Source organism: Girardinichthys multiradiatus, chromosome 23, assembly GCF_021462225.1.
Source record: "Girardinichthys multiradiatus isolate DD_20200921_A chromosome 23, DD_fGirMul_XY1, whole genome shotgun sequence".
Lineage (NCBI taxonomy): Eukaryota > Metazoa > Chordata > Actinopteri > Cyprinodontiformes > Goodeidae > Girardinichthys > Girardinichthys multiradiatus.
Window position 1 is genome coordinate 41359974 of NC_061815.1, and position 144179 is coordinate 41504152.

Here is a 144179-nt window from a genome sequence, read left to right on the forward strand (position 1 = left end):
GCTCTGGATGTTTCTACTCCAGACTCAGTCCACTGCTTCCGCAGGTCCCCCAAGGTCTGGAATCGGCCCTTCTCCACAATCTTCCTCAGGGTCCGGTCACCTCTTCTCGTTGTGCACCGTTTTCTGTCACACTTTTTCCTTCCCACAGACTTCCCACTGAGGTGCCTTGATACAGCACTCTGGGAACAGCCTATTCGTTCAGAAATGTCTTTCTGTGTCTTACCCTCTTGCTTGAGGGTGTCAATAATGGCCTTCTGGACAGCAGTCAGGTCGGCAGTCTTACCCATGATTGGGGTTTTGAGGGAACCAAGCTGGGAGTTTTAAAGGCCTCAGGAATCTTTTGCAGGTGTTTAGAGTTAACTTGTTGATTCAGATGATTAGGTTCATAGCTCGTTTAGAGACTCTTTTAATGATATGCTAATTTTGTGAGATAGGAATTTTGGGTTTTCATGAGCTGTATGCCAAAATCATCTGTATTAAGACAATAAAAGACCTGAAATATTTCAGTTAGTGTGCAATGAATCTAAAATATATGAATGTTAAATTTTTATCATGACATTATGGAAAATAATGAACTTTATCACAATATGCTAATATTTTGAGAAGGACCTGTATGTGCTTGCTGGAAGAGTGCTAAGAACAAAGAGGAGGAAAATTAAAATCCCACCATCCCCACAGTGAAATATGGTGGCGGCAGCATCATGTTCACAGATGCTCCTCCATTTAATCTGACTGAACTTGAGGTATTTAGTAAAGAATAGACAAAAATTTCAGTCCTAAGATGTTTAAAAATGGTCAGATGGTAAAGACATAATCCAAAAGACATGCAGCAAATGGTGGACCTGCCGTGTGTTCACTCTGGGAGGCTAAACATAAATACACACCACATTTTTCTCATTTATATTTGCACAAGTCTTTTAAATCACAAATCCTTTTCTTTTCACTACACACTTATTACATCTCTTTGTGTTGGTCTATGGCATAAAATCCCAATAAAGTACAGTGAGGTTTGTTGTTGTAACCAAGCAACATGTAAATATGGGATATTAAAACTTTTGTAAGGTGCTTTATAAGGGACATAAATTACATAAGTGCATAAACAAACTGATTGTATTAAGTCTCAACCCTTGTTTGTTTCACTGTGCTGGTCTGCTGCTGTCGCCCCCTTGTGGTCAGGTAATGATCTGTGGTTTCTTGTTGAGCTGTAAAAAAACAGGACACTGTTTCATGTAAAGGCGAACAACAGGTAACTAAAAACATTAATTACTGCGTGATAAATATGTGTAAACCTAAGATCTCAGTCCAGCTGGTTGCTCTCGTGACCTGCAGGTGAGCAGAGGCTGGGAGATTTATAAATATATTCTGTATCCATAACTTGCTGTTGGGTGTAGTATAAATAATGTTGCCCCATGCTGTATTTTCTCCAACACATACAGGGTTTGTATTTAGTGAAAATTCGCTGGTCATCTAACATTCCTACAAATGTAACCATTGGTTTACACGGTCAAGGATGAATAAGCTGCACATAACCTGCTTTTGGAAACACTGGAGAACATCCCTAATTCGTGCCAAATCCAGGCAAATGTTCATGTTTTTATTTTGTTTTTTTACTGCAGCTCGCTGACCTCAGCTTCACACCAGGCAAATGTCAGGCCAGACACCTGTGGTGATTCTCGCTGCATGGACCGAGGTTAAAAGGGAGGTTGGTTAGGGAGGAGTTTGGAGAAGCAGTAACACATATCTTAACATCAGTGTGTAAACTATTCACCTTTCATCCATAACTGAACCAACAGACGCTGACAAAATAGTAGCAGCCATTGTCCTTGGTGGTTCTCCCACTCATGGCTGCTGGAAATTTTGATCTGAACAGGCTTCTGTTGTTTTGAACATGTTCAGTCTGCATGTTTTCACCCCACACTTCCTTCCATGCATAAAGAGATGTTGTACTTCCGATTATTTTATCTTCTAAATGCCAGAATCGGGAGGGAACTTTATTTAAATCCTTCCTCAGTATTTGGTAGAACAGCCTTTTTTCAAGCTGTCTGACTTACATCAAACATTTTGTGTCTCTTTCCACAAGCTTTTCACAATAGTTTGTTGGAACTTTGACCCACTCCTCCTGAGAGTTGTTACTGGGCCAGATCTGTCATTTGCACACACACATTTTCTATAAGCCAGAGATCAGGGCTTTGTGATGTCTACTCTAAAACATTGAATGTGATGTCCTTAAGCTACATTGTGACTAATCTGATGCCATGCTTGGGGTCATTCTCTATTTTAAGACCCATTTGTGCCCGAGCTTCAACTTTCTGACCGATGTCTTCAGATGTTGCCTCAGTATTTCCACATTATGTTCTTTCCTCTTCATTTTAATTTTGGAAAGTACACTGGTCCCTCCTGCAACAAAACAGCCCACACCATGATGATGCCACCTCTGTATTTCACAGCTGGGATGGTGTTTCTGGGCTTCTCATCTTACCCCTTTTTTGCCATTATAGCCACACACAATTTTAGTTTCATTAGACCACGTGACATGTCTCCAGAAATGAAGGGCTTTGTCCCAGAGTGCCTTTGCAAACAGTAATCTGGCTTTTTATGTACTTGGTAATGGCTTTTTCCTCTCTAACTGGTCTTTCAGCCCATGTTGGTGCAGTACTTGTTTCACTGTGGAGAAAGACATTTTCTTACTAGCTGAAGCCAGCATCCTCACAAGGTCTTTAGTTTTTGTTCAGGGGTTGTCCCACATTTTGCATCAGAACTCAATTCATCTCTGGGACACAGAACCCATCTCTTTCCTGAACGGTACATCTAGACGTTCCCATGCAGCTTCTAGTTGTGTATAATTGTTTGAACAGATGAACGTGGCATCGTTCAGGCATCATTCATTGTGCCCAAGAATGATCCAGAATTGTGGAGATCCACATTTTCTTCCTGATGATTTCTTTAACTTCTCCATCATGTCACACCAGGAAGCAGTCTGTTTGAGGTGGAGCTTGAAAATACATCCCCAGGTGTGCATCAATTTAAATCAAATGTTCCAAACTGGCATATCTTCATCTGGGCTTTTGTCAAACAGTTTTAAGTTAGATCATTGTTGGAAAACTTCTGAATTTGAAGAATTAGGAATGATTTGGTAACCCTAACTCAAACTGGAAGCGTTTAGTCTGATTTAATGTCAGGGAGAATACAGTGTATGTAAATATCTGGTTTCAACTGTATGTATTAAAAGAAACACCTCAACATCCAATAAAATGTTTTAATAGTTTTAATGTCAGTGTATCAAAAAGTATGTTCATGTACTGTATGTAAACCTGACCTCCTCTTCAGGGAATTACTGCATCAGTACAGCATAGCATGAAGGTGATCAGCTGTGATTCTGCTGGGGTGTTCAGAAAGCCCAGGTTGCTTTAATAGCAACCTTCTGCTAGTCTGTGTTGTTGGCTATGGTGTCTCATCTTCCTCTTGACGACCCAAACCCTACTAGATTCTCAGTGGGGTTTAGGTCAGGTGACTCTGTTGACCATTCAAACATAGCGGTCACTTAAAGGTCCTGCTGGAAACCACACCTCTTCCTTCCACTAATTTTTCCATTAATCTTCACAGATGCAGCACACAGTACAGTCAGCTCTTTTAGCAATGATCTTTTGCCAAGGTTCCTCCACATTTTTCAGGCCAATATTTCAGACTCAAATCTCCATTCTGTGTCCTTTTTAGACCACCTTTGAAAAGCTCAAAATTCATTTGATTTTAACGGTGACCGGCCTTTCTAAATGAAACCTGGAAAACGAGACTGAAGGATGTACAGAAAGGGAATACAAGTATGAAAATACTCATGTTTCCATATTCAATTTTCTTTTTCCGTACTAATCTAGACATGGAAAATACCAAAACCGAACAATATACATACATTTCCAGATTGTAGGAACCCTGCTTTGTGACTAACCCTCCTTGTGGAGGGGTGTCTGTTGGACAAGTAATGAGCAGCAGTCTTTGCCATGGTTGTTTAGACCATAACATTACATTTCTGTATTACAAATTATTTTTGCTGGTCTTACGCAATATTCAAACTTTCTACAAAAGCTAATTTTGGGGGGTTTCGTAGCTGTAATCATCAAAATGTCACTTTAAAATACTGTATATCACTCCACGTGATATACAAGAAATGGGTTCCGGTACTAAAACTAATTTACTTTATAATATTTTAATAAACTGAGTCTCGCCTGCAGGTGGTGGAGAGGGTTATCCTCTCACAAATGTTTCCACTACAGATCAACTAAGAAATAATCAGATGGTGCTCGTGTCTCATTTAAAGATAATACTTTATCTGTGTGTCATCACAAAAACAGAAGTTCCAGCATGTTTATTCTCAAATAATTACAGTTGTTTATCTTCAAGAAAAGACAAATAACAGGGGGCAGGGGGAAAAATTTAAGGCTCTGTTAAAAGATCCCGAAAACTGACAAAAAAGCAGAAGCTAGTATAAAAGTAAGCTTAAAATTGACTACCCATGTCATGTTTTAATAAATATGTTACTGTAATAAAAAGAAACGCAAGATACAAAAGTTAAAGTGGGATGAACTGTGCCAGAACGTTCACCGGACCACACGGCAGCAGGAGTTACTTGCAACAAGAAATCAGCGTGAATTTATAGCGACACGCGTTCCTCGTCTCGGTCTGACTTCGGTCGTTCTGAAAACCTGAAGGAAAGTGACAACGGAAGACCTGCGTCCGAACGAGCCTCTTCTTTTAGAGACAGAGTTCAGGCTACAGGTGGAAAAATAATGGCTCATTTAAACATCTTCACTTTGGAGCAGGCCGGTTTTCAGCTGCTTCAGGTCACAGAGATGATGAAACTCGACTGTCCGTAACGTAAATAACACCAGTTTGTCCGTTTTTATAAGGGTTGAAACGACTAAAAGGAAATACGCCGCAGAGGTTTTAGAAAAAGAACTCAAGGCTGAAAGTTTTGAAATAAGATGATCCGCACACCTGAGCAGCACACCGGTTTAAGTATGCATGCTTAAAAATCTAAATGTTGCATTATAATGAAATACTTTTATCAAATTCCAAATTTCAGACATGACACAAGTAATATTAAAGAATATAATAGTGATTAACGCAGCTGTAAAAAAATGCTGCAACCCCACAAAACACTTCTGCTTAGTATGTCAGGAAAACCATCTATAAGGACAAAAGAAAATATTAAAAATAATAATAAGACAGAAATTCACAGAGGGCTGCTCTGCTGAGTCGGTTCGTATGACTGCTTTCACGCTCGTCACAAAGGCCGTTGAGGTTGCAGCAGAAGCATCTTCCAACACTTATCAAAAATAGGTCTCTTCTGTCTCTGTGACAGAACGAATACCCGATGCTCTAAGTTTTTGTCAACATCAGGTTATCCTCAGGTGCTTCAAAACGGCTGCAGGGATCCAAAGAAACGGTTTCTAATTAAAAAAGCAGAGAAAAAGAAAACATATTAGTAATGCAACAAGTTTAAAAGGGGCCTGTAGGCAGCTGGGAATAGAAACTACAAGGAAGTTCCTGTTTTGGACTCAGGATGTGATGCTTTCCTCTTACTGCTGTCTCCTTCATTGCTCTCTGCTCCTCTCCTCCCTGATCTGAGCTGCTCAAATAGCCATGTCCTCATTTCAACATACTTTCAGTGATCTTATCATAACAAGCTAAACCAACGGTGTGCAGCACCACCCACTCCTCTGTCCTGCTTCCAGCCAAGCTTCTCTCACACTCCACTCGTTCATCTGTGTGTCACTTTTTCCCCTCAGCTCGTCAAGTGTTTTTGCACAAGCACTGCAGGAACATTTCATCACGTTTTGTAAAAATAAGCAAGGGGCCGACTGTGCCGTGCTGGATGCCTCCCCCTACCTCTTCCTCACTGCACCACGCAGGCCGTGCAGCACTGCTCCTGCTTCTCCGGCAGCGTGGAGTAGTTCATCTGTCGGACAATCTCCGCGAACAGCTCGTCCACCATCGTCTTGCTCTTGGCGGATGTCTCAATGAAAGGGCAGCCCCACTCCTGAGCCAGGGCTCGCCCGTCTGAGCCGGCGACCTCGCGCTCCGACTCCAGGTCCACTTTGTTGCCGACCAGGATCAACGGCACCTTCTCAAAGCGCTTAACTCGCACTATTTGGTCTCGCATGGGCCTGATGTCCTGGAAGACACAGGAACATTAGGATGAAGCTGCTCTTTCAAACTGAGGTTTTCTATGAAGTTTAAAGGAGTGGTCTGATTTCTAATAGGTTATGTTCTAAAACAATAAACATGACTCGTGTGTTTTTCATTAAATATTACCTTATATCAATATTCCATCTGTGCTTTCATCTTAAATGTGTTCATTCTAAACTATTTAAATATCTTATTTAATTGTGTCCTTGAAGCCACCCTATAGATCCACATCTCCCATATATCCATTTACTGGGGCACATAAATATGAGAGGACAGGGACTGAGGCGATTGGGATGAAATGGGTAGGGATAAGAGGGGTAGGAATGAGAGATTAGGGTGGTATGGATGAGGACTAGGAGTGGAGCTTAATAAGAAGTCATTAAATGGGTAAGGATATATGCATTAAAGCATAAACATGGGTAATTTTGTATTATTTTATTTTTTGCTGGATTCAAAACTACTATCTCAATCAAAGTACCTGCAGCCCATGTGATCTCTTATTTGTTATAGACCCAAGGGGTAAAATAAATGGAATCAGCAGGTCAGACATTAATCCTCTGGGCATGGGTGATGCACCACTGTGTGAAAATCAAGTAAAGGGCATTTAAATGGCATCTAAAAACCCAGTCATAGGTCGTCGTCCTTCCTGCTACTTCCTATTTAACTCAGGATGCGACTTGCAGGCCAATGACACGCCAGTCTTGTTTGCAGTTGGGGAACAAGCATCAAAATATCAGACCAGAAACTGAGTAGGGTGTAGTCTTTACTCTGAAATGGGTTTAATTTAGTTTAGTTCGACACACTGGAGACAGCTCTTATAAAAGGTCAAGAACAAAAGGAAAGAAGGAGGACAGTTGGGCGTGAACAGATGCAACAGCTCCTGGTGAGAAGTTATTGTGCTGGATCAGATGTTGACAGCTTTGACTCTTAAAAATGAAAGTGAACTTTTCAAAAACCCGTATTTCTGTAATACTGTCAGCGATAAGCAACGCTTTGTTATCTATAAACCTGGTGCGAAAATCAGCTGGGCTACCTGCTGCTTCTAAATGCAGACAGGCAACACATTTAGGTACCAGTAGCTATAAATTCTACTCTGCTTTAAGTTTCATTTGTTCACATGTCACTACACCTAATAAAACTGATCATCTGCAATTTTATTGTTGAATTAATAAAATATTTACCATCTATAAACATAATAGTTTGTCTATGATTTTATAGACTAAATTATGCTGATAAGATTTATGTTGGATAAAGATGTTAAAGAGTCAAATGGAGAGCTGTAAAATAAGAGAGCACTATTACTGGGTGAAGGCAAAGGGAAACAACACTGCTTCTTAGTATAATAAGCAAACTTCATTTTGGGCCTTTATTTTACATTTATCTACCCAATCTACCATACATCCCATGGCTATTGCAAACCTAAGGCTGAGGTAAAAACATTTCAAGCTCTAAAACACTTTGATCACTTGATAAAAAGTGTTGAAATACAAGAAATGTGCAAAAATGTGGTAGTATGCATTTACATTTTTGCTGTTATGTTTTATCTCCTTGTTGCAACCTAAAAACTGACCTGTGGATAAGGCAATTATTGTATTATTTATCATTATCTGGAGAAAAAAAGCTTTCACAATAAACATGTATACAGGTCCTTCTCAAAATATTAGCATATTGTGATAAAGTTCATTATTTTCCATAATGTCATGATGAAAATTTAACATTCATATATTTTAGATTCATTGCACATTAACTGAAATATTTCAGGTCTTTTATTGTCTTAATACGGATGATTTTGGCATACAGCTCATGAAAACCCAAAATTCCTATCTCACAAAATTAGCATATTTCATCCAACCAATAAAAGAAAAGTGTTTTTAATACAAAAAACGTCAACCTTCAAATAATCATGTACAGTTATGCACTCAATACTTGGTCGGGAATCCGTTGGCAGAAATGACTGCTTCAATGCGGCGTGGCATGGAGGCAATCAGCCTGTGGCACTGCTGAGGTCTTATGGAGGCCCAGGATGCTTCGATAGCGGCCTTTAGCTCATCCAGAGTGTTGGGTCTTGAGTCTCTCAACGTTCTCTTCACAATATCCCACAGATTCTCTATGGGGTTCAGGTCAGGAGAGTTGGCAGGCCAATTGAGCACAGTGATACCATGGTCAGTAAACCATTTACCAGTGGTTTTGGCACTGTGAGCAGGTGCCAGGTCGTGCTGAAAAATGAAATCTTCATCTCCATAAAGTTTTTCAGCAGATGGAAGCATGAAGTGCTCCAAAATCTCCTGATAGCTAGCTGCATTGACCCTGCCCTTGATAAAACACAGTGGACCAACACCAGCAGCTGACACGGCACCCCAGACCATCACTGACTGTGGGTACTTGACACTGGACTTCTGGCATTTTGGCATTTCCTTCTCCCCAGTCTTCCTCCAGACTCTGGCACCTTAATTTCCGAATGACATGCAGAATTTGCTTTCATCCGAAAAAAGTACTTTGGACCACTGAGCAACAGTCCAGTGCTGCTTCTCTGTAGCTCAGGTCAGGCGCTTCTGCCGCTGTTTCTGGTTCAAAAGTGGCTTGACCTGGGGAATGCGGCACCTGTAGCCCATTTCCTGCACACGCCTGTGCACGGTGGCTCTGGATGTTTCTACTCCAGACTCAGTCCACTGCTTCCGCAGGTCCCCCAAGGTCTGGAATCGGCCCTTCTCCACAATCTTCCTCAGGGTCCGGTCACCTCTTCTCGTTGTGCAGCGTTTTCTGCCACACTTTTTCCTTCCCACAGACTTCCCACTGAGGTGCCTTGATACAGCACTCTGGGAACAGCCTATTCGTTCAGAAATGTCTTTCTGTGTCTTACCCTCTTGCTTGAGGGTGTCAATAGTGGCCTTCTGGACAGCAGTCAGGTCGGCAGTCTTACCCATGATTGGGGTTTTGAGTGATGAACCAGGCTGGGAGTTTTAAAGGCCTCAGGAATCTTTTGCAGGTGCTTAGAGTTAACTCGTTGATTCAGATGATTAGGTTCATAGCTCGTTTAGAGACCCTTTTAATGATATGCTAATTTTGTGAGATAGGAATTTTGGGTTTTCATGAGCTGTATGCCAAAATCATCCGTATTAAGACAATAAAAGACCTGAAATATTTCAGTTAGTGTGCAATGAATCTAAAATATATGAATGTTAAATTTTTATCATGACATTATGGAAAATAATGAACTTCATCACAATATGCTAATATTTTGAGAAGGACCTGTATATCCGTAAAAAGATAAACTAAAATTGATTATGTTAGTACGGTTTGGCTGGGATTGTTTTTCCGTTTAAACTTTCTTTCGGTGATGGTTTCAAGAGAACACTTTAAGAAAAGAGGTATAATTGCACTAATTAATATTTTCCTGATCTGATTTTCTGATTTGTTTTGGAAGAAGATATAATAACTACAAAATACCGAGAAACATTTTTAAACCCATATCGCCCATCTCTACTCTGCACACATAACTGTTTCATAGGCAAGAGTTTGGAATCGTGATTTTGCCAAAATACTGAGAATATGCAGAGTGAGCCTTAAAGAATAATCGGAAATTGGTATTGGCCGGAAAAGGCCTGACTGGTGCATCTCTAACTGCAGTGAAAAGGATATTGTTTTGTAGTGGATCAAACTTATGTTGTGATTTATTCTTTTTCTGCAGCAGCACCATTTTGATTTTAAGAACTACGGGGTTAAATTTGTACACATTTAACCAAATAACTCACAGCAGTTGTGTCTATACGGTTTAATTTCACTGTGTGGAGTAAGAACCAGCATAGAGAGGGTATTTCCTCATGAGTGTTGCTACCTGGAAGGACTGCTGGTTGACCAGGCTGTAGACCAGGATGAAACCTTGGCCGTTTTTAATGTACAGGTCCCTCATGGAGGCGAACTGCTCCGTCCCCGCCGTGTCCAGGATCTCCAGCACTGAGGGGGACGAGTCCACCTCGATCTCCTTCCGATAGAAGTCCTCGATGGTCGGGTCGTACTTCTCGATGAAGGTGCCGGTGACAAACTGCACGGTGAGCGCGGACTTCCCGACGCCGCCGCTGCCCAGCACGACAACTTTGTATTCTTTCATTGGGGCGGTGGAGGCTGGCTAACGACGCAGCTATACTCCCTCCATAAACACTGATCAGGCCTGGAGAAACTGCGAACAAATAAAGCGAAATAAAACAAGCCCCGCTCACTCAAAAAAACCCCGCTCTGATGCTCATACTTGTTTTTCTGTCTTTCTGTCTGGCCTGTTAGCGACTAAAAGTTGTTGTCGGTTAACTCCGATGTTAGCTCACGGTGAAGCTAGCTCCTGTCTGGCTGACTTCCAGCTGAGCCATCCCGGAGCTTCGAGCCTTCACAGCCGATCCGATGCACCACAAGTCGCCCTGGACTCGCTGAGAACTCGCCGCCAGCCTAAGTCACGGTGATCCGCATTTAACCTCCTCTAACGACAGCATGCCACTTCCCTCACCCACACATCAGCCCTCCGGTGTCGCGGCGCTGCTTGTGTCCGGGGTCCAGTCTGGGGCCTGGTTCTGGTTCCGGACCGACCGACGACTCGGCAGCCGCACGTCCTTTCAACTAAGGATTTGTGAAGATTTCCAACGGTCCATTAGCTACAGGTTTTTAGCTTCTTCGGTCTTTGTTGGACTCAGTGTCAAACAGTTTTTCCAGCAGAAGGAAAATCTTTTTCCTCCAACTGGGTTCCTGAAGCTAACAGTCTACTTCCGCACCGAGACAGATTTCACAATAAAAGCCTCTGCAGACCTTCGAGCTGCGTTGCACTTACCCCGGAAGTTGGAATTAGGATTTGGGAATGACGACACTCCCAATTTACCAGTGTTCCTGTTGAACTTCAGAAAACAATGGGATTTGCTGTTCATGCGAACTTCAGTTAGAAATACCAACCAATACCAAACAATTTCCTGAAACTTGTGTATTTAAACACTGTAACAGCACTGAGAATTTCTGTTTAGGCGAACAACGTAAAACTGTCCCATTGCAACTTTTTCTGGCTCTATGCTAAAGAAATTCCAACTTCTGAGTACAAATGAAACACAATACATCAGAAGCAACTCAGGATCCATCTAAACCGTGTTCTACGTGCCAGTGAGAAAACTAGTGGGACATGTGGCTAATCAGGCTTACTTTAATTACAAATACTAATCAATCAAAGATCCAAGCAGCGTTGGGTGGCCCTCGCATCTCAGCGCTGCTCAGCCTGCAACTGAGGAGCCCATCGCTCAATTACGCACATCACCACTAGGCGGCGCTGTGAGGAAGCTTTCATACGACCTTCGTTCATGCTGAGTTCTGCTCTGGTGAGAAGTGTTCAAAATTGGTCCGAAATCTGAACTTCCTGATTGAAGCTGCGCTCACTTCCTGTTTGGTGGTGAAACATTAATGGAGACTTCCTGGAAAATGGCATAACATTTATTATGCCTCATTTGACAAAGTTTAAAACATCTGGAGACTGTCAAAAAAGGTCAATCAGCTAAAGAAACCTGTCATTTGGTCGGTAGTGGCCGGGGCTAAAGTGATGTCGTCAGTTGACTGTGCCAATGTGTTCACCATTTGTCCACGATGATGCATACCAAATCTGAAGTGGATCGGTTGATGTATAAGGGAGATAACGCGGTTGAAGTTTCTTAGGGGCAGATGTGGATCAATACCAGAAGGTTCCGTGTTTCTGCGACTTTCCTTGTAGGACCTATAACAATCTCTTCTTTTTCTGGCAAGACGTCAAACTGAGGTCAGGCTCTGCCCCTTTATCATGCTCAAAAACTCACGATTTTGATAATTTAGATCCCCCATCCCCTCTGAGCAAACTGACCAAATTTTAAGCCGATCAATCAAAATTGCTAGGAGTTTGATCAAACACAGAGACTATAAACGGCAAAATTGGCAGTCAAAATGGCAAATTCAATTCAATTCAAGATGGTCGACTTCCTGTTTGTTATAAAACGTGGCTGCAAGAGAGTTTGAGGTGGATTTCCAGGGGTGCTGTTGAGCCATTTTTATTGCGACTTTAGGGAAATCCCCAAAATACTATTTTAGCAAACGACTGATGCCTCCACCAAACTTGGTGACTTTTTGAAAATGTTAAAGCCACCACAAAGGCAATTAGTTTATTGCTTGAATAATAATAATTAGAAACGAAGTGATTACAATAGGTCTTTGCAGCGCTTAGCTGCTGGGGCCTAACAACAGTATATTTCTCTGCATTTTATACATTTGAACACTTTAGTAACAATTTTGAGTCAGATTGATTGAGCTATGTTGCATATTAAAGTTGCGGGTTGGTGAGGAACCTGCAACGTTTCCATTTGGAATTTTGATTTCCGGGACCATTCCAGTTTATTTTTGTGACTCAGAACTAAAATTGTTCAACTTCCGAGCACACAAACATATCACACTACCACAGATGAAATCTAAAATCACACCTAGGTACGACATCAGTACAACTTAACATTGTTTCGGTGTCAAGTCAGAGAGTGAGTTATATGTGATTGACGGATTTGGTTTGTGATGAACGTCTGACTTTTCCATTTTCTGTGACATTCCGGTTGATTTCCTGACTCAGAACTAAACAATAGGCCAGGCTAACTACAGGTAGAAATACAAGTTCACAACATTGCCTGTCTCTGCATGTTATGTTTTTAAACACTGTGGCAACACTTTTTAGTGTGACTGATGAAACCATAATTTATGGATTGTTGAGGAACCTGACTTCCTATATGAATTTCCAAATTCAGAGGCTGTTTCAGTAGATTTTGCTTATTAAGAACTAAAGAATTCCAAAATATGAGTACAAGTTTAACACACAATATCAGAAGTCTAAACTCTGATATGTCAATGGCGTCACACCCAATTTATGTATATTCCTGTCAGAGTCGCTAATTGTTAGGCTATGTTTGATTTGCATCGAAAGTTGGAACTTGGATCTGGGAATGACGTCAAACCCAAATTAAAAATGTTCTGGTTGCTTGTTGAAAATTGAAAACACAATCGGACTGGACTGAGCACTAATCCCTGAGGTGCTCCTGTGCTAAGTTTGATGATGGAGCTGGATATCATATTATGTGCAAATTACATCTTGACTTCTTATTTTAAATGTACATTTCATCCATACATCTTGTGCAAAAGTTTTAAATGCCGACCAACTTCTTTGCATTTTCCTTTTCAGAAGCCCCACTTTAATTTATTTCTGAAGTGGTGTTGATCAACAAGTTATCTAGGCTTATTACTACCAATGACAATCATCAAAAAAAGTCTGGCTCCTTGGACGCCAAATACAAAGAAATGAGTGACAACTCAAATGTTTGGACAGTGCTATAGATATCAGATCATAAGCATGTAAAACAGCCAGTTTACCAGTGAAAACCAAAAGACTGCAAGAGGATTACCATGATGTGTTTTATTTAAGGTCAAACAGAAACAGCAGAACTGATTATAGGCACATTGACTCTCAATACCTATACAGTGCGAAATAAATTTGCATGGAGCACAGCAGCACGTACAAGCACCACAAGCAGAAAGCTGAATGAAACAGTAGATGAGTTAGAAACAGCAGTCAGTCTGTCCTAAAGCGTCCGAGAAAGGTTTTCTTATGGCTTAGTCCTCAACAGCTTTAGGCCTTCTTCATCTCCAACAGGCCGACATTTAGTCTGTGATTGTTGTACTCAACTTATATTAAAATGCAACGATGCACAAACAAAAGACTTAAAAAACACCCATACACACATTCAGTTTACCTTTGTGAACTGAACATAAACGTACACTTTTTACTATGAAGGCACAATAACAGCGAAAAATAATGCTGACAGACAATACATGAACTTGAAAATGATTCACCAGTAAGTGATAAAGAAAGCCCCAGTATGGAGACAATGAGGGCATGAAAGGAACCATTGTCACAATAATGAAGCTTTAAGGGATCTTGAGCAGACTTTGATCAGAGATCCATTTCAACACTCAACAGTCTTAGAGCTATGAACCAACTCAGCTGGATGACTCAATCAATCCATAACATGGAATGGAGCCATGGCAACAAAATCACTGGCTTAGCTAACAAAACAAACCCTTGACATGTCAGTTTCTGCAAAATCAGATATGTGTAAGAAGGTTTCTGCAAAAATAAAATCAATAGTAAAATAGCAGAAAAGAATTTCAGATTTAAATAATGTAAGCACATCTGACATGCTTTCTCCTCTTGTCTGATTTTATTCCTGCACATCCTTTTTTCTCTCTGGCTATTTTCAGCCTGCAGGAGGTGATTTACATGTTGTAAATGATGACATGGATTTTAGGGCAAGGCTAGCACTGATCTCCTAAAGTTATTGCAGACTTTGTGGTAATCCACCTCTTCTTTTCAACATTAGAGAATAATAAATGCGTCTGAAATCCAGAGCAAATCAAACATAGTTTACAGTGACACAATTTAGTGTGTGTCATCACTAACACATAAACAAAAGGACAGATACCTCAATTCTTTTCACACTGTAATAGAAACAATAGACACACCATTAACAATACGCTGATTGGTTATCATTAATGATCTCTTTTATCTGTATTATTCAAAATAAATTTGGAGTATTTATATACATAAGTGCAAACAAGGTGAACGTCACACATTCTTGTACATGTTAGTCAGGGCTGACATCACCCAGCACAGCTGGGCATCAAGAGACTTCTGGACTCTATTTTTGGCCCAACCTGAAACACAACTCACCAGCATATCTCTGCAGCAACAGACTGTTTGGTCTGCAGGAGGTGAATTAGTTTGACTTTACAGTTTATCCAAAATGCCTCAATACCTCCCTGACAGATAAGTGTTTGCTTTTTAAGTTCTTTCTTGTTTTCTGAAAAGGAAAAATGTAATGTACAAGAAGACAAATATGTATGGTCAACAAAACCAAACAAAATAAAACCAAAACTGACTTTGGAAATCACAAGGATTGAAGCTGTCCATATAAAATATTTAAGCAAGATACAAGCTAATTAGACATTCCTTTTTCAAACAAAACAGGTAATTAGGTTTATGAGGATAAAAATGATATGATAATAGAAAAGGTAGCCATGTTGTCATTTTGTTGCCATTGATTTTTGATTTATATTATTTTTCAGCTTGATAATTTCAAACTATTGTATGTAAATTAGTTTTTAAACTATTTCCATGCCTTGTTTTATTGTTTGATTAAAAAAATACAATTATTAGGTGTGACTTTTATTTAAATGTTTCACAGCTTCTTATTGTGACTGAAAAATTTCAAGTAGTCTTTATTTAATGTTTTATTAGATGTTTTGTGATTCAAGATGGATCACTGGAAAAAATTACAGCAAGATCCCAAGAAATTGAAGTCTTAGGGTCTGGAAAAAGGGAAGTGAAGGTAGTCTGAGGTCAGGGGTGGCTAGAGAAGGAGGGTTTGTTTTCTTGGCATGACAAATCAACTTTGCACAACTGTTGGATTTAACAAACTGAATTTTGTGGACTTCAGGATGATCTGAGTTGAATAAATTTAGGCAGCTAATTTAGAGGCAACCAACTTGTAAAGTACCTTTAGCTTGAGCCACCTGGACTTGTTAATCCAATTGTTTTCAGCTTTTAACAACTTTTCTGATTGTAAATATGGACTAATTTAGGAGAAGGGCTACTTTTTTGTGGCCATTTCCTGTCCCATGAAGATTAACACACAACAACCTCATTTGAGTGGTGTGTTCTCTTGTTTTTCCTATTTAAAACAGTGCCTAAAAGTGACACTCAGTGTCACATGATAGTTTAACCCCAGGAAAACAGGAAGTCATAAATCACTAAATGAAATTTCCTAGACACTCAGATTGACTTAAAAAGAGTAAAATAACCAATGCTTTAGCTACACTTATTTCACAGGAATTATTAGAGGTCACAATAATTGGGATTTTGTTAAAAACACTGAATAAATGTACATAAATTAAAGAGCCCATTTTTCTAAAGTTTCAAGTGCAAAATGTTTACACATCTTTACCAGGGGTGCCAATAATTGAGGAGGGTGCTTTGTATTCCTTTTAACATTTGTGTTTTATTCCTCAAATACAACAAAATGTCATTATTATAGAGCTGAGGAGGCACTGTTCAGCTTGACCTTTAGACACTTTAAGGTCAGTTTCTCCCAAATGAATGGATGCCTATGACTTTAGATATATAAACATTTGAAAACATTTACCAATAGTTTCTCTGTTATACCTAAAGATGGGACAGTAATACATGTCATTCATTGACCCAAATGCTGGTTTAGTTTTAACTGTCCCCTGATGAACACAACTGAAATGTTTATGGGCCAAAAATCAGTAGGAGATTGCAACCTTCCTCTGAGTTGTTTGCCTGCCCTGTCATCTGCCTCACAAAGAGGTGAAAAGAAGATAAAGAATAAAAGAAAAAATAAAGGAATGAAGGGAGAGAGGGAGGGAGGGAGGAAAAAGTGTGCCAAACTGGCTTTCTCATTGTGCATTAAATATGCAAATATGTTCTTAGTGCATTTTTTCCACATTGAATACAGGTCCTTCTCAAAATATTAGCATATTGTGATAAAGTTCATTATTTTCCATAATGTCATGATGAGTTGGCAGGCCAATTGAGCACAGTGATACCATGGTCAGTAAACCATTTACCAGTGGTTTTGGCACTGTGAGCAGGTGCCAGGTCATGCTGAAAAATGAAATCTTCATCTCCATAAAGCTTTTCAGCAGATGGAAGCATGAAGTGCTCCAAAATCTCCTGATAGCTAGCTGCATTGACCCTGCCCTTGATAAAACACAGTGGACCAACACCAGCAGCTGACACGGCACCCCAGACCATCACTGACTGTGGGTACTTGACACTGGACCTCTGGCATTTTGGCATTTCCTTCTCCCCAGTCTTCCTCCAGACTCTGGCACCTTGATTTCCGAATGACATGCAGAATTTGCTTTCATCCGAAAAAAGTACTTTGGACCACTGAGCAACAGTCCAGTGCTGCGTCTCTGTAGCCCAGGTCAGGCGCTTCTGCCGCTGTTTCTGGTTCAAAAGTGGCTTGACCTGGGGAATGCGGCACCTGTAGCCCATTTCCTGCACACGCCTGTGCACGGTGGCTCTGGATGTTTCTACTCCAGACTCAGTCCACTGCTTCCGCAGGTCCCCCAAGGTCTGGAATCGGCCCTTCTCCACAATCTTCCTCAGGGTCCGGTCATCTCTTCTCGTTGTGCAGCGTTTTCTGCCACACTTTTTCCTTCCCACAGACTTCCCACTGAGGTGCCTTGATACAGCACTCTGGGAACAGCCTATTCGTTCAGAAATTTCTTTCTGTGTCTTACCCTCTTGCTTGAGGGTGTCAATAGTGGCCTTCTGGACAGCAGTCAGGTCGGCAGTCTTACCCATGATTGGGGTTTTGAGTGATGAACCAGGCTGGGAGTTTTAAAGGCCTCAGGAATCTTTTGCAGGTGTTTAGAGTTAACTCGTTGATTCAGATGATTAGGTTCATAGCTCGTTTAGAGACCATTTTAAAGATATGTTAATTTTGTGAGATAGGAATTTTGGGTTTTCATGAGCTGTATGCCAAAATCATCCGTATTAAGACAATAAAAGACCTGAAATATTTCAGTTAGTGTGCAATGAATCTAAAATATATGAATGTTAAATTTTCATCATGACATTATGGAAAATAATGAACTTTATCACAATATGCTAATATTTTGAGAAGGACCTGTACAGGTAGAAAAAACTAGTGGCATTAAAAACAGGATCAACCAAACAACATGTGCTGAAAAAGAAATTTTAGACCGCTACAAAATTTAGTAAAAATGTAGATTTGTAATTTTTTGAGCACCCACAACTTCAGGTTTGCAAGCTTGCACATTTAATTTAAGTCTTAGTTTTGCCAATTAAATATTTCTGTGCCATCAGGCTCTGTTTTACAAGCTGTGCATCAAAAATACTCTGCCTATATTCACCCCCACATGCATACACAAAACTCACATGCCCTCAATCCTTTTCTGTTTCTGTTTCTAATAAACATCCTGGTCACACGTTACACCTGTGACTAAACCCATGCATGTTAGTATGTTTGCAGCACATCGTGTAAAACTGAGCCAAAGTCTGATTTGCAAAAGCAAAGTCCAAAGTGAGACATATGTGAGTTGATGGAAATAAACTTTGGACAAATTTCCAAAAGGTTTCTTACAGATACATAACCTGTTTATGTCTTTATATTTAATGTTCCATAAAGAAATTATTTTCTGCTGCATTTGCACCTCGAACAGCACAATTCTGATCTAAATTTTCTAAAGGTGAAAAATATTTGTTTGTAGCCACACCACATAATGACATTAAATATAAATCTATATAACAATACATACATTTTATACATCTTAACACAATATCATCATGGTACCTCTGAATTAGTTTATATATGGTGATAGTAACATTTCAGCATGCCTGTCTTTCAGGGGGGCACATGTATAGTTTTTGCATTAGGTACATTCACAACACATCAACATTATCTAAAATGAATAATGTTCAGTGGGAAATGCTGGAATATCTGCAGCACTTAAAAACAACCAAATCTGTGTGAAATTCATTTTCTCACATTTTATCCACTTACACCCACCACTCACTGGTTTATTTCTTTCTTACAGAGACAATAAGACAGCACAGCTGTCTCTGAGAAGAAACTAGAAACAACGTCCTAAATGAGAGACAGGTCTTTGAGCACTGGTTACTTCGTCCGGTGTTTCACCATTGATGGATTAAGAAGACTTGAAAGAGGCACATTTGAATTTGGATGAAAATGGTTTCCGCCCGGTTTTCCAAGTTAAGTCTTACACACAAACAAAGCAGTTTCCTTTCAGTGAAAATAACGTGTTTTGTATTTTTTTAACCCCTTACTTCTGATTTATTTCTTCCATTTTCTCTCTTCGCCACGACCCCACTCTGAAGCTTCATAATTCAACTCTGACAATTTTGACAGAAAGGACATAGCAGTAGAAAAGGTGATGATATAAAGTCAGACACGACATTTTCAAGTTCTAAGATTTCTCCCTGAAGTGCCTTTAAACAATATTCTTGTGCCACTTATTCACTTAAAAAGCAGCATGAAACTAAGAATACCACAAAGAAGTTTCCTTTTTAAGATGGATCTCTGCTTTCAACATTTATACATTATTTGGAGGAATTACCTTGGGTATTGCAATAAATGGGCAACTTCTTGCATATACAGACTTTAGGCACAACATTAGGAAACAAATCCAGCTCCTGTCTTGTGCAATGGCTGACATCAGATGGAACAAAGATGTAACTGGTTACGGTTTGCAGTCTTTGAACTGACTCCAGATTATAATTGAGTTGTTAAAAGATTTATGTTGAAGAAAGGGTTTAAAAATTAAATACTGGAGGAATAAAGACGAATGAACTCTTTCTTTTTAGTTATCATACTATTAACCCTCACAAAAAAAGCTCAATGTACAAAATGCGTAAATGTTAATAACTGAGCAGTCAAATCCACAACTAGAGACAGGCCCCCTAATGTAGAACATTAATTAAGGCAGTTTGCTTTTCAATCAGTGTTTATCAGGTCCACAACACTGGACAGTATTAAACCAGAAATCAGCCTGACCGTTGAAGCCTGTTGCAGGGACATCGAGGTTAGGTCTTATAGAGGAGGTGGGCTCCCCACTAGGTGGGTGAGGGTTGATACATACTGGTGTCAGTGAATAAGAATGATATAAATTAGAACTAGCCATGATGGTCTCATGGAAAGGCTAGACCATCAGCATTATTGTAACGCCATTGGCAGCAAGCTGTTATAAAGATCTTGTCTTGCTGCAGCACTGGCTGCATCCAAGCCATGCTCTCCATGCTGATAAATACAGCAACAAGTTTAGGCCCCTAGCAAATAGAAGTGGGTATGTGTGGCCCTCTTTGCTGAAATAAGGCAACCAGCTGTGGAAAGGGGCGCGCCCCCTCCAAATTGCGCCTAGGCTCATTTTTGCTTGTTGGTGGGAGACTAAAAAAAGCTGTGGAGATTTTCTGACTGCAGTTTAAATGCAAGCTATTTCTGTTAGTGTGTCAAACAAAAGCCGTGGCCTTGTATTTAGCATAGAGGAGAAGCCTTGGTGCGACTGGCTCACAGAGATCACAGAAAAATACACAGATTTTGGGTTTGTGCATAATTCCTTCATACCAGCTCGGGGGGCATTTGTGGCGCTTGGAAGGATTTTGTGTGGCCCCCAACTACAATTTAACAATGGTACAAATTTGGCCAGGGGCTGCACGGTGGTGCAGGTGGTAGCCTGCAGCACAGGGTCCAGGGTTCGACTCCCAATCGGGGGTCTTTCTGCATGGAGTTTACATGTTCTCCCCGTGCATGCGTGGGTTCTCACCGGGTACTCCGGCTTCCTGCCACAGTCCAAAGACATGCCTGTTAGGTTAATTGGTCTCTCTAAATTGCCCGTTAGGTGTGTAAATGAGTGTGTGCATGGTTGATTGTGTGTTGCCCTGCGATGGACTGGTGACCTGTCCAGGGTGTACCCCGCCTCCCTCCCATAGACTGCTGGAGATATGCACCAGCTTCACCGCAACCCACTATGGAAGAAGCGGTATAAAAGATGACTGACTGACAAATTTGGCTGCCAGCACAGCTAGCTGATACAGATGGACACCTTTTAACATTTTGAGAGAGATTTTTGCTGTTAGGCATATCACTAAGGATTTGTCATTTATTAATTGCATTTTTGGCTTTCATTTTAATTTCCTAATTAGTAGGACCAGAAGCATCCGGCACATTTTACTCAAACGTAGACCTAGCTGGACCTATTGTTTAACCTTGAATAAATACAGCAAGCCTTTTCAATGTAAAGAAGCTCTTCTTGCCAGTCAGAATAGAGTAATCTTTTTCTGAACCAAGCAAATAAAAAAAACAAAAATTTATCAGAGACATTTTAATGTCTCAGATCTACAATGATTTAAAGATCACTTTTCTACTAAAATAATTGTTACAATTTTGGTCCTTGTGGCAAAAAGATTGGACACCATTGCTCCATACTGCATTCAACAAATTTGTAGTCTGAGGTCAGGGTTAGCTGGAGGAGTGGGTTTGTTTTCTTGGCTTGACGAATCAACTTCCTATTAATTTGTGTTTGGTCAGTTATTTCACTGTTGGAGTCAGTCTTACTGTTAAAAAAACTTGATTATCCTTTAAATGACATCACATTTGTATGAAAAATCTCCTCTGCCATTGCCAAACAGCTTCCTCATCGGAAAAACAAGGCTCGTCATCAATGGAGAAAAATCTAGATGTAGACGGATATCCAGAGGTGATTCTGGAAACAAAGACAATCCCGTATCTCCAGCCACATTGGCTGACTTGCAGCAAATGATGGTTGAGGAATGGGATGGCCTCCCACAGCAGTGTGTGACCAAGCTGGTGATCAGCATGGGGAGGAGATACCAGGCTGCTGTGGTTCTTTCACTTATTACTGAGGCCCCTGTTAAAAAATGTATTAAATTGCCAATGTGTATTGTTTCTTCAAATTTCAATCACCCAGTCCAATAAATAACATTAAACAAGAGTAAGAAGCAGAATAAGTTGTCTTATTGGCAGATAAGATTTTCATAAGCACAACCAACACACTAAACACTTTTCCTTACAAATGTGGCTGCATTTATTAGGAATAAACAGGCTTTCCCATGGTATATAGTTTATAGCCAACAAGCATTGGTAAAATAAACATCAACAACAGACAAATGTTCTTAATTTTGTGCCAAGAATGGAAAATGTAGGGAAATTTTGCAGATTAAGTGGGAATAGATGTGATACCCAAGGTGGTAGCATTGGTACAGGATATACAGCAAACAAAAAGTGGGTGTAAAGGGGTATAAAAACCCTCCTATCTGGCTCTTAAACTTAAATTGAATACATCCTAATTTGATATATTTCTGTAATGCTTCATATTTAAGTAATGGCTCACGTGCTGCTTGAATCCAGATAATTACAATTAAAACTAGGAAAAAATCTAATTTAAATCATACAATTCCTGGAACCGATCCGTGAACACCAATATTGTTCAATAAAATCTTCCTCCATTAGAATCCTCCAGCTGATATGCAACAATTGATATTGCCTTTAATTTTAAATATGGACATCTCTTAATCTTTGCTGTTTTTAAATAGTTTTTAGAAACCAGGTCTTCTCCGCTGCTCAGCAGAAAACTCAAAGGCACAAACAAATCATCAACAGCTTCTTTCTGACATTTCAATAGGTGTCAGATGAAATAAACTGAATGACATACAACACATGGTACAACACATAGTAAGTTTTTCGACATCCTCAAACCTAAATGTCATGTTATGAAACATTCTTCCATTTTTAAAACAAGTCATGGTTGTAGACCAGCCGCAGGTCCATTTGTAGCTCCAATGTTCTGAATATCCAGAATGAACTTATCTTACTTTGGATCAGTCAGGTGTGTTGGGCTGCCCCAGGTAATGGCTGCAACCCATAAAGGGCATTTAGTCTTGAACGTGTGCGTGTGTTTGTGTGCACACGTTTAAAGTGTGGTTGTGTATGGCTGTCAGAACGAGGGAGCTCTATTGCTCATTGCGTCAGTATGCATCGTTATGGCTGCAGTAAAGCAGCGTTATTGAGTTCAGGCTTGTATTGCGTGAACCATTGCAGCTTTTTTTTATTTTAGAAACATTGTATAAGAAGTTTCACACTGAAACTCATTCAGTGTGCACTGTGGGTGAGGCACATGTTTGCTGGAGAGCTGCAGGTTTTCAGGGACTCTAACTGGGGTTTCGTGAAAGGCTTACTGAGTTTATTCCCACTGGGGCCGCCACCAGCAGTTTGGGGACAGGGCAGAAATGGTTTTCCATGGGAACGCAGTGCAGCTCCACTGGTTCAGAGGTCAGAAGCTCTGAGGAGTCTACTGAAAGAAGCAGAAAGCAGGGAGAAATGAGGAGCATTCAGATTTAAAGACAATGGGCTTCTAAAATTATGGCTGCATTTAATGATAACACTGATATAACAGTGAGGTTGTTTTTCCTGTAAGTCAGATACTTAATGAAGTTTAATGTCACACTCAAGATCCCCCTGTCAAACTTTAAATACATCATACAACTCTATATACTGAGATCACTGAATATGTACGGTTTCACAACATGCAGCCAGGGCTGCAGAACCAAAGAACCTACAAGTAGGGCTAACCCCACACACAGCTCTGAGCTCTTTGTGGCAATCCTCATGGCCTGCTCTCGAAATGCGCTCAGTGCTTTAAATAAAAGCAAAGTATTGTGCACCACCCTCAACATGTTATTATCTGCAACAGATTCTGCTGATCAACATATTTGTCTGATCAGACAGATCCTGGAGGATGATGTGCTGTCGCTGCTCTGTTCACATCACAGACTGTGCTGCTGTTTGCTTTGCATAAATTCTTTTTTGTGGTTTTAATCTTTCTTTGGGTTTTCTTTGAGTCTTTTTTACTTTAGCTGCTTTTTTACTCCTGTTCAGTCCAGTACTTGACCATTTTTCAGAGGAATGTCTTTTTGGTTTGTTAAACCACTTAACTCCAAATCCCAAGTGATAAACCAGTTTTGTTTTCATATATAACAGACAACTTAGCTAAAAACAAAGTTAAATTGCATTTTTGGGCCCTCTATTAAAAGCAGCCCCTTACAAAAACACAATTTCTTCCCAGAAAACATATTTTATAAGTAAGGTGATTTCTAAAGACAATTCTTGGCTAAAAACCTGGCATACAGTAGATGAGACAGAGAAGGATGATGAAGGATCATGTTCCTTAGTTAGGTCTCTGTTGTCTTTTTTTCTACTCTTCAATATGTCCATCCATTACACGTTAGTTGTCTACTCTCCTCTTTTTATATAACCAGTCTGAGCTACAAAATTCAGTAATAATGCCTTCATGGTGGGGTAAAAGGACACGACTGCAACCCAGTCAAACCTCTGAAAGGCCTTCAGAAGCCCTGAAGAAATATTGATCAAGACATCTTTAAAAAAATTGCAAGAAAGCGTGGCTCCTCGCAGGCAAAATATAAAAAAAATAAAGGTGATTTAAAACCTTACCTCAAGTAAGAAAGTAGGCAGATATAAATCGATAGAGATACAAAATAGATATACAAATCTAATTAGGAATTTTTGTTATTTTACTTTGACTTACGTGAGAAAGTGCATAGCCCTGTAAACGTATTTATCCCATTGACCTTTTTCACATTTTATCGCATTACAATCACAAGCCTCAATGTATTTTCTTTGGATTTTGTGTTGTGATCAGTCACAGGCATGAGGTAGTGCATAATTGTGAAGTACAAAGAAAATGATAATTAAGTTTCACATTATTTTTACAAATAAAATTCTGAAAAGAGTGACATGCAATTATATATAGCTCCCACTACTCCAATGCCCCTAAATAAAAACACATCCCACTTATGAGTAATTTAATCTCAGCATAAATACAGTTGTTCTGTGAAGGCCTGTGAGACATTTTAGAGAACATTTTGAACAAACAGAATCATTCAAGCTGTATAAATATGAAACTGCGAATAAGTGAGACTTTTTCAGATCGTTGCTTTAAATTTAGGCATATTTATAATGGTAGATCTCTGAGAAAGTCTAGATTAATTAAAATAGGTTGTTTTTTTGTCAATTTGAGCAACAGAATTAAAAAGTTCTCAGTTCAATTGAGGTTCTTCCTTCCTCTCAACAATTAACACCTGTTAGTTATGTCACTGAGTAAGACTTTGTGATGTGGTTAAACACCAAACTAGGAGACGTCACTGATAAAACTGTTTCCCATTTTACGAATTTCCTGTGTTTATTTCCCCTTCTGACAAAAGACTAAAATGTGATGACAGATGAAATGTGAACAGAACTCAGTACAAGCAGATGATTCTTTAAACTAATAAATAAAAAGAGACAGTGAGCAGGACCTACAGAGCTAAAATAAAACAGGACTGAAATGAAAGAGCAAACCTGATTCGAGGCGGCGGATTCAGCGAAAGGAACATTGGTGACGGGGGTCGAGGCCGACGAAACAGTGGAGGTGGCACCGTGCATCATGGGAACTTTAATTCAGGCGAGTCAGACGAAAGACAGAGGAACGGGAATGTGGTAGGGAAGGGAGGGGAGGGGGGGAGGAGGAACAGGAATGATATGGTTATCATGGCAAAATGTGAAGAGTAAAAAAAAAATTATGGATTACAAGTGATGTAGATGAGTTTAAACGAATATCAGGAGACATGCAAACAAAAGAAGAGAAAGAAAAATACATATTTTATTAGCTAACTACTTATCAAATAAAATACTAACCAACAAATAATTAACCAAACAAGGAGACACACAACCATACAATCTGATCAGACTGGAGAATCTGATAATTGTATTTAATGAACTGAGTATGTGTATGAGAGGAGCAAATGATGCATAAAAATACATATTTTCAGCTATATGACCGCTTTAACGCAACTAGAAGTTACATAAAGGTAAAGATGGGCTGTTTCTTTCTAGAGTTTAGGGCCAGAAACACATCCTGCCAACAGACATGATTCTGGGCTTCCTTTCAGATGGGCCCATGCCACTCTGCCCTCCTTCCTCACTCTCCGTTGATCTTCTCCGGGTCTGCTTAAGTCCTGTTCTTACAGTCATGATTAAAAAACAATTATTTGAATTTAACTTCCAATATACAAAAACACGATATACACTATATTGCCAAAATCATTGATTTCAGGTGTCCCCATAACTTCCACAGATGTATAAAATCCAACACCTCGACAGGCTGATTGCTTCTACAAACAGTTGTAAAAGAATGGGTCACTCTTAGGAGTTTAGTAGATTTTAGAGTGGTACCATGATAGGATGCCAGCTGTGCAATACGTCTACTTTCCTCACTACTAAATATTTCACAGCTAGCGGTTAGTGGTCTTCAGATTCCATCCAAACCTTACATCGTCAAGTCAATAAAGCATGGAGCAACTAAACTCTAGAGTGGAGACGTGATCTCTGGCATGTCCCTTAGTCAGGCAATCCAATGACCGTGTCTGGTTTTTTTGTTGTCAGGTGAACTTCACTTGCTTGGCTGCACTGTGTCAAAGGAAGAGAAGCTTCTGCATTCCAAGCATACCAAAACAGTTTGGACAATTTTATGCTCCCAGCTTTATTGGACCAGTTTGTGGATTTGTGGACCTTTATGACCCTACATGACTACGCAACAACACACAAAGCAAGTTCCTTTAAGATACAGTATATATGAGCGAGTCTGATATAGACAAACTTGTCCGGTCTGTCTGTTGTCCTGACCTCAAGCTTTTAGAACACCTTTGAGATAAAATAAAGTGGACACCGCGAGCCTGAAGCTTGTCATCCAACATCAGCGTCTGACCTCATAAATGTGCCTTTAGAAGAATTGTTAAAACATCCCTGTAAATCCACTCCTAAACCTTGTGCAAAGCCTTTGCAGAACAGCTAAAGATGTTATAGCTGCAATGGGTCCAAAGGCTCACAATAAACCCTAGAAATTAATGGGATGAGGCCACAACTAAGCACAATCTATGATTCCACAGCTTTTACAGCCAGTTTTAGTCTTTAAAGTGGTTTTCTTGATTTTATCAGCACCTCACATCATTGTGGAGGAATTTCAGTTCACTCTTTTCAACAACATTGTGTCATTGCTTAAAGAATCCAGTCTGGGACAAGTTTTAGTTGTCAGACAAAGGATTTCACATTTGACTGTACAGGACTTTGGCATACAGACACGTTCATGGTTCCTGTAGCAACGAAACAAGCCCAAATCATCACCCACCATCCACTATTATGCTTGACAGTTGCAACAGTGTGTTGTGTTGCCAGATTGTGTTAGTAGGGACGAGGCTTTCTCCTGGTAGCTTTTCCAAACAAGCGGTACTCTCTCAGTTTTTTCGTAACTTTCCTCTAATGGGGTTTAACATTTAAATTGCCTACTGAAGCCTACAAAGTCCAAGTTGTCACTGTGTCCCCTCCTGGGAAGTTTGGAGTCTATTAGAAATTGTAATCATTCTCACTGTAGAATTATGGACTTCAAATAGTTTGGAAATGGCTTTATGGTATTTCTTAAGATAAGTGCCAGTGCCTTACCTTCTTGAAATTGTGTTAATACATATCTGAATGCTCCAGACCACACTGCCTCTGTTTTAATAGAGGTGATCACATTAGCTGATATCGTGTGAACTGGCTGCTACCTTCTTAATTAAATCCAATAGAGTCATGAGAATTTATTTTTAATAGAAAACAACAGTGTGGAATCTATTGTGTGGTTCTGTCATTTGAAGGTAGATATAAATACATTTATGGCCTGCTGCAGACAACAAGTTGATTTGTTTTCGTCCACAAGTCGATTATAGGGGATCTTCTCATGATGCAGCAACATCTGAAACTAGTAATGGTGCTGATCAATAGCCATGTCTTAAATCTATACAAGAGGCCAGGCCTCTGATTAGTGTGGAAAATGTCACACTCAAGATCCTCCTATCAAACTTTAAATACATCATACAACTCTATATATTGAGATCACGGGCTATGTGCGGTTTCAGAACATGCAGTCAGGGCTGCAGAACCAAAGAACCTACTAGGGCTAACCCCACACACAGCTCTGAGCTCTTTGTGGCAATCCTCATGGCCTGCTCTCGAAATGCGCTCAGTGCTTTAAATAAAAGCAAAGTATTGTGCACCACCCTCAACATGTTATTATCTGCAACAGATTCTGCTGATCAACATATTTGTCTGATCAGACAGATCCTGGAGGATGATGTGCTGTCGCTGCTCTGTTCACATCACAGACTGTGCTGCTGTTTGCTTTGCATAAATTCTTTTTTGTGGTTTTAATCTTTCTTTGGGTTTTCTTTGAGTCTTTTTTACTTTAGCTGCTTTTTTATTCCTGTTCAGTCCAGTACCTGACCATTTTTCAGAGGAATGTAATTGTGGTTTGTTAACCAATTAACTCCAAACCCAAAGTGATAAACCAGTTTTGTTTTAGTGTGGAAAATTCAGGGAGTTTTAGTAGGGTTGGATGGATTTTCCTTCTGTTAAATCCCCCTTTTAAATGCGTAAAACCAGTAATATTATGGAGCTCGTGCAGAGAATCAACACATTTTTAAATGCTCAAAACAGTTGGTACAATGAATTTCCCAAAACGTATCCTTAATGAACATTTCCCACTGGAACATACAATTGAAACCAGATTTTTCATGCACTGCTTAAAATAAATTTTTTCCTTACTGCTGGACATTAAATCAGAAAAAGACCTTTACTGTTTTATGTCCTTTTGGATTAAAAAACTTGTTTCTATTTGCAAACTTTTAGAGTATCTTCCACATGTTTTTGACAATAGTTCGCCTAAATTTTGGCCAATTCCTCCAGACAGAACTGGTATAACTGGGTCAGGTTTGTAGGCTTCCCTGCTCACACACCTTCTCACCTCTGTGCACAATTTTTCTGTGAGACTGAGATCAGGGCTTGGCGATGGCAACTCCAAAACGTTGACTTTCTTATCCTTAAAAAAATTGCAACCAACTACACTTAGGGTCATTGTCCATTTGGAAGACCCATTCATGGCTAATCTGTACCTTCCTGGCTGATTTCATATAATTTAGTTTTAATATTTCCACTAATTGTTCTTTCCTCATGATTCCACCCACTTTGTGAAGTGGACCATTCCCTCCTGCACCAAAAAAACAAAATCACTTGCAAAACATGATGCAGCCCCCCCCTGTGTGGAATGGTGTTCTTAAGCATTATCCCTTTGGCTCCAAAATGTGACAAACATTTCAATTTTAGTTTCATCAGAACACACAGCAAATGTCTCCACACATTAGCTCTTTATCCCTGAGTGTATTTGCAAACCGTAATCTGACTTTTAATGTTGCTTTTAAATACATGACTTCTTCCTTCCTGAGTGGCCTTACAGCCCATTTCTATACAGGAATTATTTCACTGAGCATAATGACTCCTTCTTACCAGCTACAGAAAGCATCTTCACGAGACCTTTTTTACATTCCCATTATGTTTATATTTGCTTGTAATCGTTACCCAAGTATGAACCGGACTTGCGGAGGTCCACAATTCTCTTCCTGATATCTTGATTGATCTCTTTTCATTTTTGCCAGATGTCACACAAGGGCGATGTGTTTGAGGTGTTGCCTTAAAATATTGTAAATGTCTGCACTCCTCCATGCAGAGCGATTTCTTTAAAAACATCAGGTTTATGCTTCAGTGTTTGACTGGTGGACCCTGATATTGCTGATGCATCCAGAGACTCACCAGTGGGGATGAAGGCTGGTTGCTGGAGCTGCATGTTAGCCAGGGCTTGCTGGTAGTGGAACATGCTAGGGTTGAAGACTGCAGCAGCTCCATTGCTCTTCTCTAAGATCGGCCTCTTTGGCAGCGAATGTACGGCGCCTGGAGCTAAAGCCTGGCCAGGTGGAGAGTTAACGAGAGGAAAAGACATGCTGTATTTCAACAGCCTTTGTATCTATAGATAATAAATACTTCAAAACGTACCTCTAAACAATTTCTAAGGTAATATCTGGATAATTATAAAACTGTCTCTGCTACAGCTCCTTAGATTGTAAGTATTTTTACAGCCACAAGAGGGCACTGCAGCACAAAATGTGAACTGAAAGGATGCAGTACCGCCTACAGGTCTAATGAAAAGTAGAACAATAACAGCAAGTCTTTTGTCTCTAAAAGGGGCACTGCTGAAGCATCTAACTAGGATCACATGAGGCACTCATGAGTAAAATGCAAATGAAATTATCCACATGGGATTAAATTGCTGTGGGATGTAATGCCTGCCTAACCCTGAGATATGTTTAGCTATATTTGATTTATCTCAGGTCAAATGATTTGTAGACAGAGGTAGTTGTACAGAACAACCAGCAGAAATTCAGTATACGGCATTAGGCAACAAAAACAAAAAGGAAAGTAGAACATGATCCGATTCCTGTGCTTGGTGATTCTTGTCCCTTGTTTAAAAACATATTCTGGACATATAGCTAGCTTCAAGATAGCTCAGGGATACTGTTGAAGGCAAGCTTTAGTAACAAATGTATAGATATAGAATAAAGCAAGAGAATATGTTCTAGTGGAAGGAAATGCACCATGTAAAATGATCAAAAATATATCAACATTTTGCACCCCTAGAAGGACAAAGAATTTCCAGCAGGTGTTCTTATCGGATCCTGGGAAGAACTCACCAAGGGTGCAGGCGCTGTGTTTTGACTGGCTTGGTGCTGTGAAGCCTTGATCCTGGCCTGCAGGTGAGCCGGTGGGTGAAAGTACTTGCACTTGTCCCGGCTGCAGCGGCCCTTTATGTAGTCCATGCAAACAATGACGGAGTTTTCGCTGCAGTCCACCATGCCGGCCTCCAGAGGGTGAGCATAGCGGCAGTCGCTCTCACCCCGTGTGCAGTTACCTCGCTGGAATTCTCTGCAAACCTGCCAGGGCCACCGGGAACGCTGGTCAACATCTCCTTTTTATGGGGCTTTGACTAAACATAGAAACACAGCAACTGCACATGGGCTGCATACCTCAAGCTTGTCTGTGCGAGCGTGCTTTTGTGCCGAGGATCCATTGCCCATTGCTGTCAGACTGGTGGGACTCCCAGGGACAAGAAGGGGAGTGCTGGGCAGCAGCTCAGGCATCAGGCCCATGGCTGGGCCCATGTGGCTCAGATAAGGACTGAATGCCATGCTGGGACCTGTGGCCAGGGAAGGTGTCACTGGAAAGGTTGTCTTGGAGCAAAATGAACCACAGGAAAAAAGAGATAACATTAATAACAACGCAAAAAGAGCAATTCAGTTATCTAAAGCTATATCTGATTACTTCAGGCATTTAAAGAAGTCTACAGCTGAAAATACTCTAAATAGCTCAGTATTGTGGAGAGATGCTCAGGGAGATGTCAGGGGTGACTGGCATCAGCAGATTTTCAGCGGTCCTGAGCAGTGAACTGCTGGTCAGAAACTCAAAAAAATCTCATCTTTTCACTGATCAGTGAATTCATCATGCAAGGCTGTGGTAACAACACTCTTTGGTGTGGACGCTGTTACTAAGAGAAGAAGAGTCAAAGTTTTGTATTTTCAGTATTAGTGACATGTTCAGAAATACAGTCAGAGATATAAGAGGTTATATAGAAGTTATTCAGGTTGCTGCATAACGACTTGGTCTTTTACAGCCTTAATAATACTAAAACCTGCTGAATTCATTCACAAATAGCTTTAAAAATACTAGACAAGAAACTTCTTTGTTAGCATCATTGAACTATACTATCTAACTGGTTGCTGTTTAATGTACAAACATATTACATGGTTTAAGTGCACCAGCAGTATGCCAGTACATTAGATTAACAACTGGTAATTCTACCACAGATACCACAAAAGCAGTGAGCTGATTTATTCAGAAAGCAGCTTATTGTATAAAATTGTCTGCTTCGGTCAGAAAAACGTTGTACTCTCTGTATTTGAGAAAAAACTAAAACAAAAACATTGTTAAGGTCAGATCAGAGATGTAATCACACCTAATCTGCGACTGAATTAATAAGGGACTATGTTCTGCACTTTATAAATGATGATAAAATGCAGACATTTAAAAAATAAGGCTCCATTATTCATTTTCTCTTTGTTTTGAAGCAGTTAAACCCTGGGATAGTATAGCAGTAGAGTGATCTTGCAGCATGTCTTCCCCCTTCTGAATCGGTCTGTTTTTTGTCCGATAACTGTGAATAAACATCACCACATTCACTAAATTAAAAAAAAACAAGTTGAACCCTTTATGACAGCGGTTGCTCTCTCACACATAACACATCTGCTAAATAAATAACACAAATAATGACAACTTAATGCTGTTTTTATATCTTATACAAAACTTCTTAAAAGAGAAATCTTTTAAGAAGATCGACATCTTCTTAAAACTGGTATCGACATCTCAAAGTTCAAAAAAACCCCAAAACCTTTAAAACAGACACAAAACTTTGCTCAGTGCATCTATAGTTTTAAAGCGTCCTAAATTCAATCTGTATTCAAGAACAAGCGGACATTTGTTCAGAAAGGTATGCTTGTTGCTGGGCTGTTGCATCAGTAGTAATACAAATTAAAAGCAGTTGAGCATAAGAATTAATTAAACAAATATTTAAAATAAAAATAAATAATAAAAAAATGAAAATCACCACATCCTAGATCAGTTTTAGTCAGAGTTAGTTTGTTTTAGTCTAAGCTGCTCACAATGGGCTGCAGCTGCGCTCCGGGTAGCATGAACTGCATCTGTTGAGCCAACATGGCAGCCGCGGCTTTCTGTTGGATCAGGTTGTTTCTTCCATTAATCTCCAGCTGAGTTTTCAGGTGCGGAGGAGGGTGCAGGTATTTACAATTCTCTCGTGTGCAGCGGCCCTGAGAAGGGGTTGGGAAAGGAGGAGGCAGAGGGTGTGACAGCGGAGCGGAAGAAAGAAACATTAAGAGCAAGAAACTAAACGGATCAAAGTTGTGCTTCGGTTGCAAACGACCACAGAGCTCTTAAATTAAACAGAACATTTTATGCCATTGTTGTAACTCCATTCAATCATGCACAACTTAATAAAAATAAACATAAATAATTTCTACTTTCATAGAAAAGTCTGTGTCCAATAAATTCTAGTTAAATTATATCCTGCTAAAGACCTCACAGAGACTTTGGACTAATTATAAATGTTTACTAATGTGAGCACAACAAAACGACAAAAAAAAACAAAAAACATTTTTAATGAATGTTATGATTTTGGAGCAGGGTACTCATAAAATAAACCCCAGGGATCAGAATTAAACACACATATGCTCAACTCTCCCATGCTCCTGATTCTTTCAATAAAAACAATAAAGAGAACTAAAGAAAAGAACAAAACATCCATCCACCCATTGCTCCGGGCATCGAGGTTATCCCTGCAGGGTTGCAGGGGGTGCGGATCTCCAGCGGTCACTGGGAGAGAGGGGGGGTACACCCTGGAAAGATTCCCAGTCACAGATAACTGAACATCTGTAAGCTAAAATTACAATAACTGTGTTGCATTCACCTACAAAGACCACTGCAGGACATCACTGAGCTTGTACAAGTATTCATTAAAATATTCCTGTTTTGTCATACATGCACATGTACCAACTAAAATTTTACATTTCTATGTAAGTTATGGCAAATGAGAGTTAAATTAAACAGCAAAACCTCTAATAAATGAATAGATCAAACCAACATTCATATTTCGGCTGGAACAAAGTGTTTAAATACATGCAATTATTATACAATTTTAACTTGTAAAATACAACTCTGGTAAGTATAATACCAAAAATAATAATATTACAACTGTATTTAACAAAGCGTGAACAAAATAGGTTGGATCTACAGTCAAACTGTTTAATAATGCAGCTTTATTCAGACTTAAAAGGCGAAATTCGTGATTTTTACTCATTCTCTTCATCATTTGTTTTTGGGCTTTTAACCTGCAATAGTTCCATGTAAAATTTTAAGATATGTGAAAAAGGAAACCAGAAACATGAACATATGACATTGGCCATTTAACATTGAATTATAAACAAACAAAACAAAAGATAAACTTGTAAATCTCACAATCTCCATCAAAACAAACCTAACAGCAGACAATGGAAAGGCAGAATCGACAACAACATCCTCTGTTGCTCATGGCTTCTGCCCAAATATGCACCAGGGTTATCCACTTTCAAAAGATATAATAAAGACATAATCGACTAAAACCTGTTCTCATAAAACAAACACAGTAGGTCAAACTGTTCATACCTGCTGAGCATAAAAATAACATTTTTAAAAACCTCTTGCTTTAACAGCGACAGTCCATCCAAGTGGCCAAATACAGGAACTATTAAAAACTCCAGGTCAAGATGAATTATTCTAGAGCTTTTCCACCTTTAATATAAAACATGTTCTGTATTAATTAACTAGCAATCAACTAAATCCTATAGAGAAAAAATATAAAAAATAAAAAGCAGCAATAATTTAGTTGCATAATTGTCCACACACTTAAACTAATACTTTGCTAAACCACATTTTGATTAAATTCCAGCATTCATTCAGCTTATCTATAACTTTCCATCAGTTACAGACAATCTGACCCGAAATAAGGTTCAGTTTTCCTTGTAGGATTTTCTTGCCATTTGATCATTTTTATTCTTTTAGCTAAGTCTACGAAGAATTTGAATAATCTCATTAGACAAAGGTATCAACCAGGAGACGAGCACAAAAACTTTCCACAGCATTATATCTACATCATAACACAGAGAAGACAGTCAACATTAACACAATGTTTCTCCATGTCCTTATTAGTGGTTGTGTTCAATAATTTAATGTGTTCTCTATATGTCTGGATTAAAGAGGATGGTTGATAGACCTTGTCTAACAAAGAAAACATCCAAACCTGGCTAAAGTCTTCCAAAACTCGATACGCTAAAGCCAAACTTTTGGCCACACTTTCAAGGGGAATATTTTGGACAAAAACATTGCTGCAAATAACCAAAAGAACACCATTATCACAATGATGTATGGTGGTGGGAGCATCATGATGTGGGTCACTTTTCTAAAGATGTAACTAGATGTTTTGTCAGATGTCAGCTAAAAAGCTGAAGATGAAAAGGGATTTTATTTTCACAGCATCACTGCGAGTCCACGCATTCATCAGAATAAATAAAAGAGTTTGAAGTCCGGACAAAAATCTGTCAGAAAACCTGTTGGACCATATGAAGAAGGCTGAGGAAGGAGAGCTCCTTGCATCTGATAGTTTTAGGAAGTTTCTGCAAGGCTAAGTGAGTAAATGTTGACATATTAAGACGTGGGGTGATGACAGACTCCTAAGAAAGTAAGACTAAATACTGAAATTAAATGAAAAAATGCTTAAAAAAGATTTGGATTAATTGAACACTGATGAAAAGCTTTCGCACCTTTTTATTCTTTGTTTTCTCCCTCTAACAGATTTCTTTGTTTTTCAGCTGTGCATTCGGTTACATCTGGTGTGAAACTAATACCAAACAGAAAGAGAACATCATAGCAATGACACATGGTGGTGGTAGTGTGATAGTATGAGTCTGCCACATGACCAGCCATGATTGATGGAATACTTTTCATTGCAGCGTATACGGACATTTTTATTTACAAGTCAAAAACAACTAATACCGTCCGTGAAAAAGCTCAAAGTAAACTATTTGAGGAACCAATTATTCGTTATAGGACATAATACATTAAAATTTCAATTAATAAACCAAATATTCAAACTTAATATTTAAAACCACTAACTTTAGCTGCTATGTTCCCCTCTTTTCAAACTTTAAATCTAAATAAAGCAACTATCAGTTCATATGGTCACTGAATGCTGTAAAAACAGTGGAACTCTCCGCACGAACACCGCAGATCATTACACAGTTAGAGAAGAAAGTGCAGTCTTCATCTAACTCCCGGGCCAAGAGCAGCTGTCTACCCCTGCAGGCAAGCTGTAAAACTGCTAATCTACCTCCACAGAGAATCAACCAGGCTGTATAATGGAGACAGCACTAAGGGAAGGAAAAATTAAGAAGTCTGATGACGAGCTGCGGTCATATTGCGGAGAATCTGACAGTGATAGATGGGGAAATATAAAATGGTTTAGCACCAGGAGGTATATACATGAGAAGAGGAGAAACTGCAGAGTCTGCTTTCCCAGCATCCTTTCCCACAGCTGCAAACATCAGAAAATAAGCATACAGGTGAGCCTGTAGCTGCACACAAGCTAATACAGGCACCCACGGTGGAGATGTGAGCAAGCTTTGCGTCAGCAGGCTGGATGTTTAGGGATGAGTTAATAATGAAGAGAAAGTCCCATGAGCCCAGCGCTCCTGCTCCATCTCCGAAAAGCACCTCTTAATGATCTAATGGTTTGCTCTGAGTGTACTTGGAAAAATAAACTACAGTAGTGTCTGAATTAGGGATTTGGCAGGATGAACATGAATAGACATAAAAATGTGTTATGTGGCTATAAAAACTAGAGAAAGAAGCCAGTGAAAAGCGGTGCTGAGGAGAGGTCAGGAATCTCCTTTTGGTTGCCACAGCAACATGCTACGCAACACAGAGGAAGGCCGTACTCCGACAGAAAAGAGAGCTGGGACTTTAATAAATAGGATCTTTTTGACTGCTGCTCAGATTTTCCAAATTTATCTAATAAATAAAATCAGGAAAAACTCAGATGGTTTTATTTAGTTAAAGCTTGGGAGATTAGGCTTGTTCTCATGAGAGACAATATGATCAAGAGGATGATGTTTGTGGTACATCTTTATACATATAAATGTGTGAAGCAAAGTCTGACCAGTCGCAGGGGCTCTTTGAGTTTAACTCTAAAATGCAACATTTCTTTTTACTTACAAAAAAACAAGAACGTAAAAGTAAAAACTATTCTAATCATAGTTTTATGAGTAAAGGGTACAATTTATTTGATATTTGTTTCTTAAAATTATTATTATTTTGTAGATATTTGCAGTACCTTCCAAAAGTATTCATACCCTTTGAACATTTTTGTCCTGTTACAACCACAAACCTCAATGTGATTTTTTTGTGTTAGATCAACACAAATTAGGAAAGGGTATATGATTATAAAAAATGTTTACGAATAAAAGCTATTATTGGTGCACTTAGTTGAAATAAAGCCAAAAGAAGTCAAATTTAAAGTCTGCCGCAAGCTATTTACAGACATGTAAAAAAGGCTAAATATACAAAATAAAACTTTTTGGCCGACATGCAAAACTCCATGTGAAGTTTGCATGTAAATGCTAAGACTGCAGATCCCTGTGGAAATACCACTCCCACTGTGAAACATGGTGGGGGCACCCTCATGCTAGAGACATGCTTTTCTTTAGCAGGGACAGGGAAGCTGGTTAGAGTTGATATGGAGGTGGGTGGAGCTAAATCCAAGACAATACTGGAGGAAAACATGTTAGAGGCATCAAAGAACTTGAGACTGGGTCAGAGGTTCATTTTCCAACAGGAGAACAACACTAAAGCCAAAGATGAATGATTTAGATCAAAGCATAAGAATGTTAGAATGGCCCAGTCAAAGTTAAGGGCTACATTTAATCAAAAATAAGTAGCGAGACTTGAAAATTGATGTTCATTGGTGCTCTCCAACTGAGCTTCAGCCATTTTTCAACAAACAATGGGAAAAACGTCCTGTCTTTAGATGTGCGAAGGCGTTTTTGGAGATATATCCCAAAACATTGCAGCTGTAATTACAACAGGTGGTACTACAAAGGACTGAATAACGGTACTTGAATACAAATACATAATACATTTTTCAAGTTTTTATTTGTGAAGGAAACCACCCTCCTTCTGCTTCACATTCAGGCACTTCTTTGTGTCTCTCACAAGACATCCCTACAAAATACACTGAAGATTCTGGTTGTAAAGGGACAAAATCACTGTACCTTTATAATATTTGGAATGAATAAAGCAGGATAATTTATGAAAAATGGTGATGTAATCCAAATCTGAGATTGCGACTGAATCTGCCTTCTGATGATGGGCGTATGGGATTTCCTCACTAATCACACGAGAGGACAGCAGCAATCCAGTTAACAAGGTAAGAAGAACTAAGTGGTGAGTTGCTCTCTCCATCCCTGCTGAAGCACGTGCATCCTGGGCAGACGGACCTAATGGAGAAGCAACAGGGAATGACAGCAGTTAGCTTGTGTCGGCCTGGAGATGCCACATACGAGAGGGACGGAGAGGAGGGAAGTCATTAGCAGATAAATCCATAAAATCAACATGGAAGGGCGGGACAGCTGGAGAGCAGGAGGGGAAAGAGCCATAGGGGACAGAGCGGTGTTTCTCAGTTGACCAAAAACAGAATCAGCTGAGTATAATCATCATACACACAGAGGCTAAGGGCTCTGTTTCAGGAGATGTTTTTTACTGTGTCGGCACTGCAGCCCTTATGAAGAAACTGGTTCGACCTTCAGCTGAAAACAACCTCGGTGCTCTCCCGAGATGGTCGAATGAAGCTTTTAATGGTTCCTCACTACCTTTGGTAAAAACAAAACAAAAAAAAAGCTCCCTCAGTGTAACCAGTACAGAACCAGGCTGTTGCTCTGTGCTAAAAACAGCCATGCCACTCAGGAAGATCAAACTATCCAATGGGTGTTCAGTCCTGTGCTGTTGCTAGGCCCCCTCTCTCTGTCTCTCTTCTCCACCTCCCCCCTGCTCTGTAGGACATAACACAGAAAAATGGCTGAATAATAAATTCTAACTCAATAAACCAGGAGACAGCAGCTGCACTCAGACAGAAAGCCCCTTGTCTCGGTCTTGATTCTTTGCTGTAGAAAAGCTTTTGGAGAAAAATCCCTCAGTAATGCATAGACGCTGGGAAACACCTCAACAGTCTTATAACAGTTTAATCCTGCATATGCACAGTGCTGATGGTGTGGTTGTGAGGAGACGGCAGCAGCAGGGATGGAGGAACAGACCATCAGCATATCTGCTTAGAACATTTGAGTTAAATACGTATATGAATTTCATAAAAATAAAGTTTATATAGCTTTAAATAGGACCTATTATGGACATTTTTCCCTCATACTTTACTAAAGATTCACACAGATCAAAATAAAAACAACATATCCATCCTCCTCATCGTTGTCTCCTCCTATAGCTGAGAAACATCCTGCATTCATTGTTTCTTAAAAACTGGGAATCAAACTTTTTCACCTAGTTGATAATCACATCCTCACACAGACCAAATATTCCCCTCCCTCAGCTTCAGAAATGTGCTAATGTGCCTCTTCTGGTTAGGAAATCTGTCTAAGCTGTTATTATCCTTCTGGCAATTTAACTTTCCTATTTATCAGTGAATGCATCTCGAATGCAATAAAAGAAGACATCCATCTATGTTCTGTACCAACTAATTCCTGTTCAGGACCATGGAAGTGCACCATTAAAGGGTTCCCAGTCCACCACAGAGCACAGAACTGTGCATGCTATTCTCTGAGGAGTCTTATATATTCTTTATGTGCCTGAATCTTTTTTTCTCTTTTTGGCTTCTTTCCATAGTCTAAAAAAATTCTGTTATTTTATTTTCTGAGTCTACCGACCTTAGGTGTGAGTATGATCGGCTATGGTTGTTTTTCTTTCTTTCTTCCTGCTATGCTTGTACAGGTCCTTCTCAAAATATTAGCATATTGTGATAAAGTTCATTATTTTCCATAATGTCATGATGAAAATTTAACATTCATATATTTTAGATTCATTGCGCACTAAATGAAATATTTCAGGTCTTTTATTGTCTTAATACGGATGATTTTGGCATACAGCTCATGAAAACCCAAAATTCCTATCTCACAAAATTAGCATATTTCATCCGACCAATAAAAGAAAAGTGTTTTTAATACAAAAAACGTCAACCTTCAAATAATCATGTACAGTTATGTACTCAATACTTGGTCGGGAATCCTTTTGCAGAAATGACTGCTTCAATGCGGCGTGGCATGGAGGCAATCAGCCTGTGGCACTGCTGAGGTCTTATGGAGGCCCAGGATGCTTCGATAGCGGCCTTTAGCTCATCCAGCGTGTTGGGTCTTGAGTCTCTCAACGTTCTCTTCACAATATCCCACAGATTCTCTATGGGGTTCAGGTCAGGAGAGTTGGCAGGCCAATTGAGCACAATGATACCATGGTCATTGAACCATTTACCAGTGGTTTTGGCACTGTGAGCAGGTGCCAGGTCGTGCTGAAAAATGAAATCTTCATCTCCATAAAGCTTTTCAGCAGATGGAAGCATGAAGTGCTCCAAAATCTCCTGATAGCTAGCTGCATTGATCCTGCCCTTAATAAAACACAGTGGACCAACACCAGCAGCTGACACGGCACCCCAGACCATCACTGACTGTGGGTACTTGACACTGGACTTCTGGCATTTTGGCATTTCCTTCTCCCCAGTCTTCCTCCAGACTCTGGCACCTTGATTTTCGAATGACATGCAGAATTTGCTTTCATCCGAAAAAAGTACTTTGGACCACTGAACAGTCCAGTGCTGCTTCTCTGTAGCCCAGGTCAGGCGCTTCTGCCGCTGTTTCTGGTTCAAAAGTGGCTTGACCTGGGGAAAGCGGCACCTGTAGCCCATTTCCTGCACAAGCCTGTGCACGTTGGCTCTGGATGTTTCTACTCCAGACTCAGTCCACTGCTTCCGCAGGTCCCCCAAGGTCTGGAATCGGCCCTTCTCCACAATCTTCCTCAGGGTCCGGTCACCTCTTCTCGTTGTGCAGCGTTTTCTGCCACACTTTTTCCTTCCCACAGACTTCCCACTGAGGTGCCTTGATACAGCACTCTGGGAACAGCCTATTCGTTCAGAAACTTCTTTCTGTGTCTTACCCTCTTGCTTGAGGGTGTCAATAGTGGCCTTCTGGACAGCAGTCAGGTCGGCAGTCTTACCCATGATTGGGGTTTTGAGTGATGAACCAGGCTGGGAGTTTTAAAGGCCTCAGGAATCTTTTGCAGGTGTTTAGAGTTAACTCGTTGATTCAGATGATTAGGTTCATAGCTCGTTTAGAGACCCTTTTAATGATATGCTAATTTTGTGAGATAGGAATTTTGGGTTTTCATGAGCTGTATGCCAAAATCATCCGTATTAAGACAATAAAAGACCTGAAATATTTCAGTTAGTGTGCAATGAATCTAAAATATATGAATGTTAAATTTTTATCATGACATCATGGAAAATAATGAACTTTATCACAATATGCTAATATTTTGAGAAGGACCTGTATCTGCAGTGAAGTATTGTAATAACCTGAGCCGAGGTTAGAGACTTGAGTCCCAACAAGTTTTTGCCCTTTGCTTAACAATGAGTCACAACCGGAGTACAGACAGAGGAAATGTAAGTATTAAAGAGGATAACTCTCAACAACAGTGCTCAACTTAACATGAATCAAAGGACAGGCATTTTCTACTGCATTCCCTGAAATTAGATCTAAAGTAAACTGCTCAGAAGACCGCGTATATGGCTTTTTTCACAAAACAGTGGCATCATAAAATCTCAAAGATGAGTCCCTCTCCAAGCTACACCTGGTCATTCAGAATCTGGCATAGGAGATTTGAAGGAGGCTTGGAGTGGAACTCTGCAGGGTCAATGTAGAGCCTTGCACATAAGATGTGTGTTGAACATATCCCATAGCCACTACTGAAGTGAGACCTGTCCAGTACGTTTCAATGGCAAGAAATAATGTCTGTCACAGTCCCAGGGTGTTTTCTCTATGAATTCCTCAGTCACACATTTGTATTTACTACATCACACCCTCAAGCCACCAAGCTGGCTAACCCTCACGGAAGATGGCTCAGAGGCAAAATAATGGCAGGTTGGCTTCAACCCCCCCAAACCATCTCAGTCCTTTCAGGTAAAGTATGGACATGGTAAAATGGTATCTAAATACCAGCTTTAAGTGTTTTGTGAGAGTTCCTTGGTACTCTCATTAAATTTTTTATCTAAGGATGTTGTGTCAATTAATAATAATAATAAAAAAAAGAACGTATCCTGGAGGTAATGCAGTTTATAAAATACCCGCTAAAAATCTTAAATCCCTAATTTTATTTCACATTTATTCTAGCAATGCATAGATGCTGGTAAATATAGTAACGACATGGATTAATTAAAGATTAGTTAGGTAACTTCTATTTCTGACAAATAAAAATAGGCACCCACAAGTAGTAGTCCGATTAACAGGGTGGGCCATTTATATGGATACACCTTAATAAAATGGGAATGGTTGGTTATATTAACTTCCTGTTTGTGGCACATTAGTATATGTGAGGGGGGAACCTTTTCAAGATGGGTGGTGGCCATGGTGGCCATTTTGAAGTCGGCCATTTTGAATCCAACTTTTGTTTTCTCAATAGGAAGAGGGTGACATATCAAACCTATTGGGAATTTCACAAGAAAAACAATGGTGTGCTTGGTTTTAACATACCTTTATTCTTTCATTAGTTATTTACAAGTTTCTCTTTGTTTACAGCCATTGACATGTCGCCGAGGTTAACAAAGATAGTGGGGCCATTCTTCATCAATGGAAACCTCGTTCCCTGAGTTTTCCAGCAAGATGGTGCACCACCACATTATGGGTGTCAGGTCCGAGCATTCCTAGATGAACAGTTTCCTGGAAAGTGGATTGGTCATTGTGGGCCAGTTGAATGGCCCCCAAGGTCTCCCGATTTGACCCCCTTAGACTTTTATCTTTGGGGTCATCTGAAGGCAATTGTCTATGCTGTGAAGATATGAGATGTGCAGCACCTGAGACTACGGATACTGGAAGCCTTTGCTAGCATTTCTCCTGCAGTGTTGCTATCAGTGTGTGAAGAGTGGGAGAAGAGGGTTGCTTTGACAATCCAACACAATGGGCAGTACATTGAACACATTTTATAAGTGGTCAGAAACTTGTAAATAACTCATGAAAGAATAAAGTTATGTTAAAACCAAGCACACCATTGTTTTTCTTGCGAAATTCCCAATAGGTTTGATGTGTCACATGACCCTCTTCCTATTGAAAAAACAAAAGTTGGATTCAAAACGGCCGACTTCAAAATGGCTGCCATGGCCACCACCCATCTGGAAAAGTTTCCCCCCTCACATATACTAATGTGCCACAAACAGGAAGTTAATATGACCAACCATTCCCATTTTATTAAGGTGTATCCATATAAATGGCCCACCCTGTAGTGTTATTTGGCCTTTTTGTATACTAGCGATGGTTATATAAAGTATTTACCTGGCTAAGAGCTGACAGGTCTAAACTGTGCACTGAAGGCTATACGAGGTGGCATTACAGGAGGAGTCTTACAAAGAGTTGCCAGAGCATCGAAACAGTGAGTGATGGTAGCCTGATATTGATAGCGCCTCCTAAACACATTACACTGACTTACCATTACTTGACAGAGTAGGTAGGGGTCTAATTTTAGGTTTATATAGAATTGGGTAGTTGTATTTAGTTTATCCTTTGTAAAGTGGAGCTAATCCCAACGTTCATCAGGTGAGGGGTGGGCCACAATCTCAACAGGTCTGCAGCCCAACAGAAGGCTGACACAGAGATAAAACATGCTAGCTAACATGGAGGTTTTTGAACTGCAAAACAAACCAGCCAAAACCCCCACAGGCAAAATCAGAAAACTTTATGTCCAAACCAGGGACTTTCTGGCTGTGAACAAACATGGTTAACCACCTTACCACTACTTTCCCAATATGCATCAGGGAAGACAAAAAAAACATGAAAGACTTTAATTATTCATTTATCCTTTTGAAATACATAATTGGTTTAGCACAACATCAGGACAGATGAACAGGAGCTTTCATTTTAAAAACATCCAAATCCTGCTTTCAGTTTCATTTCAATGCTTCCCATTCGAGAAACAAAAGAATCAAAGAAACACAAGGCCTCCAATTTTCTCGGCAAAAAAAAAAACAACTCCACTCTATGATCAGTGCTGCTCCCAACAAACAAAATACAAGATATCACATATCCATTCTTCTATGTTCAATTATCTTCTCTGATGCGCAGTATTTCCTGAACTTTAATTACAGGCATGTTATATACACTGCTGTTTTTCTGAGAAAACTATTTTATACCCATGTTTTTTTGTTCAAATTCACTTCATGTGAAAACTGCAGTCAATGTTTTTTTTGTGCAATATCTGCCTTACATCTTCTACAGGATGTTTCTGTAGTTCTTTTTTAACATGTACAAATATATTTCTGTGGATTGTTCTTGAAAAGCACTCTTTATAGAGGTGCAATTTATACTACTATACTCTGTGTTCTTAAGAACTATTTTGGCACACCTGTTATTTTATTATAATAGTAGTATTGACATATTTTTATGCATCTTATACAGTATATTTTACAACACACAATATATCACTTTGCAGACGAAACACAGCAAAATTCCCCAATGACACACAAATAAAAGGTTATTGTATTCTTTTCTAAAATAATTACTTTGTCTAATTTTTGTCATAAACCAATTGATGACAATTGATCAGGTAATCTAATCTTTTTTACCAAGAAACTGAGGATAAATGAGAATGAAAGAAATAGAATCAACTGAGAATCTTAAATACTTTCTGACTTATTTGTACCTCAATAGTATTTAAGAGAAAAACCCATCACGATGCATCATAAATAACATCCTTCGTAAGGTATCTTATATGTAAATGATCACCAAATTTTCACCTCAACTGAAGTTTTACCAACTTGAACACTATATGAAACCCTCTTTTGTGCATTTTTGTGATTGTGCTTGTACCCAATTGTGTAAAAGCACAACTGCGGTTGAAACCTGGTATTTACATACACTATATAAAAAACACATACAAATTTTTCTTGCTCACTGACACTAAATCAAACTTTTCTCTTTTAACTCAGATAGGATGGCCAGGATTTAACTTTTCTAAATGCTGGAATTATGAGAAAGAGGTGTTCATTCTGAAACCCAGGTGATGATGGCTTTATAAGCTTCTGATACGTCAGTTCAAAACACCTGAGGTAAATGGAGGAACACCTGTGAATGTATTTTAAGGCAACAGCTCTAACATGCTGCTTATTTGTGTGACATCATGGAAATCAACAACGTTAGCCAAGACATCAAAACGAGAATTATGGACTCCATCAATCCTTGAGTGCAATTTTCAGATGACTAAAGGCGCCACACACAGTGGCTTAAACAAACACATGCGAGTACAGTATAAACACCATGGAAATGTCCAGACATCATCAATGATGAACCGATGAAAGAAATTAGAGGAAAAAGTGAAAATCAACCCCAGAGCTTTTAAACATGATCCAAAGCCCTGACAGAAGCCTACGTGTCCGATAGAGAACTTGAGGAACAAACAAGCTGTAATGCGGCAGGAGCTGATGTGTGTGATGTGTGCTGCGTTGTTACCTTGAGCGAATCAAAGCAAGCGATGACTCGGCCGTTCTCCACATGGCAGCTCCGGGAGGGATGTGCAAACTTACAGTCGGAATCGGACCGCGAGCAGGTGCCTCTCTGGTACTCGCGACACACTTCCAAGGTCAACCATTTGGTGTCTCGTCCCATTGTCATGCTGACAGCCATCTGAGACGCTCACGGACACTGAGCAGTGAGTGGATGGGGAAAAAATACGAGCAGGGCTGACTAATAGTGATTCAAGAGCAGAAAAAATCCCCTTGGGAACAAAAAGCAAAAATATTTTTCCTTCAGAGCAAATAGGTAGGAAGTCCCTTTTGACTGGTGTGTTTTAGGGGAATGTTTATTAGCTGTTCCTGGGAAAATTGTCAGTTGAAGTTTCACTGGGGAAGATAACGGAGGTTAACTGTGAGCAGAGACCAGCTCTGTCTTAAGAGAAAAAAAAAACAGCTCAGAAAACATCACTAAAGTCCACTTAGATATGCCTAAAAGCTCAAACTCACAATACGTTATTTTTACATTCATGTCAACAGGGTGAGAGCAGAGGAAGTCACTGTAGCTCTATTGTAGTTGTTGTTCCCTGACAGAAAGAGAGAAAAAAGCAGAACCTTACATCCCTAAATGTCCTTGTACTGATGAGACAAAGCTGCAGCTCAGCTCTGGGTATGTGGGGACTGCAGCTCAGCAACGTGGGATGGATGACTTTGTGGCTGTCAGAACAAAATATAGCCTCCATTCAAGGCCAAACGCATGCCGAGACCTCTCTCCTGTTGTAGGACAAAACCGTACTCTAGGCACTTTGGAGTCCTGCTTCTTCCTCCTACTTGAGTCTACTTCTCATCCCTCCGTCTCCATTCTCTCTGTTGTCATCCTCTTCACTGACCTCTCCGCTGCATGTCTTTGCTTGTTGTCTCACTGTGGATTGCAGAAACAGAAAAAAAGCAATTATGAATCAGCGACCGCTGGGGCTGGAAACTGCTACAATGTCTTTTAACGAATGAGGATCATATGCTGCAGGAGAAGAAGAAGAAAGCAAGCAAAACAGAGCAGACCATAGAGGAGGGAGGGAGGCAGCAATGAACAGGAAAGGGCAAGCTATGTCTTGATTAAGTGATACAGAGAGGGGAGAGAGAGAGAAAGAGAGAGCAGGAGGATGGAGGGAGGACAGAGACGTCACCTCAACTCATTTACTTTATGCTCTGTGGAAAGTAGACATTAATGCAACAGACGGTGACTAATATTGTCCTTAACGTGGCAAAGTTCTGTATCTTGAATCAAAAGGTACAAAACAGAACAGACAGGGTAGTTCTTCACAACTACAGCTGCTGTGTGTAATGCAAAGCAGCAGCCAATCACACTGCGTTTTACAGGCAAGCAAAGCATGTCGGTGATCAATGAGAGAGCACATTAGTAAAAAGACTCCTCCTTTCACAGAGCTTGTCCTTGTTCCACACTTTTCCACACTGGTAGCAGCACAGTCATGGCAGTCATGTCTGAGCCACATGCTAACATTCAAACTGTGCAGCAGCTCCGTGTAGCTTTGCCTTCACACAGGGAAAGAGGAGTTTCTTGCGTCTCGCTCAAACATACTGCAGCATGATGCAAGGATGATGCATGCAGCACTTTGTTCTGCTCACACTCAGGGAGCGGAGTGACGTGGCCAGACACTAAGTGAATACAGATAATAAGCCACACACAAATGCATGAAAACAATTCAGCATAATTTTCAAAATTAAATGGAAAGAGAAAGGAGTGTAGTGTATAAAAACTTAAGCAGCACAATAAAAAACAGAACAGGAGGAGAAAAAGGCATTGGAGACAGATATTATCAGTCTCTATGTCTGACGGTGGCAGACACAGACGGAGGAAGCAATGGGGGGGGACCACTGCGAGGGAACGAATGTGTGTTTGAGTGTGACAGCATGCAGAGACACACAACATGGAAGGGTACTGCTGCAGCAGTAAGGCAGACCGATGGATAACCAACACAAAGTCATGTCCCAGGCCAAATAAGAGAGCCAGAAATGAGAGAGGAGAAGGTATAACAATTGCTATGCTTGCTGGACCATTAAGCTTATCTGTGCATCTTCCTCTTTCAAAGCCTACAGATCAATACAAACTTTTCTCTGGGGGAACCAGACCAGTACTCCTGCAGCTTTGCCTGTCCTGCATTTAAGTCCACGTCAGTGTCAAGAGCCTGTGCTTACGCACACCCTGACGAGGCAAAATGAATCCAACATCATCAAAAAGCTCCTTAGCAACACTTCGGTCACCAAATGGTGCACAGCTGCCATTACAAGCACTCCTGGAGAGGTATGAAGCAATACTGGCTCTTCTCCAAAGCTATCCTAGTTTATTCTGCAGCCAGTACCTGTGAATATAAACAGGAATGACCTTTCACTTACTGATACACAGGAATCATTGTTGCTTTGGTATGAGCCTCACACTTTGTACACTACTCAGTTTGTGGGTTGTCAGATTTAACACAGAATAGCCCCTCCTCCACCAGTTGCTGCACACTATGAGTTAGCTGACTAAAAGAAGGATACTACACACCCTCCATTTCTGCTACCTGTATGACCCCCTCTCTTTTCTAATGGTTATGGTCAATCTGACAGAAAGAGGTATCCCAATCGTTGTGGTTTTTAGTATAACAATGGCCATCAGTGGGCTCTAGATGGACAAACTGTCTACTTTTAAGGCTAGGCTTAAAACTTTCCTTTTTGATAAAGCTTATAGTTAGAGTGGCTTAGGTTATCCTGAACTATCTCTGTAGTTATGCTGCTATAGGCTTAGGCTGCTGGAGGACATAATGACCACTTTCACCCTCTTCGCTACATTCTCACACTACTCTCCAATTTAGTATTATTTGCTGTTATTTCAGCTTTTAACTATGTTCTTTCTCTTTTCTCTTCCTAGAAGCTGCACCTGGCCTGACTGTGTGTCTACCTGTGACACCTTTGTGGAGAGGGGCATCGTCCGAGCTTCTGCTGGCAACAACTTAATGCTCACCCTCTACCGATGATCCACATAGCCCTGTCTTTCAGTGTGTAACCCTTTCTCTCTCCTAGACATGGCGATTGACTGAGCTTAACTGTAACTAACTCTATGTGCTCTCTTTCAGACTCTAACCTTGAAAACTGGCTCAGAGTTTATCTGTTCTTTCTTTCTAGGTGAAACGACTAAATGAGCTACATCCACTAACATTTACTTTTCCTTCCCATAGAAAGGACTCCTGGATCAGTGCTTCTTTGTTCTCTTTGTGTCTCTGCTCTGTTCTCTCAAACCCCCAGTCGGTCGTGGCAGATGGCCGCTCACACTGAGCCTGGTTCTGCTGGAGGTTTCTTCCTGTTAAAAGGGAGTTTTTCCTCTCCACTGTCGCTACATGCATGCTCAGTATGAGGGATTGCTGCAAAGTCAACGCCAGTGACTGTCCACTGTCTCTACATGCTCATCCAGGAGGAGTGAATGCTGCAAGTCACTGACTGGATGCAATCTGCTGGGTTTCCTTAGATAGAAAAACTTTTATCCAATTTGAATAAATAACTGAATCCGACTGCACTGTTCAATGATTAGGATTAATTGGAATGTATGAACCTGACTGTTGTGAAGTGCCTTGAGATTACATGTTTTGTGAATTGGTGCTATATAAATAAACTGAATTGAATTGAATTACATTAATTATGCTGCTTGGTCTGGAAACTAAAGAAGAGCCACCCATCATTCTTATGGAGTTATTTGTATTATTTTTTTTTTACTCACTTGGCAGACAGTGGACAGCTAATGTCAGCTTGTTATACTTATAATACTATATAAGGGGCAGTACAGCAAACAGACATTATTGCGCTCAATGAGGAACTTTACTTGAAAACCACTGCAATATCTAGCTGTTTATTCAATTGTTTTGCCTCTGGTATGTGTTAAATAGTCAAAACAATAATAAATAAATGTCTGAGGCAACATTGTTATAACTGTAATAATTGATATATTATCAACAAATGTTGTAGTGGAAATAAATGTGATTTTATGTTTCAAATATAAACAATTACATTAGGTGCAACATTCTTGATGAACTTTTTAATTTGTTTTAGAAATACAGTTAAGCTGTGGTAATTGTACTTAAGGTCATCAAACTGTAAAAAATTCATACCAGACCAGAACTTAGGAGGAAAACTGGAAATCATCCAAAATCAGAAACTCTAAAAAAAGAAAACCTTGAAATAATCGGTACTGATCCATAAAAAGCCTGATCGGTGCATCTATCAAACCAGAAATGAGAGATGAATAAAACATTAGATATATGACCAAGAATTCAGCCAAGGTGTAAGGAAAGAGAGCTAATAACTGAATTACAAAGGAGAAAAAGCAGTTTGGCACTTGTTGGTGAATATTGATCGCGTAACAAGGCTTGATTCTGGATAACGAAGAATGAGGTTGCATAATAATGCATTCTCAAAGTCACAAAATGAGGAATGTGTCATCTAAACATTACTTTTGCAGTTGAGTTACAGTAACAAAAACCTGAAGCTAAAGTTCTCCTTCCAGATAGTTAACTTAAATATAGCTCTTGTCATTGTGAACAAACCACTTCATAGATATAACACCGACACATCTTTCTGTATTTTAACTTCAGCATGAACCAGTGATAAAATACGAGAGCTTAGATTTTGTATAGAAATAATCTTGACCAACAGAGTTTGTCCAGTTTTTACACTGTAACCAAGTTCTAACAGTCTTTGAGCTGCTGCCTTTCCCCCAGGTGCCTGGGGTAAAACTAGGGAGTCTGGCGGTATGGAAGCGAGGGTCAACATGCAGGTGGGACCCAGCTGGGGTGGCACAAGGTGGACAGATGAGACCAACAGTGGCTGACATAGCTGTAGTGCGTCGTTCATCAAGCACTGTGCACCAAAGGGCTTCCGACAGCATAACCTTCAGCTAAGCTCTGATGTCTGCATTCTGGCTGTGGTGCAAACTGAGTGTCATCTAAACAGGCAGAGCTAACCCGGTCAGCCGCAGAAAGGCACAGAGAAACATTAAAGCTTATTGTTTCACATCTTTCCCCTGGTTCTTCTGCAAGAGTTCCTGCAAAAAATCTTTGATGCATGTTTGAGTTGGGTATCTGGATAACCTCAATGGAATTAAGCTTTTTGCTTTCTTGTGTTTTTATCCTCGATGATATTTAGAATAGAAATATCCTTTATTGTTCCTCTGTGGGGACTGTCGTCATGAAGCTAATGTTGCTCATTGATTTTATTGCCAAATAAATTTAATTCAATTTTTTCTTTTTCCCTGTTTTTCTTTTTCTACAGGAAAAAAGAAAAGGAAAACAGGAGAAATATATAAAAAATAAATAAATTAAATATTTTTATGAAGTTATGACAGCATTATTGTAGCTTATTTTTGGTCTTTGACAATTGGCTTGTACAATTTTTTCAACAATTTGAAAATGTTTAACCTTAACTAAATTTGTCAAACATTCTACAATTATTAAATTCTATTACGGTTAATGCATCAAGGTTAATAAAGAAGCAGACACTTTTTTCCAACTTGTACCTATCATGAATTGCTTAGATAGTCGAAGTAGAACAAAACCAGAGGATGAAACAGACTCAGCACACAGGATAAGACAGTAAATGAGGTTTATTTCTACTGTAGACTTTGTTTAAGGAATCTTGAGCTGGAGTTGTCCAGAAGCCAGAGGAGGAGGTGGTAAACCCTGGAATCCAAGGAAAGAGAGAGAGAGTACTGGTGATGAGAATATTTACAGTGCAGTCCTTAGGGAGTATTACCAGATGTTGGCAGGCAGGTAGGCAGATAGGCAGGTCGACAGGCAGACAGGTAGGCAGACGGATAGGCAGACAAACAGGAGTCCACATAACTGAGGTTATGTTCCAGCAAAGGTCTGTATCAGCAGCTACCTTAAGAAGCCCATGAGCTCATTAGGAGAATGCGTTGCAGCTGCAGACAATGAGCTGCCAGAACCAACCAGAAGGGGAGGAGCAGAGATCCTACAGTACCCTCCCCTCAACGATTGCCTCCAGGCAATCCAGAACGTTTTTCAGGATGGCGTTTGTAAAAGGACGTGATGAGAGCAGGGTCCAAGATGTGAGAACGGGGAACCCAGGTTCTCTCTTCAGGTCCATTTTCTGCCCAATCCACAAGATATTGAAAACCACGCCCCCTACGCCGAACATCCAGGATACGATTGACCGTATATGCAGGGTGGTCATCAATGAGTCGAGCAGGAGGAGGAGGCTTGGTGGGAGGACTCAGGGGGCTTTCCGAGACTGGCTTGATCTGGGAAACATGGAAAGTAGGGTGAATGTGCATGGAAGATGGTAGTTTGAGTCTCACCGCAGATGGGTTGATGATCCTCTCGATGAGAAACGGGCCAATGAAACGGGGGGCCAACTTTCTAGAAGTATCTTTTGATTTAATAATCCTGGTGGAAAGCCAGACTCTCTGATTGATGCGGTAGACAGGTGCAGCAGAACGGTGATGGTTAGCGAACCTCTTATTTTGTTCCAGGGTGCGTAGGAGGGTCCTCCTGGTCTGTTGCCAGATCCTACGACACCTGGAAACATAATGCTGAACAGAGGGGACCAGGATGTCAGATTCAACACTGGGAAACAGCAGAGGTAGATAGCCCAGTGAAGCCTCAAAGGGGGATAAACCAGTAGCAGAGGAAGTATGTGTGTTGTGAGCATATTCGATCCATGTGATCCATGTCAATATGGGTGCTGAAGAAAATAGAGTCTTTAACTCACCAAATGCCCTTTCTGCCTCAGGAGTCCAATGGAACGTTTTCAGAGAGGAGGTGAGTTGAGTGAGAGGTGCAGTGACCTGACAGTAGTTCCTTATAAACCTCCTATAAAAATTTGCAAATCCCAAGAACCTTTGAAGTTGCCTGCGATCAGTTGGAGTAGGCCACTCTGCCACTTCCTTGGTTTTCTCGGGATCAGTTCTGTACCTGCCTGCCTCAAAAATAAAACCCAAAAAAGACACAGATGTGACACTGAATTCGCACTTTTCGGGTTTAACAAGGAGTTGATTCTCAAAAAGCCTCTGGAGAACTGTTCTGACATGTTGGCGATGTTGTTCTATGTCCTGGGAAAAAAATCAAAATGTCATCCAGATAAATGAAAACAAAGAGGTTGAGAAAGTCACGAAGAACATCATTAACAAGAGCCTGGAAAACAGCGGGTGCATTAGTCAACCCGAAAGGCATAACCAAATACTCAAAATGTCCTAGGGGGGTTTTGAAAGCTGTTTTCCACTCATCACCCTCTCGGATCCGGACCAAATGGTAAGTATTGCGCAGGTCGAGCTTAGTGAAGATCTTGGCAGAATGTAATTGTTCATGTATGGAATTAATAAGTGGTAGTGGGTATTTATTTTTAATAGTGATTTGATTCAATCTTCTATAATCAATACAGGGTCTTAATGTGCCGTCCTTCTTACCCACGAAGAAGAATCCGGCGCCAACAGGGGAGGTAGACGGACGAATGATCCCAGATGCTAAAGAATCCTCAATGTACTCTTTCATGACCTTTCTCTCGGGTCCGGAGAGATTAAAGAGTCTGCTGGATGGTAGCGGAGCGCCTGGGAGGAGATCAATAAGGCAGTCACAGGGGCGATGCAGAGGTAAAGAAAGAGCCCCTTGTTTGCTAAACACAGGTGCGAGATTGTGGTATTCAGGTGGAACTTTGGACAGATCAACAGGCTCAGAAGGTTTGAGTTGTTTGATAGAGTGAGAGACAGCAGTTCTTAAGCAGTTCTGGAGACAGAGATTACTCCATCTCTCTACTCTGCCCTCCACCCAATTAATAGCAGGATTATGTTTCTGCAACCAGGGAAACCCCAAAACTAATTGTGGAGAGATGGAAGAGACAACAAAGAACTCACCCCATTCATGATGGTTACCAGAGGTGATGATGTGAAGCTGAGGCACTTTAAATCTCACTTGAGACATGGTTTGACCAGTGATGCCAGTGACAGAAAGGGAATGGTTGAGAGGCTGAGAGGGTATTTGAAGTTTATCAACCAGATCCAAGGAAATAAGATTCTGTTCAGCACCAGAATCAATAAAAGCGTCAACAGGAAACTTCTCTTGGCCAACAATAATAGTGACCGGAAAACACAGACGAGAGATAGGGGAAGAATGGGATATGCTCATCAAAGTCCCCTGACCTATTGACGAGCCCTCTCTTTTCCCTTCTTGGGGCATCTTGTGATAAAATGTCATCCTTGTCCACAATATAGGCAAAGACCACCCTCAAAGCGACATTGTCGTTCCTCTGGGGAGAGTCGAGTGTGACCAATCTGTATCGGTTCCGGTTCCGCTGATCCCTCTGAAGAGGAAGTGGGTGCGTCGAGGAAAGTGGTTCGAGGCGCCAGAGAGTGCTGCCACTGTGAATTGTAGTTCCTTTCTGTTTGTCTCTCTCTTAGACTGTTGTCAATGCGGATCGATAGGTTGATTAATTCATCCAGTCTTTTGGGTTCATCTCTCAAAACCAACTGGTCCTTTACTTGATCTGCAAGGGAATTAACAAAAATACCCTTGAGTGCCGCTTCATCCCAACCCACCTCCTGCGCTGCCACCCGGAAGTCGATGGCGAACTCAGCCATTGCTCTCCTTCCCTGTTTGAGGTTGAGTATCTTCTTAGCCGCTGCCTCCTGCTGGAGTGGTTGATCGAAGGCTCTCTTGAAGTGACTGAAAAAAATGGCATAACTAAGAGACTCAACAGGGTTAGATGCCAAATAGGCGTGCGCCCAGCGCAGAGCAGATCCCTTTAGCGAGGTAACAATATAAGTAATCTTGGAGGCAGCAGCAGGGAAAAGGGAGTGGGAACGACTAAATGCTAATTCACACTGGAGAGAAAAACCACCAAAGTTATTAGGATTACAATCAAACAGTTCAGACGGACGGATGTCAGGCTCTCAGATCCCAGAAGATAGAATTGTGGGTGGCTGAGGATTCTCTAAACGAACTGGAGGATTGGAAGAGACAGGTGAGAGTTTGGTTATGATTTCGCTTAAAGCATGAACCATACCACCAAGTTCTGTGAGATGAGAATCCGTAGTCCTTTGTTGTTGCAGTAGCTGTTGAAGCATGGTTTCAGTAGATTGTAGGCGTTCCTTTAAGGAAGTCTGTTCATCATCTGAATTGTTCTTCGACATGTTAGATGGCTGGAACATACTATCATGAATTGCTTAGATAGTCGAAGTAGAACAAAACCAGAGGATGAAACAGACTCAGCACACAGGATAAGACGGTAAATGAGGTTTATTTCTACTGTAGACTTTGTTTAAGGAATCTTGAGCTGGAGTTGTCCAGAAGCCAGAGGAGGAGGAGGTAAACCCAGGAATCCAAGGAGAGAGAGAGAGAGTACTGGTGATGAGAATATTTACAGTGCAGTCCTTAGGAGGGAGTATTACCAGATGTTGGCAGGCAGGTAGGCAGATAGGCAGGTCGACAGGCAGACAGGTAGGCAGGTCGACAGGCAGACAGGTAGGCAGACAGGCAGGTCGACAGGCAGACGGATAGGCAGACAGGCAGGAGTCCACATAACTGAGGTTATGTTCCAGCAAAGGTCTGTATCAGCAGCTACCTTAAGAAGCCCATGAGCTCATTAGGAAAATGCGTTGCAGCTGCAGACAATGAGCTGCCAGAACAAACCAGAAGGGGAGGAGCAGAGATCCTACAGTACCGTTGTTTATTATGTAAAGGGAAAACCACCACAGAGAGCTGTAGATTGGACAACTTACAAAACATTTATTTAATAACCGAATAAATACATACTGAAAAATGGTAGCCTGCAAAATTATCCATGCCTCTTGACCCTTTCCACGTTTTCTTTAAGTTAAAACCACAAATAATGTATTTTATCAGGATTTTATGTGATAGAAATTAATGACCGGGTTGCGCGGACCCGGATAAAGCGGAAGATGACGAGTACAAGTACGAGAAATGAATGAATGTTAAAGGATTTCCCTGCATTTGTATTCAGACCCATTTACTCCAATTCCCCTAAATAAAATACAGCACACTTGAAAATTCACTTTCACTGTACCTGTCCTTAAATCTGTCTAAAACTGAGCTATTTAAAGAAAATTGGCAAAAATTACAATTTAGATGTATAAAGATACCCCAACAAACTTTAAGCTATAATTGAAGCAAAATATGGTAAACATTGGGTATGAGTCTCGGGGAAGCTTAATACAAATGCACACCACACTTTTAAGATTTAAGTTTGTAGAAAGAAATTCTTGAAAACCATGAATCATTTTCTCTTCCACCTCACAAATCCCCCAAAACCACACTGAAGTTTTTGGGTTGTTACATCACAAAATGCAAAAAGGTTGGGGGTATATAAACAGTTTAAGACACAATCAACTGAAAAACACAACAAGAAGCTATTCTATGTGAAACAGTCCGATGAATCTCTGTAACTTAAACAAATAGAAATTTTCTGTTAAAACCTCACCAATCTAGAGTGTATTCCATTCATTGCAAACTGCTTCAGTCAAAGTCTCACTTCAGTTTTCAAAACACTGGGGTTTTTCTATTATTATGTCCATTTGGTTTCACATGAGAATATGAGTTCCTTGTGGGACTTTTTATTCAAACTAGAGTTGCCTCATTCCCAAAAGCTTGGGGAATTCCAGTTTAAGGGGTGCATACGGTTGTGTAACAGGAACTAAAGCTGTGAAAACACAGCTTTAATCTTAATCTACATTATCTCAGGGTTACTGCTCAACATTACCGTTCACTAACACTGGTTTTCAAAGATGAGTGCAAAAACAGTCCAACGTCAGTGACCAGGTGATTGATTTAAATAGTGTAAGAAAACCAATCCATAAATCACAGTGTGAGTGAAAGCCAGAAGCTTAAAGTGAGGGAGAAAAGTAATTAGGTTAAGTATCGGTAATCCTTTCAGCTCGTTAAAAAGCACCACAACTCCAAATCACACAACCATACAACGCCTTACTTTGACAAACAGATCAGAATCACCCAAACATAAGATTATATGTTTTCTCTCAGTTCTGGTGCAAATATTCATATTCCCATTGTATAGTGACAAAAACCGAGCCCTCTGGACAGGCAATCAACAGAGGATACTAGATAATGACCAAGTCATTTGTGTGTGAGAAGAGAAAACAGGTTATGTGGGAAAAGAGACTGCTTGCTCTCACTGCTGTCAGTGAGTGCATGGTTTGTCAGTTTATCAGTGTTTATTAAGCAAAGAAAAACTAGCCAGACAGGTACAGAGTCCACAGCCGGGAGGGGAGTGTGAACTTGTCCGGACTGGCTGTATGGTTAAACCAGACAAGATAAAGGGCAACACATCCAGTAGGATCGCATACAGTGTATGGATACAATATGGCATGCCATGGTGGCTAAAGCTCTGACCTTTTATAGGGCAAACAAGGACAAGACTCCACAACTCCTCCTCTTACTGTGTGAACAGACACTGACAGCAAAAACCCTCGAAACATGCGACTCAATAACCAAAGAGCAACCTGCTGGGGATCTTGATTTCATGTTGCTGTCATAGACTAAATTGTCAACATTTAACTTGCCAAAATGCATTTACTCTCAAGAGAACAAAATAACCTAAACATATTAATTTTTAGAATAAAAGCTCTGTTTACTGGCTTGAATATGGAAATTTCTCACCATATCATTTGAATCCCGACAGAGGAATCTCAGACCTCACGATCCATGTTAAAAAAACAGCATTGGGACTAATTTGCCTGTGTTACGCCCATCTTAAACAACAAAAGCCAGCTTGTGCGCGTCCATGCAACAGGCAGGAGTTGCAGAAACCGAACAGACGCAAAATGTGAAAATAAAATAAAAACAACACACAGCAAATCTTTACAAACATGCGTCAGAGCGCATTAAAAATGCCGCAAACGCACCAGGCGTGCCCCGGCCGCTCACCTGTTATCAGTCCAAACCGATCAAATGCTTCCTTTCAAATCAACGTCGACTGAAATAAGCTTGTTGGATCCGTGTTTTCCGCCAAGAGTTCCTTATTTATCTGTAGGATACAGTAATAGCTCTGCACTGAAGCGAAGGAGGGTCGGAAATAAAACGCGCCAGCAAGAAATAAAACATAAAATTAAGACAAGTAAAAAGGCGATGCAGCTGCAGAGGGACAGAGAAGCGGAGGCAGAAATGTCAGCGGTTACTATATTATTAGCTCGGCAGCAAAAACAGACTGCACTCAGCAGATAACAGATTCAAGCGCAAAAAAGACAGAGGGAGGTCTTTATCCAATGGGAGGAGCTGGACGACAGGGGAGTGTTTTTTTATTAGGTTTCATCAAGGCACAAGAAAATGTAAGATGGTGCAAACTCTACGTAATATATGTGTATAAATGAGTCAAATTCAACTGGCATATTTGCAGAATGAGACGACTAAAAACATGGCAGAAGAAAAAGAAAAACAAACAAAAAAAGAAAAACAACCTGATTGCTGATAGGCTGAAACACCGACGGGGAGACGCTGCAACTAGACAAATATTGGAGCTTAGTGGTGACATCTTACGGACAAGAAATAAATAAAAATGAAAGAAGTATGTCATTAAATCGGCAAAAGAAATGCTGCATTTTACGTTTTGAACAGGAGGCACAATTTCCTGTTTTAAAATATGTAATATGTTTTAAACTTTTTATGAAATTAACATTTTTTTTTAGACGTTTGCTAATTGATTGACTACTCACAATAGCATTCCCATCTTTCTTCATATCTGATAACTGATGCTTTTTTTTTATTATTTATTTTGTCAGTAATATTAATATAAACATTTCCAGCCAACAAGCACATGTGGGGCCCAAATGGGAAGTAGCAGGGCTAAAATTTGGGGACCACTTGGGAAATCCAACTGGGGTAAATTTTGTCCTCAGTTTCCATGGTGGCCCTAAGTGTGTTCACCCAGACGGGTTTATGATGGGCCCCAAACCAGAATATTGCCAAAATGCCTGCAGTACAAGCTTGCAATATGAAATCGAATCTTATCTTATTAATCTTCAATGTCATGTCTTCAGTTGCTGTAAGCTGGAAATCATAACAGAAATGGCTTGAAAACATCTATAAAATGTGTTTCACTTCAATTAGTGAAATAATGAGCTTTTCAATAATATTATAATTCATTTAATATGACTGTATATATAATCATTCTTTTTTGGGAACAGCTGGAACAGATAAATACTTTCAGGAATCCTCTAAAAATTGCCAAGGAAACAGCCAGAATCCTATTTAAACAAATTTGCAAAACGAATTGTGATTTAAATCCATCTCTTTAATGTATGTACTGATATTTTATGGCATTTAAAGTACTTTACCGCCTCCTGCTGGTAAATGCCAGCTTTGCAACTGCAAGAGAAACCTATGTAGGCACGCAAGAGTGGCAAGAAAAGAAGAAGCAGTTTGGTAAATGTAAAAGCATAGTTTATATATAAAAAAAGACAAATTCCAATGTTTTACAACATTAACAGGTAATGCCACATATTGAGGTACCGATGAACTCGTTTTCCTGTTCCACTGTTTAAAAGACACAGACAAGTATATTTCAAAATATTCAAGACAACATTTTGGCAAACAAAGACTGTTAATCACACAAATGTAGTGCTTTTTGGCAAAAAAGCAAAAAAAAAAAAAAGAGTTCAAATGTGTTTAAAAGTCAAAAAAATCATGCTGAAGGTAGATTTCATTCCTTGCGTGAAAGGACCCGATTAGAACGTCAGTTGTAACAAAGAAGTACAATCAGTTTAAATAAATTAAAGCCACATTTAAAACAATTCATGGTCACAAAAGAATAAGAAAATAAGGCATTTACTGAAAATAACCTGAATTAGCAAAAATTGACAAGGCAAATCTTGGTAGACTTCCTATAAGGGCAGCCTGCTGCTACCAGTGCTCAACATTGCCTATGTAGTCCTCCATTGTGCTATTCTCATCTACATCCCACCAGTCTGGGAAAAGCACTTCTGACTCCACGCTGTCCTCTGCTGCCATCTCCCTCTGCTGCTCCTCAGTTTCGACACCGGTCGGACGTGCCGTTTCAGTCGGCTTCGACCGCCTCCCTTGTTTTTGTGAGAACCTTCCACGGAGCCGCCTCCTCTCCAGTTGTCGCTGCTCCCTGGCCTGCCGGTGCTCCTGCTGTCTTGCCACCTGGAAACGCTGCAGGAAAAGGTCACGGGCATAGTCATACAGCTCCACGTCCCATCGGTTTAGCCGGCGAATTCTTTCCTGCGTCTCAGGGGGTACCTCAACACTGGAAGCACGTGTCCCGTTCAGCTGTGTGAAAGGAGCGATGAACTGCAAGTTGAATGTTCTTTCGAAGAGGTACTGGGTCTTCCGCTGGTATTCGGTTAGGCCAAAGAAGGCCATCCCCTTTAGGTTGCGCTTAGCACTGTCCAGAAGCACTGGCCAGCGTTCGTCCTCGCTCATGGTGGAGACATTGTAGCAACCCACCAGACTTAGGTCGGCCAACATGCGGGTCTGTCGGTTGCTGGCCAGGTTGTAGGGGCAGTCCATGAACTCTTGCAGGGAGCAACCTGACCAGTCATCTCCTGAATAACAGCCTGGCAGCTCTGACACTGTTGGTGAGCGTCCGTCACACACGTGGAGGGAGGCCTTCCAAGTGGCTCCGCGTTGCACGTGACGCCACTCACTCAGGTAACGTGACACTGGATCTCTTAAAATTGTAATGTAGTAATAGTTTCTACTAGAAAGAGAAGAAAACAAAAAAATTGGTGCTCAAAATCACAAGACACTATAAAAGTTCTCCAGAATTAATGTTATGTGGAAATTTGTGCTGCAACTATTTGGTTTTACGCCGCAGGACTCTGATACATTTTTTATATTAGAATTTCAAACTTTTCCAGACTCAAATTTCTAGATTTTTGATATTTGAATCCAAAATATTAACTTTGAAACTGCTGGAGTAGTAGTCAGATCTTCCTGTTACCATTTTCACTTCTTGAGGGAGGTTTAGAAATCTCACATGTTGGTTCTTTCCTTTCAGCTAACTGCAACAGCTCGTCAAGAACAGTTTGGAGTTAATTAAATATTTGTAATTTTGGGTATATTTGTTTATGTATTTATTTATCTGATCTGAAACTTGATTGTAATTTCAATCAATTTTTAAATGGAAGTTGAATTTTATTCACTGTTTATTTCATAGGGATTTAAAAAAGTGAATAATAATCAACAACTGTTGCATTTTACAGTGAAGTTCCTAGTATCTAACATAGGTGCTCTTTTGCATGTTTGTAAGTAAAATAGTGTTAGGTCATCTCTCTTTGCCAAACTAAACTAAACCTGACTGACTATTAACTAAGATTAAATCTGAATGTACATACAGTAACTGACTGTTTATATCTTTGGATTGACCTGGAAGTAGATATTTTTGTATCAGCTTGTTTTGTAAAGTACCTTGAGACATTTGCTGTGAATATACATCAATAAACTAAATTATACATCCTTCTTTCCTTCCTTCTTCCATCCCTCATGCCTCTTCCTTTGTTTCTTGTGTCCTTCCTTGCTTCCTCATTCCCTTTCATTTATGCTTCCTCTCTTACTTGTGCCCTTTCTGGTGTCCTTCATTATTCCCTCCAAAATTCATCTCCTTACTTCTCTGCCTGATTGATGAACCTTTCCTTCCTTGTTTCTGTCTTTTGATCCTGCTGTCCTACCTGTTTTCTTTCTGGCCAGCTTTTATTCCTTGTCGTTTTTCCCATTTTCCTTGTATCCTTCTTCCTTATTGTTATCCTACTTCCCCTCCCTCTTTCCTTCTACCCTTGGTGTGTTCCTTTGCTTCCTTCTGTGTCCTGTTTCTCTTCCTTCTCTCAATCCAGTTTTTTTATTTTTCCAGGCTCCATATACAGAGCCTGCCAATTAGTATGAACTTAGTGAATTTTAGCTTTTGAAATCTTAACGTAAAGGACTTAGAACTCTGGGTAAGCGTGAAAATGTCACAGAAAAACGTATAGGAACCCTGCATCAAAATCATAAGGACCTAGGGCAGTTTGGAAGATAATAACTGTTGCAGTTTGGTAAAAAATCTGAAGAGCTCCCCAACCCCTCTTATCATCTCCTGCTAACCTGGGCTGGTTTTTCTGGGTCTCTCTGGAATCCATGCGTGACGGGACACATCGGGTCAGTTCAGTCCAGTCTGCATGAAGTCCGCAGCTCCAGCCGGTGGAAAACCTAGAGAAGAGCCAGGTTTCCTTCTTACCTGGCCTGAGGCAGGTGCACTTTTTCTGACCTGCATGGCACTCACAGGGCCTCTCCAGCTGAATATTACGGACCAGGTGTCGGCCAAAGGTTGTGCCCCCCGTCTTTTGAATGTGCAGAAATACTATGACATCATCCCCTTTGATGTTGAAGACCACATCGCGATTTAGATCAGGTTTGGTGAAGTTGAATCGAGGGACAAATCTGGCCAGAGCGCCGTCTTCCGCTATGTAGGGGTCCTTCTGGAGCCCGTCCTGCGATACACTTTCTCCGTTATGGGTACCACGTTTACCCCCGAGGGTAAACCAGGCCCCCAGCTGGTGGAGCATTCTGCACTCTGAGCTGCTGGGGCAGGCATACTGGATCATAAAAACGCCGAAAATCAACACCATGAGCAGGAAGACCAGGAGCCGCTGGTGGCTGCTGGTGGACTTCTCATCCATCTTCCCGAACCCGATGGAAAACCATCCCTCAGCCCGGCGCTTCAGCTGTGGGGGCCCGGAGACAGCAGCCGAGTGGAAACAATAACAACGCTGGTTAGGTAACCAGGCAGGCAATCAGACCGCGGCGGGTTCTGGGTCCATCTGGGTTTTAACTGGGAGAACCGAGCGGTTCTGTTTACAATAGCAGGCAGATTAAACGTTCGGGTTTAACTAGCGCTACAAAAGATAATCCGCTTAATAAAGATCACGCATCTTCAGCACCCATCGACTCCTGACCTTTTTCCCATGAGCCACTGCGCGTAAAGTGGGCGTGAAAACCGCGTCAAAGTGCACTTCATTTCCTGTGTAGTTTTTTTTAGGGTAAAATATGCAATGCCTACAAATACAACTCAAATTCAAATTAGTAGTGTAGTGTGGTTTTGTTCTGATTTCCTTGCTAAAATAGCCCGGTTGGGAAAACATCAGGCAGAAGGTTGGTTCAGTGCTGAGCTTCAGCAAAACCTACGGCTGATATTTTGTTTGCCAATAATCAACCAATTGATTTTAGGCTGAAACACAAGGGTAGGAGAGAACATGACACACAATGGGTTGTCAAAATAGGAAAAACGATTTTTTAATAAAACCTTTCAGTTTAAAATGTTAAATATCTCATTTTTGTTGAAAAACCCTCACAAAGAGGCAACAACCTCACATAGGCCACAAACAAACTGACAGAACATATACTTGAAAAGAATGGTATGAAAAGCAGTATTAAGAACAAATAAGGAGAACATTTATATGCCAAGAACCACCCCAAACAGAAGGTGACAACCTGCCACAACTGATTTATTTTCCAGCATTCATGCTAGCAAACAAATGCTGTAGCCTAGCAAAGAAAAAAAAAAAAAACTATCCAACCTCTAGCTCCCTATACTTTTAAATGATACAAGCTGTTTAATTATAAACCCATTTTATAAAATCCTTGAAAGAGGAAAACAGAAAAACTGAAAAGCTACATTTTGATGTGAGAAGCATTTAAGTTCTCTCACCTCAATGTCAAGCGTCAAACTGTTGACACAACCATTGTAGCTAATATCTGACCACTATTTAAAACATTTTTGCACCAACATGTTTTAACATTTGGCTGCACAGTGACACAGTTGGTAGCACTGTTGCACTACATCAAGAAGGTCCTGGGTTTGAATCCTGGCCTGGGGTCTTTCTGCATGGAGTTAGCATGTTCTAACCATGTATGCGTGGGTTCTTTCCAGGTTCTCCACCCTTCTCCTACAGTCCAAAAACATGACCATTAGGTCAACTGGTTACTCTAGATTGCCCTTAGATATGAGTGTGCATGCATGGTTGTTTGAGCTGTGTGTCTCTGGGTTGCCCTGCGAGGGACTGGCGAGCTCTCTAAGGTGTACCCTGCCTTCTGCCCAATGGCAGGGTATTGATTGTTCAATCGATAGTATCTATTTGAATGTTTTTAAATTTTCAATGTACTAACTACTATATTGTAATCATTGGCAAAATATACTACTATGGTTAGCAAACTTTAATAACTGTAACAATCTTCAAATGTACATGAAATACAACTAGTTTGACTGCAAATATAATTAAATATGACAAAAATGTACATAGTCTACAACTTTCCTGTTTGTCTTATTTTTTTATTTATTTTTGTCTCTATTATTTATTGTTTTGTAGACATATCACCAAAACTTTCTTCAAGAGACTTAATGACTCTATTATGCTGTGATGGAATGACAATCTGTCCAAGGTGTTTCGCCTCTTGCCCAATAACTGCTTTGGATGGGTACCAGCCCCCCTGTGATCCTACACGGAGAATGGATGAATGGATGGAGTCTATTATGCTGAACATGAGTGTGATTTAGAATTTATTTATAACATTTATTTTACTAAGAATAATTCCTACTGATATCCAGAATTTCTTTTGCAAATGGGTCCTGACCCACACAACAGCATTAACAGCACATGTTATTACAGAAACTCATAAAACAAACTAGAATGAATTTTTTGAATTTCCCTAGTTTTCCATCGGAGAGAATGTTTCCATGTGTACATTTTCAAGAAACAAATTACCTGTTCGTATTAATTAAACTTGCAGGCAGAAATAAAATCTGCCACTTACAAATTGTTTGAACTAGCTTCATTAATTCCCAGCCAGTTTATGGTAGGTTTCCATTATTCCAAATCTAGTACAACATCTTATCAAGTTGCAGAGACAAACATGAAGAAATACAGAGATGTTACTGAGCAACAAATTGAAAAAAAAATTATTTGTTTGCAGAAATTACAAGGTGAATTAAGAAGGAATTTTAATATGTCACCTTTCTAAAATTACGGCCTAAGTCATTTTCTGTCAATTTTGTTTTTGCCTAAATCGTCTCCTCATGATTCTAGCCACCCCATGTAAAATTGTCTATATCTTCAGTTGAGGTCATGCAATTCCATGCCTGTTGTATAATGGCCTATGTCAAGAGTGTGACAGTTTTACAGGCTTTTCAAAATGGCGACTGCTTCAGGAAAAAACAAAATCTACCAGCCACTGAGGCAAGTTGCATAATTCAGGGCTCATCCCGTATTGGTAAGAGATATAGGCTAGGCATTAAATATTGCATAGATATTTTAATTCTATCTTTCAGTCAGCATTTCCACAAAGTAGCTACATTTATAAAGCTAGCATTTAGCAAAGAGTGGAAGAGCTCCAGAACCTGTGGCTGTAACTACTGCAAGTAATTGTTTTTGTCAACTCTTTTCTTTTTTTTAAGATTACTTCATCAACTATTTTTCTTTTATTTTCCACATTGTATGATCTAATTGTGAAAGATATGTAGCTTGATAAAAAGGACCATAAGAAATGTCTATGTCAACACTCATCTGTTGTTATTACCTTTTCGGGTAAAATTGTTAATCATTTTTTTATACATTTTGTGAAATTTTGTGCTTCCTGAAATTTTTGAAAAAAATTACTTAAGCTGTTATTTTAGGAAGGTGACAATTTACAAAATATGAATGCTCTAAACTATGGACAGGGAGGCAACATCGTCAATCTTCCTTTAGATATTTGAACTTATGTGAAAGACCGATGACTTGAATCAGAATCAGAAACACTTTACTTCCAGTTACCATGAATAAAGAAGCATTTTGCAAGACACTGACTACTGCTTTGGTGATGTTATGCTAACAATCGAATAATAATCTTTACATCTGTGAAGTATTTACCTTAAATGTTTATAAATGAAATATTTAAATACAACCATTGTCTGTAATCTAATAACACAATATGCTCCCAGCAAAGTTATTTGATAACATCTATTTTTTAACATTTACATTGTTATTTAAATCAGATATAAAAAAAAGTGCAGCTACATACATATTTACTTTAAAGTAACAAGTTACTGAAGTGTATTTTATTTCTTAGGCACTAAAAGAACAAAACTGTCCTGTTTTCATACTGGGTTAATATTTACTGTAAAACCAACATCTGCACTAATTTTCTTATTTTTATGTGTTCAGTTCATCGTGCTGGTAGTTGTCACAAACAAAAACACTTTTTAAAAAGCATTTATAAATTCGGGAAAATATTCATTATTACACTGTGATTAAATTACATATTCAGTCAAATGACTTGTTTAGGATTTGGGACTCAACTTGGGACTTGCACATCTTGACTTGGGATTGATACGAGGCTTAAGTGGAAAGACTTGGGACATACTTGTGACTAACAAAACAATGATTGGTCTGGTAATGGCAAAAAGAACAGAAGAAAATGAAATGTTTACACAGAGACTGTGAAACTCTGGCTCTCATGTAGAACAAACAAATCAAATTTTCATCTTTAATAATTGACACCAAGCCGTTTGTAATTGATTGTATGGTTTCTTTCTTTCAATGCCAATAACTATCTAACCTTCGATTATTTTGGATAAAAAAAATTTATTATATAATTTGCTATATTTTAGTAAAATAATTTTACTTTATGTATTGACGGTAATGCAAAAAAATTAAACGAAGAAAGTGTTAAAAATGTGCAATAAAAATAAATATTGTAGATGTACAAAAGACAATAAAACAGATAAAAATGTACACTTTGGCAATAGTAGGATGGATGCACGTCCAACTTTGGTTATTTAAAACTTTCTATTATTATTCTATTATAATCGACTTTTTTTGAATAGCCTCTTTTCGAAATCAGATACAAAGGAAAAAAACTGCTCCCTATAAGGGATGGGTTAAATGCAGAGGACAAATTTCGTTGTAATGTACATGTGCAATGACCAATAAAGATTATTATTATTATTATTATTATTAAAAAGATAAAATCAGAAAAATAATATATAAATAAAAATCAATTGAAAAAAATATTTCTTAGTTGATTTCATTACAGTCTACCTTTAAAATTAATGCATTTGGTCATTTCATGCTGTGTGTAATTTTGTGCTTCTGTGAGTTTCTGGGGTCGAAGTGGAATTGCAGTTCTCACTGTCAGCCAGCAGGTGGCGGCGTTTTTACAACCATGACGTCACTGTCAGTTTACACACCTTTCGTCAAACTTCATTTAGTCCAGTCCTACCTGCTCCGAGTTGTTTTGGCCAAACCGGTGGCGACGATGAAGCTGAATTCCTTTTGCTAAACAAAAGAAGAAGAAAAGGTCATCTGTGATTGGCCATAAGCAGAAAGGAAGTGGCGCATCAGGGTAGGACAAACGTTTGGCGGGAGTGGGAGAGGGCAGGAAAAATCTGCTGGAACAGCAAAGAAGTCATAGTTTTAGATATTTTGCATGTAAAAGAATAATAAATATATCATTTGATAAGACGGATCTGCAAGGTAAGTAAACTCTAATTGGTAGGATTGTCTTTTAACGACTTAGCGAGTTAATTTTAAGGGAAACTCGGCAGCTAGGCGAGTCAGAAAAGCCGTGGAAAGGGCTTTGAACAGGGGCGTTTTTAGTGACATTAAACATTGGGAGCTTTAGCCCAGACTCCTCCTTCCTCCTCTTCCCTCTTTAGGAAATATCGTTTACAGTCTGTATTAATGCAATTCTCCACTTTGTTTATCACCGGCCTGCAGCGCAGCACTGAAAACATTTAGTCCAGTCCTACCTGCTCCGTGGGCCCCATCCATGACACTGAACAATCGGCTCCGAAACAGGGTTTTTTCTTCAATGGGAACCAGTGAAGCCCGAAGCCTAAAGGCTGCACCTATACTCATACAATCAGGGATTACAGAATGGTACCAGCTACTATTTTAGTACAGGCTTTAGTAAGGCGACCCCAAGGTCATGTGTGTTGGGTAAAAACCAAGACAGCTAAGCTGGAAACCTTTATGTCCACCAATTTACCCTGAAATGTGTGAAAAGCTGTGAAAAAAAAAAAAAGAAAGTAAGCATTACAAATATTTTTTTTCTTGAAAAATTCGTTTTCAATGAATGTTTGGTTTTTAATTGTTAGAATAAAGATCATAAAATTGACCTTTAATAGTCCCACTAATTAGTTTACATTGCTCTTTTAAAAAGGGTATCTGGAAAAAAAATCCGAAGCCCTGAAAAGCAAAAGACAATTTGGAAAAATCAGTAGGCTGGAAATGCTAAATTAAAATGGAAAGAAAAGGTGTGCTCAAGTACCAGGTGATTTTGCTCTATAGGTGCTTAAAGCAGTAACTAACTCATGCATCCTGAGGTAAAAAACAAACAAACATCCTGTTTGATCAAAACTGACTGTTAACGGAAATGAAAAAAGACCATGAATGAGGATCTGTCTCTGTTGACATTATAATCAGAAATTCTCAAACCTGCAATCCACAATTACAAAAAAGAACCTGAAAAAACTTGTGAGAGGAGAACGCCACCGGTAGCATAATCACCAACCAAGGGATTGGAGGACAAAAAGGCACCTGCAAATTCACTGATGATAACATGTTCATTTCTGGGCCGCCTCCTCTATATCTCTAGCATGAACTGAGTGTTCACGCTACTGCATAAATACTACATAGCATTAAAACCAGATGGTGGGGAACATGGAAGTAAAGTTGGAAAACTGTTTGTATTCCATAGTGTAATGCATCTATCAATCAGTTTTTGCACGGTAATTATCAAAGCAAGATGTATTTAGTGGTAAATGCGGCTCAATATAGAACCTTAACTCTAGCAGGTTTTGTATTTAAAGCTTGACCTCGACAGAATTATCTGAAGAAACTTCATAGTGATCTTTTAACCTGGAGTCTAGAATTTGAACAATTCCACTTAAATGATTCATTTTAACATAAAGCTCAAATAAAATCACTAAGGTTAAAACAAGAAAATGAATACGGCATTAGTTGTAGTACGGCTGTGTGTTATGACTGATGCAGTATCACATTGTGTCCTGGTAGGTTGTTGTGGGTGTGAGGGTTTGGTGTTCTGCTATGAATCAGCTTGAAGACCGAGATGAGGCCATTTCTCCTCAGAACATTTTTCTATGTGGGGAAGAGAGCCAAAGAAAAACTCAAAGGTAAGGAAGGCTGTCATTGATGGCAGCTTCAGATCGGAATAAAGCCTTGTGCTCTGGTGAACAGAGGGTTTACCAGCTGCAAACATATTGTAGCGTTTGTTTTAATTGTTGGCCTGAAGGAAGCATAGAAAACTGAACTGATATTATTCACACTTTCTGTTGTTCTGAAGCCCAAAGATCCAGAAGCACATTCAAATTACTGCTGAGCCTGAAACCAAACCAGGAGAAGTTCCAGTTCCTGCATCGGACCCAAGCTGTGTGTCCATGAAAAGTGACTGGTCCATGCAATCTCCTCCTTTTTTCAGTCCATCTGTTGATGGAAGGTACCACAGAAAAAAAAAATACTGTTTTTAATTTATTTTGTTAAAGCTTGAAACATACAGTAAAATACATCGGGTTGCCTTTAAAAAAAACAAATTTCCGTGTTGGTTTCGTTTCAGAACCAAAGACAAAGAACATTGTTTAGCTCTCAGCTGTCTGTCCTCCAGGACTGACAAGTCAAAGAAGGACATCATTAATTTTAAAGGACTTCATCAATCTGCTGATAAGAGGTAAGCTACGGCTGATGGCAACAGTGAAACAAGTCCAGAAAATGCAGAATCTGACACGATTTAATGCTTAACCTTCTTTTTTTATGACCTGTGAACTTTAGTTTCATAAAGTTTATATCACTTCTTTATTTAGTATGTATCCGTGTAATAAAATGAACCAGGATAGTTGTTACTTTGCTCAGGTGGGGCATCAGTCTGCAGAATAGATCAGTTTTGATCTCAGTCAAATTTGAATTGTCAAGACATTTGTCTTTTTGTTTTGTTTTATGAGTCCCTTCAAAAAGTCCTGTTTTATTAACAAAAATGAGAAATATCACAGGAAGTCATTCAAGTGTTAGAAAAGTTGGATTTAATAAGAGTAAAACATAAACCTTCTAGTTTTCTTGGTCTTTGCTCTGCATCTTCGTGGATTAATTTGCAATTTTGCATCAAGTTACTTTTGTTTCTATGTTAAAAGTAATGTTGCTCACATGGTTTTTGCTGACAGAGGTCATCGGAGAACCGGTTCACGTCGTTTGAAACCAAGCTGCAGCTGCAGTGCTGGTTGCTCTCATCTGAAGGGATGTGAACAATTGGCGAAGAAGTAAGCTACTGAAAATGTTTTTTACATTCGCAGGCTTTCAAAGTGATCTTCTAGATACAAATCAAAGTCGTTTTTTAAAATTATGTACAGGGTGGTAAATATTAAACACAGCCTATACAAGAACACACATACTTTCTGTTTACTATGGTTCCTTAAGAGAATTGGTGAATATATTTCTGTCACTAAACAAATTTACACTTTGAAAACAGTTCACAAATAAAACTCACCCTTTTGTTATTGTGACATAAAGAATCCAACAAACATGATTAAACTTTGTTTTTATCGAAGTTATTTGATGCATTACCATAATAATAACAGTTCAACGGATTTGACGTCTGTGTGTTCATAAGGAGGAAACTGGACTGTTCAGACTGCACCGAACCTGATCCTGAAGCAGGCCCTGGATTCAGAAAAAGTTATTTATGGTCTAGAGATGGACTCCACAATCACAGGTGAGCATTTTAGACCTAGTTTTAAAACCTGGATCATGTGGGATCATGAGGTCTTTCATAGATCTTCTTAATTTGTCGTTCTGTGCAAAGAAATGCAGAGCTGCATTAGACTCATTTCTTAAATTTCTCTCTCAAGAATCCATCTCGTAATGTTTGTCTTGATCAGTAGTTCAGGTTTTCTGAAGGCCTTTCAGGTATCGTCTTTGGTTTGCTTTGGTCTTTATTTAAATGCACTCCTTATGCTTGAACTTTCTTAGAAGAATGTTTTGTCTTTGTTCAAGCTTCAATGGTATCACTGTGCTTGACTGACCAGCAAACTCCTCTGGCTTAAACCACAGAAATAATCTATTTAATATTGTCAAGAGAAGGATGAGACACACCAGATCCAACAATGCAGATGAGCTGAAGGTCACTATTAAAGCGAACTTGGCTTTTCTAACACCTCAGCAGAACCGCAGGTTGATCACCTCCATGTAACGCCTCACTGATGCAGTGAATCATGCAAAAGGAGTCCCAACCAAGTATTTAGTGCTAATACTGTACAGTACATGGACATACTGTACAGTAGAGTGACATTTTTTTATATAAAAAATAGTGGTCTTATGTAATATTGTCATTTTCTGGCAAACATTAGTTTTTATTAGTGATGAAAGGAGATTTGGGAACAGATACTGTTGGGTTGATTGGACGTAAAATTAGAGAGACAAGCTGGAGATGGTTTTGACAAGCTCTGAGGAAAGATGGTGGATACACTGGAAAGAGGATGTTGGAGATGCTAGGAGCAGCTAGGCAGGAGGAAAAGAGGAAGAACTTGGAGAAGATTCGTGAACATAGTGAAGGAGGACATGGAGGTGCTTGGTGATGGAAGCAGGTAATAATATTTGGTGACCCTGAGGCGAGCAGTCAAAAGAAGACAATAATCCCTATAATCATCAAATAATCACACTTTAAATATATTACTTGTGTGTAATGAATTTATATATAATTTTTACTTTTTGAATTGAGTTACAGAAATGAATTAACTTGTGCTTGAAATCAGGGAAATATCCCAATTGTTTTATCCTAAAACATAAAACTTTTTTAGACATTACAAATATGTCTCTCATTAAAAGCAAATATAAAGTAATGACACAGGCTGGATCTTGTACTGTGAGCTTTTTTAAAAAAAATGATTTACAGATTTAAAGATGATGGCGTGAAGGAAACCGAGCATCAGTCAGCCCAGCAGGACCTCAGCTCTATATTTATGGTCTGCATCTTGACAACACTTTGAATGAAATCTGCTCTGTTTACTTCTGTTTCTTAACCAGTTGATTTCTAGTCAGTGAATCAATGTTTATATATTTATTCTGTGCTCCCATCTTTTAGGCAGCCAATGTAATTAATTTGTTCAACTGTTCCAGGTTTTGGAGGAGAGCATTGTTGATTTTGTGCGGAAAGAGCTGGGGCACATAGCTAGGGCTGTGGGTCCAGGTTACCCTGGAGAAGGTCCAAGGGATGTGGAGGATGTGTTGGAAGGCGAGGATGACGAACAGAGGAGCAGCAGCAGAGAAGCATTTCTGAAAATCACCATGTGCTTCCTGAGGATGATGAAGCAGGAAACGCTTGCTGACCTTCTACGGAGCAGTGAGGATTTCTATAAATATTTAATGTGTTGGATAAATTATTTCTGAGAGATGTGTTGGATCTTCTGACTCGTTGTGGTTTCTCAGGGACTTCCGCCAATGTTGGTCAATGTAAACTTAAATCTAACCTGAAGAAGAAGTTCCAGTGTGTGTTTGAAGGGATTGCTAAAGAAGGAACCCAAACCTTTCTGAATCAGATCTTCACAGAGCTCCACGTCACTGAGGGTGGAAGTGCTTCAGTTAATGATCAACACGAGGTCAGACAGATCGAAACGGGGAGCAGGAAACCACACAAGGGAGAAACTAAAACCAGGCTAGAGCAAATCTTTGAAAGGTCTACTAAAAAGCTTCGACCAGTCAGAACAGTGATGACGAAGGGAGTGGCTGGCATTGGCAAGACGGTCTTAACACAGAAGTTCACTCTGGACTGGGCTGAAGACAAAACCAACCAGAACATCCACTTAGTGTTTCCATTCACCTTCAGAGAGCTGAATGTGCTGAAAGAGAAGAAGCTCTGTTTGGTGGAACTTGTTCATCTCTTCTTTACTGAAACCAAAGAAATCTGCAAGTTTGACGAGTTCCAGCTTGTTTTCATCCTCGATGGTCTGGATGAGTGTCGGCTTCCTTTAGACTTTCGCAACAATGAGATCCTGACCGATGTTAGACAGTCTGCCTCAGTGGATGTGCTGCTGACGAACCTCATCAGAGGGTACCTTCTTCCCTCTGCTCGCCTCTGGATAACCACGCGACCTGCTGCAGCCAATCAGATCCCACCTGAGTGTGTTGACCTGGTTACTGAGGTCAGAGGGTTTTCTGACCCACAGAAGGAGCAGTACTTCAGAAAGAGAATCAGGAACAAGGAGCAGGCCAGCAGGATCATCTCTCACATCAAAACATCAAGAGCCCTCCACATCATGTGCCACATCCCAGTCTTCTGCCTGATCACTGCTACAGTTCTGGAGGATGTGTTTAAAACCAGTGAAGAAGAAAAGCTGCCAAAAACTCTGACTGAGATGTACATCCACTTCCTGGTGCTTCAGACCAAAGTAAAGAGTCTCTACTATGATGGAGGAACGAAGACTGATAATCACTGGAGTCCAGAGAATAGAAAGATGATTAAGTGTTTGGGAAAACTGGCCTTTGAGCAGCTGCAGAAAGGGAATTTGATCTTTAATGAATCAGATGTTGGACAATGTGGCATTGACATTAGAACAACCTCAGTTTCTTCAGGAGTGTTCACTCAGATCTTTGAGGAGGAGCGAGGAGGGCTGTACCAAGAGAAGGTGTTCTGTTTTGTACATTTGAGTGTTCAGGAGTTTCTAGCTGCTCTTCATGTCCATCAGGCATTTTTCTACTCTGATGTCAACCTTCTGGAGGAAGAGAACCCTTCATCTGACTTTGAAGATTTTTACCAGAGTGCTGTGAATCTGGCCCTAAAAAGTCCTAATGGGCATCTTGACTTGTTCCTCCGCTTCCTTCTGGGTCTTTCACTGCAGAGCAATCAGACTCTCCTGCAAGGCCTCCTGAGTGTTGGCCCACAGATAGATGCTAGCCCAGTTACCGTCGATAAAGCAAGCCGATACATCAAAAAAATGTTAGACGAAGGTCTTGCTGTAGAGAAGAGCATCAGTTTGCTTTACTGTCTGAATGAACTGAATGATCGTTCTTTAGTAGAAAAGATTCAGGAGTCTTTGAACTCGGGGCACCTTTCCACAGGTGAACTGTCACCTGCTGGCTGGTCAGCCCTGGCTTTCCTTTTACTGTCCTCGGAAAAAGTCCTGGATGTGTTCGACCTGAAAAAATACTCAGCTTCAGACGAGGCCTTCATGAGGCTGCTGCCTGTGGTGAAAGCAGCAAACAAAGCTCTGTAAGTACAAATACGATTAGATTACATATACCACCGATATCTTTTCAACCAAAAAAAATATTTCATATGAAATTTTGAGCATGTGGGTTTATAAAAAGATTTTATATGCTCTGTTGGTGGTTTTTGTCCATTCATATTTGTTGCCATAAGATTTTAGAGCAAGCACTTTCTGATTTCCCACAGTGTGAATTCTGGGCAATTAAAATATGATATCCGATCAAATACCGTGTCCAAGCAGTACTTGCAAATGTTGCGATGATGATTGTGAGTCAATACAATGTGCAACTCCACCTACAATTTTTACTCCTATTTTTGTAGCACTGGTGGCCTTTATGTTGTAAGTTGACCGATGGGCCGGGACTCAAACCAGTGACGGCTGTGTCCAGGTCTGTAGCCTGCGTATTTGGGTTGCGTGCTTTACCCCTATGCCACCGGCGCGCCCCAATTTTCATTCTTATTCTTGACGGTAAAGCATAATGAGCTCTCAGATGTTTTTGGAAGAAATTAACTTGAAAAATAAACGGAACTTGAAATGCAACAAGACACTAACATCACAACCACAGAGGTAAAACCTTCAGATACCCTGAGACAGAATAATAAATAGACTATTCTGTATTCAGTGCAGACTTGCATGTTTTTACAGAGTTCTCACATTATTTAACAAAAAAGTTGCTACTCAAATGGTTAACGTTTTAACAGTTTATACAGCGATGTCGGAAATTTGTGCCCTGTGGGTCAAATTGTTAGGTGAAAAGTACTGGATGGCCAAAAACATCAGATTTTTTAATAAAGAATTTCAAAAGTAAATTTATTGTGATTTTTCTTTGTTTTACCTAAATTGTGTCCAATTCCACTTTTGCCACACCGCGGGCTGGGTTGACTTGCCAGGGCTTTGAGAAAGGCTGACATAGAAAGAAGATTGAAAGTGTAGAAATTGATCTATGCAAGACAGAAATAAACAGAAAGATTCTGGAAAAAACGTCTATTAAATACCTATACCTATATAATGTGGATTTTAGTCTAATTGTAGTTTTGTTTCTGCTTTTCTTTGCAGACTGAGTGGTTGTAACCTGTCAGAAGGAAGCTTTGAATCTTTGTCCTCAGTGCTCAGCTCCCGGTCCTCTGTCCTGACAGAAGTTGACCTCAGTAACAACAATCTGAAGGATTCAGGAATGAAGCTGCTGTCAGCTGGGCTCACCAGTCCATACTGTAAACTGGAAATCCTCAGGTCCTCTTGAGTTATTTTCTTCTCTGTTTTGCTTTTTAATCTTTAATAGCTGTTGCATATTTTTTATACATAAAATTCTTTTATTGAAAATATAATGGTCAAATGTGTTAGATATTTACCAAAGGTAAATTTTAGTGACTTACCATCTTAGCTATCATGGCAGTTCCAGTGTATTTTGTTAGTGCTGGTTTTAAGATAATAAAACTTCTCTTTGTTTGCCTAGTGAAAACCTAATGAATACAGTCCTGCACCAATAGACGTCTAAACTGTTGTACACTTGAACTATGAACAACCTCTTGAATTCCATAATTTACTTTAGTCTAGGATGACATAATTTCCAGTCTCTTTCTACTTCTTATATTAATAAAAGTCTTTGTTTATGCCAACAGATTGACTCTTTGTAACCTTACTGAGAACAGCTGTGAGACTCTGTCTTCTGTATTCAGCTCGCGGCCCTCTTTTCTGAAAGAAATGGACCTGAGCAACAATGACCTGCAGGATTCAGGGCTGAAACTTCTCTCTCCTGGACTGGAGAGTCCACACTGCAAGCTCGAAATCCTCAGGTCAGGATACAATGTAAACATAATTAAAAGCTAGAAACACAGTGTGAAAAGTTTGGACACACTTTCTCATTAGGTGGGTTGTCTTTACTTTTATTAATACCTCTCCTCTTCAAGACTGTTGGAAAATCATTTCAGGTGCCTATTTCATGTAGCTGACTGAGAGAGTGTCAACAATTACAGAGTTAATTTACAATTTGCTACATACAGGTCCTTCTCAAAATATTAGCATATTGTGATAAAGTTCATTATTTTCCATAATGTCATGATGAAAATTTAACATTCATATATTTTAGATTCATTGCACACTAACTGAAATATTTCAGGTCTTTTATTGTCTTAATACGGATGATTTTGGCATACAGCTCATGAAAACCCAAAATTCCTATCTCACAAAATTAGCATATCATTAAAAGGGTCTCTAAATGAGCTATGAACCTAATCATCTGAATCAACCAGTTAACTCTAAACACCTGCAAAAGATTCCTGAGGCCTTTAAAACTCCCAGCCTGGTTCATCACTCAAAACCCCAATCATGGGTAAGACTGCCGACCTGACTGCTGTCCAGAAGGCCACTATTGACACCCTCAAGCAAGAGGGTAAGACACAGAAAGACATTTCTGAACGAATAGTCTGTTCCCAGAGTGCTGTATCAAGGCACCTCAGTGGGAAGTCTGTGGGAAGGAAAAAGTGTGGCAGAAAACGCTGCACAACGAGAAGAGGTGACCGGACCCTGAGGAAGATTGTGGAGAAGGGCCGATTCCAGACCTTGGGGGACCTGCGGAAGCAGTGGACTGAGTCTGGAGTAGAAACATCCAGAGCCACCGTGCACAGGCGTGTGCAGGAAATGGGCTACAGGTGCCGCATTCCCCAGGTCAAGCCACTTTTGAACCAGAAACAGCGGCAGAAGCGCCTGGCCTGGGCTACAGAGAAGCAGCACTGGACTGTTGCTCAGTGGTCCAAAGTACTTTTTTCGGATGAAAGCAAATTCTGCATGTCATTCGGAAATCAAGGTGCCAGAGTCTGGAGGAAGACTGGGGAGAAGGAAATGCCAGAAGTCCAGTGTCAAGTACCCACAGTCAGTGATGGTCTGGGGTGCCGTGTCAGCTGCTGGTGTTGGTCCACTGTGTTTTATCAAGGGCAGGATCAATGCAGCTAGCTATCAGGAGATTTTGGAGCACTTCATGCTTCCATCTGCTGAAAAGCTTTATGGAGATGAAGATTTCATTTTTCAGCACGACCTGGCACCTGCTCACAGTGCCAAAACCACTGGTAAATGGTTTACTGACCATGGTATCACTGTGCTCAATTGGCCTGCCAACTCTCCTGACCTGAACCCCATAGAGAATCTGTGGGATATTGTGAAGAGAACGTTGAGAGACTCAAGACCCAACACTCTGGATGAGCTAAAGGCCGCTATCGAAGCATCCTGGGCTTCCATAAGACCTCAGCAGTGCCACAGGCTGATTGCCTCCATGCCACGCCGCATTGAAGCAGTCATTTCTGCAAAAGGATTCCCGACCAAGTATTGAGTGCATAACTGTACATGATTATTTGAAGGTTGACGTTTTTTGTATTAAAAACACTTTTCTTTTATTGGTCGGATGAAATATGCTAATTTTGTGAGATAGGAATTTTGGGTTTTCATGAGCTGTATGCCAAAATCATCCGTATTAAGACAATAAAAGACCTGAAATATTTCAGTTAGTGTGCAATGAATCTAAAATATATGAATGTTAAATTTTTATCATTACATTATGGAAAATAATGAACTTTATCACAATATGCTAATATTTTGAGAAGGACCTGTAATTCTATTTACTCGACGAAGGTGTGTCCAGACTTTCGACTGGTAGTGTGTGCTCCAGATGTTTGTGTGGGGTGGGGTGCATCGATGTTTGTTGCAGATGGTTGGCTACCAGGTCACCTGCAGAATGAAACCTGGTAAAATGTTGATAACGCTAATAGCGTTTCCGTTTTAACCCTTTATACAATATTAAAGTTCAACACACTGATGTTGTGATGAGGATTATATATTTCCTGTGTATCGTGCAGGCTTAGTGAAAAGCCCCTTATGGTAAGGTGTGTTTGTCTGCAGGCTGTCGGGGTGTTTGGTCACAGAGGAAGGATGCAGGTCTCTGTTCTCAGCTTTGAGCTCCAACCCCTCCCATCTGACGGAGCTGGACCTAAGCTACAACCACCCAGGAAACTCAGGAGTGAAGCTGTTCTCTGAAAAGCTGCAAGATCCAAACTGGAGACTGGATGTTTTAAGGTGTCAGTGGGATGAATGGAATGAAGTTGATACATTTTGAAAGATGTTAACATATTTGGCACTTGTTAAAGGCTGTGATTTTTACAAGAGTTATGCTCCTAGTTGTTTTAGTCTTTAGGGATGTTTTAGCTCTGTGCTTAGAGAGACTGTATTTCTCTGTCCTCCTTTTATTTACAGGATGGAGCCTTTTGGAGAACAATGGTTGAGACCCGGCCTGAGAAAATGTAAGTGTAGTTTTAACAGGATTGAACAAAGCTTCTTATATTTCACCTCAAACTGTACCTCTAGCATGCAAATAAATGCACACATCACTGATATCTGCAGCTGCATTCTGTCTTGTTCTCGCCTGCAGATTACATTAACGTCACAGTTGACCCAAACACAGTTAACAGACAGATTAAACTGTCTGACAACAACAGGAAGGCCATACATGTGAGAGAGGACCAGTCATACCCTGACCACCCAGAGAGATTTCAGGACTGCCCTCAGCTGCTGTGCAGAGAGGATCTGAGTGGTCGTTGTTACTGGGAGGTGGAATGGAGTGGATGGGTAGATGTTTCGGTGAGTTGCAGAGAAATCAGCAGGAGAGTGGAAAGGGCGGACTGCAGGTTTGGTGGGAATGAGCAGTCCTGGAGTCTGAGCTGTTCAGACGGGGGTGGTTACTATGTTTACCACCAGAAAAACAGACTATTTATCTCGCCCTCCTCTGCTGCCGCGAAGAAGATAGCAGTGTATGTGGACCATCCTGCTGGAAGTGTGTCGTTCTACAGAATCTGTAATGATGCTCTGATTCACCTCCACACCTTCAACACCACATTTACTGAACCTCTGTATCCTGGCTTTGGCTTTAGATTTAGGCTCAGGTCCATGACTGATTCCTTTGCGTCTTTGTGCTCTCTGTAATAGTTTTCTGATGAACCACATGTTCCCATGACTAGGCAGATGGTTCAGTCTACAGGATTAAATCCATTACCAAATGGATCATCTGCAGAATTAAATTGTATACTCGGTGTTGAGAAATTAAAATCAGTGGAGTATTTTTTTTATCAACAAAATAGCATAAAAAAATCATAATTGTAGATTTTATAGTGGAGAAACAGGACTGCACAATATGAGGAATAATTGTAATTCCCCCAGACTGTACCCCAGGGTTTCACCTTATCTAAAACTTCATCAATGGATTTATATTTCCTCAAAGGGAAAGATAAACATTTTATAATTGGATGTTTTTCGTGTTGAGACAGAGTTGCATTTTACAGTGCAGTTAGATTGCTAAATGAAATTGGGTCAATTTTGTAGCTAATTAATACTATCTCAAATTTATGCTGCAGATATTGAGTAAAATATTAATAGTTTATTTATGTAACAACAGTCATTTGTTTTTTAAAGAGGAAAAAAGGGGTCCACACATTTATGCCAATAAGTCAATGCTAGCACCAAGCTGCGCTAAGAGGGTTCTTTCCTTCCAGGCTGGGAGTGTTGTAGTTTTCAGACACCTTTCCTCTACTTTTAAGTTTTGTCTTACTGTTTTGCTGTACATCTCTCTAAATATTTCTACTGTTCTGCTGTGTTTTTCTGCAAAAATGATTAGACTAACCTTTTTATAACAGTACTTTTTGGTTAATAAAAAGTAAACAGGATTAAGAACACAACTATTTTGCCATGTGTGTATCATTTTATCACAAAGTTTAATGAGTAGAAACCTAAACTTACACACATGGACAACATTGTTGGTACCCCTCAGTTAATGAAAGAAGAACCCACAATGGTCACAGAAATAACTTGAATCTGACAAAGGTAATAATGAATAATAATTCTATGAAAATGAACAAATGAAAGTCAGACATTGTTTTTCAAACATGCTTCAAGAGAATTATTAAAAAAAATAAACTCATGAAACAGGCCTGGACAAAAATGATGGTACCCCTGAAAATAATGTGACCAAAGGGACATTTTAAATCAAGGTGAGTCCATTAATTAGCATCACAGGTGTCTACATTCTTGTAGTCAGTCAGTGGGCCTATATATAGGGCTACAGGTAGTCACTGTGCTGTTTGGTGACATGGTGTGTACCACACTCAACATGGACCAGAGGAAGCGAAGGAAAAAGTTGTCTCAGGAGATCAGAAAGAAAATTATAGACAAACATGTTAAAGGTAAAGGTTATAAGACCATCTCCAAGCAGCTTGATGTTCCTGTGACTACAGTTGCACATATTTTCCAGAAATTTAAGATCCATGGGCCTGTAGCCAACCTCCCTGGACGTGGCTGCAGGAGGAAAATTTATGACAAAACAAAGAGACGGATAATAAGAACGGTAACAAAAGAGCCCAGAAAAACTTCTTAAGAGATTAAAGGTGAACTTCAAGCTCAAGGAACATCAGTGTCAGATCGCACCATCCGATGTTGTTTGAGGCAATGTGGACTTAATGGGAGACGACCAAGGAGACCATTGTTGAAAACAAATCAAAAAAGCCAGACTGGAATTTGCCAAACTACATGTTGACACGCCACAAAGCTTCTGGGAGAATGTCCTTTGGACAGATGAGACAAATATTGACTTTTTGTCAAGGCACATCAGCTCTATGTTCGCAGATGGAAAATGAAGCATATGAAGAAAGAACACGGTCTCTACTGTGAAACATGGAGGCCCTGTTATGTTCTGGGGCTGCGCTGACGGGATAGAGGCAGTCAGTGTGGTCCAATGCTGCTGTAGCTAATCTGATGTAGACTACACAAGTAGACATGAAAAGATTCCAGAAAAACAGCAGCCATTTTTTCTGTAACATCATGAAGTGATTTATCTGACCTTAAGTTATCTCCAAGTTAAAAAGGACACATGCTCACATGACTCCCTCAAATTCTAACAAAAGCAAATTCAGAAATGAAACAAGGCTAATGAGATGTTTATAAAGATTTATTTAAGTAAAATAAGACTTTTGGCTTTTCAACATCTGGAAAAGCAGTTAAACATATTTACACATTCACATGAGGATAAAGTTTCATAAAATATTTCCATTTAAATTCCCTCCCGATGCTAGTGTGGATTTAGTATCTGAAAGTGTTGATCTGATATTACCCGCAGACCAAAAGTAAACTTAAAATAACAAGGTAACTGTATGGCAGTGGCTCATATGGATCAGAAACGTTATAGGAAAGATTAAAGAAAAACTCATTTTTCTTAATATAAGAAACATATGTAGAAGTAGATGGTATCACAAAATATTTATTGATTAGGGTTAACCCTGACCCTGCATGGTGGTGCAGTTGGTAGCACTGTTGCCTTGCAACAGGAAGGTCCTAGGTTCAATTCCTGGCTGGGGCTCTTTCTGCATGGAGTTTGCATGTTCTCCCCGGTACTCTGGCTTCCTCCCACAGTCCAAAGACATGCCTGTTAGGGTAATTGGTCTCTCTAAATTGACCTTAGGTGTATGAATGAGTGTGTGCATGGTTGTTTGTGTGTTGCCCTGTGATGGATTGGCGACCTGTCCAGGGTGTACCCAGCCTCCCGCCCGTAGACTGCTGGAGATAGGCACCAGCTCCCCCGCGACCCACTATGGAATAAGCGGTAGAAAATGACTGACCGACCGTGTAACATTTCTTTCCCCTACGGATAGGAACACCTGGCATCAAAAAGAAAAGCTGCAGATGTGCAAACGAAGGTCTGATTCAGCTGCAGGACTGATCCAATAACAGACAACAGCCCACACCTATCTTAAAGGAATGCACACATTGTTTTGGTGAATAAAAATAAAATAAAATCACCATTCATAAAAAAAAAAAAAAAAAAAAACCTATTGTTGAGACCAAATTTATCTCTCTGCTTCTTGTCAGTTTCCTGTTACTAATTTAGGGTACGGACGGTGTTAAGCTGTTAAAACCTAAAATGGTCCTTTTAGGAGCTACAATGCAAATAAAATATTAAGATAAATTGCAGATTTCTTACAAGGACAGACAATAATTTGTCAGTTTTTAACACTTTGAGTGCTAGTGTGCTTGAAACAGTGAAGGGCTTTCACAGAAGAACTCAATTATTGGAGAAAATGAAAAGCAACATGAATTTTCTGTCTTCACAAAGGAGTCACATCACAGCTACTCCTCTACAACCTTATGCAGTTCTTGTTCTATATCTTTTATTTTTGAATATTTAATGTGCACAAGTTTTAAACCACCACTAATTTCTTGTTTTTTCTTCCAAGCAGCCATACTTTCCTGTAATTATTGTCTGTGGTCTACATCACTGGTTCTCCAGACTTTCTGAATCTTATTTGTAGTCCAGTACCTGACCATTTATAGCCATTGATCTATCTATCCATTGTCTATAACTGCTTAATCCTCGAAGTGCCTTGAGACAACATGTGTTGTGAATTGGCGCTATATAAATAAACTGAATTGAATTGAAATATTGAGGTGCTGGTAGCTATCTCCAGCAGACATTGGGTGAAAGGCGTGGTACGCCCTGGAATGATCACCAGCTCATCACAGTGAAACAGAAAAACATGCAAGAATGCACACACTCGAACCTATTCACACTCATCCGAAGGTTTTTGGAAAGTGTGAGGAATCTGGAGTACCCAGAGAGAACCCATGCATGAACAGGAAGAAGAGGTCCTAGCTGGGATTCTGGTCCAGGACCCTCTTTGCTGCTAGAAAACTCTGCAGCCTTAAAGTCTTTATTTAGACTCTGGGTGATTCTTTCAGTACAATACATTATAAGTATAGTGATAATGACAGAATATTGTGCAGTGTTTTCCTAAAGAAAATATTAAAAGTGGACAATTTGATAAGATATTCTGATATTCTAATTTAATTGGTTCTCTGCCAAGTTGTCTGTTGTGCAGTGATACAACACTGGTTCAGCTTTTTAAATTAGGAGGCTTTTTGTGCCTTGATATTTTATAATGCAGTGTGGGTTGTTTTAACAGACAGGAAAAGATTGGTATGGAAATTATTTTAAGTTGACTGAAAGAAGTGTAAAAGCTAATAAACTCCAAAGAGAAACTTTAAAAGCTCTACAGGAAGTCTAGAGAACTGTCTTTCAAGATGGCTTCCCAAGATTACATGAAAGTCTCGCTTTTTGTTTCAGAAATCTAAAAATGATGGGGCATAATGCAAGTACTGTATGTGCATCGTTAATACAGTGATAAATACCTTTTACCTTATTGAACAGCTCCTCCAACCAAGCAAAACTGACTCCTGTGTTTCAGTTTATACAGCTCCAGCACAATGAACTGACTTCCAGACCTCCAGGCTCCACTTAGCCTCCTATCCATAAACATATTTTTATCCTCCATAATAATTTACCCATTTGTGCAACAATATCTAGTGCAATTTGTCTTCTCGTTTGCTTTCACAGCCAGTCCTTGATAATTTTATAAATCGCAAATCATCCTGTCACATGTATTATGTAGATTCCCATTTACAACAAATTTATTAAGAAATCATTAAAAGATTTTAAAAAATTGATGAATCTTTCAACACAGCTCAGTGAAAAACCTTCAGTGACACTTTCAGAAACTTTCCTTATTCTGCCTAAAGTATCAAATCACCTTTGTGTATTCCTGCTTTTCTGAGCTCAGGTGTTAAAGCAGGACTCTGCACACATGACTTTGGTGATCCGAATAATCTGATTTGGAGTATTAAACAGGAAAACCTCACTCTCCAAGTAACCTATTTTTGATAAAAGGGTCAGTTTTGGCTCAGACCTAAAACATTTGACTAAAAGCAGCCAATATAAAGTGCTCACAATCTCTCGTCTTAAGCAAACTGGCTCCGGTTCGCTGTGTGCTTCCTTCCGAACCAGCCGAGCGTTTGCGTTATCCCTGCATTCCTAAACACTCCTGAAGAACTGCAGCGACAGTTCGTAGGTCAGGAACATAGTGGAGCTCATCGGGAAGCCTCGGATGGCGTTAACAGAAGCTCCCCGGAAGAAAACCTGCAAAGCAAAGAAAACAGTTTGGCCACCCATTTTAATAGGCTTTCAGTTTGTTTGTTTACTACATTTTGAGCTTTGACAGTGAAAATCACAGCGTTCTTTTCTAATTGGCATATGAAGTATCTGTACTAATGTTTGCAGGCTGTTCATAGCAGGCAACCTACAGCACTGTTCACAATTCTTCTTTCAGGAATCTCTGGCAGAGAGCAGAATTAGTGTTTCTATCATTTACAGCAAGTTGTCCAGGCCTTGAAGCAGAAAAGCAGTCCCAGACCATCACACGACCACCTGTGTGTTTAACCGTTGGTATGATGTTCTGTTTCTGATACGCTGCGTTTGCTTTTTGTTGACCAAACGGTGGAAGGTGTATGGGATGCAGGAATGGATTCTTAGGTCCACTTTTATCTCATCAGTCTACAGAATTTCTCTCCAAAATGTTTGGAAGATTGAGATGACCTTTGTGTTTTTATCAGCAGTGGTTTCCACCTCCGAAATCCGCCATTGTTTGGCATGGTTCTGCAGTCTCTTTCGTATTTTAATCATAAACAATGACCCTGAGACAAGTGAGGCCTGCAGTGCTTGGGAGTGATTTTGGTAGGTGGGCTACTCCTAGGAAGGTTCACCACTGATCCATGTTTTCTCCATTGCTAGATAATAGCATTACCTTTTACAGACAGAGAGATGTCATTGACTTAGTTTCTCATCTGTTGTTGAAGTTCTTCAGATCTGCATGATGTGTTGCTCCTTGAGATCTTTTTGCCTACTTCATGTTGTCAGACAGGGTCTACGTAATGATTCCTTGATTCCACATGTCTGGCAGCCACTGCCCTGGGTCAAAGGTTCAGTTGAAATTTAACTTTAAAATGTGTCTAATCATTCATGGTTTAACAAGGGGGTGATAGCTTTTTCCTCTTAATAAATCAAATAAGATGAAAACTGCTTGTGTTTACTAGGGTTATCTTTTATAATTAAAATTTATGTGATGATCTAATCTAAAACATAATCCAAGTGTGACTAAAAAGCAAAATCCATAAAAATACAAAAGGAGCACAATAACCTTACATAACCTCACTTAAAAGAAATCTGAACCATTATCGGATTATTCTAAACATACAAGTTTGAGTTTGTATTTTCTTGTAGTCATTTCCTGACTAATGAAGATCAACAGTCCCAACTGCCTTAGTTGCATGTCATGTTTGCTTGTTTTTTTTTACCATTTTGAGAAGAGGCTAAAAGAAAAAGGGCCCCCTGTGTTGCATCAATTATTTAGTTAAAAACATCCATATAAACATATTTCCCAATTGAACAAAGTTACTTAGATTTTTTGTTCTGATATGATAAAAAGTTACACAAATTTAAAATTTCAGTTAGTAATAAAATATTAATTCATTTTAAAGTTTTTTTTATACATCTTAACCAGAGTGGTAATGTTAACATGTTTTTAAAAGGGAATTCTGCAGGAAAGTTGACTCCTTCCACAGCTTTTCTCCTAACTTCATAGTTATCAAGTAGATTCTATCAGACTGTACCTTCTGACTGTCTTACTGAACACCTACATGGATGGATGTTGTGGAGGAGTTACTTTTAGATCACAAGGTCTCGAGCTTTTATAAGCAGTCTCAGCAGTGTCCTTTAAACTCAGCTCTTCAGTAAAAGGTCTTAAAAAGACCTCATGAAACCATTAATTGCATTCTATCATATTTTTATGCAACATTACGAGGCAATAGTCATACCTTAACACACAGTATCTTGTCTGTGTGTCAGAATCATACTCAAAAACCGACATGTGGTATAAACTTCAAGAATTACACACACAGTTCTCTGCCTTCAGACATTAAAAAAAAAGACTATTTTCCAACATGCATTCAGTGTTTGCATCACTTAAATGCTGGATTTTACTTTACCTAAACTTAGACATGGGCTCATATGAGATTCTCAGGGTATGATAAACTTGTGTTGAAATACCATTTATGTATGTGATGAAGTAGTAAGTTCAATTCAATTTATTTATATAGCGCCAATTCACAACACATGTTGTCTCAAGGCACTTCACAAAAGTCAGGTACATACATTCCTATTAATTCTAACCATTGAACAGTGCAGTCAGATTCAGTTATTTATTCAAATTGGTTAAAAAGTTTTTCTATCTAAGGAAACCCAGCAGACTGCATCCAGTCAGTGACTTGTAGCATTAATTCCTCCTGGATGAGCATGTAGAGACAGTGGACAGTCACTGGCGTTGACTTTGCAGCAATCCCTCATACTGAGCATGCATGTAGCGACAGTAGAGAGGAAAAACTCCCTTTTAACAGGAAGAAACCTCCAGCAGAACCAGGCTCAGTGTGAGCGGCCATCTGCCACGACTGACTGGGGGTTTGAGAGAACAGAGCAGAGACACAAAGAAGCACTGATCCAGAAGTACTTTCTATGGGAAGGAAAAGTAAATGTTAATGGATGTAGCTCCTTTAGTCGTTTCACCTAGAAAGAAAGAACAGATAAACTCTGAGCCAGTTTTCAAGGTTAGAGTCTGAAGGAGAGCACACAGAGTTAGTTACAGTAAAAGCTCAGTCAGTAGCTATGTCTAGGAGAGAGAAAGGGTTAAACACTAAAAGACAGGGCCGTGTGGATCATCTGTAGAGGGTGAGCATTAAGTTGTTGCCAGCAGAAGCTTGGACGATGCCCCTCTCCAGAAAGGTGTCACAGGTAGACACAGAGCCAGGCCAGGTGTAGCTTCTAGGAAGAGAAAAGAGAGAACAAAGTTAAAAGCTGAAATAACAGCAAATAATGCAAAATTGGAGAGTATTGTGAGAATGTAGCGAAGAGGGTGAAAGTGGTCATTATGTGGTCACGATTGTGTCCCACTTGTTGATTCTTCACAAAAAATTAGAATTTTATATCTTTATGTTTGAAGCCTGAAATGTGGCAAAAGGTTGAAAAGTTCAAGGGGGCCGAATACTTTTGCAAGGCACTGTAAATCCCTGGAATACAATTCTTGGTTATTTTTATTTGCCGTTGCACATACTATGACTAGTTTCCGCTGTTTGCCTGAATTGCTTTATCAGGCATTTAAAATAAATACATTCAGCGGAGCGACTCGTTATTTAACTTTGCAGGACTCTGACCTGTTATAACTCCATTTATTGATCAGTGAGAGTCAAGCAGAACAGTTCAGTCCACTTTCTCAGAACATTAATGATCATCTGGTATTGATCACATGACTGCTGTGTTTTTTTTCCTTCCCCAATACAGATGCAATGACGTTTTTTCCACGTACGAAACCGCTGACACAACAAACAGTCTGAACATCTGGACACGGCGTTTACCAGCAGATTGGGCCAAGAACAAGTTACAGCCAGTCAGTCACCTGATGTACCCTCCATGATTCAATCAGTACAAGCTGACAATGTCAAAAACATGTCCGGTTTGTGGAACATACTTCTGCCTCATTGAATCATGACTTGTTTTCCAGTTAGGGTTAGTTTTTCCATAAGGTTCACACGATAAAACAGATTTCAGGGGAACTTTGTTGTGAACATACAGCTCGTCTCCCATCACGGTTACACCATTTCAGCTAGGATTTTAACATGTAACGATCCAACCATTACGATCAGGAAATAACCAGTTTATGCATTTCCAGACATTTGTGTTAATCATTAATCTTTTCCATGTGAACAAACTACTGAAGCATATCCTGTTCGTGGAAAAAAAGCAAATTCAAAACATTTAATGCCATGGCTAAATGTTGTCCGTTTTATCCCCACTGTTTTATAACACAAACATGCAGAATAATAATGTTAAAGTATCCAACTTAATAATTTTTAACCCTAAGCCTATTTCTCGTTGTGTGGGGATAACTAACACTGCACATCCCCCTGAACACATCATCCTCACAATGAAGCACAGCGATGAGAGGATCATGCTCTGGGGATGCTTTGCTTAAGCAGGGAGAAGGCAGCAGGTCAGAGTTAATGGAGAGATGGATGGAGCTAAATAGAGGGACATCCGGGAGCCTGTTAGAGGCTGCAAAAGACGTGACATTGGAGCATAGGTTTAGCTTCCAAAAAGGACAATGACACTAAAACATTAGGTTTTAGATCAAAGACAGACTTTAATTCAACTGGAATGAATTGAATGTAAATGCACGCCACACATTTCAGCTTTTTGTTTGTAAAAAAAAAAAAAAAAAATTAAAAAAGTTGAAAACCATGCATTATTGTCCATCCATTTCACTACTACGTGGTACTTTATGTCTCAATAGTTCACACCTTATGTTCATCTATCACATAAAATCCCACGTAAGAGCGAAAGTGAATGTTTTTTTGTTTATTTGTTATGGTTGCACAAGTGTTAAGATTTTTTCTACCCCTCAGGTGATTGCTTGGAGGTGTGGTCTCAGTTATTTAGCTGATATGGGCGTTCCCAACGGGTAGTTGGGTGAAGGTTTTTTTTGCAAACTTTTCTATTGACTGTCATCTCAACCACCTTCATTCTAGATCATTATTTTGAACGTTATTTCACAATTCTGATCACAAGCGATGTACAGGTCCTTCTCAAAATATTAGCATATTGTGATAAAGTTAATTATTTTCCATAATGTCATGATGAAAATTTAACATTCATATATTTTAGATTCATTGCACACTAACTGAAATATTTCAGGTCTTTTATTGTCTTAATACGGATGATTTTGGTATACAGCTCATGAAAACCCAAAATTCCTATCTCACAAAATTAGCATATCATTAAAAGGGTCTCTAAACGAGCTACGAACCTAATCATCTGAATCAACGAGTTAACTCTAAACACCTGCAAAAGATTCCTGAGGCCTTTAAAACTCCCAGCCTGGTTCATCACTCAAAACCCCAATCATGGGTAAGACTGCCGACCTGACTGCTGTCCAGAAGGCCACTATTGACACCCTCAAGCAAGAGGGTAAGACACAGAAAGACATTTCTGAACGAATAGGCTGTTCCCAGAGTGCTGTATCAAGGCACCTCAGTGGGAAGTCTGTGGGAAGGAAAAAGTGTGGCAGAAAACGCTGCACAACGAGAAGAGGTGACCGGACCCTGAGGAAGATTGTGGAGAAGGGCCGATTCCAGACCTTGGGGGACCTGCGGAAGCAGTGGACTGAGTCTGGAGTAGAAACATCCAGAGCCACCGTGCACAGGCGTGTGCAGGAAATGGGCTACAGGTGCCGCATTCCCCAGGTCAAGCCACTTTTGAACCAGAAACAGCGGCAGAAGCGCCTGACCTGGGCTACAGAGAAGCAGCACTGGACTGTTGCTCAGTGGTCTAAAGTACTTTTTTTGGATGAAAGCAAATTCTGCATGTCATTCGGAAATCAAGGTGCCAGAGTCTGGAGGAAGACTGGGGAGAAGGAAATGCCAAAATGCCAGAAGTCCAGTGTCAAGTACCCACAGTCAGTGATGGTCTGGGGTGCCGTGTCAGCTGCTGGTGTTGGTCCACTGTGTTTTATCAAGGGCAGGGTCAATGCAGCTAGCAATCAGGAGATTTTGGAGCACTTCATGCTTCCATCTGCTGAAAAGCTTTATGGAGATGAAGATTTTTCATTTTTCAGCAAGACCTGGCGCCTGCTCACAGTGCCAAAACCACTGGTAAATGGTTTACTGACCATGGTATCACTGTGCTCAATTGGCCTGCCAATTCTCCTGACCTGAACCCCGTAGAGAATCTGTGGGATATTGTGAAGAGAACGTTGAGAGACTCAAGACCCAACACTCTGGATGAGCTAAAGGCCGCTATCGAAGCATCCTGGGCCTCCATAAGACCTCAGCAGTGCCACAGGCCGATTGCCTCCATGCCACGCCGCATTGAAGCAGTCATTTCTGCCAAAGGATTCCCGACCAAGTATTGAGTGCATAACTGTACATGATTATTTGAAGGTTGACGTTTTTTGTATTAAAAACACTTTTCTTTTATTGGTCGGATGAAATATGCTAATTTTGTGTGATATGAATTTTGGGTTTTCATGAGCTGTATGCCAAAATCATCCGTATTAAGACAATAAAAGACCTGAAATATTTCAGTTAGTGTGCAATGAATCTAAAATATATGAATGTTAAATTTTCATCATGACATTATGGAAAATAATGAACTTTATCACAATATGCTAATATTTTGAGAAGGACCTGTGATTCTATTTACTCGACGAAGGTGTGTCCAGACTTTCGACTGGTAGTGTGTGCTCCAGATGTTTGTGTGGGGTGGGGTGCATCGATGTTTGTTGCAGATGGTTGGCTACCAGGTCACCTGCAGAATGAAACCTGGTAAAATGTTGATAACGCTAATAGCGTTTCCGTTTTAACCCTTTATACAATATTAAAGTTCAACACACTGATGTTGTGATGAGGATTATATATTTCCTGTGTATCGTGCAGGCTTAGTGAAAAGCCCCTTATGGTAAGGTGTGTTTGTCTGCAGGCTGTCGGGGTGTTTGGTCACAGAGGAAGGATGCAGGTCTCTGTTCTCAGCTTTGAGCTCCAACCCCTCCCATCTGACGGAGCTGGACCTGAGCTACAACCACCCAGGAAACTCAGGATTTTCATGAGCTGTATGCCAAAAGCATCCGTATTAAAACAATAAAAGACCTGAAATATTTCAGTTAGTGTGCAATGAATCTAAAATATATGAATGTTAAATTTTCATCATTACATTATGGAAAATAATGAACTTTATCACAATATGCTAATATTTTGAGAAGGACCTGTATTTGTTTGATTGGACCAAAGTTTATTGTCATACGTTTTAAGATAAATTCACAAAATGCAAATGGAATTTATCATGGCTTATTGGAGACGCGTCACAGTACAAAACCCTACTCAGCCAGCAGCGACTATTTTTTTGGATTGAAGTCACTACATCCTAATATATTACATGTAGGTTTTTTGTTGTAACATGTCATTACCCACCTCTGCTCCCTCAGTTCTGTAGCTTTGGATAATGCAGTGTAAAACTCCATTATACTTCCTCTGCAGCTGGGCATCGGCCTGCATTCGGCTCTTTACCACATCGGCTGGGGTGGCCGTGACCCAAGAAATAGACCCTGAAGAAGAGGAGAGAAATCAGACCACCAGAATAAACACAATGAGGGTTCTGGATTAAACTCCATGCTGCAGGACATGCTTGATTCAGGTGATCCAGAAAGCACCAAGGTATTAAAAGTACATGTGTATTCATTCAATCATTCACTACTGCTTATCTGAAACCAGGTCTGAGCAAAGATCCTTCTCTATCCCTTCCTCTTTAATCTTACCCAGAGGCAAGATGATGCGTTTCAAAGATCCCTTCACATATCTCTCCAAAAAGTTCCAGGTCTTCTCAAAGGGCTCATCTAGGTGGGTCAAGCCTGAAGCTTCTTCGTCAGAAGATTGTTTGATGGGCATCATTACCGGTTACTCCTCTTTGCCTACACAGCTGAGTTCCTTTCTGTGTCTTGAAGGACGAAGACTGCCACATTTTGGGAATATTGTGGTTTGTTTCGTCACCACCCAGAGCTGAAAACCACGTTACGGCTTAAAGGTGCATCAGCTGGTAAATCAACAGTTTAACCCCTTCACTCAAGGCAGCACCTCAGTCCCAACCCACATTTAGCAGTTTAATCTTCTTCAACAGAAGACCAGTCTCAAAGTTGTAGCAGACCGTGCAGCACATGCTGGAGGTTTCCGATGAGGAAGGACCGCACCATCTATAGACAACAAAAACAAAAAGCTCCACCTCCTGGGTCCACATCCAATGAACTAATGAACTAGAATTAGAGCCAAACCAGTGACCAAGGATAGCGCTGGCTGAGTCAAATACCAGGTTGAAACAAATCACAGTCTGATTCTGAGTGCACAGGAACCAAATGACTTTTATCCCAAACTCCAGAACCCCCAACAGAACAACATGAGGGGCGTGGGCTCTCCAAGCCAACATGACCTTCTGCTGAGTGGATTAGCTATAGAAGTCCAGGACGAGATGCACTGACATCCCAGCAAAAAATGGCTTAGGAGACATGAGATGATAAATATGGTAATTTAGTTGTTTGTATTCGATTTTTTTTCCCATGGATGTATTAGAACTTACAATTTTCAGCAGGTTTCAATGCAAAACAAGAGATGGACGAATTTAAAATGCTGATTCATAAAGTTCACCTGAACTTTCAACTTCTTATCAGGTTCCCCAGACAAAATATATATGGAAAGTACCAGCAGAAAACTGCTGATAACACTCACAAGCCTTTTTATTACACACATCTTTATAGTACTGGGTTGGACCTACGTTTGCCTTCAGAACTTCCTTCATTGTTCATGGCACAGATTGAACAAGGAGATATTCTTAGCTGATTCTGGTCCATGTTGACATATTAGCATCATGCAGATGCTGCAGATTTGTCCCAAATCTCCCATTCCACCCCATGAACTTTGTGACATAGTTCAATATCCTGCTAGACGTAGGAGACTGAACATAGGTACACTGTGGTCCTAAAGGCGTGGACATGGTCAGCAGCATTACTTAGGTGGGCTGAGGCATTTAAACAATGTTTGATTGGAACTTAGGGGTCCCAAGTATCCCCCACACAATAATGCCACCACCACCAGTCTGAACTGGTGACACAAGGCAGGAAGGATTCATACTTTCATATAGTTTACGCCAACCTCCGACCCCACCATCTAAAAGGTTTCAGTTGCAGATCTAATTTTCAGAACCATTCTCTGCAAATCTAAGATGTGTGTGTGAAAATCCCAGCAGATCAGCAGTTTCTGAATTACTCAGACCTGCCCATCTGGCACCAACAACCATACCACATTCAAAGTCACTTTAATCCCCTTTCGTTATCATTCTCATGCTTGGTTTAAACTTCAGTAAGTCTAGATGCCATAATGCATTAAGCTGATTTACTCTATGTGGCAACAGGTGTACCTAATAAAGTGGCCCATGAGTGTATGCTGCAGCTGAAATCATCAAAAAATTGACGTTACTTTGTGGCATGAAACACAAAATGTATTCAAATGTGACTTCACAATGCTTTAAGATAAACATTTAACATTAAGCCTGAATGAGAATAAGTGGAAGATAGATGAGATTAGTTCAGTGAAGATTTGAAGAAAAAGAAAAAAATGCAGATTGGGTCTAATGACATGGCCTTAAAGGCTCTGAGCTTTAATTTTCTGGCAGCTTCAATCATTTATTGGGTTTGTGTTTCAGTATTTTTTTATTTCTCTTACAATGTCCAGCAGCACAGCGTGAACATTCTTAGGGCTCATTTGGATCAGTTTGAAGGGACGTGAACCCGTACGGGCCCCCTGCTTTACAGCAGCTGACTGAGCCTCTCTGTCCTCCACGGTCTGACTCTGTCACGTGTTAGCAGCTGGATGGCCTGCAACTGGAAACAATCCTGCGTGACCCCACGGTGTTTGTCTACAGTACACATACAGCTCTCATACACAGAAGCTCTCAGCCTTCTGATTGGCTGCAAGTTTACACACCCTTTCTTACTCATGCATCGTTGCCTGAAGTTTCTCTTTCTAATCCTGATTTCAGATCCTTAATATTTCTATATGTTGTTTTCCTGGAACTACATTCCCTGGAAAGGAGGTCACTGGACTTTTAAAGCTTATTGGCTGCAGTCATGTGGATTTGTCTCACATTTAAAAAGGGAAAAACTTAAAGTAAAAGATGAAACATCATGATGTAAGACTAGGCTAAAATGCAACATTGTACAAGATTCTGACCAATGTGAGAGAAAAATTTTACTGTGGTTGGTGAAAGTGAATGGAATACTTAAGCTAAATAACATAAGTATAAAACCTAGAAAAATAATGGTACCTATCTCCGACATCTCATAATGCATGACTGTATTTTGTAATACCTGTGAGATTATTAATTGCGGCTTTAATGGGAGTTTTTCTTATGGAAAAGATGTTTTTATATTAAAAATAACTGATAATGACGGATTTCTGCAAAATCTATGAACTTGATGCGATCAGCTGGTACTTCTTAGATTTATTATTATTTTTTAAATGCATTGTGTTACAACTGAATTGAACTGTAATTTGATGTGAATCTAGTTGGAATGAAATTGACTAATATGAACTGAATGTGACTCTTCATGACTAGATACTAACTGGACCTGTTTGTTTGATAAATTACATCAAAATGTCATTATGTGCTACAAAGGCCACCCTCACCTTTATGTGTTTGTCTAAAATGCACCATGCACTTTATTTTGAAGGGAATTAGTAGAAATATGTTACTTACAAACCAAAGTCTTCCCATTTACATGCCGACAGAAAGTCACACATTTAGTTTGGGTCCATCTCAGTGGCAACAAATCAGATATAATGAGTTGGATGCTAATTTGACCTAATTTTTTATATTTTTATTTTCTACCAACTGCCAAATTTACTTCTTTGACTTCTTGACCATAACAGGGAGAGCAGTTCTAGTAACATCCTGTCAACACCTTTATCCATCAGTTGATCAGCTAATATTTTCTTTTATTTTATTTTTACCATTTTCTGGCATTTATTGAAAACATAAAATAACTTTTACAAATGCCCTCTTGGTCTGTTAAGGTTTAGTTTGTGGCTACCTTCATAATCTACTTCAGGTGAATGAATTACTCACATATAATCCAAATACTCAGTGTAAAGCCAAGTAATGATTCCACCATTTACCTGCTAAACCTCCTGCGAGCCAGATGGAGCAGGGGTGAGGGCTGGAGGAGGTGGAGGGGGTCAGCAAGTTACAGAAGATGGCGTACGGGATAAAGTAGAGCGTGTATCCTGGGACGTCCCTCAGGATCATGGCTCCGGCCCCTCTGTAAAGTCCCTGTATTCCCTCGGTCTGCAGGATGCTGCTGATGCAGTGGATCGGGCCTCTGTAGAGTCGCTGGTTGGGGATGTGGACGGAGCGCAGGGGGATGTTGGTGCCATTGGACACATTACCAGCCAGCTGGAGGTTCCCTGGAAATGAAGAGATAAAACAGTTCATTTTTACATTACTTTTATAGTGGTAACAGGAGCATACTATGAAGGCACAAAGAAAGTCACATTTGCCATGAAACATCTTTATGATCCTAAGACTTCTGGGGAAATAATCAGTGGACTGACGAGACACGTGCAACATTTCAGAAAGTGTGTGTCCCATTATATCTGGCAGAAAACTAAAACAGTATTTCATACGTCTCAGTCAAATATGGTGATAGTAACGTGGTCTTTTGCTGCTACAGGATCCCTACAATTTAACCTAATTCACTTCTGCTCTCTACCAGAAAATCCTGAAGAAGAATGTCCAACCATGAGTTTTTGACCTGAAGCTCACTTGAGTTATGCAGCAGGACAATAACGTGAAACACGCCAGCAAGTTCTCCTACAAAAACAAATTAAGGTTTTGAGTGGCCTTGTAAAGTCCAATTGAGATGCTGTGGTCTGACCTTTAACTGCCTGTTTAAGCTTGAAACTCTTGTATTTCCTCAGGTTACCTTTCTCTGATATTAATTCTTGTTTGATGATCTAAACCAGTTTAACAAGTAAGAAGGCCTAACCAGCAATCTGTGCATTGCTGCTATACTACGCCTGTGTTTATTAACTGTTAAGAAACATCACTACCACTAAGCTGACGTCCAAACTGTGTCCTAAAGTCTGACAAAACGTTTTGGCCTTTTGCACCATCATAAAACAAAGAACAATTCCTTTAACAGCTACAGCCAAAGCGCCTTTGAGGAAACAATCACATAAGATCAGGAGTAAGAGGTGCGAAGAGACTATAAATGTGTCATTTACTGTTTTATCTGAGAACTGACCTACATTAACCTTCATTTTATTGGTTTACAGTTTAAACGATTAGGGCAGACCAAACCACACAACTCCAGCCACAGACATGACCTTGTAAGACCGGATAAAGGTGGGCCTTTCAAGCTCAGACTAAGAAATGCACATCCCTCAAAAAACTACTATATATTCAAAGTTTATTCAAGACCCATGTAAATTTTAGCAATATAATAAAAATAATTCAACGAGAAAGACAATAGAATTTTTGGAAAAGAGGAAATTTTGCACACACAGTTCTGAAAATAACACTCATTGTGTTTAAACTTCTACTGGAGAAGTTTCGTTTTTTTACAATAGTGTTTTATTTATCTAATTTAGGAAGGAGATGGGTTCTTTGTCTCAGAGATGAAGATGTTTGGTGTGAAATGTGTTCATCAACCAGAAAACAAAAGCAAAAAGCCTTGTGAAGATACTGGCTGAAGCCAGAAAGACATGTCCTGTGGTCTGATGAAACTGTTAGGTATTTGGCCATCGTTACATACAGAGGAAAAACAGGCAAATTTGCAAGCCTGTGAACACCATCCCAACTATTAGTGTGGTGGTGGTAGCATCATATTGTATGAATGCTTGGCAGCAGGAGAGATGTGTGCACTTACCAAGAAAGCAACATCTCAAGACGTCAGCCAGAAAGTTAAAGCTCGAACAAAAATGTGTCTTTCAAATAGACAATGGCCCTAAGCCTACAACCAAATTACTTACAAAGTGGCCTAAGCACATCAGAGTCAATGTTTCAATCCCCCAGAAAAAGAGCAGGCAAAGATTGAGCAATGTGGCACAACAAACCTGACTCAGTTACACCAGTTCTGTCAGAGAGGTTATCAGTCTGCTAATACTGTTTATATAAATATCTGCTTTCAACTATTTCTCATGCCCATTTCCAAAGATGTTAGAAAGGATTCAAACTTGGCAGCTCATGACAGCAACCTCTGCCAGAAATCATTTACTCACCTGCAGGTCCCTTCAATCTAAAGTTTAGACCGACGTTTTGAATTTAATAATCCCATCGAAGCACCAGTAGCTTATCATCTGGTTAAAATACACTAAAAAGTATGTTCTTGTTTCATCCTCAGAGTCAACAGATTTTACAGGAAGGCCATCTGCTGAAGGTATTGTTATTTTTTGATAATTAATTTAATAATTGCCCAATGAAGTCATATCCTAGAAAACAGAAAAAAACTGCGGATTTCCTTTTTTCCCTGTTAACTTGCAAAAAATAAAAATCTCCCAACAGAAAAAACAAACAGATTTACCTGCCAGAACCGTCTGCGTCTGCATTTGCAGTCTGATCTTGACCAGATCCACTGGAGCTCCAAGGCCCACTGACATCAGTCCGGTCAGCATGCTGGCTGCAGTCATGTCCAGCATGCCACAGGGATGCCATCCGTCGCCGTAGCGATACTTGCTTATGAGTCTTTGAGTGTTGCTGAAGAAGCCAAACACAACTGAGTTGTAGACAGTGACGCTGGCGAGCGGGAAAGACATGCCCTTAAAGAACCCCATCACCTGAGCGTTTCATTAAAAAAAGAAAAGAAATCGGGTCGGTTGGTCCATTTTAACACAAAATGGAACAAAGAAAAGGAAATGTAAGGTAACTAAAAACAGAAATAAAACCAAAATTTAAAGTCAAGTTGAAACAGAATGCTGTGGCTGCCAAATGTCTCTCCCTGCAGAATGAAGGCTAACATTTAGGGAGATATTTTCAGGATCAAAACACAGCTGTCCACTGGATAAATCATACGATCCGTGGGAGAATGTGGTTGGTTGATGGTTTATCACTGAGAGCTGAGCTGTAATTATGTTCACTGAACCAAAATGTCACACGTCTAAAGAGGGAAAAAAATGAACCAGCCATGTTAGGAGTATACATAATGTGAACTTATTCTTACACAAATTGTTAATTAGTTGTAAAAAGTTGGTTAAAACATCCTAAAGGCTGAAGTCTAAAATTATGATGACAAAAACAGAATCAGAGTTCTTAAAAGCATGTGATTAAAACCAACAGGTCTCAGCCCTGATGTACATGTGCTAGAACATGGAAGTCATCTGGAGTAATATGGACTGCAAGGAAGTTCAGAGTTTTACCGTCTCCTTCTTGTAGATGGTGAGGATGCAATGGAGCGTGTTCTGGTAGCCATTGCCCGCCTGGAGCCGCGTCTGGAAGAAAGAAACCGTCCAGAGTTATATTTTACACTGGGTCATGGATAAAATCACCCGTCCATCCTTTCATCCATGATTAGGTTGGAGATGTAGGGTAAACCAAGGCCTTCCCAGGCTAGAAGGTATATATTGTCCCTCAAGCAGGTTCAGGTTCTGCCTTAGGGTCTCCTTCAGGTGGGACATGCCTTGAAAACCTGCAAATGAAGGGGCATTCTGATCCAACACCTCTACTCTGAATGCCCTCACAAGTGGCAGTGACTGATTTCCAAATTGTGGGATGCATTCCACCGTTTTCCATTTGAGAACCATACTTAAATAAACACAATCATCAACCTTAGCTAACACCCATAAAGCAAGAATTCAATCAAAGATCCATTGCCCCAAAAATGATTTGAATTGATAAAAACCTATGGGTTCAGTGTGTTCAGTTTTTCTCAATATATTTGCCAGTATTTTTAATTTTTACTCATCAAATCCCTTTGCCTTGAGTGACTCTTTAAAGCATCCAAACAAAGGTTAACCCTGTTTGTTGAAAAGAAGAAAGGATGTGTTGTTTTTCCCCTTCATGCACTTTGTAACTGCACATAAGAAAATTAAAGCAACATCTCTGAAAGGTTTTAGTGCCATGAGGTAAGAGTTATTGAGCAACAGGTGGTAGTGTCTTTAAAGAGGCTTTTATCATGCTGTAATCAGGAGGAGACATTTGTAAAGGGTGAGAAATGGGGCAATTCAGTCTTAATTACCTTCACTGTGTCCAGCGGATGTCCTACGACTACACTGGAAGCGCCTGCGGCCAACAGACAAACAGAAAACGACACATTGGTACACAGAATATACCAGAAAAAGAAGAAAAGCGGAGGTGCTTTGTTACTGAGAGAAAAACATGACTTGGTAACGTTCTGAGATTTCGGTTACTTTTAAAGATAAAAACATGTTGAGATTAGACATCTCTAAGCAAAGAAGGATTTCAGTTAATTTGCCAAGTCAATCTGGACAGTAGCTTTAAAATGACGCTATCAGAGATACACAGAAATGTTTGCATGGAGAGTACGCTCTGGTAAGCTTGAACACAAAGCAGATTTATCTCTACTCTGTCTTATAGATAAAACAAAGAGAGCATTAGACGGCTGCAAAAAAGAACCATGGTCAAACGCAAACCATTGCAGCCCCGTTAACACACACGCACACACAGCAGCAGTTTCCAACCCTGTAACAAAGATAATGACATGTTCCGCTAACCCGCTGGGCCCCAGCAAACATATTTAGGACTCTGCACAACATAAACATTTTACATTGGTTCAGGGTGTGGATTTTCTAAGCTCTGGGCGCAATGTTGCACATGACATTACTGATAAATCTTTAGATAAAGCCTTCTTTATCGCTCTGGTGGGTTGGTATGTCAGAACATATGAATGTGAGGTCGCGCTACACATGTAACAAGCTGATCCTGATGCTAAGGCTATGCTTCCTTTCAGTCCAACTGGGGTACTGGGGTTCTAACAGTCTCACTTTAAGATTAGCAGTAAAACAGAAGACAGTCTAGTTCCCTGAACGTTCAGCATTTTGGTCATAAAAAGTAAGATTGAGATAATCGCAAAGATCATTAAATATTAACACAATCTTGCATGTTTTTTTGGAAACAAATATTAAAACTCGTGTCAAATTCTTATTGCAACAAGTTTTGAAGAGATACATTTCTGATGATTTTGATCTAAACTCTTTAACCAATAAGACAATAAATTAAATTATGCTACAACATCTCAGGAAGTTTGGGGTCAGCTCTGCATTGATTATTGTATCATTTATAGAAAAAAGAAGTCAAAGCAGTATTTTTTACCATTTGGGCTGTTGGGAACTAATGAAGAACCGTGTTTTTTATTTGTGACCTCTTGAAGAATTCAAGCTTTCAGAAAGTCCAGACAAGCTGCCGCACAGTGTATATTTGGCCTCTCTAAAATGAAACTGGGGAATATTAGTATTGAACATGTCCATGTCTTCTTCAGTAAACATGTTTCTATTGGGCCCCCTGGCAGGAACTTCACACCATACGTCAGTAGCCAAGTAATAAATAAAACAAACCAACCTGAACATCAAAATTTCTAATTTCATATTTTTTCAGATGCAGATGTCTATCATTTTATACATTTACTGTAGAATTGTATTAATTATTTTAGATTTTTACACCAATTTACTTTTTAACAACACTTTGAAGATTGCATACGGTTTATTTTAAATAATTAGCTATCCAAATACTTTGTTTATTGGACAAACAACCACTTGATTCAGACCTATTTTCTAGGGGTTACGCAATATCACGGGAGTAAGCAGTAGTGCCCCTAGCGGTCTTTTCTGTAATTGCAAATATTCAACTAAAAGCGGATTTCAGAGCAACAGGAACAATTTGTACGCAACCAGAAATCCATTAACAGACACAAAAATCTTTTATATGAGCGAAAAATAAAACATTTCACAACTGCATTCCAGTTCCGATTATAAAAACAAGAAAGGAGAGTTTTCAAGTGTGGAGAAACGGAGGAGGGAGGAGGAGGATTCGTGTATTATAACCCCCCTTTGATTATAGGATGTGGATGCAGTAGTTTTCCATCTTAAAAGTTGTAAAAGTTGCAGCTGGGCATCGACGGAAGCTTGTGCAGGTGTCTGAAGCAGGTGTTTTTACGTCGCAATTACGATTAAACAAAAATAATTGATGGTTATAGAAAGAAAAAAATGCAAAAGAACTCCCTTCATCATTTTCTCCCCACAGAGCCCCCTGACAAAGCGTTTCTGACCGAACAGAACAAGCAGAAGAGTTTATTTCTCACCGCCGATCCATCCTGCGATGAAATCATCCAGTCGAAAATTCTTTGAAGTCATCTTCGTTTTAAAACTTCAGCGCATCAAAAGTCCGCCAATAACCCTCAGTATCTGCGAAAACAGGCGAGCATCGCTTCTTATCGAAACCCAGCCGACTTCACGCCTTTCTAAGAAAACAAAACCATATTTTAGGCACTGGCTAAATTGATAAAGGCGAAGAGACGCAGCTCAACGTAACCAACCAATCAGAACAAAGTGTGGGTTTGCGGGACAGTTTTCCTGCCCTGTCAGAGGCGGAGTCTTGAAGCCAAGCAGCCAATAGGAAGGCTTTCATGGTAATGAGCCATGAGGAGGAAAAAGCCGAACAGGAGAACAGTATTTCTGTTAATGATGATGGTATTTGCAGTTCTTCTTTAAGATCCGGATTATTTGTCTCAACTCACCTGAAAGGCGGTTCTTTCAGCTCCAAAACAGATCTTCCCTGCATGTTACTATTAGTACTAATTCTAAACCTTAATCTAATAAAACTAATGTATCTGCAATGTTTGAAATGGGTTGTTTAACAGAAATCTATATATAAAAAGATTAACTGTAAAAACCAAAATCCAAATGAGAATAAGTACATATGAACTGATTTAGATAATTGTTTTAAAACGTTAAACCTGTAGAGACAATTTGTGTTTTACATGTTGTTTTTAAATAGTATTTGACATCTTTAATATGCACACTAAGTTATTTGCAGAATTATAAACATTAAGTGCAGATGTGTAGTTGTGTAAAAGGGTTCACCCCAGGCCTTAAAAATTATGCAGAATTTTGATGTTCATTGTCCCTATGTACATGGAATAAAACAAATATAAGAAATCATCCTACATTTAATAATGTTATGTAATTTTATTAAATTAGAACTAAATGCAATCGCACGGAACTTTACTAGACAAAAAGATCCAATTTGTACCAAGAAATACATAATCAGATCAGTTTAACACAATCCAACATTAGTTATAATACAGTTAAATTCAGTTTATAATCCAAATTGGTAAAAAGTTGCCCACCTTTGGAAGCCCAGCTGATCACATCAGGTTGTTGACTTTGCAGCAAATCCTCATCCTGAGCAAACTTGGATGCATCCCTATCTAACGCTTGATATATATATAAAAAAAAGCAAAACACAAGTGACTCATGTTTTTAGGTTTTGGTAAGCAGTAAAGCTAATTTCCCATTGTCTGCGTAACACAAATACCGATAGGAAAATTCAACAATCAAGCAGCTCTGTTTATATATTATATCCTGTCGTTCACATCAGTGAGTTGGCACACAGAGTCCGATCAGTTGCGAAACACTACCGACATACCACTAATTTCAGTTGTAAGCTTGAACCCAGGCTCCTTTTAGTAATCAGATACACTCTGAATATTGTTACAGGAACCAATGAAATGGGTTCCCTGCTTTTAGACCCTTCTGGTAACTGAGAAGGACCAGCTGGATGCCTGGAACTAAATTATAGTTTTAAGGTCACCTCTGGGAGCCAAGGCAAGCAGCAGGAGGCCACCCTCAAAATAAGGTCAAATTTGTTTTTAGCTCTCAAAACCTTAGAAATTCCCTTTACATTTATAAACCTGCTCTTTCCTACCTTGGCTTCCAGTAATCTTTAAGGGAACACTAATCTTTACAACAAGGATTTGCCTTTTAAGTCATGTTCCTAGTAGTGGCAATCTGTGGAATTTGACCAAAATCAGGAACACCCTGGCCCAAAGCAATGGTACAGAACCACTCTACACATTCATGACCTCCAGACTGTGGTTCTCAGAATTTACAGTTTAACAGCTGCAATGTAAACTTTGTAGTTTTCAAGCTTCCCTGTTTTGTGAAACCAATTGGACACAAAGTGACAGACTCTCTGTTTTTAGAACTAAAACAAAAGGCTAAATGTTGAACAAAATATGACAGAAATGTTGCCAGACATCGACATTGTCTCTTCATTCAAAGTTTGTTTTTGTTCGATAATTTGTAGAAACAAGATGTTGCTGCCTGGTTCTATTGAAACTAAAGGGTGACAAAAGGTCTTTAAAAGGTTAACTGGTCTGTGGACTAAAATAGTAGCTGAAGTTAATGTTTTAAGGTAACTAATGAAGGACACTCCCCACTTTCCTGCACAAAAGCATTAAGACACAGCATTATGACACAGACAGCAAAAGATTCTGAAGAATAACCGGACATAAACAAGTTTTATAAATAATAAATGCAATCTGTTTTTTCTCAGAGGTTTTACAAAAACAGGAGTAGTAACATCCAGACAGGTTTTAGGATGCCATTATACTTAGAATTCATAGTTATTTTTTCTTTTCTATTTTGTTTACAACAGTCTCTCCTGCTTTTCTAGATAGTAACGAAAGCACCCCCAAAGTTGTTGTGAAATCATAATGACTATCTTAATGTTGTCAGAAACCCTCATATAATTAATTTTCTCACATAATAACCATAAAGACTGTGTATTTTATTGAGGTTTAATGCTATAGACCAGTACAAAGTAGTAGTTGTGAATTCGGGGGGAAATGATACATGGTTTCCAGCGTTTTTATATCTAATTTGACCTTAGAGTTAATATGTTACGAAAACCACCCTTCTTTGCAGTTGCAGCTACTGTATTTGTCTTTTGGAGTGAGTGTGTCTCCATATGGTTTGCGCATCTAAAGGCTAAAAAACACTTTTTTTTGCAATTGCAGAGACTCAGTCTGATTGTTTGGAAAAGTTCTTAGCTAGATTTAGTTTAAATGGGGCATTCTAACACATGAATCTGTATTGATCTAAACATTTTAGCTCTGGTTGTAAGTTCACGGCCATTGTCCTGAAGAAAGGTAAACATCTCCCCAATCTCAATCTTTGCAGATTTTCTTGTATTTTGCTCCATCTATTCTCCCATCCTCTCCTCTGAGCAACTTCCTTGTCCCTGTTGAAGAAAAGCATTCCCACAGCATAATGGTGCCCCGACCATGTTTAGCTTTGTGGATGGAGGGTTCAGGGTGACATGCAGGGATAGTTTTCCTGCCACACACAGAGTTTTACATGCAACCCAAAATGTTCAAACATTCCCTTCTTTTTGCTTCAACTTTCTTCTGTAGGGATTTTGGTAGCCTGTCTTCATTGATTGCACATTGCACCATTAAGAGCAGAGTGTGAAGGTTCAATTAGTAGGGTAAGAGCACAGTTTTGCTCAAAATATTGAAATGCACACAACATTATGGGTGACATACCAGAGTTCAAAAGAGGACAAATTGTTGGTGCACGTCTTGCTGGCGCATCTGTGACCAAGACAGCAAGTCTTTGTGATGTATCAAGAGCCACGGTATCCAGGGTAATGTCAGCATACCACCAAGAAGGACGAACCAAATCCAACAGGATTAACTGTGGACGCAAGAGGAAACTGTCTGAAAGGGATGTTCGGGTGCTAACCCGGATTGTATCCAAAAAACATAAAACCACGGCTGCCCAAATCACGGCAGAATTAAATGTGCACCTCAACTCTCCTGTTTCCACCAGAACTGTCCGTCGGGAGCTCCACAGGGTCAATATACACGGCCGGGCTGCTATAGCCAAACCTTTGGTCACTCATGCCAATGCCAAACGTCGGTTTCAATGGTGCAAGGAGCGCAAATCTTGGGCTGTGGACAATGTGAAACATGTATTGTTCTTTGATGAGTCCACCTTTACTGTTTTCCCCCACATCCGGGAGAGTTACGGTGTGGAGAAGCCCCAAAGAAGCGTACCACCCAGACTGTTGCATGCCCAGAGTGAAGCATGGGGGTGGATCAGTGATGGTTTGGGCTGCCATATCATGGCATTCCCTTGGCCCAATACTTGTGCTAGATGGGCGCGTCACTGCCAAGGACTACCGAACCATTCTTGAGGACCATGTGCATCCAATGGTTCAAACATTGTATCCTGAAGGCGGTGCCGTGTATCAGGATGACAATGCACCAATACACACAGCAAGACTGGTGAAAGATTGGTTTGATGAACATGAAAGTGAAGTTGAACATCTCCCATGGCCTGCACAGTCACCAGATCTAAATATTATTGAGTCACTTTGGATTTTTTGGAGGAGCGAGTCAGGAAACGTTTTCCTCCACCAGTATCACGTAGTGACCTGGCCACTATCCTGCAAGAAGAATGGCTTAAAATCCCTCTGACCACTGTGCAGGACTTGTATGTCATTCCCAAGATGAATTGACGCTGTATTGGCCGCAAAAGGAGGCCCTACACCATATTAATAAATTATTGTGGTCTAAAACCAGGTGTTTCAGTTTCATTGTCCAACCCCTGTATGTGCACAGTTTTAAGTGAGTGAGAGTAAATGTAGATCACTATAGGATGCCAGAGTGGTACAACAGTGCAGGTGATCATTGTGCAAGTATGGCAGTGCAAGTAAACCAGGAGTCCAAGCTGAGCATTAATGTAACGCATAGAGTTGCAGGTTACCTCCTGCCAGAGGGGAGAGTCTGAAAGAGTCTGTGACCGGGGTGGGAGGGATCAGCCAGAATCTTCCCAGCCCGCTTCAGGGTCCTGGAGGTGTACAGTTCCTGGAGCGACAGTAGACTGCAGCCAATCACCTTCTCAGCAGACCGAATGACACGCTGCAGCCTGCCCTCATCCTTGGCTGTAGCAGCGGCGTACCAGATGGTGATGGAGGAGGTGAGGATGTTTGGCTCCCACTTGAGATCCTGGGAGATGATGGTTCCCAGGAAGCGGAAAGATTCCACAGTGTCAATTGTGGAGTCACAGAGGGTGATGGGGGCAGGTGGTGCTGGGTTCTGCCTGAAGTCCACAACCATCTCCACTGTCTTTAGAGTGTTGAGCTCAAGGTTGTTCTGGTTGCACCAGTCCAACAGATGGTCCACCTCCCATCTGTACGCGGACTCGTCAACATCAGAGATGAGTCCGATCAGGGTGGTGTCGTCCACAAACTTCAGAAGCTTGACAGACTGGTGACTGGAGGTGCAGCTGTTGGTGTACAGGGAGAAGAGCAGAGGAGAGAGAACACAGCCTTGGGGGGAACCAGTGCTGATGGTCAGGGAGTCAGAGACGTGCTCCTCAACCTCACGCGCTGCTTCCTGTCAGACAGGAAGTCTGTGATCCACCTGCAGGTGGAGTCGGGCACACTCAGTTGGGAGAGCTTCTCCTGTAGCAGAACTGGGACGATGGTGTTGAAGGCAGAGCTGAAATCCACAAACAGGATCCTGGCATAGGTTCCTGTGGAGTCCAGGTGCCGGAGGATGAAGTGAAGGGCTAGGTTGACTGCATCATCTACAGACCTGTTGGCTCTGTAGGCAAACTGCAGGGGGTCCAGGAGGGGGTCGGTGATGTCTTTTAGGTGTGAGAGCGCAAGGCGCTCAAAGGACTTCATCACCACAGAGGTCAGGGCGACGGGTCTGAAGTCATTAAGCCCTGTGGTCCTTGGCTTCTTGGGAACAGGGACGATGGTGGAGGACTTGAAGCAGGCTGGCACATGACATGTCTCCAGTGAGGTGTTAAAAATGTCTGTGAAGACTGGAGACAGCTGATCAGCGCAGTGCTTCAGGCTGGCTGGTGAGACAGAATCTGGACCAGCAGCTTTCCGGGGGTTCTGTCTCCTGAAGAGTTTGTTGACGTCCCTCTCCTGGATGGAAAGAGCCGTCCCTGGTGTGGGTAGGGGGTTGGTGGGGGGGAACTTCAGGGTGGGGATTGGAGGTGCCAAGGCCCCTCTTGAGGTTGGGGAGGTGGGGGTGGTGGAATGTGGCTGCAGCTGTTGGGGGGTGTCGTGAGAGATGGTTGCAGGACTGTCCCTTTGTCTTTCAAAGCGGCAGTAGAACTCGTCCAGGTCATTGGCGAGGCGTCGGTCGTTGATGGAGTGGGGGGCTTTCGGCTTGTAGTTGGTGATTTGCTTGAGCCCTTTCCAGACAGACGCAGAGTCGTTGGCTGAGAACTGGTTTTGGAGCTTCTCAGAGTACAGTCATTTGGCCTCTTTCACTGCCTTGCCAAACTTGTACTTAGCCTCTCTGTATATGTCTTTGTCCCCACTCCTGAAGGCCTCTTCCTTATCCAGTCTTAATCAATAAACATATAGAAAAAAACAGCAACAACTCAAACAATTTTCTTCAATTTTAATCCAAAGTATAATACCACACACTCTTACATGACCTTTTTGAAAAAAGATGAAATTAAAATTTTTATAAATATGCTGTGGGAAGTCATTTTGTGGGAAGTCATTTTTAAAGAGCCACCATTTTATTTTTACGATTAGGTTTTAAGATAAATAACTTTTGCAAAACGTTATCTTTTATGGGATGCTGATATTTGTGGAAAGTGATGTAAAAAATGAGCACATAGTTTCCAACCTAATGAAAAAAATGACAAAAAAAAATGATATTGACACTTTTAGTGTCATTCTGTTGTGGAAATTCAATATTAATATTTCAATAAAAAACTTACAAATTGCTAAAAGCTGCATTTGTTATTATATCTATATTAAAAAAAAAATAATTTGTTGATTATCTATTATTTTTAGCCAAAGTTATTAAGAGCCACTTGCAGCTCTAGAGCTGCACATCGCAGACCCCTGGTATAAAGGAATAATCTTTTTGTAATGCATTTGATTTGCTATTTAGCAGGTTCTAAAATCATTTAAGTCTGACTACAATTCAGTTCAATACAGTTTATTTGTGCTGTGCAAATACCCAAATATTGCAACTACTGTCCCTAATCTGGGACGCATTATGATCTTTGTCACATTCTACAGTGACAAGTGGGGAATATTTAAAGGAGCTGTTCCTCTTCCCAGGAGTGGATCTCCTATGAAATACTCTTCAAGGTCCATTGTGGAATGCTGAGAGAAATAACCAAAAAAACAATGGCTCCATTCACAGGCCTCTACACGCCCCTGTTAACATGTTAGGAGTTAAGGTCAACAAGGACAATTAGAAGATTGAACACGTTCGACTTGTTTCAAAAAGCTGATTCATATTCCATGTAATTATTTCTAAATTGTAACTTAAATAAATCAAAATTTCAATTATTTGGGAGACAGTCAACAACTCACAATATCACCATTGGAGTAATGAAGAGACTTCAGAGTAAGTGTAAGTTCTCAGCTGTGGTTCTGTGTCACAACATCTGGCAAACAACGGTCTTTTAGAGATATATTGATCACTTTACAATTTATCTCTGCTTTTAAGCCCCCAACATTTGTAAATTATTTTTGCAGAACATGGAAATGAACATTTCACAAGTATATTCTGCCAACTTTAAAGTAAATCTTTAACCAAACTGTTTGTTCCTGCTGTAAATTGTGTAAATGTTTCTGTTTAACTTGAAGGAACAGTTGGTTAAATGAAAGTATCTAGATTACATTTAACAACATGTTATCAATGCATATATCAATTTATCAAGCAGTCAGCTTATCTGTTTTCTTTTGATTCCAGATTTTGTTCTAATCTAGGCTAAATATTAACTTGCAAAGAAAATAAATAGACGTCTGTCGTCGGAACTGACTTTTGCTCTTTTGTTTTACATGAAATGATTTCACCGGATAATAATTAGATCCATATTAGACTTAAAGATGTTATGGTTTGGACTCTTTAGAATATTTCATTACCTCTAAATGAGCAGCATGGATCATGTGTAGGAGGTGTTTCTGTGTGGGTTTGCTGATGATGCATCTCACATTTTCTCTGTGTCACATTTCACTGAGCTGCGTCCTGATTAGTGACTCGGGTCAATGAGGTCAGAACTAACCAGCAGCTGAACTCAGAAGTCCGATCACTCACAGGTCTTCTTTCTTCAGTTATGCAAGCTAAAAATAATAAATTCTTCAATTTAACTCAGTTGAGCTTAAGTTTAAATTTTTAATCAAATCTTCAGAAAATCTGAAATAGTGCGTTTTTTTTTAAATTATTTGTTCAACTTCATTAGTGAAATGCATACCTCCTATTATAAAAAGCCTCATCTTCCTCATATTTTTCAAATATTTGGCATTTAACAGTGCTCCAGTGGAAAGATGTCTAAACTCATAAAGTAAAGGATAGCTGTGTAACTATTGAATATTAAGTTTGTTGGTTAAGTGTTGTCCAACAGCTTTGGTGCCTAAATCAGGACTGTCTTTTTTCTGTTACAACCTTTTTTCTTGTAAAATTTGGAATAATTTATTTTCATGATTTAGATTTCTTTTAATGAGATGGAACAGAAATTGCTCAGAGGTTTTCCATTCATATATAGCCTAGAGTAGCGCACCCCCTACCCCACCTGTTGCTAAGAGCCGTTTGTCATCTGTCTAAAGGAAAGAAAATGTTCAATGTTTATCCTTCATTTAAAGAAAGACGTAACCATCTGTATATGGGTTTCATACTAATAAATTAGAAGATTGTAGAATGTTACATAGATTCAAAAACATTTTTATACAGAGTTGTTATGTTATGACCTACATAAATGACAGCCTCCACAAGGAGGGTAAACCAGAAAATGTAATTGCTAAAGTAGTCTGGTGTGCACACAGGGTTGTATCTACGCCTATCAATGGTAAGTTAAGTAAACTAAAAAAGTATGGTAGAAAAAGATGCATAAGCAACAGGGTTAGTAGGCTTGTGAGGATTGTGAAGCAAACCCCATTGAAGATGGTGGAGATTCACATGATGTTGGCTGCAGGTGGAGTCAGGGCAACCAGAGGCAACACACACAGACATATCCAGGAAATCAGACAGTTCCTGCATAAATGAGGTGAGCACCTCCTTCTGCACCTCAAAACTCCAGCCCCCACCCGCTAAACATTTCACCCCCTAAAACCCAACATCAGCAGAGCCTCCAACCCTACCATGTTGGCAAAAAAGCCTTTTTTTGATAGGTTGATTGTGCTCCTTCAACCCCCACACACTCTTTTTATGACACCCTGGGCAACTGCCCATATTGCCCATATCAAAAGCCACATCAGATGATTTGTGGTGTCATGTCTTCTGCTGGTGTTGATCCACTGCGTTTTTTCAGGTCCAAAGTCAGTGCAGCCGTCTACCAGGAACTTTTAAGGTACCTAATGCTTCCTTCTTCTGACAAGCTTTGTTGATTTAATACTCCAGCAGAACTTGGTACCTGCTCACACCACCAAAGGTACCAATACTTGCTTTCATGACCATGGTATCACTATTCTTGATTGGCCAGCAAAGTGGTCTGACCTGAACCCCACAGAGAAGAGCTTTATCAGAGGAAGATGAGAGACAGCCAATAATGCAGATGACCAGAAAACCACTATCAAAGCAATATGGGCTTCCTTAACACCTCAGGAGAGCCATAAGCAGATCACATCCATGCACACTAAAATATCTGTAACACATCTATCTCTAATGAATCTATATACCTGCAGAAATAAATGAAATTTTCAATTATTGAGATGCACATGCATTATTTTAGTCACAAAAGCACAGTCAACCAGCAAATCACTGTGTTGAGGCAACACTTTTAGTCCATATGTGATACAAGTTATGAGATAAAATAAGTATCACAAATCAGATTTGTCTCATCTTTGTTCAAACCAAGAAAAAAACTAAACAATTAGAGAAAAGTGTTACAAAAAATTCAAATCTATGCTGTTTCCATTTAACTTTACATGTTTTATTAGTGCTGCCGTTCAGATTAAGATGACATACACATTAACCTGACTTTTCTACTGTAGTTGTTGTCAGTGTGGATCCTATCCAGTTCTATCAAATATGACCAAAGGTCAGATGTTGATAATATCATAAGGGCAACGCACGCTAACATCCCTGCTAAACAAGAGCACATGTTTAACCTCTCTGAACCATGTCTGGGTTAGACATGCAGGTGTGAGGTGTGTGCTGACCCTGAGTGCTGATTGGTTTCTGATGTGCAGGTGTGGCTTAAAACAACAGTGCAAGTAAGGTTGAGATTAAAAAATGGGTCACCAACAAACGGCGCCGGGTGCCATGTGCAGAACTGCGTCAGAACTGTACCCACAATGACCTTTTTAGCTTCAGCAACACAAAAGGTTATACTTAAGAGTAGGCTTGAAGGTATTAAACTATACCCTAGTCCGAAACCAGATTTTTACTTGTCAAAGAATTCAGAAAGAACTTTGCTATTGGATACATGGTGTTGGTTCAGCCTATCGTTACAATCCACATCTCTGTACAACCAATTAGAGGTTAGGAAAAACCTGCAAACAGTTGCTGTAAAAAAATGAAAATCCCCTCATACCAAAGCTATTAATCACAATGTCACACATGCAGATAGGAACATAAATGTTTCAGTTTGAATAGAGTTGGCACATGTTAAATGGGCATCAGAGGGAAGAAGGGGTGGCATAATAAGAAGAGGGATAGTGTTACAGACACTTACCTGAACATCCAACAGTCAGTCAAAACTGTGAGTGAAGGTCACCAGAACAAAGGTCGACACATTAGACAGCAATATAAACATTTGACTGAAAGGGTTGCATTGTGGGCATGCAATAGAGTGGGTGGTTGTATCATCCAGGCAACTAGTTTATGAGGAGTACTCTTATATCGTGCATGATGACATAACATGGAAACATAAGATTGTTCCTGATTAGATTTGTCAGCACCTTATAAATTAAACCACTAGGAAACCAATCACTAGACTACACATGTACCATTCCTTAACTCTGTGCTTAATGTTTGTCAGTGTGACTGTCCACCACATCACATTATGCTAAGTAGAGAAGGAGTAACGTTTTAAAATAAAAAATGTAATTTAAGCCATAAAAATTCACCTTTTAGCAAGATTTTGAGCTGAAAAATAAGTTCCATTTATGTGATATTGTTTTCACATAGAAGTTAAAAACCAACACAGGGTTTAGCACTCTTGCCATCTGGAATTCCCAAGCTGGCCTTTATGGTGTGCAGTCTGCATATTCTCTCCGAGCATGTAAGACTTTTCTTCAGGTACTCAAGTACCTCACAGTCCAAATCTGTGGATATTAGACCTATGTCTTATGCAAATGTGCCAGCAGGGTGGGAGGTCAGGATCCAGAGTTCCTAAACTTTTATTACCAGCTATGCCATCCTGTGAATTTTACCCGAGCAATACTTTTTGCCTTTACCATCCTCAAAACGGCACTTAGGTTTTACTGCTGGATACAAATGTTGTGGTTCCATCTGTTACAAAAGCTTATTTATAAAATTTATTTTAAAACCACAGTTAAAATTTTAAATGGTGGTCCTACTAAGGCTTAACAGTAGTGCGTCAACTAAAGGCAAGAGGACATTTCAGCCGTCACCAGATAATCTGTGTAGCACATCAACCCTCAACACAAAGGGACCAATCAGCACACCCACTGGAATCGCTCAACTGCAACAGAAACAAATAAGTTAGTTGTATAATCTCAAATTTATGCTATCTATGGTGGTCAGCCAACAAACAATAAAGAAGTTGAGATCATAATTATTCGTACCATTGGTAGATTTAGATTTCAATTATTTTTAATCATCTTTTTTTCTAAAAGGAACCTAGACAGGCATCTCCCAAATGGTAAAAGGAGAATCAAACGTAAAAAAAGAAATTTTGGTAAAATCAAAAGATTGTTTAAAACCAAAATCTGCCAGTGGTATTAATAATTTTGGACTTGTACTAGACTTGTAGGTGCACAGAAAACCTCAGAAGGGAGGAGACTTCCTGATAAGATGCCTAAACACCTTCACATGACTCCCTTTGATGCACTGCTCTGAACTCCCGTGGGTGATGGTGCTCCTCAGCGTCACCTATGGGGGAAAATCATTTCAGCGGTTTCTAGAATCTCTGTCTTTCAATCAGAATTTATTTGATCATCACTGAACTGCAGATGATCAAATACATTGAGCACTTTGCCTTTTGGCTAAGCCAATGCTTACATTACTGGAGACTAATCTCCAATTTAGCCATCCATCTCCTGACCCATTCTGCCATCACTTTTCCACCCCTCTCCAAAGGACTTGAAAGGACTTGGTGTACTTCTAAAAAGATCCCATTTTAAATTTTAAATAAAAACCTGAAGGCAATATATTGTAGGAAGGTTTTTCAATTTGTTTGTTGACAGGAGTGGGAGCTGCTTGTTACATCAGAAGAGGTTTATTGAAAGGAGAACTACATAATTGAGGGAGTTTAAAGTTCTTATAAATAGTTGACCTCAGAACTGTAATTATAGAAACATGCCTGTTCTTGGGCTGTAATAAGATGATTAAATACACAGCATGAAGTCATAGTAGAAGAAAAACACCGGGTGTAAAGTTTACTGATTTGAATCTTCAGCTATCTGCTACTGACTATCTGCTACTGACAGTGAACCTGCTACTGATTTATCATTGAAGTTTTTTCTGATTAATGCTGTAGTCTTTTATCAAGTTGATCTCAGTAAACTTGGTATTGTTATGTTTAGGATGTGTATTAGTTATTTTTTACTGTGAATTAAAATAATCCTAATTCCACTTATTCAGTTGTAATATAGGAAATGAAATGCATCATAGAAGTAGTTTGACTTGAAAAAGGTATGATTAAATCCCTGAAATATTCACCCTAACTTTTTTATAAACTAATCATTAACTGGATTATTCAGAAGTACCCAAATATGCCTTTTGCAGCCATAAAGCTTTTAGAAACGTGTTTTTCATAGACCATCTGAGACATAAGTGTAAAGCCTGGCTGCCCCTCTATGCAGAAACCATGGCGCTCATGTTTCCACAAATCAACAGTTTGTAGGATCAAAGGTCAGAATGTTTCACTGGCCCTTATAGAAACTCCCAGAGCTGCATTTAAACGTTGTTGACCATTTGAAATTCTTCATACCGCTTTTGGGCGGACATGAACTGTTGCTGACACTAGGGGGCAGGATAGGTTCATGTTTAAACATCGGGAAGGAGCATTAATTACCGTCCTGTCCTGCCTTTTCAATGTCACACTTTCAATTATGGACGACCTTTTATTGCCTTGCACGGCAGCGATCAGGCATTTCGATGGAATTCCTAAAGCAGCTCCGGTAAATATATGTGACCTCAGAGCAGACGCACAAAAATGAGGAATTACTCAGAGGCTGATGGAGCTCTTAAGAAAGCACAGAGGGCATTAGAAAGGTCTCGGCTGCCTGTTTTTGGGCTTTAAGCTGCCTTCAACATGGATGGGGACAGAATGAGTAAATAATTCAAAGGACTTGATCATATATTGTTTAAATCATGATGATTTTCATTTTTATTTTTTAAGTAAATAATATTTTTCAGAAATAAAACAAAACAGACGTGAGCTGTAAAAAAAAACTCTGAACTGTTTAAATATCGGATTATGTTTACGCACCGTAAACATAATCCGATATTTAAACAGTTCAGAGTTTTTTTTATTTTTTATCTGCAGCACAGATAAAACACTATAAACGGGATAAATACACAAAATCATTTCAAATGAATGTTTTTTATGATTAGATTTAATAGTAAATCTGCAGAATATTTTGGGAAACAGATATCACTGACAGCAGTGGTGTTAAAAGCATGCGGCTGAGATAACAAATACTACAGAGAAATTAATCAGTTTAGACGTGATGAGTCAGCTGAAACCAGATATTTACATACAAGGTATAAACAGACAAATGACATTTTTTCCTCATTCCCTGACATTAATCAGACAAAATGTTCCTGTTTTAGTTCAATAAATGCAAGAAGATTGAGGAGATTTTTGGGGAAAATGTTAATACGTACTTCAGATTAAATGTTTACAAGATTTATGCCTTTAAAGAACCAAGACAAGCTTAAATGATGATCCCAGGCTTTGCGAGCTTCTGAGCACAAATGAAGGCTCGCCTGTGGATGTCATGTGAAGAAACACCTCAAACACACTGCTTCCTTGTGTGACAACATGGAGAAATAATAATAAAAAAAAAAATCTGTCTGTGTTCCAGAGATGAACGTGCTTTATCATATCAACCCCGATCTTATGAAGATGTTGACTAAAGATGACAAGAGGTTGTTATTATCCACAGGGAAATTAGAACTGCATCAACATAGGCTGAAAAACCCTTTAGGGAGAAAGAAAACTTAAACTAAACACAACTTAAACAGCCAGATTGCCGTTTGTAATTGCACTTAGAGACAAAATCTTTAATTTTTATAGATGAAACTAAAAGATTGTGGCCATGATGAGCAGTTACATTTGCAGGAAAAAGGGGGAAGATTAAATCTGGGAACAACATCCTAACTGAGAAATACCAGGGTGGTGGCATCATGGTGTGTGAGTGTTTTGCTGCAGGTGGGATGGATGTACTTCACAAAATAGATGAAATCATGAAGAAACAACACTGTGTGGAAATACTGAAGCAACATCTCAAGGCATCAGCCCAGGAATCAAAACCTGGGCATGTGTCTCCCAGAGGGGCAACAACCATGAACATACCACCAAATCAGTTACCAAGTAGTTTAAGGACAACAAAATCATTGTTTTTGAATGGCCATCACAAAGCCCTGATCTCAGTCCCAGTGAAGATTTGTGGAAAGATGCTGAACAAGTGTGTATGAGAAATGTAAGAAATGTATCTAAACCTCTAAATTTGAAGAAAGATAACATTCTTCTGCTAATTATTTGGACATTTAGCAAATAAATATAATTTTTGTAATCTAAACTGATCCAAAACAGAACAAGTTTAGTCTGAATTAATGTCAATCTGGTTGAAAGAAAATGCGATGCGTTTTTTCATACAGCGTATGCATCAATATGTGGGTACCACTGCATTTTCAGTCGCATTAAAGTTTTAGGTTTAATGCATTTGATTTCATACAAAAACAGAACTCAGGCTCCCAGATGTTGTTGTGATTAAGTAGCGCTGAATTCTGTGAAAACTAGGTGAAAATATTCTAATATGCGTTAAATTCTGTTGTTGTAATATTACTTTAGGACCCTAAAGCAGTTCCACTGTATTTAACATGCAAGGACAAACACTGGAACTCCAGACGCGTGAGAACTGAAATCAATTCTACACTGAGGATCCTGAAAAGTTTAAGTTACTATATTTTATGTTGTACATGTCTTGCCATGCCAAAACATGTTGGGACTCTATTTAACGCTGTGCTTTTCATAACGTAAAGGTGAAAATTAAGATGATAATCACTGCCATCTTTTTTCAAAAAGCTTTTGTTCAGCATAACTTCATGTTGCACTGGCACGATGCTAATTCATGCTAAGAACAAGCTTAAAGTACTGTCCAATCAAACCATCTGCTGCTTTGTGCCTGTAACAACCCCAGTTTCAATCTTTGTGTGCACCATTGGATCAGTTCAAAGGGGTCACTGGAAATGCATGCAGTCTCCAGTCAAGCTGACGGACTCAAAGCACAAAGATAGCACTGCAGCATATGAATTAACATTCCTCCCACCCATCAGAGCCATTTAGGACAGGAGTTATGATTTTACATCAATGTTCTGAGCTCTAAGTGCCCACATTGTTTCCCACTTTCCAAAATTATCAGACAGAATTATTTCTGGAGTGTTTCATTATCATCCATTCGAGGCAAATAAGCAGACGCTGAGGCAATTACACTGCAGGGCATCTTCTTCAGCTCATCACGTAGAGGACAATAGAGGAAACAAAAATTGAAACTTTTTCAATTCGCATCAAACGATAACATAGACTTGATGTATTTGTTTATATTCTTCTTGCAGCTGATCATGCTGAGATTCTTCTCTGATGGACTTATTATTATTCCTTTGAACATTTGACTCTGCTTGTGTTGGCACTATTATTTACTTATCCTTTACTTATCCTGATACCCTCATCTACAAGTATCTGTTCAACATTTCCACTGACTTTGTTTCATTTTCTTATAGCTTTAGGGAGTTTTATGCTTTGAATTTGAAATGACATCTTGCATGTAGGCAACGAGGACTTTTCCACTCAGAAGGTTTCAGAAAACAAGAGATTCGGTTCAGTCCTGGTTTTGGATTTGCTATACTACAATAAATCCTGCAGGTGAGGTGGGAGGGTTTGACAGGAGGCTGAGCACACACTGAACCATTGAGGGGCATCTGGTGGGAGCACAGCGCTGAAAACAAACATTATTATAAGCTGTATTACACATAGTTCTGGTAGCTGGCTGGAACAATGATGCATGAACCGCTTCAAATGACTGTAGGTCAGTGTTTAAAGTATTTAAGTTAAATTTGTACCATAAAATAAGTATCTTTAGTCTTACAGCTATTTTGCTCATACTGGCCAAGAATCACAAAGAAAAAGACCAATGACATTTCTTCCAAATATAAAACAGAAAGGAAAATTGCAGAGATCACACAAATGCATTGCAAATGCAGAACAATACATGTAAGGACAGGCCATCAGGCTCACAACAGACACCCACCTCCATACCAGGAACACTCGATAAGCCAAACACTAGGCAGCATCCGAAGAAAGACATCCAATTTTACTAAAGGTTAAAAAAGCAGCAAAAATGAAACTTGAGGTACAAGGGTTTAAAAAAGTTTGAATTAAATAAAAATGGCACTAATTTAAATTCACTGTTAATAGCAGGGGATTGTTCAACGTCTGTCCAGTCTATTACATGTGTAAAATGGATTTAAAAAGCGAGACCACCCTGTTACAAACCAACTCAAGCTGAAATAGTAAAACTGTTTGTAAACACAGCAGCTTATAAATAGCTGCAGCAATGATAGGACCTCCAAGTCACTTAATGAGGTATTCTGATTATTTTGCATGGTGCAGAAACCATCACAGAGTTACTGTTTACCAGATCTGGGTCCGCAGCTCTATATTACATTTTCTAACTCTGCTCGTCTGCAATCCAAAGGCCAAAGTTGATTATCTGTGAGGCGATAAACATCCACACCACATGGCTCACAAATACATTTAAAATGTGTAGTGAGGCTTGGCCATGTGTGTGAAAGCTTAATGATGATATATGTGCAGCACTCTGCTAGTGGAGACACAAATCAGCTACTGATGCAGAGGTTTGTTCTTCTGCTCCTTTTGGCCAAGGGACAGACTGTATTCACTGCTTCTCTAATAGTCAGTTTGGGGAATTAATTGTTTTTATTGACCCTTAGACAGAAATCAGTTCAAACATTTTTTATTTTGTTTGTATCCTGATGAGCACAGAGTAATGAGGAAATCTGAGGGTGGCTCTCTTTGTCAGCAGTTAAAGAGTTTCTGGGCTTCCAGCAGCTGCAAACACTCCAGAGGGATAAGATCTTCCTGAAAAATCCCAGAAGCACTTGAAAATCAACTGTTTTTAGTTTTACCGGTAATTTAAATGTAAAAAAACCTCTTTAAATACCTCAAACTTAATCAGATGGATGGAGAGTGTCTGTGAACTTCAATTTTTAAGTCTTGCCACCAATTTGGATTTCAGTCAGAACTTTGACTGGGCCAATCCAACACATGAATATGCTTCGATGTAAACCCCTCCATTATATCTCAGGCTGCACGTTTCAAGTTGTACTGAAAAAGGTGAAACAATATCTGAGTCATATGCCTTTTACCACCTCTAATAGATTTTTCTTCCAGTATTGCCTGTATTCCTCGTCTGTTCTGAAACAACCACATGATGCGACTACAGCTGTATTTCACTATGAGGAAGATATGTTCAGGGTGATGTACAGTGTTAGTTTTCAGCTTAAACATGGCTTTTGACAAACTTTTAATAGGACATATAGTGGCTTTCTTTTTAACAATGACTTGGCAGTCTTGCATAAAAGCCAGACTTGTGGAGGGCACAGCTTATAGTTGTCCTCCCACCTAAGCTGTGGATCTCTACAGTTCCTCCAGAGTTGCCATGAGCTTATCAGCTGCTTGTCTGATTATCTCTCTACTTGCCTGACCCGCAGTTTAGATGGATGGTCATGTCTTGGTAGGTTTGCAGATGTGCCGTATGGTTCCTGTTGTGGATGATGTATTGAACATGAGGTGCAGAATATATTCAGATGGCATAAAAAGGGGTAGGAGATTGTGTGGGGTGGTACTATATAAGTATGTGTTAATTTGATCAAAGTCAGTCACATAATAACCAATCAATATTAGACTGGAAAGCCAACATCTTAAGATAAATCCCAAGTCTGCTATTCGAGGTCTAAGCAATGTTAACTGTAGTAAAAGCAGAAGGCATGTTTGGTTACTTTTATTTTCATTTACTTCTCAGAACAGCATGTTAGTTGCGTATAAAGAAAGCATTATTCTAAAAATTTTAAGTGGTGAGTTAGTTATGTTAAACCCAATCACAATTTTGATTTTAAGTTTACACACTAAGATTTATTTCATTACAAAATTGATGCATGGTACATTTCTATTATAAAAATGTTGTCAGTATTTGACAGATTGATTTTTAGGAGCTTTACAGAAGCATTACATTCCTGCTTTGTTCACTCACCTGTCTTTTCTTGCTCCTCCCCAGTGCGTTCAGACAAATGCTTCCCCAGGCATCTGGACACTGTTCAAAGTTCCTGGAGAGCCCATGGGGTAAAAGAGTGGAGGGGGAGTGTTGGGTTTCTCTGCATCGGGTCCTAGGTGTTTTTATAATAGTGATTAGCTGTTAGGTTAAAATGTAAACGTTTGTACTTATATTTAACTTTTTAATGCATATGTGTATGTATTCAGTGTATTTGTATGTAGTTTATGTAACGGGGACATGGTGATTGAGTCAGTACTTTAACAGTTGAAACTATTTAATGCTGCTGTTGGTGGTTGTGATCTCGGCTGCTGGAGGGCTTCATGTGCCATTGATATTTTATGCAGTTGGTCTATATGGGGGAATAAGCTATTCCCTGCTTTCACCTGAATGTGCCTCAGTTTACATCTGCTATGTAATGACAAAGTTACCTAAAATGTTCTTGAACTCTGCTTTTGTACTATTTGGGAATTAACTCTTTATTCTTCCACATAGTCCAGCTGCTAAACATAGCCTTGTCACACCTTAAAAAAAAAACTGTATTCATACTGAGAAAATAACAATTGCACTGGATTGTGTTTATGGTTATTAAGATCAAAGGGGGGTGTATACACTTTTCAGGTTTTTGTTTTACAAAAAATGTAAAAAATGTTTCCTTCCGCTTCACAGTTATGCGCTACTTTGTGCCGGTCTATCTAAGTAAAAGCCAGTAAGTAAAAGTAAGTAAAAAGTAAAAAACCCATTGACTTTCAGGGTTGTAAAGTGATGCAATGTGAAAAGGTTGCAGGGGTATGAATACGTTTGCACTGTAGTGTCTGTGCATGCCAGATTTGGAGCCTAGAAAAATGGCCTTCAGATGTTCAGAAAGGGTCTGCATGGTGGTGCAGTTGGCAGCCATATCGACCACACACTTACATAGTTAACAGGAAAACAACAGTTTTAAGAAGAGAAAGAGAAGCATCATCTCCTCCATAGTTAAAATTATCCCTGACTAAAAGTGTGACATCTTCAGAGAAGATGAACAGTGTGTTTGGTGTGTGTGTGTGTGTGTGTGTGTATGTGCTTGCAGTGGCGGTGAATTTGTCCCTTCGAGCTGATGTCAATCCCTTAAACCAGGAGACGGTGTTAGAAACGAGTTGCCGTGGGCAGATCACTGAATGGCAGAGGCGCCTCTGCGGGGTCACGTTAGACAACTGAAGGTGAGATCACACTCCGACTCTGTCTTTCTTTAGCTCAAACAGAGGCAGGGAGGTTGACTTTGATTTATGCAGCTGCACAGAATAATGGCTCCTGGAAAACAGAGCAACATGAAACTTTCCTCATTGTGCTGTTGAAAGGAGTCAGAACAGTTTTACAGGAACTCTGCAAAATTGCACAAGAGTGTGATTGTTACACAAGCTTTATGGGTAATCTATAATTATTGTCTTGCAGGATTAGCAAGACAAAAAAAGAGTACGACGGCATTGAATGTTCCAGCATTGTGAGAACAGAAACCTACTAAACCTTGATGAAAACGTCTTGTTTGTCATTTAAAAATGACTACATTCTGATAACCTTACAGATTACTTGAGTCCTTTAGTTGCTCATCCTCCTGTACTATCTAATGAAAGCAGAAACTCTGAAGTTTAAACCTGTTATAGCAATCTTTACTGTTAAATGTAAAGTGACATTGCTCATATCATTTGTCACAACAAGGTAAAACAACAGTTCAGATTATTGGGGCTAAAAGTGGTAAAATACCAGTTTTTATTTGTGTTAAAGGTGTAGTTTGACAGGCAGGATTATATAGAAAACTGAGATAGATGATAATTTTAGTGTTGTGTTTGTCTCCAGCTCTGTTTTTATTTTGAGTACATGTCCTGGACACACTCTTGTTTTTTTAAATATAAATATATTAACATATAACAGTCAGATTAAACAGAGAAAGTCAGTGAACATCTGTTTTGAAGTTTTGCCAAAGCTGGACTTTGGGTCATTGTAATGAAAGGATTTGCTTTGATCTAACCCACTCCATTAGGTTCCTTAATGTTGTTGCCCTCCTCCAAATTGAACCTCTGCCCCTGTCTCAAGACTTTTCTACCTCTACGAGGTTTTCTTCAAAGATCATGCTGTGTTTAGCTTCCCTGTCCCTGCTGAAACAAAGCATCCCTATAGCATGATGCTGCCACCACCATGTTATACTGTGTTTCGCACACATTACATTTTTCATGTAAGCCAAAATATTCCATTATGATCTCTTTTAACCAGAATATTTCAAAATCAGAATCAGCTTTACTGCCAAGTTTGTGCACACAAACAAGGAATTTGACTCCGGTACATTTTGATTATTAATACTTTTTTATATAATAAATGGAAATAAAAAATATATTTTCAGTGTACATATATACACAAGTGACTTTACAGATAATATAATGTGAAATTAGTCCAAGTATACATTGTGTTGTTCTGGACTGTCACGTGTTCATCAGAGAAACTGTCTCTGTGGCGACTGGTTTTAGCAGACAGCTCTCCAGTGCCAACTTGAAGGTAAAAGCCTAAACAGCTCGTGTGCAGGGTGTGTGGGGTCTGCAGAGTTTAGCTGCCCTTTTCCTGACCCTAGACCTGTATAAGTCCTGGATGGAGGGAAAGTCAACCCTGATTATTCTCTCTGCAGACCTGATTGTTCGTTGCAGTCTGGACCTGTCCTGTTTGGTGGATGAGCCAAACCACACTGAGATGGACGAAGACAGGACAGACTGAATTATGGCAATGTAGAAGATGACCAGCAGCTTCTGTGGAAGATTGTCCTTCTTGAGTTGCCTCAGGAAGTATATTCTCTGCTGGGCCTTCTTCCGAACATTGTGTATGTGTGAGGGCCATCTCAGGTCCAGAGAAATGGTGGTCTCCATAGCAGATACAGTGTTGTTGAGGATGGTGAGGGGTGTGTGTGGTGATTGTGTTCTTCCTGAAAGTCCACCATTATCTACACAGTGGTCCGCTGAGGTGCATTCATTTGTGTAGAGGGAGAAGCGGAGTGGTGGTTCTTGTGTGGGAGAAGACTTTGAGCTGAATGAGCTTCTGGTGGAGGATGTGTGGGTTGATGGTGTTGAAGGCTGAGCTGAAGTCCACAAACAGGATCCTGGCGTACGTCACTAGGGCCTGAGATGTCCTTCAGGTGCTTTAACACCAGTCGCTCAAAGAATTTCATGACTACAGACGTCAGGGCGACAGGCCTATAGTCATTTAATCCTAGGATGGTGGGTTTCCAGGGTACTGGGATAATGGTGGAGCACTGAAGCAGGAAGGAACCTCACACAGCTCCAGTGACATGTTGAAGACCTTCTTGACTTTCAATGCTGTTTGTTAACTAATGCTATCTAACAAATCCCTGATGCCTTCATGGAGCAGCTGTTTAATACTGAAATTAAATACCCTCATAGGAGGACTTATTTAGTAACTTTTGAAGGCAATTTGTTGCATTGGATTTTTTTAGGGGTTTAAGAGTAAAAAAGGATGAACAGAAATAAATGAAACACATTCAGATCTTTCTTTGTAGAAAAAATGTATTATATATTGAGTTCACTCCATAGTTTTGCCATACCTAGTGCTTGTGTGCATTTTCATGTATTTATATTCTGATCTGAATTAGTCTTCCCACAGCATGATGCTGCCACCACCATGTCTTGCTTCCAAGCAGAAAGTATTTCATAGTTTTTCTTCGGAGTTTGGCTGCTAATGTGAGGCATAAAGAAGCTCAGAAGGGCTGTGAGTCCCATTATTGAAGATGAACCAATAAAAAATATAAAAACAACCCGATTTAAAAGAAAGAATATTTGAAGAGGTCTTTTGCTGAGACCTTGGGACTCAGTAGATGATTTTGATCTATCTCTCAGGTCCTGTATTCGTTTTTCGCCGAATTTGTCCGTTTTTCCTAAACACATTATTTCCAAGATTCTTTAGCTGCTGCAGTTTTTCTCCTTTTTTGCTAAATATAAATTTTCTTATCATCACAAACCTCTACAATATCATGTCAAGGTCAGGCAATAGAATGAAAACCATTATAAAGCTGAAAAAATGAAACACCATTGGAACTCCTGTGGAACTATTGATCATGCCTTTTTAAAAGATTACCACAAAATATGGGGCTTAAAACATAAAGAAAATGGGGTACATACTTTTTTATGTTGTTGTGGTAGGTAGCTAAAGACATTTCTGGACAGATTTATGGTTAAACAACTCCAATTAAACTTTATGACCAATGTATGAGCAGATTGGCTGTACAAATTGTACTAGAAATTTAAAGATTGACTTTTGAGTCACCTTTAACAATATTCTAATGTTTTAGGTAAGTTCTGACAAAAGGATCACATGTGGAGCTGCCGTTTCCATCTTCTTCATACACACGCTACCTACAGTTATGAGAAGGTTTAGTTGCAATGTCAAACATATTAAAAGGAAAAACGTGAATCCAAATTTTGGCAATAACTTCACCACTGGTTTGAAACACCTCTTGCATCCTTTTATGAAACTTCAGCCACTTCAGATTTCAGGAAGCAAAGAGCTTCAGGTGAGGTCTAGTTTTTCTATTTTTGGTGATCCTGTGTGACAAGGAGGTGTTATGTAAAACAAGTTTACTGCTGCAGCTTCCAGGAGGTTGTTTGAGGGTGAGCATCCTAAATGTGGAGTGACAGAAGTAAAAGAGAAGAGGCTTCCTGTCCTTTGGCATCAGTTCCTGACATGTGTGCTGGCAAAGATTAATGTGTTGACTCTCTGTGTGTTAGCCATGAGGTTGGAAAATAGCTTTTTTCTTTAGGACAGTCTGGTTTGGTGTTTTTTGTAAAGTTTATATATTATATATGTACATTCAATGTTTATATGTTTATATTTAATGTCTGGACGCTGTGAGCGTGAAAAGTTGTTTCTTGTTTATTTGCACAAACCTGGGCAATAAAACTGATTCTTAGGTTGTGAGTAAAACACATCTGCAAATAGTTGATGTAAAAAGTGCTTTATGACTGAATGAAACAGACATAAAGGTGCCATTTAGACCTTTAATAAGGCTGAAACAGAGCAGTTAGTTTCTATTTCAATGAGAATCTTTTTTGATTTTGAACTTATACAATCCTGAACTATATCACTTTATGAAACACTGAACATGAAAATAAAGTAGTTTTGTGGATTTTTTACATGGAAATCAAAACATCTCAAAATGCTTAAACATAGAAAACAATTCTGGTTGTTATGTTTTTTGACTATTATTCGTTTATTTTTTTTAATTGTTACTGAATTTCTTCACTGAGAGACAATAGAGTATTTATATTCTATTCTATTCTATTCTATTCTATTCTATTCTATTCTATTCTATTCTATTCTATTCTATTCTCACATTTAAAGTAAAACTGAACAGATTAAATGTACATAGAATATTACAGGTAACATCACAAAATATTTGAACAGCACCGCATATTATTTTATTTTATTACCGAGTATTTCGGTAATAAAATGCAACAAGTGAAACTGATACTAAATGTATTCATTTAACACACATTATGTATTTTAGGCTTTAATTTCTTTTGATTTTGATGATTGTGGCCTACAGCTAATAAAAACCCAAACATCTGTTTTTCCTGATAAATAGAGCTATACAAATGATCATTTCTTTAATAGGAAATGATATGTTACAGTCATGTTATGATCTACACAATTTTAGGGAAGGCTTAACAGTTGTCTAGTAGATGATCATTGAGAGCCCCAAGCTTCTTCATTACTGTTCATAGAGAGCTGTTATCAAGCATATTAAAGGAAAGTTAAGAAGAAGTGAAAAGTATGGTAGAAAAAGCCTCCTGTGTATCACTCAGTGTGTAATCAGTCTAATATACAGCCATATTAAAAAAATTTGAATATTATTGAAAAGTTCATTTATTTCAGTAATTGAATTCTCTAAGTGAAGCAGATTATATAGATTAATTTCACACAGACTGATGTTTTCAAGCCTTTATTTCTGTTAATTATGATGATTTTCTGCTTGCAGCTAATAAAATCACGACATTTAAGATTAGAATATTACATCAGACCAATAAAAAAAATACATTTTTAATACAGAAACATGGGCTTAGTGAAGAATATGTTTAATGGCTGTTATTTTTAAAAAGGTGCTTTTAGTCTGACAAACGAGCCTCGTCAGAATCCATATTCAAATTTAATTCAAATGGTCTAAGCGTTATTTTATTATACTCATCATCAATCCTGAGTCTTCCTCTTGCCTGTGTAGTACCTTTGCTTCATGTTTAAATAAGTTGTTATATTTACCTCCCTGATTCTGGATCATAACCTGCATTGTTTCTCTCACCTTACACCTCTTCATAATTGAAGGATTCTCTTTGTTTTGTTCTTTATTTTTGTCTCTGTTCTTCAGAAGGTGTTTACCTGCAGGCAAACAAAGATTCAAACTTGAAATAACTCTGGACTACAAAAGAAATAAAATATAAACTGCCAAACATGCGGGAGTGGAATATTTCGTCTTCCATTACAGATAGTGTTCATTCATATGGTAATCTGTTTTGTAGAAGATGCTCTCAGTCCACTTATGAGTAATTATTGGGACTGCTGTGTGAAGCTTTAGTTTTTTCCTACAAGGAATTTCTACAAGTAAACTTACTTAATTTTTTTGTCTCTCCAAACATCTTTATTTGAATCTGACTCACATCAGTCCTCCTCCTGCGAGTTCACCTTTATTCATTTTACTCTTTTCACCTCTTACCCTTCCAGTCTCTGCTTCTGAACACCTCCTTCCTTTAGTCTGCTCCCCCTTCATCTCTCTCCTGTTCTCCACCCATCACTTTCTGTCTTGTCTTCTTCCCTTGCCCTAAAGACCACCAGGATGAATAAGGAATTAAATAAGCTTCTTTTCTCTGTTCCTCCGGGTAGTCTTGTTTTGGTGTTTGGATGTGTGCGTGCTCTTGTCTGATCTCCTCTTTTCACACACACTGGGCCTGTGGACACAGAAAGTCCAGCCTTTCACTTGACACCGGAATAGTAATCAAGTAACAGACATGAGCTCCCCAAGTCAACCACTGGTCATCTCAAATCTGTCGAAACTTGTGATGTGATGCCTCCTTAGGAAAAGTGTCTATTGCATGTAGTGGATTTCTGTTCTTGTGAACTTTTTTTGAAAAGTGAGATTTTAAATCTAGTATTCCAGCGAAAATAAGTTCATATTGAATTATGGAAAGAAATAAAAAATGTGTCAACAATTTGGGATATTTAGCTTTCAGGTGACATTTCAACATGAACCTAAAATGCACTCTAACCTTAACAGATGAACTTGATGTGACCTTCTCTAACCTTTGAATGCACATGTCCAACTGGTAAATGTTTCAGTAACTTGCTGTTCTTTAACAATGAGCCTAATGGCAAAATTCACAACAGGTGTTTGATTTGTGAATTGACCAATACATTTCTTGATACAATCAGAACAGGTGTTTAAACGGTCCTCCTCATCATGTTGTTCACATTTTGACATCATGAGTCCAAGATTGCTAACAAGACACCTAACAACTGATCAACAGAACCTCTCCATTGTGAGGCTTCAAACAGGATGTTCTCGGATGGAAGTGGCCACTGAGCTTAGAGGGTCACAGAGTGTCATCAGCAGGTTGCAGCAGAGATACAGAGAGACTGGAAGAGTCACAGAAAGGCATAGAAGTGGACGTCCTTTGACCACACTCCATACTGATGTCACATTAGACCACTGGAAACCGTTCATATCACCGTGGTCTGTTTACCAGATGATCTGCAAGGGTACCTGACCACACCACCAACCACAGGCATAATCGTCTTGCATTGCCAAGGAACATTTATGCTGGACCTCAGTGCTGGTCTCTGATGAATGTCGAGTCTGATAAATGTCACGTTGAGCAGAAATGATGGTCGCCAACGATGTTAGAGACGTGAAGGAGAGCGCTATGCATCAGCCACTGTGTCACCAGACAAGCCTTTGGTGGTGGTGGTGTTACAGTGTGGGCAGATGTGTCTAGTCAATACAGTTCAGTTTGTGAGTGGTACAGTGACAAGCCCACACCACCTGAATAACATCATCAATCCAGTTATTCTGCCCTTGCCAGAACAACACAGGCCTAATTTCATCCTCATGGACAACAGTGCTCCAGCTAATCAAGGTTGCATCATCAGGGGACTGCTGTTGGAGGCTGGGGCACCTGGAATGGAGTGGGCTGCCTGAATCCCATAGGAAAAATATGGAGTCAGCTGAGTTGCTGTCTAGAGGCTCGTAACTCTGTACACCAGAACCTCAATGACCTGAGGGCCACCCTTCAACAACAGTGGGATGCCATCACTCAGCAGACAATAAGTTGACTTGTGAACAGCATGAGATGCTCGAGGGTTCATGGCACGTTATTGAGACATGAACCTTTTTTTGTTGTGGTTTACCCAACACTGTTGTTGGCTTTTGTTTTAATAAATTGTTTTAGATGTGGAAATCACCATTGCAAGCTTCTACTTAAATGCTCTACTTTCATGATATAATTTCACTGTAGCATAGACGTTTTATGTTTTCCATAAATTTCACCCAGAAGCCAAATGTCCATAACTTTCTGTGAGTAGTGCACACACATAAAAGTGGCTGTAGAAGGAGGTCAGCACAAAAGCATGGCCAAAAATAAACAGAGCCATATAAGCCAGCGGTAGATAAAGCAGCATGAAGGCAGACTGGTTGTCTGCTCTGTGTGCACTGCCTGTTCAGGCTGGACACATGGGTGTAGGAAAGCTACGTCAATCTGTATGAGGACCAGGAACTGATAAAGCATTTCCCTTTTCCCCCTAGCTTTAAACGTCTAAAATAAAAACCCATGTAGTAACAAGACACCTCAAAGTTTTAGCTGAGTTGTGTCTACAAGCCTGTTTCATCATGCACCCTGCAGATCTTGCAGAGTTCAGATCTTGACTGAGTCTGGAGAAAAGCATTGAAATTAGTAGAAAATCTTTGAGACATTTTGCAACTTTAAACCTTTTTTAATCTCTATAGGCTGATGTTGAATCTAAACTAAAATGAATCTTTTATTGAAGCATCAATCTCATAATGTTTTGAATGCAACTGATTAAAAACACACTCCTCAAAGGCCTCCTTTCAGCTCAAATGTCACACTTGGTTTTGCTTTTGAACAGCAAAAGAAAAACAATGACAATATGAATGTGGCTGTTGAAATTAGTAATACCCCTTCAACCTTTTCACATTTTGTCACATAGGACAAGGTGAGTATATCTACAATGGCTGAGTTTGACAGGATATGAGCGCTTAGGTGCTTGGTGATGGTTTCTCTGGTTTGTAACTTGCAGGTGTTCCTTGGAGCTCAGAGAAAACATTGGAAGCTAGACAGGCAGGGGATGGCTTTGGATTCAGGGCTCCAGGAAGGCTTGTCAGAGGAGTGGAGAGGAGATTCTAGAGAAGCTCCACAGGAGGAGGAAACCAGACTAGGAATAGATCCTCGAAACAGAGTTGTGTCTCTGGCAAGGAAGGACAGCAAGGGTGAGTTTCTTGGCATACAAGGAAAATGCAAAAAACATGAGGGGGGGGGGGCAAGCAAACCAATGTGGCATTTGCCTCAGGTAAACTACTGCTCCCTCAATAAGGTGCAGCTGGTGGAGCAGCACCTGCCATGCAGAAAGAAGAAGACACAGACCCAAACCTGCACACAGCCCAGTGGATATGACAATAATAGACTTTGGATGTGTGAGCCCAGTAAGCTTAAACTATTTATCATTCATATAACATGTAAGGTTTTTTACCACCTGTAGATCATCATTTTAATCTAATTTGATACCAAAAGACCCAGCCCAGCAGCTGTTTCAGGGTAGGTAGACCCACGGTTGGGTCCAACAACTGCTTTTGGAACCACTTGCTCATTCTCTAATTTACTGTTTCTCTCAGCAATCTAAGATCACCTATTTTGTGTTTATAGAAACTGAATTAAAATGAGGCTTATCATTTAGATCTTTACCTGAGGAGGACATTGCTCGTGGATGGACTATAGTAAAAGGGAAGCTGGTAAACCATCACTCTCGTTATTTACATGGATCAGTGGAGGTCTTTGATAAAATGATGTGGATTTCTTCTCAGGGGTGACACGCTACGTGATAGAATGACAACCCATTTACACCACTTACTGTATAAGAAAATAACGCAACACGGTATTCCATAATTTTGAGTTTTACATTATAATATTGACACTTTAAGTCCTAATTTTGACCTTCAAATCCACATTTTATCATTATTTAATGCTTAAAAACATCCATGTTTTTAATGTTTAACTAGTTACACAGAACAAATAGACTTTCCTGGGGAAGTAAGGGTGTGTTGGTTGTGTATGGGGCAGCAGAAAGAGTGTCTTAACCAGGGCAGCATTGATGGAAGAACCGCTGCTGTCATGCATGATATTCTGGCATGTAGGACCTACCTAATCATTCTGCATGAACTAATGCATCCACTAAAAGAAGTGCTGCTGTTAGTTATCCCCCTTTCTTACAAGGCGCTCTTTCACATTCTTGCTTGGTAGCACATGAAGCTCACGTCAGCCAACTCACACTGTCTCTGTCTCACACTAAGCTGATCCCCCAGAAACAGTGAGAGGTGGGATTACAGGCAACACAGAGCACTCAGGAGATGATTGGGTGTGGCTCTGTGGGTTCAGGAGACATGAATCAAGGCAACGTGAAGCCCCCCAAAGCATCTGCTGAGTTTTAGTTAATCTAATGCTGTTCAGCTGATAACACAGAGGAGAGCTTGGCTCCTACATTGCCAGGGTTAAAGGTTTACTGTCCTCTGAGGGGCTTTAAATGTTCCCATCACGGTCCTGGGAGGCAGCTTAAAAGGCTGTGTCTGCCAAAAAGCTCATTTTTTCTACACATTGGATTTCCATCAGAGACAAAACTCCAGCAACATGGAGGTTTTGTTTAAAATATTCATATTCTCGTTTATAGCTAAATGAATAACTGTAAACAGGATCATGTAAAAAAACTGCTGCAGAGAAGTACAGATAAATCTTCTGTAAAAGGAAAGCATAATAATGGTGGCAGGTCACCAATGCCTGCCAGCCCTTCATTTGTCATTTTCTTTGAGCAAGAAAGCTTAACTGATATAATCACTGGGAATGTTTTGCTGTGAAAGATTTTTTTCTGAAAGTCAATAAAATGCAAATGTCTAGTTTAAGTTTTAGATTAGGCCACAACTTTCAATTCCTTGTTTCAGTTATTTCAGAACAGGTTTTGTGCTCTTCTCACCATGCATTTGTGAATTTTGATGGAAACTCTTTTCCCTCCACAGCCCAAAGCCATGCAGATAAAGTTCTTACCACTTTTCTTTTCTTACCTTCACACTTGATGAGACTCTGCTTTGATGTAAACTAAAACAGTCAGCCAGAACATGGAGAGCTTTGTTTTTTGTCTAAATGTTCTTAATGAGGTTGTAGCGGTGTAAGTAGGACCCATTTACACACCCATACACAACATGACTTGGTTGTCAAGAGGTAGAGGCAGGACTGGCCAAGCTGGACTCAGGCCTAGACATCACCACACCTGTGCTCGTAGCTTTGTGCCAGCATGCGTGATCATCTAGGCCATAGCTGCACCCAAAGATGGTACGATATATTTGGGCAAAGTCAAGGCAGGGAAGTAATGCATGCAGGGTTGGGCTGCAGACATTAGCTGGCAAAAGTATTCACACCCCAGAACTTTTCAACATTTTTTTATGTCACAATCACAAATCTTTATGATGGGTTTTATGTGGTGGATCAAAGCAAAGTAGAATATTAGAGGGAAGTTAAAAAAAATATACATGCTTTAATGTTTTTTTCTAACTGATACGTGGTCATTTGTATTCAGCCCAGCTGAGTCAATATTTTCAGGTAACTCCTGTGACTTTTTTGGAGTTTAACTCAGTATCAGCTCTGCCTTTCTAATGCACTTCTAAATGTCTTTCTCATTCTTCTTTGCAAAGCTAAAGCTCAGTCAAAGTGGATGGAGAGTGTCTATGGATATCAATTTTTCCTGCTTGCTACAGATTCTTAATTGGACTTAGGTGTGGACCTTCACTGGACCCTTCTGACACATGTTTAACAATGGCTTTTTTTTGCCACTCATTCATAAAGGTCAGATTTGTGTAGCACACAGCTAACAGTTGTACTGTTAACAGATTCTTCTGCAAGAGTTATGGATCTCTGCAGCTCCTCCAATGTTACCATCTGCCTCTTGGTTGTTTCTCTGATGAATGCTCTTCTTGCCCGACCTGCCAGTTTGGGTGGACGGCCATTTATTGGTAAGGTAAGGTAAGTTTATTTGTATAGCGTTTTTCAGCAATGAGACACTCAAAGCGCTGTACATACAACTACAATACAATCACAAAGAAAATAAACACAGATACAGACACAGAAAAACAAATCAAATGATAAAATCAAACAACAGAGGTAATTTGAAAAAAATAAAATAAAATAAAGAGAATAGAATGATGGATAAGAAAATGAGAGGAAAATTTGACTGAAAACGTAACCAATAATGTTTAGATGGCACAGTCAAAGGCCACTCTAAACAAATAAGTTTTTAATCTTGATTTAAAGCAACTTAGGGTTTCGGCGCTTTTACAGTTTTCTGGCAGTTTATTCCAGATTAGTGGAGCATAAGAACTAAAAGCTGCTTCTCCATGTTTGGTTCTGGTTCTGTCTATGCAGAGTAGATTTGAGCCAGAAGACCTGAGAGTTCTGGGTGGTTGATACACTGACAACAAGTCTGTAATGTATTTTGGTGCTAAGCCATTCAGTGATTTATAGACTAACAGAAGTATTTTAAACTCTATTCTCTGAGCTACAGGGAGCCAGTGTAAGGACTTTAGAACCGGGATGATGTGCTCCACTTTCTTAGTTCTAGTGAGGACGCGGGCAGCAGAGTTCTGGATCAACTGCAGCTGTCTGATCGACTTTTTAGGCAGACCTGTGAAGACACCGTTGACCACCATTGGTAGGTTTGTAGTTGTGTCATACTGTTTTCATGTTCATGTTGTGGACTGAACAGAGCTCTGTGAGATGTCCACAGGTGGATATTCTGCTTTCAATTTCTTCAGAACTTTATCCCTGGCCTGCCTGCTGTGTTCCTTGGTCTTCATGATGCAGTTTGTTCACTAATGTTCGCTGAGACCTTCACAGAAAGGTTGTATTTATTCTGAAAATAAATCACTCAACGGTGAACTCTGTTTACTAATTTGGTGACTTCTTAAGGCATTTAGTTGCACTGGAGTTTTTAGGGGTATCAGAGTAAATGAGCCAGAATACAAATGCATGCCACACTTTTCAAGTTTTTATTTGTAAGAAATACAAGAAAATCATTAATTATTTTCAATCCTGTTACCGTCCCTGGCCTCCAGGGGGACTCAGGATCGACCTTACTTTTTTCTTGTGTGTTTCAGGTTTACCTTGCTCCCACAGGTGTGATGTATTGCAGCTCGTCAGCCACTCCATAGAGCTTCACCTCAGATGTGTCGCCTGCCCCTCTTTTCCTCTGGGCCTTAATCTGGTGTGATCTTGTTTGTGTGGTGTACAGGTCCTTCTCAAAATATTAGCATATTGTGATAAAGTTTATTATTTTCCATAATGTCATGATGAAAATTTAATATTCATATATTTTAGATTCATTGCACACTAACTGAAATATTTCAGGTCTTTTATTGTCTTAATACGGATGATTTTGGCATACAGCTCATGAAAACCCAAAATTCCTATCTCACAAAATTAGCATATAATTAAAAGGGTCTCTAAACGAGCTATGAACCTAATCATCTGAATCAACAAGTTAACTCTAAACACCTGCAAAAGATTCCTGAGGCCTTTAAAACTCCCAGCCTGGTTCATCACTCAAAACCCCAATCATGGGTAAGACTGCCGACCTGACTGCTGTCCAGAAGGCCACTATTGACACCCTCAAGCAAGAGGGTAAGACACAGAAAGACATTTCTGTACGAATAGGCTGTTCCCAGAGTGCTGTATCAAGGCACCTCAGTGGGAAGTTTGTGAGAAGGAAAAAGTGTGTCAGAAAACGCTGCACAACGAGAAGAGGTGACCGGACCCTGAGGAAGATTGTGGAGAAGGGCCGATTCCAGACCTTGGGGGACCTGCGGAAGCAGTGGACTGAGTCTGGAATAGAAACATCCAGAGCCACCGTGCACAGGCGTGTGCAGGAAATGGGCTACAGGTGCCGCATTCCCCAGGTCAAGCCACTTTTGAACCAGAAACAGCGGCAGAAGCGCCTGACCTGGGCTACAGAGAAGCAGCACTGGACTGTTGCTCAGTGGTCCAAAGTACTTTTTTCGGATGAAAGCAAATTCTGCATGTCATTCGGAAATCAAGGTGCCAGAGTCTGGAGGAAGACTGGGGAGAAGGAAATGCCAAAATGCTAGAAGTCCAGTGTCAAGTACCCACAGTCAGTGATGGTCTGGGGTGCCGTGTCAGCTGCTGGTGTTGGTCCACTGTGTTTTATCAAGGGCAGGGTCAATGCAGCTAGCTATCAGGAGATTTTGGAGCACTTCATGCTTCCATCTGCTGAAAAGCTTTATGGAGATGAAGATTTCATTTTTCAGCACGACCTGGCACCTGCTCACAGTGTCAAAACCACTGGTAAATGGTTTACTGACCATGGTATCACTGTGCTCAATTGGCCTGCCAACTCTCCTGACCTGAACCCCATAGAGAATCTATGAGATATTGTGAAGAGAACGTTGAGAGACTCAAGACCCAACACTCTGGATGAGCTAAAGGCCGCTATCGAAGCATCCTGGGCCTCCATAAGACCTCAGCAGTGCCACAGGCTGATTGCCTCCATGCCACGCCGCATTGAAGCAGTCATTTCTGCAAAAGGATTCCCGACCAAGTATTGAGTGCATAACTGTACATGATTATTTGAAGGTTGACGTTTTTTGTATTAAAAACACTTTTCTTTTATTGGTCGGATGAAATATGCTAATTTTGTGAGATAGGAATTTTGGGTTTTCATGAGCTGTATGCCAAAATCATCCGTATGAAGACAATAAAAGACCTGAAATATTTCATTTAGTGTGCAATGAATCTAAAATATATGAATGTTAAATTTTCATCATTACATTAATGAAAATAATGAACTTTATCACAATATGCTAATATTTTGAGAAGGACCTGTACTTTGAAAAGCTATAAAGTAGTTTTGTGTGGATACCTTGTCATTGGGTAACTGAGAAGGAAAGTTTGTTTTTTTGTTCTTCTCACAGTGGAAGTTGGTAGGGGGGTGTTGGTAGGGGGATTTTTGTTAATTATTTTGGCCTTGGAGACCCTGAAGCTTAAAGCTTCACTGTGTTTAAATCTTGTATGTTTGTAATTTTACCATTTCAATATTGTAAAATAAATTGAATCTTCACTCACTGACATCAACTGCTTAAGGGGTTTTCCTTGTTTTATGTTACACCCAGTGCCATGACTGAACTTCCTTAAGAGGGTTGTAACAAATCCCTTCTAAATTATGTACTCCTTCATGTTTGTTAATCACATAGCATCCGAAGGAAATGTGAAGAAGTTCAAGGTGCAGTAAAACTGCATGTGGATTGGATATCTGTAAATTAATTTAAATGATGACATGAAAGCACACTTTGCATGCAACATGTACAGTCGTATTTAATAAATTACCATCTTTTTTAAAGCGTCATTTATTTCAGTAACTTAATTCCTTAACATATTATATAGATTAGTTACACACCATCTGATGTGTTCAAAATCTAGTAGTCCAACTACAGTTGCCATGTATAGTAGAATTATCTTGATTAAAATTAGTTTTTCAGTTTGCTGTAACACATCAAACTAAAATTTTGTTCCATGTCCTAATCGGACTTTATTCATTATGTTCAAGTGTTCATGCTGGACAGGATATGATGCCACTGATTAAATCAGAAATGTAAATGAGAGAATTTCACAATAGCAGCGGAAAAGAAAACCTCTTACTTTAGAAACATGGACTTACTTTCCCATTATAAAGATGAACTTCAATGAACTTGTTTCTGTCTTTGAACAAAAAAATAAAATTGTATTAAATATACTGAACTTCAGCAGGAGCTTAACTTCTCTTTCCTCCTGTTAAGCTGCACAAACAACTCCTGAACCTGTCACGTAGATTGTACTGCTCATCTGTTTCAAGGTTGATATAATCTGTGGATCAATACGGCCTTAAGTCGCCTGAAAAGCAAATATGTCATTGTGGACTTAGATAATGATCAGGGCTGATCTCATGCCATCCAAGAGGAGCACAGTCTTGTTTTTCTAATGGGCATTGTACCTTTTACAGTCACTTACCCTACTTAAACTGTAGATGTGTCTGTGTGTGATGTGAATACCAAATATTTTATTTACCTGTAAGTAAATCAGTCTCAACACTCATTTGGGGTCATTTTCTGGTCTAAAAGTAATCAGTGCTGGATGGGGTTAAATGGAAAACAATGTGTCAGATTTAATTCAAGGAATGATGGAAAATAAAGAGATGGTAAGTGTACTGGACGTGTTTTGGGAAACAATGGATCTTCCAAAAGTAAAAACTATTCCAACAATCATGGAAAATTATCAGGGCCTCTAACCCTTTTCACAGAAGGAATACAAAAAGTGGAATACATTGAGTCTTATACTTTTTCCAAAATTATTGAAAATCAGTAGGATTTTTCTCTCTAAGAGGGTTATGGTGCGTTCACACCGAACGTGGTTTCTGCGAAAGGAGCGGCCGATTTACATGTTATCCCTATGTAGAGGCGCGTCCAGGAGCGGAGCGGCGCGGTGCGAAGGACACGGAGGACGCGGCGCGGAAGGCGCGCCAAGCGAAGCGGGAGCGAAGCGAGAGCGATGGACGAGTTGAATAATCTGAACTTTTTCCTAAATTCACGTTAAATTGCGTCAACCAATCAGGGACTGGATGTGGCTGTGACGTAGGGTGAAAGACCGCAGCGGAGAAGAAGCGGTTGTCAGTGAAGATGGAGGACCAGGTCATAGTGGCGGTGTGCGGCAAGCCAGAGTTGTATGACTCAACTAATTACTTTTACCGAGACAAGTACAAAAAGGACCTGGCCTGATTATGTTTAGGCACAAATATCTTATATGTAGGAGATGTGGACATTAAAAATTGGCTGTTTTTTTTATTGAGCTGAGATTTATTTACTCACCTAAGACAGATGGACAGGCGTTCAGCAGCGGGGATACATCGCCGGTAATTGGTGTCCCGGAGGCCGATTTGTCTCCCAACGCGGGACAGCAGATCTTCGAACTGGGTCCTGGATAGATGGAAGTACCGCTGAAATCGACCGTCATCCAGACGCAGCTCCTGGAGTAGGTGGAGGTAATCTCTGAACTGTTCCCGTCCCCGAAGAATCTGGTGAACCCAGGGACGTCGAGGTCGGCGGCGTTTTTTGGCTCTCCACAGGTACAACATCGTAATTATCCGTGAAATCCATGTCGGCCATGTTCAGTTGAAACCAGCAAGCAGCAGATGGAAGCTCCTCCTACTTGATGACACGGCGAAGCGTTGCCGTTTGTTGCCAAATGCCAACGCGGAGTTCATGCGGAATGTCAAGCGGGCAAAAGCACACAAATGAGGCAAAATATTCGCAGAATCCGTGTTCGGTGTGAACGCACCATTACACAGGGTGTTTTGGTGTTTGCTGCTTGACGTTTAGAGCAATTTGGCTATTAAACAATATTCTAAGCTTTGGAAATCTCACCAAGTATTGTTCAATTCATGCTCTAAAAATGGAAAGAGTATAACACAACTACAAAGCTACAAAGACATGACCTCCTAAAACTGTCAGGTCATGGGGAAGTAGAGCCGCAGCTTCTCCACATTAAAAGGTTCAGACGAGGTGGTTCGGACATCTGATCAGGATGCCCCCTGTCTGCCTTCCTTATGGAGGTTTTCCAGGCATAACCCAGTTTTGCTAAAGGCTACACATCGCCTTGGGATCCAACAGAATGAGCTCTCTGCTGGGGAGTCTTGGTTGTTTGGGGTTCCCTCCTGGACCTGTTGCCCTCGCCATTCGATCTCGGATAAGCAGAAGACAATGGATGAATGGATTCATCTATGGCAGGTAAAGGAAATACAGAATTCTGAAACATTGAGAATATCATCAATTGTTCATCCTTGAATTATGTTAGTTCTATGTCTCACCTTTCATAGTTAAGGATGTATAGTCTTAAAACAGTAGGCCTCTTTGATGATATTGAAGAATTATATCTGCCATGCCTTCTTTACTGTACTGTTGCCAATGTAAGGTAGGCATTTGTTTCTAATGGTTTACTGAGTGAGACTGATTTTATTCATGGTGGATCATTTGACATTTTGGATAAAGAGTTTTAGAACCGGTTTACTCAATGTCACAGACTTTTATTAACTGTGTAATATTTGTTTGACTTAAGAAATGTTGGGTGTAGACAGCGAACACACTGGAGAGCTCCACCCTTCTTTTTTTGAGCTGAAGGGTTGTAATATGACTTTAACATGTCTCCAGTGATTTTGATACATCTATTTCAGGGTGTTTATGGTTACTTGCCTGCTGTGTTGACCTTTTACTCTGATGGAGACACAGATCTGCCTTCCTTTTCAGTGATGTTGGAATACACAATGCTATAGGATAATAACAACCCCACATAGCATTTACTGGTATTTGACACTGTGTTATACACAACCTGGAGCAGATTTCTTGAACATGTTAAAAAATGAGTGCTGCATCTCTCACATATCTTGTAAACAGCACATGTGCAACAGTGCTATAACATTGATGCAATTACAACTGGAGCTCAAAAATCATGGCAATGATCAAATAATAACATTTATAATTCTTTTGCAGCACTTTGGTACGCTTCACTTGCCTGGACATGCTGGATGCTTGGATGAATGTCACCTGGCTTACTTTCTGATAAATTAATCATTATCAGACCACTTGAGGACACTCAAAGAGCATAACATTGTCATTCTTGCGTGATCAGTGAATCCTTTGTTATACAGAATAAAATAAACAAGAAGGAGATGTTACAGAAACACAACAGAATACCATGAATTCCAACCCACCGATTCCAGTGTACATGCATTATTTAAAAATGGAGCACATCAGAACTCACACATATACTTAAAATATGTTACAGGAATAAAAGTTAAACAAAATGCACTTAATTTCCTCACATTTATATATTATATTTAAACACATGTTTTTCAAGATGGCTTTATGCATGACAATATAAGAAACAGTGTTGCAGCACCTTTAGTCTGTGTGAAGGTTTAATATTTATCAGTGAGCTCCAGTTGAATTCTGTATCCACTAAATGTGTAAGAAGGTGCCCTGGTTGGATGAGACCAAAGCTATACCTTTTGGCCTATGTGCAACATCCTACATATGACAGAAAACTAATACTGTACATCATCCTTAACATACCACCAACACTGTAGAGCATGGTAGTGGCAGCATCATGCTGTTGGGATGATTTTCTTTAGCAGCGACAGGGAAGCTGTTCAGATTTGATAAAAACCTGTCAGAGGCTGAAAAAGAGTTTCCCTTTCAGCATGACAGTGACTCTAAAGATTCAGCCAATGGAAGAGTTTTGAGCAAAGCATATGTGTGTGTTGAAACGGACCAGTCAAAGTTCAGTTGTCCATCTATGGTAAGATTTGAAATGAATGGTCACTGACACTCTTCATTCACAAAGGTATTTTGCCCAAAGAAATGGCAGAATCAGATGCATAGTGCCACAGTTCGTAGCACTGTTGCCTTGCAGCAACAAGGTCTTGGGTTTGAATCCTGGCCTTGGGTCTGTCTGCATGTTGTCCCCGTGCATATGTGGGTTCTCAATGAATTTCTCTGTAGTGATGATGTGTTTGCCCCCCTAAACTGGCTATTTGTAAAATAAATGTTTTCAGGAAAAGACAGACTTAATGTTTTGGATTAACAAAGCTCCAGCTAACTGTCAGAAACTTTATTACATTATAAAACCAAAGCAGGTAAGAGGCTGTAACAAACATCCTGACATCTCATCTCTAAAAAGCAAGATCATGGTGACTAAAACTAGTCTTATGTACTGATACAAGACCAGTGTGTGCTTCTCATTTTCCCAACATGTTTTCTCATCTTAGTCACCTGACGTGGTTCCTCATGTTGTCATTCCAGCGTGTGAGCACCTAAAAGTGTGCAGAAGAAAGCTCAAACAGGGATGCTTCATGCTGAAATGGAGTGTTTACACATCTGCTTAGCAAAAGATGTATTTGTTTTATCTTTTTTTATTCAATAAAGACCTTATTGACATCTGAAATAGTTGGAAAATGTGAACAGTCACAAAGGTGGCAGAGAGGATCTTATGAGTCAAGGAATTTTGGGATTAAAAAGCTGCATATTTTGTTATTTAGAGATCAGGATGCCAGAGTGGAAATCCACTTTTTTCAGCGGGAGCTTGGAACAGGACATTTTTACCTAAACAATTAAGGAACATGGAGTTTTCTAAACTTATCTGGATGAATATGTTGATAGTTTGGTTTATTTCTCCTTCTGCTTCTGGCAACAAGCTGGATTCACATTGTCCCTTCTTTACCTCCTCAGTCCTCCCCAGATGGTAGATGAGATGAGGCAATTAGCATAATTTTAACTTGCAGGCGTTTTATGTGACAAACTATCCCAAACATCTCTGCAGGAGGTTTGTAATTTGATTTTGGACAAATTTAAACACATGCAAGTCAATAAATCCAGTCAGTGATCTGGACGCAGAGATGATTCACTGCTGAAGGAGTTTCATCTTTTTACTCTCAACAACTTTTTGTTTACTTCTTTTTACTTATTTCTTTTGATCATACATGCAACAACAATAACATACAATCACATCTTTATTCATGAATTGAATTATTTTATCTTTATTTACTGATGTGGCTTTCTACATGTTGTCTTCAGAGAGGGTAATATACAGTAACACTTTAAAATATTGAAAACCTGATAGTCTGCAGCGTTAACTACCCAAACATGACAGCTAACCACGAGCTAGCTCATGCGACATTCACAACGTATTTTGGACCACATGCAAGTCTGATAGATAGTAGCCTCAGTTTAAGCAGCTACATGTTATCTGAGCTCACAGACTCTGGGGTTAATCTCTGTGTTTAGTTTGTAGCAACAATATGGTTTAAAGGACCCAAATGGAGGACACATTAGGCACACATTAGGGATGGGAGAAAACCATTATGAATTCCCACAACAAATATCCAGTCATCTTTTTTCTTTATGTACTTGATCTTTGTCAGGTCACAGGGGGACTGGTGTCTCTAATGGTCAACAGACAAGATGTGTAGTGCACCCTGGAAATGTCATAGGTCCAAAACTTATGTATTCATTTCTAAGTTTCAAAGATTAAATCTGTCATAAAATAAAATAAATCACAATCATACAAAGAATCGTAAGCCCAAATATCATTCTAGAATTATAATGTTATGTACAGAACACCAAACCAACCTAAGGCATCTATGTATGAGACAATTGTCACTCAAGAAGAAAGTAGCGATAGCAAACTCAAAATCTCAAAAAAACTATGTCCAAAAAAACTAAAATCATGGCAACACTTAGACATTATTCTTGCTCTGATTCTGATGATGAGGACTGGCCCATTTCTTCCGACACTGTCTACAAACTACAATATTCACAAACCATGCAGTGATTGTGCAACACATAACAGCAGTGAATGGAAGCAGCTGAAAGTCTCACTTTTCTACACATATTCAGTCTCCTGACGGTTTAACTGGACTACAGTGCTGTCAAAATATTTTGACGACATGCTGCTCTTTAAATCGGTCTATAATTAGTCTTGTCATATATTGTTTGGCCCTAAAGTAACTTCAAACTAATGTTAGAATACTGATATACAATGTGTTCTTAATTTAGCTTAAACACAGAGATAAATGACTCACTATTACTTTTTAGTTTCACCCAATTATTGTGGGTGAAACTATGCCAGAGGAAAGTTTGGTGAAAGTAGTTATTGATTTATTGAACTAAAAGATCTGTGGCATTTAAATAAGTTTTGTTCTGACAGTAGACACAAAAACATTGAGAAACATCACATTCCTCACAGCCATCACCCCTTGATTTTCTAGCTGCCGAATCTTCAAGAGTAATCTGTCGTGGGTGTGGAATGAATTGTGTGTTGCCCCTGTTTGTCAGCCTATTGTTCCTCTCTTCCAAGCAAAGACCCTGCATAAGACTTGTTTCATAATCAAATAGCAGGAAATATTGTGAATAAACAAACACTATTTGTGGTGGGTAAAGTAAAATTTGGTGAACATTTTGGGGAAAACCTGGTCTGATCCAGAGAGACGGCATCCATCCCACTTTGGATGGAGCAGCTCTTCTTTCTAGGAATCTGGCCGAATTTATTAGCTCTCCAAAACTCTGACAACCCAGGGTTCAGACCAGGAAGCAGGGTTGTAGTTTAACACTCCTCTCTGCAGCTTCTGTACTGCTACCCACCCATTACCCTATTAAGACAGTGTCTCGCCTACGGCCAAAGTTGAATAGATTAAAAAATTATCTAAAGTGAGGAAATCAGGAAAATCTAATAAAAATAAACACAACTCAGACTAAAAAGAAAAGTAAAACAATTAAATGTGGCTTACTGAACATAAGATCTCTCTCTTCAAAGACTTTGCTAGTTAGTGTCCTGATTTGTGACAATCAGATTGATTTATTTTGCCTCACAGAAACCTGGCTGCAGCAAGAGGATTACTATAAATGAGTCAACTCCCACTAATTATTTAAATTTTCACATTCCTCAAAATACTGGGCGAGGAGGAGGAGTAGCAACCATTTTTCAGTCTGATTTATTGATTAGTCCCAGACCAATCAATAGCTACAACTCTTTTGAATATTTAATCCTTAGTTTTCCTCATCCAAATTGCAAAGCACTAAAACCACTTCTGTTTGTTGTTTTGTACCGTCCACCAGGCCCTTACTCTCAATTTTTAGATCAGTTTTCAGACCTTTTATCTGATTTAGTGTTAAATACAGATATGGTTATTATAGTGGGGGATTTTAACATTCATGTTGACACTGAAAGTGATAGCTTAAATATAGCCTTTAATGCTATCTTAGACTCAATTGGCTTTGCTCAAAACATTAACAAACATACCCACCTTTGTCTTCATTCTCTGGACCTTGTGCTGACATATGGCATTGAGTGTAAAGAAATAACAATATTTTCTCATAACCCTGTCCTGTCTGACCATTTTTTTTTAATAACCTTTGAGTTTAATTTAACCGAGTACTCCACACCTGAAAGAAAATGTCATTATAGTAGATCATTATCAGACAATGCTGTAACAACCTTTAAAGAATCTGTTCCACTTTTGATTTCCTCATTATCACAGAAAAATACAGTGGAGGGCAATAATTTTGTTTCTTCCCCTTCACAAATTGATTCTCTTGTTCATAGTGTTACTTTATCATTGTGTGGTGCATTAGACAATGCAGCCCCCTTGAAAAAGAAGGTAATTATTCATAGGAGGCTAGCTCCCTGGTTTAATTCAGAGCTGCGTACTTTAAAGCACATTGTTAGAAAATTGGAGAGAAAATGGCGCTCTACACACCTAGAGGATTCCTACTTAATCTGGAAAAATAGCCTACTGTTGTATAAAAAGACACTTCACCAAGTTAGAACAGCTTATTTCTCATCATTAATAGAAGAGAACAAGAATAATCCTAGGTTTCTCTTTAGTACAGTTGCTTAACTTACACAGAGTCATAGCTCTGTTGAGCCATCCATTCCCTTAGCTCTCAGCAGTCATGACTTTATGGGATTCTTCCAAAATAAAAATTGATTCTATTAAAAAGAAAATCTTTGACATACTCCCGAAGATGATTACTTCATCCTCAGCAAGTGGAAGTAACTGTAGAACCTGATCTGTGTTTGGACTGTTTTGATCCTGTGGAGCTTCCTGAGTTATCAGAAATATTAGCTTCATCTAAACCTTCAACTTGTATGTTAGACCCAATCCCAACCAAATTATTTAAGGACGTGTTCCCGCTGATTACCAGCCCCATTTTAGGTGTGATTAACCTATCCTTAGTAAATGGATATGTACCACAGGCTTTTAAGGTAGCTGTAATTAAACCCTTACTTAAGAAACCTTCGCTTGATCGAGATGACTTGAAAAATTACAGACCTATATCAAATCTTCCATTCTTATCTAAAATTCTTGAGAAAATAGTTGCTAATCAAATGTGTGAGCATTTATACAGCAATGACCTGTTTGAAGAGTTTCAGTCAGGCTTCAGAGCTCATCATAGCACTGAAACAGCTCTGCTGAAAGTCACTAATGATATTCTTATGGCCTCAGATAATGGAGTTTTGTCTGTACTGGTCCTCTTAGATCTCAGTGCTGCATTTGATACAGTCTTTCTTAGAAAGGCTGGGATATGCTGTAGGGGTCAGGGGAACAGCGCTAGGCTGGTTTAAATCTTATCTGTCTGACAGATTCCAGTTTGTTCATGTAAATAATAAATCATCTTTACACTCCAGGGTTAATTGTGGAGTACCACAGGGTTCAGTACTTGGGCCAATTCTCTTTACTATATATATGCTTCCAATAGGTCAAATTATCAGGCAGCATGGGATACATTTTCACTGTTACGCTAATGATACTCAGCTTTTCTTATCCATGAATCCTTATGAGCCCAACCAGTAAGATAGACTACAAGCATGTCTTGAAGACATAAAAACTTGGATGACTTTAAATTTTCTGCTTCTAAATTCAGACAAGACAGAAGTTGTCATCTTTGGACCGGAGTCTTTAAAAAAGAAACTGCTTAGTCAATCACTTAACCTGAAAGGCATTAAATTGACCTCCGATAATAAAGTAAAAATCCTTGGTGTTATTTTTGACCAGGACATGTCATTTAAATCCCATATTAAACAGGTTTCTAGGATTTCCTTCTTTCATCTCCGGAACATTGCCAAAATTAGAAATATCCTATCCAGGAGTGACGCTGAAAAACTAGTCCTTGCATTTGTTACTTCAAGGCTGGATTATTGTAATTCTTTACTATCAGGATGTCCACAAAATGCAGTTAAAAGCCTTCAGCTGATTCAAAATGCTGCAGCAAGAGTTCTGATGAAAATTAAAAAGAGAGATCATATTTCTCCTATTTTAGCTTCCCTTCATTGGCTCCCTGTTAAATCCAGAATACAATTTAAAATTCTCCTCCTCAAATATAAACTCCTTAATGATCTAGCTCCATTATCCATCAGAGATCTGATTGTTCCATATGTTCCTAACAGAGCACTTCGTTCTCAGACTGCAGGTTTACTGGTAGTTCCTAGAGTCTCTAGAAGTAGAATGGGAGGCAGATCTTTTAGTTATCAGTCTCCTCTCCTGTGGAACCAGCTCCCAGTTTTAGTCCGTGAGGCAGACACCCTGTCTACGTTTAAGGCTATGCTTAAAACCTTCCTTTTTGATAAAGTTTATA

General features: G+C 39.6%; 5 protein-coding genes across 11 annotated transcripts; 1 reads left to right on the forward strand and 4 right to left on the reverse strand.

The window, feature by feature from the left end:
- Positions 1 to 4302: 4302 nt before the first annotated feature.
- On the reverse strand, positions 4303 to 10968 carry rap2c (RAP2C, member of RAS oncogene family). Its single transcript, XM_047354157.1, has 3 exons — positions 10019 to 10968; positions 5884 to 6169; positions 4303 to 5444 (listed from the first exon to the last, which is right to left on the reverse strand). The coding sequence occupies exons 1-2, from the start codon at positions 10289 to 10291 to the stop codon at positions 5891 to 5893; spliced, it is 552 nt and encodes a 183-aa protein (XP_047210113.1). The 5' UTR covers positions 10292 to 10968; the 3' UTR covers positions 4303 to 5444; positions 5884 to 5890.
- A 9745-nt stretch (positions 10969 to 20713) lies between these two features.
- mbnl3 (muscleblind-like splicing regulator 3) lies at positions 20714 to 57430 on the reverse strand. Of its 5 annotated transcripts, none has more exons than XM_047354063.1 (8): positions 57141 to 57430; positions 45807 to 46108; positions 45188 to 45576; positions 32483 to 32647; positions 30794 to 30997; positions 30461 to 30700; positions 29526 to 29676; positions 20714 to 23145 (listed from the first exon to the last, which is right to left on the reverse strand). In XM_047354063.1, exons 3-8 carry the CDS (start codon positions 45359 to 45361, stop codon positions 23003 to 23005), a joined length of 1077 nt encoding a protein of 358 aa, XP_047210019.1. In that variant the 5' UTR covers positions 45362 to 45576; positions 45807 to 46108; positions 57141 to 57430; the 3' UTR covers positions 20714 to 23002. The 5 variants fall into 5 exon arrangements, 4 of the variants coding, with proteins under 4 accessions (XP_047210019.1, XP_047210020.1, XP_047210018.1 ...); XM_047354064.1 differs by adding an exon at positions 25209 to 25300 and having other exon boundaries at positions 20714 to 23142; positions 45188 to 46108; XM_047354065.1 differs by adding an exon at positions 25209 to 25300 and having other exon boundaries at positions 23011 to 23145; positions 45188 to 46108.
- Positions 57431 to 58635: 1205 nt separating this feature from the next.
- On the reverse strand, positions 58636 to 62189 carry hs6st2 (heparan sulfate 6-O-sulfotransferase 2). Of its 2 annotated transcripts, none has more exons than XM_047352633.1 (2): positions 61311 to 62189; positions 58636 to 59928 (listed from the first exon to the last, which is right to left on the reverse strand). In XM_047352633.1, exons 1-2 carry the CDS (start codon positions 61883 to 61885, stop codon positions 59112 to 59114), a joined length of 1392 nt encoding a protein of 463 aa, XP_047208589.1. In that variant the 5' UTR covers positions 61886 to 62189; the 3' UTR covers positions 58636 to 59111. The 2 variants fall into 2 exon arrangements, with proteins under 2 accessions (XP_047208589.1, XP_047208588.1); XM_047352632.1 differs by having other exon boundaries at positions 58636 to 59931.
- Positions 62190 to 66336: 4147 nt separating this feature from the next.
- On the forward strand, positions 66337 to 79166 carry LOC124860018 (NLR family CARD domain-containing protein 3-like). The gene is made up of 14 exons (XM_047352966.1): positions 66337 to 66715; positions 68258 to 68376; positions 68547 to 68699; positions 68817 to 68927; positions 69415 to 69510; positions 69861 to 69962; positions 71142 to 71211; positions 71366 to 71588; positions 71675 to 73454; positions 74509 to 74682; positions 75129 to 75245; positions 77341 to 77514; positions 77692 to 77738; positions 77867 to 79166. The coding sequence occupies exons 2-14, from the start codon at positions 68291 to 68293 to the stop codon at positions 78415 to 78417; spliced, it is 3684 nt and encodes a 1227-aa protein (XP_047208922.1). The 5' UTR covers positions 66337 to 66715; positions 68258 to 68290; the 3' UTR covers positions 78418 to 79166.
- Positions 79167 to 82926: 3760 nt separating this feature from the next.
- On the reverse strand, positions 82927 to 100481 carry slc25a48 (solute carrier family 25 member 48). Of its 2 annotated transcripts, none has more exons than XM_047352731.1 (7): positions 100263 to 100481; positions 98184 to 98227; positions 97366 to 97437; positions 96534 to 96786; positions 94129 to 94416; positions 90379 to 90512; positions 82927 to 83449 (listed from the first exon to the last, which is right to left on the reverse strand). In XM_047352731.1, exons 1-7 carry the CDS (start codon positions 100312 to 100314, stop codon positions 83345 to 83347), a joined length of 948 nt encoding a protein of 315 aa, XP_047208687.1. In that variant the 5' UTR covers positions 100315 to 100481; the 3' UTR covers positions 82927 to 83344. The 2 variants fall into 2 exon arrangements, with proteins under 2 accessions (XP_047208687.1, XP_047208688.1); XM_047352732.1 differs by lacking the exon at positions 82927 to 83449 and adding an exon at positions 86131 to 86182.
- Positions 100482 to 144179: the final 43698 nt, after the last annotated feature.

Coding starts and splice junctions, on each gene's coding strand:
- rap2c (XM_047354157.1), bottom strand. CDS start 10,291: ATGAAAGAATACAAAGTTGTCGTGCTGGGCAGCGGCGGCGTCGGGAAG. Junction 6,170..10,018: donor TCAACCAGCAGTCCTTCCAG/GTAGCAACACTC, acceptor TGTGTCTTCCAG/GACATCAGGCCCATGCGAGA.
- mbnl3 (XM_047354063.1), bottom strand. CDS start 45,361: ATGGCTGTCAGCATGACAATGGGACGAGACACCAAATGGTTGACCTTG. Junction 32,648..45,187: donor CTTGCTTTGATTCGCTCAAG/GTAACAACGCAG, acceptor ACCCCTTCTCAG/GGCCGCTGCACACGAGAGAA. Junction 30,998..32,482: donor GAGCGCAGCTGCAGCCCATT/GTGAGCAGCTTA, acceptor TTTTGCTCCAAG/ACAACCTTTCCAGTGACACC.
- hs6st2 (XM_047352632.1), bottom strand. CDS start 61,885: ATGGATGAGAAGTCCACCAGCAGCCACCAGCGGCTCCTGGTCTTCCTG. Junction 59,932..61,310: donor ACCCAGAAAAACCAGCCCAG/GTTAGCAGGAGA, acceptor TTCTCTTTCTAG/TAGAAACTATTACTACATTA.
- LOC124860018 (XM_047352966.1), top strand. CDS start 68,291: ATGAATCAGCTTGAAGACCGAGATGAGGCCATTTCTCCTCAGAACATT. Junction 71,212..71,365: donor ACCTCAGCTCTATATTTATG/GTCTGCATCTTG, acceptor CAACTGTTCCAG/GTTTTGGAGGAGAGCATTGT. Junction 77,515..77,691: donor TGGAGACTGGATGTTTTAAG/GTGTCAGTGGGA, acceptor TTTTATTTACAG/GATGGAGCCTTTTGGAGAAC.
- slc25a48 (XM_047352731.1), bottom strand. CDS start 100,314: ATGACTTCAAAGAATTTTCGACTGGATGATTTCATCGCAGGATGGATC. Junction 96,787..97,365: donor CCATCTACAAGAAGGAGACG/GTAAAACTCTGA, acceptor TGAAACGCTCAG/GTGATGGGGTTCTTTAAGGG. Junction 94,417..96,533: donor GACGCAGACGGTTCTGGCAG/GTAAATCTGTTT, acceptor CTTCATTTCCAG/GGAACCTCCAGCTGGCTGGT.